The 114,624-nt window shown below is 40.7% G+C and overlaps 2 protein-coding genes, 1 long non-coding RNA gene and 1 other non-coding gene across 16 annotated transcripts; 3 read left to right on the top strand and 1 right to left on the bottom strand.

Moving 5' to 3' along the window:
• Nucleotides 1-4,646: 4,646 nt before the first annotated feature.
• GPR180 (G protein-coupled receptor 180) lies at nt 4,647-34,961 on the bottom strand. Of its 2 annotated transcripts, XM_027590533.2 has the most exons (9): nt 34,715-34,961; nt 31,825-31,983; nt 23,615-23,815; nt 16,150-16,330; nt 15,959-16,008; nt 13,123-13,280; nt 9,713-9,904; nt 7,783-7,860; nt 4,647-6,799 (listed from the first exon to the last, which is right to left on the bottom strand). In XM_027590533.2, exons 1-9 carry the CDS (start codon nt 34,857-34,859, stop codon nt 6,641-6,643), a joined length of 1,323 nt encoding a protein of 440 aa, XP_027446334.1. In that variant the 5' UTR covers nt 34,860-34,961; the 3' UTR covers nt 4,647-6,640. The 2 variants fall into 2 exon arrangements, with proteins under 2 accessions (XP_027446334.1, XP_027446335.1); XM_027590534.1 differs by lacking the exons at nt 15,959-16,008; nt 16,150-16,330.
• A 2,242-nt stretch (nt 34,962-37,203) lies between these two features.
• Nucleotides 37,204-60,729, top strand: TGDS (TDP-glucose 4,6-dehydratase). Of its 11 annotated transcripts, none has more exons than XR_004819973.1 (14): nt 37,204-37,415; nt 39,629-39,695; nt 40,711-40,779; nt 41,926-42,016; nt 44,146-44,288; nt 45,422-45,520; nt 46,367-46,426; nt 47,648-47,691; nt 48,307-48,472; nt 50,041-50,099; nt 50,736-50,833; nt 57,847-58,047; nt 58,305-58,711; nt 59,729-59,885. XR_004819973.1 is itself a non-coding variant. In XM_035726670.1 (13 exons), the coding sequence occupies exons 1-13, from the start codon at nt 37,330-37,332 to the stop codon at nt 59,740-59,742; spliced, it is 1,197 nt and encodes a 398-aa protein (XP_035582563.1). In that variant the 5' UTR covers nt 37,204-37,329; the 3' UTR covers nt 59,743-59,885. The 11 variants fall into 11 exon arrangements, 7 of the variants coding, with proteins under 7 accessions (XP_035582563.1, XP_035582564.1, XP_027445383.2 ...); XR_004819974.1 differs by having other exon boundaries at nt 59,746-59,877; XR_003519131.2 differs by lacking the exons at nt 58,305-58,711; nt 59,729-59,885 and adding an exon at nt 52,853-52,983 and having other exon boundaries at nt 57,847-57,970.
• A 15,940-nt stretch (nt 60,730-76,669) lies between these two features.
• TRNAF-GAA lies at nt 76,670-76,742 on the top strand. The gene has a single exon. It is a non-coding gene; the product is annotated as a tRNA-Phe (tRNA).
• Nucleotides 76,743-90,106: 13,364 nt separating this feature from the next.
• On the top strand, nt 90,107-102,640 carry LOC113919239. Of its 2 annotated transcripts, none has more exons than XR_003518905.2 (5): nt 90,107-90,234; nt 91,717-91,891; nt 93,964-94,050; nt 94,572-94,706; nt 99,075-102,640. It is a non-coding gene; the product is annotated as an uncharacterized LOC113919239 (long non-coding RNA). The 2 variants fall into 2 exon arrangements; XR_003518904.2 differs by having other exon boundaries at nt 93,964-94,038.
• Nucleotides 102,641-114,624: the final 11,984 nt, after the last annotated feature.

Below are 114,624 nucleotides of genomic sequence, written 5' to 3' on the forward strand. Positions count from 1 at the left end.
ACACTAGCAATAAGAGGGTAAAAATGAGAGGTAAAAAAGAGAAAGGAGAGAATAAATATGATCACTATATGCAGCTGACACAATTGTTTGCCTAGAAAATACAAGCAAACCGGCTAGAAAATTATTACAGCTGTTAGGAGAATTCAGTTAGATTGGAATCAAAATTAAAATACAGAAATCAACAGGCTTCATGTGTAAAATAACAACCATTTGCAAGATACAATAAAAGAAAACACTAAAATATCCAGAGGGTATCATGAAATGTATAAGGTCTATATAAAGAAGTCCTTAAAAAGTGACTGACAAACACATGTTCACATTAAAGAAATAGAAAGGTATTTCATACCAGTTTTTTAGATCACTCTGAGAGCAACCACAGGTTCACAGTTAATGAAATGCTTTGCTAAGGAGCCGAAAAGATGAGCAACGATCTGTGGGATTAACATCCAACATGTTAAGGAAGTCAAATCTCCCTAAATTGATATAGAAATTTAATTCACTGAACTAAAAATAGTAAGCAAGATTTTTCATTGGAAAATCAGAAAAGTTGATTCTAAAGTTCATATAAAAAACCAGTAGGTATAATCATAAAAATTATAAAAGAAGAAGAGCAAGAGCACTAACAGGTAACTCTCCCTACCACATAGTATGGCATATTTTAAAGCTACAATAATTGAAACAGTGTGGTTCTAGATCATGAATCAAACAGTTCACCAGAACAGCCTTAAGTCCAGAAATAGACTAGCAACAAATCGATAAGGAAAAGGTAGAATACACAATCTATGATGTTGTAAAGGTGGGAAATCATCTGAAAAAAAAATTAAGTTGGATCCCTAGTTTATTTTTATAGCAAAATAAATTCCAGGTGGATCAAAACTTTAAACATATAATGGACCAACTGAATCACTGGCCACAAGGCTGAACTTAATCTCCAGTCCCTCTTCCCTCCCGAGGGCTCAGGCTGCTATCACTGTGACTCAAAGGCCCAACTTTCTAATCACACGGTTGGTCTTTCCGGTGTGGCCAGTCTTCATCCTGAGTCATCTGATTAGCATAAACTATCAGGTCCACCATGAATAACAGAGACACTTCTCGCACTCACGAAACTCCAAGGATTTACATCCTGGGAAGGTGAGGATGGGCTGTGGTGCTGGGAAGAGGGGAAGAGGGCCAGGCAAATTTTTTATTCATATTATTCCTGTTTAGAAGCTACCTGTAATAGCAAAAGAGTGGAAACCAACACTGTCCCGTGATAGAGAACTGATTTTAAAAAAGTAAAATACACCCATATAATGGGGTTCTATGTGGCCAATGAAAAAAATGGAGCAATTCTGTAGATAGGGATACAGAATAAACTGCTGAATGTACAAAACATTGTGTATGGTATACTATAATCTGTGTTTCATATATATGTGTGTGTTTATATATACAGGAGGCCATCCGGAAGAATAAACAAGAAACTGATAGCAGAGGTTGGATCCAAGGAAAGGAAATGGATGGCTGAAAGAACTTAATTTTTTACCCTTTTCAATCTTCTGATTTTTGCACAACATGCATACATTACCTGTTTGAGAATAAAACATTACAATGTATTTGCACATTTCTCTGAGGATACTGAACATAATGTTTAGTAATTTATAATTTAATCTACTAAGAGCCATTGTTGTAAGTTATATTGAACAATAAAGCTCTAAGAGTCTATTCAGGCACACAGGGATGTTTTCATCCACACTAAATGACCCCAGCCTCCTGTGATATGAGTTATTGTCATTTTTAATTTTTCTGACTTCTCCCAGCTACTTCTCACTACCATCAACCTTCTTCCTCTAGTTGACTCAAACTTCTTTTACATTGGTGCTTTTAGTTGTGGTCTAAGAAACAAGGCACGTGGTCCTAATACTATATAGAGGGAAACTGCCTCTTTGACAACTTGAGGAAGCCTCTCACAATTGGTGAGTTTGAGAGATTAAACTTCATAACAACTACATGACTACACAAGATTTTTACACATTCTTGGTTCCATGTAATTGAATAAAGAACAAAGGTATTATTTTAAGTCATTACGGGAGGTCCTATGATTTAATTAACACTATATTGCTAAGTACGTGTCTGAAACTTTTTCAAAATTGCTTTCATTCATTAATTCAAGAAATACTTTTGAGCATCTAATGTGCATCAGGGCATGTTTGAGGTGCTAGGGATACAGCCAATGAACAATACAGACAACGGCCAAACTCCCTCAGAATTTACATTCTAACTGAGGACAGAGGCAGCAGGCAGAGATAAAAGTGGTAAGTACTGGAATAAGAAAAGGGGAAACGGGATGGAGCAGTTAGGACAGGGTAGCACCATACACAGGATACCTATCAGTCAGCAGCTGATCAAAGAGCCACTAGGATATCACACTCACACACACACACACACACACACACACCATTTTAATATATAAAATAATATATAAAATAAGGGACGATAGGAGGCTGTTCTTTTGTGTCAGGCAGGTGGGAGGGAAGATGGGTGTAAAGTGGGGGAAACAAAAACATACTGGGACCTGCCAGGATAAGTAGAACCCGTGGGGATTCATGCCAGTCTCTCACTGCCTCCAAGCCTCCAATCTCAATGACGGGGCTGTGCTGCAGAACCTGGCACCCTTTGTCACAGAGTGAAACACGCACCTGGCCGGGGAGAAAATAAAGGAAGTGATCAAGTAGGAGCTGCCGTTCCTGTGTGCCTGGTTGTTGGCCCACAGACCAAAAAGATAAGCCAGCAGATAAGCAATAATGTGGGTGAGCTGCAAAAATGCATGGCCTACTTGGACCTTTCAATTATAAAAAGAAGCTGGATCTGGCCACTTAACTCCTGCCTTCTAAATCTCACACCACCCATCTCTTGTGACCCACACTATCCTAAAATTATGCAGGGAGAATTAAGAGGAACCTATCTCCAGCTGGGCCACATAGGCACTATATAAAGCCACTACAGATGGTCAAGTCTCTGAAAGATATTGGAGCCGAGAACCTGGTGGGTGAGGATTCAGCCACACAATCACGCCAAGACTTGGAAGAGAGTATTCCAGGCAGAAAAAGTAGCTACTGCAAAGCCCTGAGGCAGTGATATAAATGAGGTATTTTTTAATGAGGCTGGAGTATGGTGAGAGGGAGAGTGATATGAAATGAGATCAGAGATAAGAGGCAGGGACCAGATCACATGGGGCCTTGTAGACCACGGTAATGAGCATGGATCACTTTTTTTCTAAGTGCAATGGGAAGCAAATGGAGAGTTTTTAACAAGCTGGTAGTAGTTTGATTGGATTTATATTTTTTAACTTTATTTTAAAATAATTTCAAACTTAAAAAGAGGCATAAGATTAGCACAAAGAATTCCATTATCCAACTGATTTCCCTTCCCTTTGCAGAGAATGGGCTTTGGTGGGCAGGGCCACTCCTTTCTAGGACTCCTCCATCTCCTGGTGTCCTATGTGAATAACACTCCTGGAGGACAATGTGTATGATGTCCTGGGGGTTGTGCAGAAAAGGCTGCCCAAGTGTGGAGGCAGGAATATTCTTTCGAGGACTACTGCAAGGAGTTCAGGCTAGTGTGTTTCCACAGTAGTTTGCAGATTTCACAGGAAAACCAATCTTGTTATTTGTCTCAATTCTCGACTTCATGTTGGAACAAAAACCAGTATTACCTCTTAGATCTGGTCCTAAATTGGTTACTGCATTACTTCTCAAAAACAAACAGAAAACCTCACAGATTTGACACCACAGAAGCTATTTAAAGAGAATGTTATACAAGTAATTCCAGATTTCCTAAGAATTTCCAGAGAATAGGCACAGCCTCCTAAGGGAAACAGGCTGAAGGGCCACCATTCATGTTGAGGTATATGTTCCAGTCTCTACATTATAGTTGGCCTCAGACTTACAGATCTTGTCTTTTCAATAGACTTGGCTTACAAGTTGCAACCACAGAAAACCTTCCTTAAAACAAGCTCTTCTGCTTAGATTCTCTCTCCCTCTAGCTGAAAGCCAAGGTTCAAATATTGAAATGTGCTGAGGTGCATACTTACAGAGAGATACGCAAGCTCATTTCTGGCTTCAGTACAATTCCAGTTTAACATTAAAATCAACAACTAAAATTATGGATAGCCATGCATTTTCACTAAAAGCATACACACCTAATAGGTGCTCATTAAATCATGAGGGTAAAAAGTAGAAAAGTGAAAGAGAAGTCTGGTGCGTTTAGAGAAATAATTTCTTATACTCAGTTAAAGGGGAGCTCTGCTAGCACAGTAGGGCTCAGTGATGAGAGTAAGTGCCTGACGCACAACAGACATTCAGTGAAGTAGGAGCTAATATTATTACATGTGTCAATAAAAGTAAATATCTTCTACCCCTTCCTAAGAAAAGAAACAAAATGCTTCTGAAGAAAAAGAGCTCTGCACACAACCATTCATCTTAAGAAAAAATGTAAAAATAGATTTAAAAAAAGCATGATCTGACAGAAAGAAAAGTAGGAAAGTTTTGATCTTTAATGAGAGTTTGCAGTATATGCTTACCCTTCCAGGCTCTGTGCTGACAGAGCTAGACGCAAACATTCAGCAAGAGAAGAATGGATGCTGTGCTATGACTTACGGACTATAAATTTTCAGCTCTGATTACTAAATTTATTAGTGATGTCTTATACATTATTAACAACTATTCTCCTTCATTTAACAATGGCTCTTGAATAACAAAATAAATTATCAACAAATTCAACCATAAATTAAAAAATAATAAAGTAAAAAAAAAGACCTGTTAGAGTTTCATATACGCAAGCGCAGTAACACATTTCATGTATTTGGACTACAGTTTTTACATTCTTTGTGTAAGGTAACAGAAAAATTGTTCCCTATTTCTACTGGTGCCAAGTTCATAAAATTTATGAAAAGGGTTCCCCTTTTTTATTCTGCTTAATTCACTGTACCTCAGTTGAACACAACAGACAGTACCTGGGGTTATGAGTGAGATGTGGTTAAAAGGAAGGGTCACGATCACACAACAGATCATGTAAACCTAAAATATACCTCAGACTTCCTAGAGGTAACCTGTAGCCCTCATTTATTAAATAACTTACAAAGAACCGTTAAAGGATGATTTAATGAGCAGGCTGACCTCTGTCACCTCTGTCACTCTGTCACTCATGAACATATATACTTTGCCTTTAAAATGAAACAGAATACTGTTTCAATGAGACTAGGTGTAAGGTAAGAACAAAGATGAAGCCACAGGTACTTTAAAGTTATGCTGTGTTATTTTAACTATTTAATTAAAACCTTTAATTACCAGATCAGCACACCATTTCTTGCTTAAAAATGTAATACCTTTGGAAGTAGATAAAAGATATTAAAAAAAAAATAAGCCAGATGTAAAAATGAAAAGGCCTGAACAGCATGACACACAGAGTAATTTCCAATCAGTGACTACTAATGGGAATACTCATTTTATACAGCAGGTATTGACAACCACTTAGCAATTCCTTAAACAGGCACTTGATAGAGTATTTTGTCGCTAGCATACTCAATACTGGGGCAACGCACACACAAAAAAATACGGCTTTATTACAAAGGATTCAAGATGGCAACTACTTAGAATCCAGTGCCAACACGGATTATAACAAATCCAGTGAGTATTTTGTTTTTCAATTATTCATAGAAAATTTAATCCTGATTAAGTATCCTTGGGCAGGAATTCATGGATAGTTGAGGACTGAAACCAACATTTACGTGAAATGCTTCTGTTAATTTAATCTGTGTATACAGCTTAATTATGATTGGGGATTCAATGTAAGAGAAATGAATTATATCAGGATTAAAATTTTAGTACCATATCATATAGTACGTTTTTCTTCTTTCTTTTTAAACACGTAACCCTGCTTGTCCCTTCACCTAAGTGCTCAGATTTTAAATCTCTTCATAAGGAACAACCAGTGTAATGTATCTAAGCTTTATTTTTCATAAACTATCTGTCAAAAACCCTTTGCTAATCAAGCCAGAACCTGAACTAGAGCCAAAAGTGATCGAAAAAAAATGGAGAAGAACCCCACACATAAATAAACAAAAACTTATTTAGCTATAAATATATTTTATATTCACATTCTGAAGTAGTTTCATTTTCAATTCCTTTAAACTCCAGTATGAAATGCATTTTCCTTAAAGCATAAAAAGAAGCAGTTTTTAATCAGTGTATTACACTGATATCGTAATTGGACTTAGTTTAGATATGTAAGCAAGTAATCATTTAACTGATTACTTTTTATAGGACTATCAAACCTGAGTTAACTATTGATATAAGATGAGGCATTACAAGTGGTGAATCTCTTACCAAAATATCATATAATTCTTTTTCATCTTAATTTCCAGAGAAATTGCATAAGTCACCTTATAACACACTTTTTGAAAGTTTATTAAGCATATTTCAAAACATTTCATTTATTACCTTTTTTCAGTTTGATACTGCTTAAATGCAGTTATATAAATAACATGCTCTGCCTTCTTTGTTCAATTTTTCATACGAAAAGTATGAAAAAAAAAAGTCACTGTATTTGGATCCTTATTGCACTCTTAAATCAATTCACTTTTCCTTTAAAGAAAATCAAAGTATCAGAAGTGAGGCCGACTTTTGTGTCCAGATGATATGGTCAGTGGTAGTGTTACTGAAGAAAGTGAAGAAACTTCCCAGTATAGACTGTGGGACAGAAAGAGTCTGTACAGAATAACCATGGAAACAGACTGGCAAAGGATAACACCTATTGTAATAACCTGAAAAGAAGAGAAAGGGAATGCTTTTACTGCATGCAAACACAGACAAATTATATTCAATTTATCAGGAGCCTATATACTTCCCATTTACACACAAAACATACGTAGGTACCCTGCTCTCTCCTCTATCTTTACCGTGGGTACATTTTATCAAAGAAATTTTCAATAGGAAAATATGACTAATGTTCAGAACTGTAATTGTTCAAAGGCAAAATTTATTGAAGAGTTAAGTTTACAGACTCCAAAATAAGACACATTCAGTTTGCTAAACCATTCTCTCCTCAGGTGCACACGCTACAGAAAGCGGTAAGAAAAATCCGGTTCCTGGCTAATCTGGTAAGAGGAGGAAGGCAGGCCCCACCTGAATCCTGAAGAGTATTCTAAAAGCCCTTTCAAAAATTCTCAAGTTGCTTTAGTTTTGTAGACTACCTTCCTCTCTGTTTACCCTTTGCAGACACCTCAGGTCCAAGAGCCCCCTGCGCGTTCAAGCCCACACGGCGTGGCTTGTAAGAGGTGGCTGGCAGAGCGTGCCAAAATGACAGCGCCAGTGACCTGAGAAGGCGGGGCTCAACACCATCCCACGTGGCCCCTCAAGTGTGGCGCTCCAGTCAGCACTCTGGTAAAGCGGCTAGACTGATTTTTCATAAATCTGTCTTGACTTGTAACCACTGTGTCGTACAAAAATTGAATCAATTGTTCTTAACAAAGATGGATTATGAATTGTCTAATTTATAAAACAGTATTATGAAATAGGCTGAAATAATGAAAGTGATTTTCATCCTTTTTTAATTAACTAAAATTAAACATTTTTCTTTTATAATTTAAAGTTCTTACTTATATACTCACCAGTTCAATTATTCTGCTTCAAAGTTTTGTTTTAAAGAATTCAGAAAACCTGATCAGTGGATAAATAAGGCTTTTCTACTTTAATAATTTCTCAATAAAGACAACAAAAAACTACTGTGATCATGTATATTACTTACCTTATCTCTTTGGTAGTCACTAAAAATGACAGAAATACATGCAAGACCTGGATGGCATAAAAACCACAAGATACAGCCCTGAAACAAATGACAAGTAAGTCAAGTGAGTACAGCTGTATGTTTATTTCCAGAATGTGCCAGATAAAAAACATTACTAACCTATTTAGGAGGTCCTGACTGACCTCAATTGGTCTTTAGAAGTTCTATCTAACAAAATGTAAAAATAAATTTGCTATTGCTATGATAATATTTTGTTTCTAATCAAATGCGGATTTTAAATTTTGCATTTGTAAATCTCACATTTTAATATACTACAGTGTATATATTACATCTTTAAACATGAAAATACATTAATATAAGTAATATCAAAAATTGAGAAAAGGTACAAGTGTGTAATATTCCTATAAAAAGAAAAAAAATAAGAATGTATAATCGTATTTGCATGTAGAGATACACAAAGAAATTCTGTAAGAATACCCAAAACACTGACTAATAGTGGTGGCCTGTCTGCAGGTTAGTATATGAGTGGAACTAGGCAAGTAAGAATGGGAAACGTTTTAGCATTATACTCGTCAAGCATCTCTTTTCTATTTCTCCAAGAATGGTCATGTATTTTCTTTTCCAAAATTAAATTTGAGGTAAAAGAACAAGTTAATAAATAGTTGTTGAGATGCTCAGTACATTGAAGATAAGGGAAAAAACAAGATGTAAAAAAAAAAATGTGTTTAGCACTGCTACTGTTTGTGTAAATATGGAAGGAAATACACAGGAATATTTAAAATTCTCTAGAAAGATAAGTTAGGAATTAATGGCAGTGATTATATGAGGAGATAATAACTGAGTAGATGGGAGAGAAGTAAAAAATACTTTTGCTTCTTTTTAAATACTTTCAGATGTTTGAACCCATTTAAAAAGTTAAATTAAAACATAAAAATAATTTTCTTAAGTTCAAGAAAAAAGTTTGGACCAGTTTTAAACACAGAACAAAAGAGGAAATGTAGTTTGAAAACATCTTAAATACATATTATCTTTCCAAACAAAAAGCACTCCCATCCCTGTGAAAAATTCAAAAGCAAAGTGGCATTTTCTTGCCTGTTTGGTACTCAGAAAGCTGAAGTGGGTTCCCGGGGCTGCAGGAGCAGCTTTAAAATGCTGAACAATGGGAATAAGGAATCTGGCCCTCCTTCCACAGCTGCCTTGGAATGTGGAGCACTGCGCACTCGGGTGGGGGGGATGCTGATGAACAGCTTATCTGAATGCTGTTCTGAGGTGCCAGGATGAAGGTGTATGGATTCTCTCAATATGACAGAAAAATAGAACCTTCTAGGGAAGTAGGCTCCTGCAGTGTTACTACCCCGACTTCTCTCCTCATCTTTTCTTTTGTTAAATGGGTTAAGAAAAAAAAAGTCAAATTTGCTTTGAGATCCCACTTGTGTAAGAAGGACATAGAAAGGAGGAATAAAGTCAATGTGACCTCACACGGAGGTAGTGAAATGGCTGAAACATAGTATGTCCTCAGCCTCCTGCTTCATCTGCTTATGCTAAAGAGAGCTCTTCATGGTTAGAAAACACTGCATAACTCTGACGGTAACAGTTCATAATTAGTAAGTGTTTTCTGAGAAATGTAAACTGTTTTCTAATTTAATTTTTTAAAAACTCTGATACTATAGGAAAAAAAATGTGAAATTCCTATTGATAAAGAAATTATGATCCAGGCTAAACTGACTTAAGATTACATGGAAACTACTATTCCACAGGTTCTGTAAAATGGGATATCATCTACATCTCATAGGTTGTCAAGATTAAATGAGTTAAAGCACATAAAGGGCATATCTTAGTGCTCCAGTACATCATAAAAGCTTAACCAACATTAGCACAGCAGAACAAACTTGATAATCAGAAGAAGCCATTTTCTACCACAAACCCATACTTTGGCAAACGTGATGTAAAACTCCCTTTTTAGCGTGCTTCTCTCCACTGTGATGATCTGGTAGAGTCCACAGCCTAATGACAATGCTAGGCAAATCCTTAAAATGATTAGCAAGATCCCTGCTAAGTTGTGATGTGAATGGTAGTTGTGAGGACTGGTATCTTCAAACTGTTCCCAAAGTAGTAAAATACTCTGCAAAATAAAATATTACATTTAGAGAAAAAAAATCCTGTCTACTCATACACACTTTGTCAACTCTTTTCAAACATCCCCTTAAAGAGTATCTAAACATTCCTAAGAGGTTCTAAGATTTACCAGACTATAAAGGTTGTTGACTAATAAAGCACAGGCATCAGGCATAGACTTTTCCTCCCTGATACCCTAAGCTAGAAAAAAGGGATTTTTATCAAATAAGACCGCATACAAAAGATAAAAAGTGCAATTGAGACCACAATTCAAGTAAGACTTATCTCTAAGGATGAAAATAAGTTGAAAATACTAAGAGAAGAAACCTGAACTTTCTTCTAAATCTCTCTTCCTTCAGCACCATATTAGGAATCAACGTATTCAAGCCCATTATCTCAGTATAACTCTGAAATATCTCAGTATCTTCTGTAATCCAGAAGTGAACAAGTCAGAATTGTTGATTTCAGATGTCACTCCCCAGGGTAAAGGGAACTGTGTGTGTGTGTGTGTGTGTGTGTGTGTGTGTGTGTATTTCTTTTTGAGTGTGAGAGAGAGAGAGAGAAAATGAGTACTTGCACATGCACAAGCAGTGGGGAGGAGCAGAGGGAGAGGGAGAGAAACCCCAAGCAGGTTCCACACCCAGTGTGGAGCCAGACAGGGAGCTCAAACCCAGGACCCTGAGAGCATGACCTGAGCCAAAATCAAGAGTCAGACCCTTAATTGACTGAACCATCCAGGTGCCCTAAAGAAGAGTATATTTTTAATATTCACTATAAGCAACCAGGTTATTTATGAATAACCAGCAGTTACTCATCCTTTTGTTTGTTGACTTCCTTTCCCCATATTGTTACCATTAAAGTAAAAAGCTCAGCAATTCCTCATTAGCTGTTCTGTTTATTGCTATTCAATGGAAACACTTTCTTTCCATCTTTACCAAACGTCAATCACAAATTACCATAATGTTTTTGCCATCACACGTCAGTAGCCATGTGTTTCCTTCATCTGCCAACTCAGCCTTCAGAATGGTCTTTAGTGGCTTCCAAAGAATTCAGATCAAACCTCAGTCATTAAATCCAATTCTTAGGCTTTATGGGGTTTGTCAGCAACCCCTTCCTCTTCTCACTCTCAAATCTTCCATCCTGGTCTTACTCCTACTACCATGCTCGACAGCTGAACTCCTCTGTCATCCTGGACACGTGTGTTTCCTTCTTAGGCTAAATATTTGCTCTCCATTACTGAAGGGCTACTTCTTCACCCCGCCCCCCCCAAATTATTATACCCTTACGATTCCTTAACCTCTATCTTTAAACTTAACTTTTGCAGTAAGGACGTGCTATTGTACAACTACTATCTCCTGGTATCTATGTGAGGTGATGGATATGTTAACTAGCCTGATTTTGGTGAACAATCACTTCACAATGTATACATACACCAAAACATCAAGCTGTATATCTTAATATGTACAATTTCTACTTAATTATACCCCAATAAAGCCAATAAAAACCCTATCACTTCCCATGATTCACATTTTTTACAGACTCAAACTCCACATTTTCAGATGTGTATATAAAATGTGACCTGTGGAAAATACGCAGGTATTTATGTAGTTGCGTGCACCTTGTCTGGGTGGTTGCTGAGGACCAGGGCCTTGTCAAACATATTCTTCCCAGATGCTTACATAAACTCTAGATTAGTGTCCTCATCTCAGTTCTGAGTTCTTATTTGTCTATGATAATGGGTCAAAATTACAATGAAATCATGAAAATTCAATTTTAAAAAAAGCTATTTATTGAGAAATGAGAATTTAACCCAATATTAACACTACTCTCCATAAGCCCTGGATCAAAAACATCAAGTCGGTAGAATCTTGCCCTTATTTTAATCACTTCTAATTCAGTTGTCATTAGCCCTTTGTTCTAATGCCTTAGAAAGGCATTATTTCCTAACTCAGTATCACCACCTGTGATATGGTCTCTTTCTAACTCAATCGTGAAATTCAATACACCTATTTCACTCAGCACCTACTACACTAAATACATACAATGAGTATAAAGATGAATAAAGCACAGGACTTATACTTCATTAATGAATTTTTCACCTTATAATGTCCTTTGTAGAGCCCAGATATATATTTCATTTTTTTTTTAAAGATTTTATTTATTTATTTGAGAGAGAGAATGAGAGAGAGAGAGAGCACATGAGAGGAGGGAGGGTTAGAGGGAGAAGCAGACTCCCTGCTGAGCAGGGAGCCCGATGCGGGACTTGATCGCGGGACTCCAGGATCATGACCTGAGCCGAAGGCAGTCGCTTAACCAACTGAGCCACCCAGGCGCCCTATATTTCATTTTCATCTACAGCTAATGATGGTCACAAACTCAGTATAAATTTTTGTTTATACTTTCCTTAATAATTTTTATAAAATCCATTGCACATAGGCATATGGAGATCCTAGAATAGAAGAAAACAAATAAAAAAAAGCTAAGAGAACTAAATTTTCTAAAAGATTAAATTTGATTTTGGATTTTTCAAAAACTAGATCCCATTCTTTCTCATTCTGTATTTTGCTTTTTCATTAATCTCAGATATTCATTTGAATTCTTTCACGTATAAAGTAACAGAACTGGACCTAAAAAAAAAAAAATCCTTGCCCCTGGATGAATCTCAAATTCACTGATTCACTCATTTAAAGTGTTGAGTTCTTACTATGTGTTAGAAAATATAAAAGAAAGCTATTAAGTAGGAAATAAGAATCTATCCTAATATTAAGCATTCTGCATATTTTTAAATAAGCTGATTGTGAAAGCTCAAGTTCAAGTAAATTATAACTAAATTCTGCAATCTACATATACTAGCACTTGGAAGATTACAGGTTATTTGATCTATCACTTTTTATTTTAAGATTTTATTTATTTATTTGACAGAGAGATAGAGAGCACAAGTAGGCTGAGAGTGAGGCAGAGGGGGAGGAAGAAGCAGACTCTCCGCCGAGCAGGGAGCCTGACAGGGGGCTCGATCCCACAACCCTGGGATCATGACCTGAGCCGAAGGCAGGCAGCCACTTAACCAACTGAGGCACTCAGGCACCCCAGATCTATCACTCTTTAAATTCATACTTCAAAATGACAAATTCCTCATGAGTCCCAAGTTTCACTTCTGAAATGAGGTTTGTTCAAGTTTGCATTTCTGCGTATTGTAAAGTACAAACACTGAGTATCAATACTCACCTGTGTTATCACAATGAATACAGCAATGCCAGTGGATGCAGGAGTAGAATCCCACTGGAGAGGTCTGCTTTGAGACTTCTTCATTCTGACTATCGTCCAACCCATGCATAGACTCAGAAGCAGGTATAACATTTGAATTTGGGAAGCAATGTCAAAAACTAATGGGAAATGAAAACCAAAGTCAACCAAGTTTTCATATTACAAAGGATTTGGTCCTTTTTGCATTGAGAATATAATTATACTTTTAAACACAAAAAGATAAGCATTTTCAAAGAGAAGTCGATAAAATTCAGTAATTCAATAATAAGAGATATTCAAGTAGAGCTCTAAAAATTAAAATTTTGCCATTAAGTTTGTAAACATTTCTGAAAAATAGAACACTGGCAATACTCTCTCTATATCCATATATCTTTATTAAGACCAACTTTAAATCTCTGTTTCCCATTTTTCTTAGCTTTTCTAACTACATAATGCTGTTCTCTATAACAGACTGCTTATTAAAAATAAACACATTTTAAATGTAATTTCTGCAATGTGGAGAATACTAGTGCCTTCATTTCCAGGCTGTTAATTATTTTTTGATGGTTGAACTATATAATGTGAACTTATTTTCTAAAACTATTAAGAAATAGCATGACAATAAAACACATGGCTACCGTAACATTCAATGATGTTGGCTTTAGTGCTAGAGTCCCGAAGACGAACGAAATGGTCCGTGCATTAGTGTGACACGCCACCAGGTGGCCATCACTGACACTGCAGGGGAAGCCTGCTGCTTTCAAAAACGGAGGCAACAAGACCACCCATCCAAGTTCCAGACTTGGAGAAAACAACAATCCATAAATACTCCAAGTGCCATGCATTTTTATTTTGGAAACTCGTATTTATTGACTTAAAAAAGATGATCACTTTCTCATAGGGTATTTTGATGAGGATTTTGGAATAAACGTGATCAGAATTTAACAAAGTGAAACTTTCTTCAAATTGCCAGCCATACCTTTGACGTCTACAACTTTTACTTCTTTTATATAAAGATATTCTTGCAAAAAGAGGTGCAACTAGCTGTACTATAATATATTAAAAAGTTACAAGCTGAAAACCTATTAATGATACACTTTTCCAGATATATTTTGACCATTTTCCCTCTACTCTGCCATGCAAATTAAAACTGGATACTCGACATTTATGCTCACATATTTGTAAGAGTAAATTCTGATAATAAACTGTTACTACATTTGAATGGTACAAAATGTCATGGCCTTTCAGATCAAGCAGTTTTCTTTCATCACAGATTGTAAATGACTGTGATGCCAATTACTTTTATTAAACATCTACAAATACATATTCAGTTATTTAAAGAAGTCAGCCAAAGGAATAGTCCTGCATAAGTTGCTAATTAGCAAACCAAATAGCTGGGGGCATGGAACCCCTCTGTTCTGGCTCAATTCTTTGTATACTAAGTAAGACACATATTGACAGAATACTGTAACTGTAAGCATAGGTAGATAGGACACTGATTATCTGCTGTCACTGAAAAATACCTAACTGTAGACAAAATATACAGGACACACAAAAATCGCACTGTGTGATTTTATTAAAAATCTTGACGTTTTAATCATTTAACTTATCAAACCTGTTGTCAGAACACCAAAATTTAGCATTTACTGTAGTTTAATTAAAAAAAAACAAACACTTTTGCTTTTTAACCTACAGTGAAGATGCCAGACAACCTAAAACACTATTTTGTATGCAGCAGACACTCACAAAAATTCAAAAGTCCTTGATTTTAGTAGTAGCTTCCACTGATGGGCTTCTGTGCGCTTTGCCTCTCAAAAGGCATAAGCTAAATTATTTCTCAGGTTCTGTTCGGCTTTAAAATACTATGGTTCTATTAAACAACCTGAGTCACCTAAGAGACAAGAGCAGGAGAAACCAGTGCTCTCAATACTGTTCAAAAAGGAGAAGCAACTCGCGTTTGTGTCCAAGAGGTGACCAGTACACATCCTCTTCAGGAGGAAAAGAAAGGTTCTAGAAGGTTTAAAATCTTAAAATAGGCAGCAAGATGAGGACAGATGGGTCCTGAGATCATTACAGAGATTACCATGAGCTACCCTATTAAATAAAGAGAGATGAGACTAAAAGAGAATTATGGAAATATTTTAAAAAGTAAATCCCGGAATGGTCTCATATTCAGAATTTGCTTTCTTAGAGCAAATCTTGACTACTTTTCTGGGACTGAAAATGGCATTACAGATTATGGGAACTTTTAAACATTTTTCCCATCACGCTTAGTTGAAAAATTACTTCATCAAAGTTCTTCATTTAAATAAAGGAAAGAAGCTGTGAGGTCAATTCAATTATAGGTATATTCTCTGGCTCTGCGGCAGAAAAAGAAAAAGTCAAAAAAGGGATGAAAACAGGAAAACCACCTTCAGCTTTGGGATCAGAAAACTTGGGTCTGAGTTTGGTCTCTACCGCGCAACAGCTGCTGACATTTGGAAATGAGCTTCCTGTCAAAGAGCCCCGATGCTTTATGTGCAAACTAGGGATAAACATCTCCACATCACTGAGTTTTTCCTGAGATAAACTGAGGGAATGCATATAAGTAAGCTCCAAAAACAATGAAGAACTACACATTTTACCTATTATCAAGAAGAAACTAAACGGGACAGATGGGAACTAAATCTGTAACCCTCTTTACAGTTGGGCTGAATTCTAACCAACCCTGGATAGAAAAATTGTATCATGACGAAAATAATTTACAAAAAAAGGAAAACAAGCCAGAAGCAGAGAGCAAGTTTAGGTTTCAAAAAACACATCTCAGAAGGATACTCACATTCTGCCAAACTTCCCATAAAAGGTATCCCTATTCCATCTTTGGAGTAACTGAGGAATTGAAGAGAAGAGTATTAGTGTAAATTACAAATGCACGAAGATGGTTCATAATCAAAGCCAGCATAATTTTGGCGAACTAATTAGGATTAATTAGACGCAATGGTGAACACAGTTTTAGTGGTTTCGAGTTACCTGGAGAAATGAATATAATTAGCTAACGCTGAGCCGGCCTGTAGCAGCAGTGCAGCTGTCAGAACCTTTAGGATCACGTGCATGGGCCCTCCCTTCTTGATAGCCTGCCACAATGACTGAGCATAAATGCAAGCAAGCACAAAGTACACCAGGACTAGGAGGAAAAAGAACTCATGTAACCCTGTGAAGAGAAGAAAGGAGTTTGCTTCAGTACAACAAAGCCAGTGATAGCGTGGGGTTGCTTTCAAATCTTCCTTCAATATACTTCTAGAACTTGCTTTTTTAATTGGAGTCATAGCATTCCCTTTTGTATGGAAAAAAGGGAAATTGTTAAAATGTGAACAATTTTTTACTTTGGGATAAAGATTTAAATATAAGAAGGCAGATTAAACTAATGTAGATAAAGTCAATCTATAAAAAAGCATCATGGTCAGGGGATAAGCCAGAAGACTAACCGTAGGAGCAGTTTTGTTAAAAAACAATAAATTAAAACAAGGATTTTAGCATTCAGTTAGACATACTTTTTGCATCCAAAGTGGATGACTTTAGTATGAAATTTAGGAACAGATTTCATCAACAATAGTTAAATACACCCTGACGATGGTTCTCAAAGTGCGATCCCTGGGCCAGCAGCATCTGAAGGGAACTTGTTAGAAACAGAAATGCACGTTCTTGGGCCTTATCCCAGCTCTACTGTATTAGAAATTCGGGGAGAGGGGAGCAGCAAGCTGTATTTTAATAAGCCCATCAGGTGATTCTGATGCAAAAGCACAGCTCTGGAATGTACCATTACCCTACATTTCCAGCTAGACAGTTTCAAAATACCTGTTGTGACCAGAGTCCCCTTCTGAAGTCAACTGTCTTCAGCTCTTGTCAAAGAGGAAATCCTATGGAGACCATGAGACTCCATTCCACAGTTGACTAAAGCTAAGACCTGACCTGACCAAACGGCCACCAATCTGAAGACTAGCCACTGGCCACCAGAGTAATTTGGGTCTCAAAGATAAGTCAGGCTAACCATATTCTCTCAGGAAATGAAACCACAAAACATGGAAAGAATTAGGCAATAGAAACTGAAGTTGAAAGGAGCTGATGTTGGGACAGACCAAAGACATCAGATCAGGCCACAGTGAAATAAATATTTTGAGTGAGCAGAAATTTCGAATAAGCAAAGGGAGTTGGTTGGTAAAGACAAGGACAAAGTAAACAAGCAGACTTTGTATTAAAAATGGTGCCACTCATTAAGCAGCTTCTAGTTCCTACTAACAGCTTTCTAGTGCAGTGTCCATGCATCCACAACACGAACACCCCCTTTTGCTGCAGTACCTGGAATCTTTTGACTGTGTCTTCATTTTTCAGAAATTTCAGAAAATTTTTATCATAAACTAGAGGTCTAGCTTTGAGTTGAATAGCTTACTTACACCAACTTGGTTACATCTAAAGCTAGTCCCTAATATTAGGATTTTATATTGTATCTACATAACACCGGAGGTATAGTGCCGGTGGCCATGAAGGGGGCTGCCTCTGCTCAATCTGTGGATGAACAGTCTGAACTGCGATCACTCCCATCCAATCGTGAGTGCTGAATCTGCTCCAGTTTCCCGTGTGAGGTAAGCTCCAATCAACAGGCAGAGATAGGCGTATTAATCTTGAAAAAGCAATCCAGAAGATGCAAACAGTAGGAAAAACAGTCATTAAACACTTCAATCTCAATCATGTTTTTGGAATGGTTAGGAGGAAAAAAAAAAAGAGAGTAGTATTTCAGCCACTGGGTGTCTCTCCTGCTCTACATACATAAATGTCACTAGTTACTTCTCTCATCCAGGTGAAAAAGCATGTTTAGACTTCAGGAAGAGAAGATCAAATAACTGAAAAGGCATAATCTCTTTTTAAACTCCTTACATAGAAAGTATTCCAGCTTTAGAAATAATGGGACGATAAGCCTGGGATTGTTATAGTAATAGAACAAGACAGAAAATACGCTAAACGTATCATCATTGTGAGTCAGTAAAATTCTTTATGTGGTCCGGTCTTTTGAATCTTAGTTTTTATTTTTCCTTCTTAGTATAAAGAATTAAATATGGCATTCTTTTGTTTTATTTACTTAAAATACTTTACAGAGTATCCATTACAAGATAAAGTTTCAGACTCCATCAGGTTACAAATCCATGACGAAAAGAAAATCCTCAGACTATTTACTGAGTAATCAGAATAATATAGGAGGAAGGTACTTGTGAAAAGAAGACCTGTGTCAGTAGCACAAAACAGGATTATTCAGTATTAAATGTACCTTCCATTAAAGTTAACATTATAAGCAACAAATTTTTTTTCATTCAAATGATATATTAAATAACTTGAACTAGCTCAGGGCATTTGTGTCCTATACTTAATATTCATTCATTATTCTTATCTTGACCCTGTCCACAAGATAGTCTAAAGATAAAATGCTGATTCTGCATGCAGTTCTCTTAAATAAATCCCCTCTAGAAAAAAGCAGTCTGTTTTTTTCTCCTCAGTGATCAACTTTATTCTGTCACCATCCTTCACAAGAAAACAATCTATATTTGTTCACTGTGAAATTAAATTCTAATTATAAGACAGGTGGGTACTAAATATTAATGCTCACCTATATACAAAAGAAAAAAATACTGTCAAATGAGCATGCAACAGGCAGCAAACGTATATGTTATAAGGAAATGTGTAGATTTTAAGGCAAGCTTAATGTGAAGAAGCACTGGCAATATTCAGCAGGAAGAAAACTTACAGGACAGCTTCAAAAAACAGTTCCAGCTACATGATGGGAGATGGGAGAAAAGAGGGTAAGAAAAGGGGAGAGTCACTGGGTGGAACACTCCTGCCTACCCCAACGTGCACGTGACCCGCAGTGTTTCAAGATATATCCTGATTAGCCTCAACTGACCACAGCAATTCCAACACCCCTGCCAATAAGAGGTAAGCCTAACCCTGTACTCTGACATATTAATCTACCCTCATCTCTTCCCGACACCTTCACTTACATTTGTCTTATGATGTTGCAGAGCAAGGGCACGTGACCTAGCTCTGGCCAGTGAAACCTGACGAGGGGCTTCTGAGAAAGGTTTCCTTGCTCTCAAAAAAGAGATACTGAATATTGTCATTATCTGGATGTGAAGCTCACAAAGTGAACTGCAGTTGCCCTTGAACGTGAAGGAGCTAGCCTAACGACAAAGCTGACAGTCAGAAGATAGGAGGGTACAGAGATGCTGAATAAACCACTGTGAAGAAGCCTCAGAAATTCTTGTTAAGTAAGAATCTAATTTCCTTAGTTTATACCGCTTGCATGAAAGTTTTATAGTACTTTAAATCAAAAGCATTCCAACATGTTACCAGAGCTAATATCTGGAATCTTAAAAACAGTGAGATAGCAGATGTGACAAAGAATAATATTACAATATTATTCCGATGAAAACCAGCCTACTTTAGATGATAATGCTTTAACTTTCGGGATTCTGAGTACTTGTTTTGGTCTCTAACAAGAGCACAAATATAGTCAATGAAGATTCTAATTTTTTTAAGAAGCAGTTTTACTTTATTCTACCTTAAAACATAATATTCCCATGTAGTATTTTGTCAAGTGGCATCATCCTTGCCTTAGTGTTTTTTTTAAACCTAGACCAATCTGTAAAATATGAGATTAACCAAAGTCTGACAGATACAAAATACATAATTTGTTTCAAAGAAAACAAATTATAAAATCTAACCAGAATAACATGTAACATTAATTGCAGCTATCTGCACCAGGTTATTCTAATTCAAACTCCTTAAACATACAGCTTAATAGCCAATTATCAGTAAAAACCATAGCAAATCAATTTTCCCTACTCAGGGCAGAAAATTAGACAAATAAGCAAAAGTTTCTAAAATAAACTAACTGGGGATTATTCCCTGGAAAGAAATTCCATACCTGAGGCTACAGAATAGGAAGAATCCCTCTCAAGGCTCTACTGTAAAACCAATATAACAAAGCAATGTGGGATATGGACTTTTTTTTAAGATTTTATTCATTTATTTGAGAGAGAGAGTGGGAGAGATCACGAGAGGGGGGGAAGAGCAGAGGGAGAAGGAGAAGTAGACTCCCCGCTGAGCAGGGAGCCCAATGTGGGACTTGATCCCAGAACCTGGGATTATGACCTGAGCTGAAGGCAGATGCTCAACCAACTGAGCCACCCAGGCACCTGGGATATGGACTTTCAGATCACTGGTTCCGCACATTAGAATCAACTTGGAGCTTCGACAAACCACAGTTGCCTGGCTTTCACTCCAAAACCAAATCCATCTGAGTCTCAGGGGGTGGACATTTGTATTTTTTTTAAAGCTCTCCAGATGCACAGTGATGGGTTGTGGGCCACTGATTTAGCCTTTGATGTAGAACTAATCATATGTCATGGCAATGTAGAATTAATCATATTTTAAGGGTTTCACATACCTTAAACAATAAAATGATGTGATCCCTAGGAATTAAGCCAGCCTTTAACAACTGAATACTTCTGAGTATGTCTGGCACTTGTAAATAATCAATCCCCACAGATTAGCCTTGCACAGAATCATGCTTAATGAAAATACATACTGTAGGAGGCTCTGTCCCTCATTTAAATATTATTGGTGACATGACCATGTAACTTTCTCCATTCTAGTATAAGACAGATTTTAAACATAAACATAAGCATCAAATCAAAATCAGTCTTGGAGAAGGTAGGTCAGAAGGAGTCCGGATTAAGAGCTGAATTAGAATGGTTCCTGTGAACCCTAAAGAAAAAGCTAACCATAATTCAGGATGCTGGAAAAAACACTGGAAGACGTGGGCAAGGTTCAGGGTGAGCCTGGGCAAGTATGGCTGACATTCAGTGGCCCAAGGGTGGTACAGGCCACAGATGTGATCACTCTATGGCCTACAGTCTATGTTCAGATGTCTAATCGGGAACGAGGAAAGTGACCAAAAATGGGAGCCTGGATAAGGAAGCAAAAAAAAGTGTATCAGGATCTAGTAGAGTCTCATGGGTCCACAAAATAAATAAAACAACCTCTTGAGCTATAGGCAAATTGCCAGGAAGGCAAGAAGGGAAAGGGCTTTTGGACCAACTGCACTATAGGCTGTAGTGTTTGCACATACAGTGAATGCAGCAGAGTATTACTTCCTGTTGAGCCTTTACCAGTCCTAAAAATAACTGTCATATGAAATAATAAAGACTTACGGATAAAAGGGAACTTACAAGCAATTTAATCCACCTGTCCATCCAAAGCTATCAGTTAGACCTGGGTTTCACTGATGCCTTTCCAAACTACAGAAAATAAATGTCAACATCTTTTATAAAGATTAAAAAAATGGGGCCCCTGGGTGGCTCAGTCGGTTAAGCATCTGACTCTTGATTTAGCTCAGGTTATGATCTCAGGGTCGTGGGATTGAGCCCCATGCTGGGCTCTGTGCTGGGGGCTTGGAGCCTGCTTGGGATTCTCCCTCTGCCTCTCCCTCCCCCCTCTAAAATAATAGTAATAATAATAATAAATAAAGATAAAAGAAATGGTAGGACTGAATTGACTTAATTTTTTTTTTTAAAGATTTTATTTATTTATTTGACACAGCGGGGTGGGGAGCAAGCACAAGCAGGGGGGGAGCGGCAGGCTGAGGGAGAAGCAGGCTCCCCGCTGAGCAAGGAGCCCAATGTGGGGCTCGATCCCAGGACCCTGGGATCACGACCCGAGCAAAAGGTAGCCACTTAACCAACTGAGCCACCCAGGTGCCCCTGAATTGACTTCCAATAATGATCCATACTGATCCAAAGTACTGTTAGGTAAAATTTAACCTTTAAATTCGCTTGCATTCAAAAGTAACTCAAGTAGCTTACCCTTCTGTCATTTCCTTCACAGAAAGAACTTTTAAATTTAACTATTTAAAAATGTTTGGCTCTCCATTCTGTTGCTATGTAAATATTTTTTTCAGACTAGAAGATATTAAAAAATATTTATCTCTTCATACATTAAGTTACTGGTGACCTACTGTCCATAACACATGCCCCTTGAGTTACATTTCTAGCTGTGGCAATTTACACTTTGAATTAAACAATCGGTTGCATCTAATGTAGCCTCAATTTCTTTCTACCTGCACCCACTCACCTTGATAGCCAATGAGATTTAATGGGATTAAATTTCTAAGCAGACTGATTCTTCCAGATGGGTAATGAACTCATTAAGAAGCAAACTCCTAGTCCTCTTCTTTGATAGACATCCTACAATCTTAGTCTCCATTCTGACATGTCAATTTACAAATCTGCTATAATACTGGTATAGCATGTTTACCATTAATCACAAGAAGTCGTTCATTTCTGTTTGGGCTATGAATCTTACTTCTGTAGGGCAATACGCAGCCAACCCTAAAATTTTGATGAAATATTTTATGGGAGTAAAACAGATTTTGGAAAACATTATAAACTTTGATCATTCCTAAAATGGTTGCAAGCTCCCATGAAGACAATCCCTAATCTCTTTAAACAACTTGGTGAAAGGACAGCCATACAAAATAGTGAAGTTTCCATCTCACTTAAAAATTGATTTTCCTGGGGAGGGTATGTGCTATGGTGAGCGCTGTGAATTGTACAAGACTGTTGAATCACAGATCTGTACTTCTGAAACAAATAATGCAATATATGTTAAGAAAAAAAAAAGAAGAAGAAGATAGCAGGAGGGGAAGAATGAAGGGGAGTAAGTTGGAGGGTGAGACAAACCATTAGAGACGATGGACTCTGAAAAACAAACTGAGGGTTCTGCGGGGGTGGGGGATGGGTTAGCCTGGTGATGGGTATTAAAGAGGGCACATTCTGCGTGGAGCACTGGGTGTTATGCACAAACAATGAATCATGGAATACTACATCAAAAACTAATGATGTAATGTATGGTGATTAACGTAACAATAAAAAAATTTTTAAAAAAATTGATTTTCCTTTCTCCCACTCCCACTCCCCCTGCTTGTGTTCCTGCTCTCGTTATCTCTCTGTCAAATAAATCTTTAAAAAAAAACCTGATTTTCCAATTTAGATTGCTCAATTTATTAGCATTTTTCTGTTTATAAAAATAATGCTAGGTTATCATAAAACCCACAAAAATGTTTAGAATGCATAGAGAAAACTAAAAATCTATAATTCTACTCCCCAAAATATAGAAACAATCTACTAATATTTTTGTACTTCTTTCTGCTTAATTCTCTGCATTTTTTAACATACTTGAAATCGTAAAATATAAAAATTTAGTGTTCTGCTTTTCTAACTTAATAGTACGGCTATTATTAAAATGCTGTAAGAGGATTCACTTACCATCTGCATACTGTTGGACACAAGTTGTTTTTCATTTTTAATATTCAAAAAACATAACATGAAGATATTTGTGCACAAGTTTTTTCTATATTTAGGACATCTATTTAAGTATATATTCTTACCAGATTCTCCAGCACTAAAATGATCAAATGGATTCCCTTCAGCATCTGGGTTTAGTAACATCATTTCAAATGGGATCTCTTCCGCCTGAGAATTCTCATTGTCATTTTTGCATGTATACTTGTCAGCATAAAACACGTGCCACGTTTGTGGATATGGAACCTGGGACACGGTCAGATTATGTTCAGTCTGATTCATGGTCACTTTAAAGAGAAAGAAAATAGCACTTTCAAAGCAAAACTCTCAAATATATTCATTGTTTCAGTCATATAATCAACTCAGAGTTAGAATTCTTTTGTTTTGTTCTGTCTTAAAAATCAAAGCCCTGGTGTAGTACTGAATAAGGCCTGTAAATCATAAGGCAGATAAAAAATAATGTATCCTCAACAAAGGGGTCACTATAAAAGTGCTGTGAAACACCCAAAATGAGTAGAATGGTTTCAATGAAGTTTTGAATCTGAATTTTAAATATTTCAAAGTTTTCAAGTGGATTAGTAACATTAAGAATTTTTTATTGTGGTAAAATATACATAAACACAAAAGTTACCATTTTAGCCATTTTGAAGCATACAGTTAGCTCTGTGGCATTAAGTACATTCACAATGTAACAACTTCATGACAACAGGTAACAACTACAGTGACATTTTGAAAATTATATTTGAGTTAAATTTAAAATGGAGCATTCAACTCAGGGATTCATTAGATTTAAAAACTATGACCCACAAATACTTTCAAAAGATTTTCCAAAATCTTTTTCTCATTGATTATTCTTTACAAAGGTACTGAAAGGAGAAACGTAGAAATTACCGGAATTTAAGAGTTGTTCTACTGGGTCAGGTCTACACAGGGGGGGGATGGGGAGGCTCATGTTGTAGCTGGCACTACACAGATCTGTGTTGAATCCTGGCTCCAATACTTACTTACCTTCTGTGTAAACTTGGGCAAGTTATATAAGTAATGACACTTTCTTCATCTGTAAAATGAAGATAATACTTAGAGCAAAGAGTTGATGGAAGGACTAAGTTACATGAGTCATTTACCACGATACCTATCATACAGTAAGTGCCGAATAAAGGTTCTCTTTTTCCTTTCTTTGAAACAAGGTAGTTATACTAATAAATGGTTCTTTTTTTTATTATGTTCAGTTACCCACTGTATAGCACATCATTTGTTTTTGATATAGTGTTCAATGATTCATTAGTTGTAACACCCAGTGCTCATCACAACACATGCCCTCCTTAATACCCATCACCCTGTTACCCCATCTCCCCACCCTCTCCCCTCTGAAACCCTCAGTTTGTTTCCTGGAGTCCAGAGTCTTTCATGGTTTGTCTCCCTCTCTGATTTCTCCCCCTTCAGTTTTCCCTCCCTTCCCCTATGGTCCTCCTTATGTTCCACATATGAGTGAAACCATATAATTGTCTTTCTCCAATTGATTTATTTCACTTAGCATAAACCCCTCCAGTTCCATCCATATCGATGCAAATGGTGGGTATTCATCCTTTCTGATGGCTGAATAATAATTCCATTGTATATATATGTACCACATCTTCTTTATCCATTCATCTGTTGAAGGATATCTTAGCTCCTTTCACAGTTTGGCTATTGGGGACATTGCTGCTATCAACACTGGGGTGCATGTGCCCCTTCTTTTCACTGCATCTTTATCTTTGGGGTAAATACCTAGTAGTGCAATTGCTGGATCATAGGGTAGCTCTATTTTTAACATCTTGAGGAACCTCCATACTGTTTTCCAGAGTGGCTGCACCAGCTTGCATTCCCCCAACAGTGTAAGAGGGTTCCTCTTTCTTCACATCCTTGCCAACATTTGTTGTTTCCTGTTTTGTTAATTTTTGCCGTTCTAACTGGTGTAAGGTGGAATCTCATCGTGGTTTTGATTTGTATTTCCCTGATGGCTAGTTACGTTGAGCATAATAAATGGTTCTCAATCCAGGGTAATTGTGCTCCCCTCCAGTGCATTTGAGAAAGTGTAGGGACAGTTCTGTTGTCACAATAGTTAAGAAGGTCCTTGGAGGGAGGCTGTGCTAAACTTCATGCAATCCAAGGTAAAGTTTCATACAATAAAGACCTGTTCCACCCAAAATGCCAACAGCACCCCCTTTGAGAAACACTAATGATGTCTAAGATGCCTTCCAAATCTGAAACTATGATTCTGAGGCACTCACTAACACTACCACGAAGCTGTAGGACAGTAGTGTCTCAAATGCTATGTATAATAAAAAGAGTAAAAAGAGTTAGACGAGGAAGTCTTGGTGCTGTTACTTAATAACTTGCAGCTCAGCAAATAAATTGCTTAACCTCTCGAAATGTGTTTCTTCAGTAGTAAAATTAAGATACTGACTGTTTAACACAGAGTTCTCATGAGGAGCAAATGAGACAGTATCTGAAAATCCTATGTAAAGAGATTGATTCTATACAAAGTAGAGTATTCTTAAAATATAAGATTATTCCCAATTCTAGATTGCCCCCATAGCATGCCAGTTAGTCTTGATCTTTTTCTCAATTGAAGAAAAATACTTTTTAATAAAAAGACACTTTCTGAGATAAACGTGGGGATCTGCACTGGGGCATTATGAACTTATTCATTTTCATGGTGTCATAATGGTATTGTTATTATGGAGAACTGCTCATGACACCCACAGCTTATTTTCTTACGCCTTGATTAAAAACAAAAATCACACACACAAATGTAAAGCAAATGTAACAAAACATTAACAATTACTGAATCTAAGCAAAGGATATATGGATGTTAGTTGTACTACACTTTCAACGTATCTTTATGATTGAAAACTTCCCAAATAAAATGTTAAAACGCTATTTATAAGTTGTCTTTATAAATGAGATACGGATTTATCTAGTCAGGATTCAAATTTTGAGGACTTAGACTTTACAACTGGGAATTTCATTAAAAGTAGTTAAAGGGGACAAGATGATTTTTATTAACAATGCTACAGCATTTTTTGGGGGGGCTATATTAATTTAGCTGACATTTATACTACTGTTTTTGGTTTATTTTTTTACTGTATAGCTTCTTGAAAAATGTAGCAAAGACTCTACTTTCTGTTAAATATCTGAAGACCTTTAATAAGAATTCAATATATGATCAATAGTGGCTCAGAAATCAGGCTTTTGAAATATGCAGCTCACGATTACATAATCTGGACTTTATAATATAAAGGTTCTGATATGTTGCCGTTTTATCACTTGCACTTTTTTCTTAGATAAAACAACATAAAAATTAACCATTACATTTTACCAATATACTTTTTAATGTTTCATTTTCAATTATGCAGATTTACATAAAATAAAAACAAAAGTGTGCTTCAAAAAGCGATATTGGCCTTCAGTTATTTGTCTTGTGGCCTTTTTTAGCAAGCCTGGGAAACAAGAATCTTAACAAAACTGTATGTTCATTGTTTCTGAGACAAAAGACTACCACACAGCATACGTAGTCCATGCTGATGTAATTAATATCTCACATATTAACAAAACTTGAATTGCAGAGAATGGTGTCACCTGGCTAGCTGCCCAATCATGTTATAAAAGAAAATGCACAGAATAATAAAATGCTAACAGCTTTAAATGATTTATAAAATACACTAAATGTACAAAAGGAATTACTGTGTGTGATATAAAAAGACAATACTGAAAATGTTTTATAAGCAAAATAGTTAGCTCTTGTAACCCGAACCTCCTTGTTAATTTTTTTTTACATAAAGTCATAATTTTCAGTGCTTTTAAATGTCTCATTTGCTTTCTTTAAAAACCTACAAAATAGTTTTTATCATTTTTAAAAAATCTGATGTTTTATGACTTTACTGAAAGAGGAAAAAGGAAGACTGAAAAATAATTTCTCAAACACTAATTTGGGGAAATGTGTACACACAAGCAACATTCGACACTACAGAATTTTTCAAATCTGCTAGTCTTTTCATAGTTCACAGCAGCAGTAAGGTTTTACATAGGAGTTTGGCATAGTTAATGAACTCATTACCAAGTACGTGAAAGGCTATTAATTCTTAAAAGTCTCATTAATGGCCAGGAAATGAGAATTATTTCTACAAGAAATTATTTAAAAATATGTGGTACAACTACATTGTCATGAATTTAAGGATATGCTTTTTGTTTCAATGCACCAAAGCTCCTGAATAATGACATACTATAAATATGACAGCTAATATGTAAAAGTTAGAGAATATTTCTTAAGACTTGGCTTTTGTTGCTGGGAAAAGAGTTGATGAAATTTGCAGAAAGCAATATATATATATCACCAGTATTTAATTTATTCCAGGTCCCAAAATTTAACAAAACAATCTTCATTCCTCACAAATTCCTGTTTCCTGAGATCTTCCATTCCAATAATTTCAAAGAATACTCAACAGAAGAAGAATAGAGAAGAAGGAAAAATAGCTTAAGGAACAACTGCAAGAGGTTTTTGGAGGCTGCAGCCTTAAATATGTATATATGCAACTCCATCCTAAAGAGTTATATTAGAATCACAGCAGTTTAGGACTTTCAGGAACCATAATGAAAACTTACCAAACTTTCTTGTTGTACAGATAGCTAAAGTGAAGCTCAAAGAAAACTGGCAGTGATTCTCAGTTTAGCAGTCTTTCCACTGCACTGTGCTCTCTCCCTGCACATGTAAGGTCTGCGACTGAAGGTATATGACTGATACAAAATTTATGTTTTTGCAAGTGTACACAGTATATAGTATAACATTAACGACATAATATAAAAAACTAAATTCCTACAGCTCAAAGCTTTACATTGCCTGCTAAGTTTTTACTGGAAGAAAAAGACCAAATACAAAGCAATCAACCTACCAACCAGATATGAAAGGTGCCAAATACAAAGCAATCAACCTTGCAACCCAAAAAAACCCCTCAATCTCTTCCACAAATGGTGTTGGGAAAACTGGACAGCTACAACCAAAAGAATGAAACTGGACCACTCTCTTACACCATACACAAAATAAAATGGATTAAAGACCTAAGTGTGAGACCTGAAACCATAAAAGTCCTTGAAGAGAACATGGGCAGTAATTTCTCTGATCTCAGCTGTAGCAACATTTTTCTAGATATGTCTCCTGAGGCAAGGGAAATAAAAGCAAAAATAAATTACTGGGACTACCTCAAAATAAAAAGCTTCTGCACAGTGAAGGAAACAATCAACAAAACAAAAAGACAACATGGGAGAATATACTTGCAAATGACATATCTGATAAAGGGTTAGTATCCACAATATATAAAGAACTTATAGAACTCAACACACCAAAAAACCAGAAATAATCCATTAAAAAATGGGCAGAAGACATGAACAGACATTTCTCCAAAGAAGACATACAGATGGCCAACAGACACATCAAAAGATGCTCAACATTATTAATCATCAGGGAAATGCAAATCAAAAACACAATGAGCTATCACCTTGCAACTGTGAGAATGGTTAAAATCAAAAACACAAGAAATAACAACTGTTGGGTGCCTGGGTGGCTCAGTCGTTAAGCGTGTGCCTTCGGCTCGGGTCATGATCCTAGAGTCCTGGGATCGAGCCCCACAGATGGGTGGAGGGATGGGTGAAAAAGATGAAGGGGATTAAGAGAACATTTATCATGATGAGCCCTGAGCAATGTACAGAGTTGTTTAATAACTGTATTATACACCTGAAACTAATATAACACTGTTTAACTATACTGGAATTAAAATAAAAAAACAAAAATGAAAGCCCTTCAAGCCCTAAGCTCTATGACAATTCATCCTACAAACAGTAAACTAAGCACTAGGGTATGGTAAATTTTCATTCTCATACTACCATGTAACTAACATTCATAGTACTTATCACAATTGCAATTTCACATTTATTCACACTGATCAGATTCATTTCTGTTACTACCACTAATCTTAAGGATGAAAAGAGTATATTTTGGTCCCTGATTTATCACAAGTGCCTTGCCTAGTATGTGAAACAATGGAAGTGCTCAGTGAATGAGTGAATGAGTAGACCAAAAGGGCCCTGCTGCTCTGACTGATTTCATAACAAACACATAAGATGTAAAGTGGTAACTATAATATGTGCTGTGGGAGAGAACAAGCTATAAAAACTCAAGTGTCAACTTAGTATTGGAAGGGCCAAAGAGGAAGGGAAGAACAAACAAAGTCTGTGCAAAGGCCCAGGATAGCACTGAAATAAAACAAGCCTACAGATAAAATGAGGGAGGAGGGGACAGTGCTGTGAGATGGAATGGAGGGGGTAAACAATGGCTAGACCCTGATGGCTTTGCTGATCAGGTTAAGGAGATCTGTCTTTGTCCTAACAGCAAAAGAAAATGACTGGAGTATTTCAAGGTGTGGTGAAGAAATGAACGTGACATGATCAAATCCGCTGCAGAAAGATCACTCTGGTTACAGGGGGCACGAGCATGGCTGCAGTGGCCGGAGAGGAGACTACTGCAACAGGCAAAAGATTATGGCAGCCCAGATAACAGGGTGGGGGCAGAGACACAGAAAAACAGATGAATTCCAGAGATATTCAGAAGTCACTTACTGACAAGCTGGAAGAGGATGGAGAGGTCAAAGAGGGAGTGTTGGAAGACTCCCTGGATTCTAGCTTGTTTATTGGACAGATGGTGGTGCCAGGTCCTGAAACAAGGAACACTGGAAGAGGAAGAGAACCAGGTTTGGATGGGCAAGATGATGAACTGGTTTGGGACATTATAAGGAGTGGGAATGTAAGGCTAGAACTTTTTATCCATATGTGGAACATTGAGATGACCAAATTGGTAGAGAAAGGAAAAGATAACTGATAATGAACATTTGCACAAATTTCCCAGGTGAAAAAACAAACAAACAAAATGAATTTCCCAGGTAAGTTCTGAAAATCAGGGGAAAGGTAAAATGAGTTTATGTAACTGTCTCTTTGATGTCTGAATCTAGTCATTCAAGACTTCTTCAGCATACTGTCAATGTCATCTCGTTAATCTAGATAAGAGATCCCCACAAGAGGTGGCAAGGATTGGGGGGCTTCTACTCTTTTTTTTTTTAAACAATTTATTTATTTATTTGAGAGAGAGAACATGAGGCAGGGGATGGGGGTGGGAGAGGGAGAGAGAGAATCTCAAGCAGACTCCACCCTAAGTGTAGAGCCCAAAGTGGGGCTCTCTTGCAATCCTGAGATCATGACCTGAGCCGAAATCAAGAGTCGGATGCTCAACCAACTGCGCACCCAGGCACCCCGCACCCCGCACCCCAGGGGCTTCTACTCTTGTCCCTATTCAGCCAGCTGCCTTATGAGGGACCCAGAGAGCTGATGAGACTAGGAAGACTAAAAGTTCAGAAAATGGCAACGTTTTACTTGACTAGATTAAAAGAAGATTAAGACTCACTGATATGTAAAACATGGTAGGGGAAATGGGGGGGAAATAGGGGGAAAAGAGAGGAGAGAGATAATTCCTACTTTTTCTCATGGATGCTTCACATTTCTAATATCGCCTACAACCAACTAACTTCCAAGGGGTAAAATGGGTAGCATGGTATATGCCCTTCATTTCTACAGAAATTAAAAAGAGTTTCACTGATTCTGGATACTGCACCCTAATACTTGGGAGAGTGCTGATGAGAATGGAAGGGTTCAAGGACACAGGCAACTAGGATAAAAGCAGAGCTTCTCCAGAAACAAATCTAGAAGTTTACAAATGTAAACTTGTGGTGCTGGTACATCCTAAAATGACATACTTTGTCACCATATGACTAGGTCCCATGTTCCAATAACATGTTGCAAAACAGCACCACTTGGGCTAAATCATACAATTAATGAGATAATGCATATTTAGTGCTTAGCTCAGTGCTAGCAGATAATAAGCATTCAACCAATGCTATTATTCACCCCATGCTCCCGCTGGGCCAGAATATACCATACTGGTATGAAGTATGCGACTTACCGGTAAGAAGTCCGAATGAAGTAAAGTATGCCTTTATACACTGTCCGGATATTTTTCAAAAATTTTCAATGAGGAGGGGAGAGGCATTCTCTCCTTTGATCAAGGAAAGCTTTAGCTTAAAATGCACTAGACAAAATGTCATCACAGTGTGATGTGTCATGAAACATCTTGGTATGAAAACAAAGATTTCAACATTCAGGAGGAAAAAAAAAAAAACGTATCTAATGATCAAAGAAAAAAGGATATACTCACTTGTCAACTGAGCTTTGGATAATTTTTCACCACAACTATAACCATGACTGCGGTCCTGTAGCTTTAGCCATTCCTGGGCTTGGAACAGGTAGAGTTTAGCTTCTTTTCCAACAGCTACTGCTATATTGTTGATTCTGACACACAGAAGAGCATGGTCACCTTGACATTAAAACAAAAATTATTAACTAGTTTGGTCTTGTATGGAACTAACACGGTAAGACAATTCAACCCCTCTATCAAAATAGGAATTTAAAGAGCACAGAGTTTTTCTTTTTTACTTTAAATTCAGTTAATTAACATACAGTGTATTATTAATTTCAGAGGTAGAGCTCAGTGATTTATCAGTATTACAGAATACCCAAGCACAGTTTTTCTTTTTTTTTTTTTTTAAAGATTTTATTTATTTATTTGAGAGAGAGAGAACGAGAGATAGAGAGCATGAGAGGGAAGAGGGTCAGAGGGAGAAGCAGACTCCCTGCCGAGCAGGGAGCCCGACGTGGGACTCGATCCCGGGACTCCGGGATCATGACCTGAGCCGAAGGCAGTCGCTTAACCAACTGAGCCACCCAGGCGCCCCAAGCACAGTTTTTCTTAAATCTCACTTAACTAGGTAGATCACACTGGAATGAGCATCCCATTCAGGTGCAAATCAAAAGACTATTCATATTAATTATCCAAATTAATGTGTGGTATCTCCTTACACTTCCAATGAAGAGTGATGCCATTTCACTGAATAAACAGCAACATCTGCTGTATCTGGACATTCACTATAACAGAATTTTTGCCTCATTTTACAACCACTCCACGTCTTTAATATTTGTTCATAAACTATATACAGAAATTTCCCACCAAAGTTTTTATTTTCTAATATAACATGTGTGTTAATATTGTACTTTTAATGTAAAAAATTGGCATAGCTAATAGCAAGAAAGTTTAAACAAATTAGTCTGGGGGTAGACATTTTCCACCTGATAAAAAATTTGACATCTGTGACTTTTACAAAGGAACTTGCAGAACAATAGATGGTGTGAGACATTATAGAATTAGCCTGGCTGCACACACTAAGCACATTTAAGGCCCCGAACAGAAATGGCAAAAAGTAGTTGCCTCTAGGGAAAGGGACTCTGGGTGAGGAGAAGTAAAGCAGGAGACTGTTTTCATTTTAAGATCTCTTCTGGGCTGTTGTCATGTTTGTTATTATAATTATCATTTTGATTAAACATTTTAAATAAATTTAAATGTACAGTATGTATCAAGGGATGTCCAAGTCTCCTACATAAATTGATTACATTATAAATTATCCAAAATTTTAAGAAGTGATGCGAAGGCTTAACATCTTAAATCGCGTTCTTAGTCTATTATTTCGGTATAATATAGTTTTATTATTTTACTGAATTCAAATTCACTGAAGACTGGTAATAATAAAAAACATATATACACACACACATAGAAAGAGCGTGTATGTGTGTTAATACACTTGGAACACTCAATTCCTCAATCTTCACTGAGATATCTGGATTTCCTACCTATGTTTCTCCTCCATGTTTACCATGGGTTGTCTGAGTCCCTCTGCTAGTGATAACCCACGTCATAGCTTCCATATATCCCAGATTTTCCAGCACTGTCCAGCTTGTGCCATTTATTGTAGTGTCTTTGCTATCACTGTCAATATTCCAAGTACAGTTACAGACAGCTGACTTAAGAAAACTAAAAATGTGAACTAAAATATAATCAAGTGTTTTTAGAGTTTCTTCTTCACCCAAGGTCTGTGCCACACTGGATTTTGGAAAACTGGGGTGCATTCCTTTTCTCAACTATTTTAAAGACTCTGATTTAAAAAAAAACCTTCAGGTTCCCCTCCCTTTACACCACCAATTCTGTAATTTTGCAATACTTTAAATTCCTTTCCTACCCCAAAATAGCTTCTTGTTTCTATTACCTTCTCTTAAGAATCCTCCCTGGGACAACAATCTGACAGTGCATCTTTTAATGCTAAAAACTGTATTAAGGATACCAACCTCATCAAGGCAAATAATTATTTGCAAAACAATACCAGTCAAATTCAGTACCAAAAGTATGTACCAAGAAAATCACTTAAATTTCGAGAGTGCAAATAAAGCAAAAATTAGAATGAATTGCAAATTCATTCATTTAAGACTAACTGATTTTTGAGGGAAACCAGGAAGGAAGCAGTTCTTTCAGAAGGGCCAGATACAAATGATGAAGATTCCAGGACACACCTACATGCATTTCTGTCAAGTGACTTCTAGGCCTCCTGGTCCATGGTAAATCTACTCCTTTAGTAGTGGAGGAACCAAACTGTCCCAGCAATTGTGACCACCAGATTAGCAGGTATTTTATTTGGTTTCCCAAACCTCTCTGCTTCAGGTAGGTTTTAGCAAATTATCTTAAAAACAAAGACTGAACCCAGGGAAATCTAAGTTCTGGAGCTTAAATGCACACGTTAAGTACAGTGCCTTAGTGTATATAATCAGGCTGAGACAGGAGTGAGCAAACGATGCTCCCTTGAGGGAAGGATCTCGAAAGATGCAGCAGAGGAAGTCCTCCGTACTTTCGTTCGCGTGCGGAAGGTGGGGGAAATGGTGTTTCAAGTGCAGAATACAATCACTAATCGGGGGAGGGTGCTGACCAGGGAGTGGCGCACAGCAACAGCAGGGTTGGCATTAACGCATCCCTCGATTCCCGCAGCTGCGGTCGGGGGTGGGCCGCCGGCGACGCGGGAAGCGCAGGTGGGGCCGGGGGCAGTCCCCCGCGGCGCCGCCGCCGGCTCCAGGCCTGCCCCCGCGAGGCGGGGAGGCGCGGAGGCGCGGAGGCGCGGCCCGCGGATGGGCCCACGCGCCTGCATCCCGCTCCCCGCCCCCGCACCTACCGTGGAACTCGAAGTGGCCGATGCTCTGGCCCTCAGCGTCTCGGGCCGCGGCGCTGCTGAAGCTACCCCGCAGGGTCTTACCCTGGCTGCCCGGCGGCCACCAGCAGCAGGTGAGGGCCACCGCCAGCAGCCGCAGGGCTCCCATCCCCCCCACTTCCCTCTCGGCACCCACACCCCGGCCCTAACCGCCTGCTGCCGCCTTCCCCACGTCGGCAGCCGGGGCTGAGGGAGGAGGGAGTAGGACCGGCGTCCCGGACCCGCCCCCGGAAGGCTGACAACCTATGTGGCAGGCCCCTCCGCCACGAGCCAAGTACACCCACCAATCAGAGGCCGAAATGGGCGGGACGTGCGGGGGCGCGCGTCCCATCACTCCCCAGCCTGCTGGCTAGTTCCCGCCTTTTCTATGGAGACTCAGAAGGATGCTGCTTCAGGTTACGGAAAAAGCCTTGCCCTCCGTCGTCCCCGGGCGTGGTGCTACTGCGCATGCGTGGGCTCGCCCGCAAGGCTCCCGAGGGCTTTCCGGGTGGGTTTGTAGGATTCAGGAAGAAATGAGGAGAACCGCGGGACGGCCACGGGTCTGATGAAGAAAGTTCCCGCAAAGCCCGAGGTGCCTGGCAACCTACTGAACGTAACGTTTCCGCTTTACTGTCTCAAAGACACCTCACTGTACATGTTCAAGTTTAACGCATGAATTCTCTTGGCACGTCTAACCGATTTTAACCTCTTAGGTTCCCTGTGTTCTTGAATTACATCGTCAGACAGCTGGGAAGTATAGCTTACATCCGTACATACAGTCATCTCAATGATTCTGGGCTGCGATGGTAGGAAGGAGCTGCCAATCTCCATATCCAGACCATTATGGTATCATCTTCCTTGGCCTGCGGCAAGTAACCTGCCACCAGTCTTAATTTTCTCCAGTTGGCCACACACAGCCCACCTCTACCCTAGAGCCACAGAAAGCTAGAAAGCTATAGGAAACGAAATTTGACTGCATCACTTCCTTCAAAAGTTTTTGATCACCTGTAGTACACAAGTAAAACTCTTTAGAATATAGCTTTCGAGTCTCTCAAATTTCCCTCTCGACTTTTTGGCTCCATCCTTACCGAGCCACTGTCAGTTCGCTGAACACTCCCAAGTTCTCCTCTCTGAGCCTGTAGCACTTGCAGATCCATTGTATTTAAGAAGTGAGACTATTATTAGACTGTATGCAGTTTTTCATTATTACATATAAGCAGTGTATCGGTGAACATATTTGTGTTTTTCTGCAATTATCTATATTATACATCATGGAATTTGGGCACATAGGTTATGTGCATTTGACCTTTTCCTATGTGTTACCATTTTGCCCCCGAAAAAGGTTGTAACAAATGACGTTTCCACATATACTGGGTATTCTCATTCTTCTTATACTTTGCCAAACATTATATGAAAAAAGAAAAATACCCCCAAGATATTTATTTATCCATTCAACATTAACTGATCATTTATTCTGTGCCAGGCCTGGTCCCACGGCCTTGGGATTATAGCAGGAAACAAAACAAAGCCCCTACCCCTTCTAGCCAGTACCAATGAGTAATTCAACATAAATGTTGATGACTGCTATGGAGAAAAAAGAAGGATAACGTTGTTAGGCCGGGCTGGGGTAGAGCTTGCTATTTTAATTGGGGTGGTCAAGGAAGGACTCTCTACAAGGGTGACTGACCCTCAATCTGAGAACTGAAGAAGTAAGGGTAGGGGCACCTGGGTGGCTCAGTCGTTAAGCATCTGCCTTTGGCTCAGGTCATGATCCCAGGTTCCTGGGATCGAACCCCACATCAGGCTCCCTGCTCCACGGGAAGCCGGCTTCTCCCTCTCTCTCCCACGCCCCCCTGCTTGTGTTCCCTCTCTCACCGTCAAATAAATAAATAAAATCTTGGGGGAAAAAAGAAGTAAGGGTAAAAACTAGGCAGACATCTGGGGAAAGGGCATCCAGGCCTGAGGAAAGTAGTAGGCCTGGCAAATTCAAGGAGAAACAGAGTGGCAGGCAGGCTGGGGCAGAGTGAGTACGAGCGAGAATAGTTAAGGGTAGGATCTAGGGACATCTTCACCATGATTGCCAGCAGCATGCATTGTCGGTAATAATATTAACAACAAAGCAGAAGGCATTTTGCCATTGCAACCTCCCATTTCCACACTTTGCAAGCAGAGAACTTCTGGTGTTAGCTCAACTGGTGAGCAATCTGTGGAAATGCTTTAGCAGTACAAGGACGAAAAGAAGGTCATCATTCATAACTCTGATCATCTGCGTATTAAGTAAAGCCCGATTTTATACTGGTGTCACCTGACACAAAAACGTTCCAGACCCCACTTCCCAGCCACCCCTCTTAACGCCTAACGGGCCAGGTTTGGGCAGAGAAGAGATGCGCCTGCGCAGTAGCGCTGCGCCACCCGCGCACCCAGGGACCCCGCCCAGCCCGCAAGTGGGCGGGGATAAATCGGCCAGGCTCCGGAAGCTGCTGCCGCCTGCCCTACTGACGTGTCCGGGCAGCGGGACGCGTCGCCGAAAGTCGCGGTGGAAGTTACCTGCGGTGTACAGATCTGGCGCTTTACGCTGCCAGGCACTGCTGAGCTGGGAGATGTCAGCTGCAGGCCGGACGGAGCCCTTGGGTCCTCCCAGCAGCTTTGCGAAGCGGCTCCTGGTGACCGGGGGTGCTGGTTTCATGTAGGTAACGGCGCCGCTGGCCGAGTAGTGGCTCCCCAGAAACCCCGATCTCTTCCTGAGCTTCTGCTTGCTCTTGGCAACTTGGAACCAGCTTGGGGGCGGGGGGGGGGTGTCTTAACGCGCGAACAGGATCCCCCTACCTTCTTCCCCCTCTCCCGGTCCGCGAAGACTTGGTTCCTTTGAAACTGCGACTTCTTTAAGATGCCTCCCAACCAAAGCCAAAGTGCTGTGGTTCTGTCTGACTTCTCACCTGGCCCGGGATGCACCTGACACTCTTCTGAGTGCCCCCACATTGCAGTAAGCCTCTCACCAACTGCCCCAGCCTCCATCCCGCCCCCTCCGTACACAGAAAGGCCTTGTACGTATAAGCGCCAAGAAACAAGTTTTGGATTATAGTAGGACATTCATTTATTGAGCGGGCTTAAAAACAAACAAACAAACAAACAAACAAAAAACCCTCTTTTGGTGCTTTGACCTGGTTGAGATGTGTGATGCCTCTTTCTCACACCCACATGCAATCAGTGAGTCCTCTTTCACTGCTTCTGAAGCGAACACTTCTCTCCCCTCCCCCCTCCTCTTCTAGTCCACATTACTGTCTTCTGCCTGGATTACTACTGTAGCTTCCTGATTGGTCATACTGCTTCCCCTCTTGTTCCCTTAAAGTCTGTTCTGCACAGAGAAGTCAGTGTTTATTAAGTAAGTTAAGTGCATAGAGTTTTACCCCAGTGGTTCCTGTCAAACTTAGAATACAATCCGTACTCTTTAGCATATCTAGAAGACTCAAGTGTCCAGGCCCTACTTTTCCAACCTGATCTGCCGTTCTGCCTCTTTGCTTTTCTGTACCTGCCACACTTAATCTTTTTGGAGTTCCTGGAACACATGAGGCCCATTCCTCTCCTCCTGTCTTGAGGCCTTTGCACTTGCTTCCCCTTTGGTTAGAGTGCTTGCATCTCTCAGTTCGGATGGTTACTTACATATCACCTCGTGGGACAGGCATTACCTGGCCATCCCATCTAAAATAGGCCCTTTCCCAACTAACACACTAATCACTACCTGAAGTCTGAAGTTATTTTGTGTATTAGTGTTTACTTGCTTATTGTCTGCATCCCCGCTCGAGAATGTCAACTGGATCACTCAGCATCTATAAAAATGCCTGGCTTATTTTACAAAGGTCTTCAGTAGTTATTGAATGGACAAATGCATAGGTACCAACAGAAAACTCCCAATGTCTAGTGGAAGAGGAACATGGGAATCACCTCCCCCATTAGTACCTTAAATCGCCCCTTCAAATCTGACAATAACTTGGAGGAGGGTATCAGACAGGCAGGGTTTATCTAATGAGAGGAGGGGCATGGGCATAAAAGGTTGGTCCTTGTGTGAGAGTGCCGGTCCCCGGAGGGCAAGTTCTAGTTGTGTGAGAGTGCTGGTCCCCGAAGGGCAAGTTCTAGAAAATGATGTGAAAGGGCTGTCAAGTACAAACTCTTGAGTTCATAATTTGTTCAAGGGCTGTCCTTGTTCTTGGGAGCCCAATGTTTTTGTGTCTATGAGAAAATCTGGTGGATCATCTCACTGACAGATGTCTCTGGTTCCACTTCAGGTCCTCGGAAACCCAGGAGCCACTATGGCTTTCTAAGGATGGCCTCAGCCATTATTAGCCTTGGAAACCGAGGTTTAATCTAGAACCTCCCAGAGGATTCTAGTTTATACCAGCAAATTCTTGTACCAAGAGATAGCAATTGCAGTAGGGTTCCTGTGAACATAGACAACTCCCATGCTCATACTAACTTAAGTTTTGCATAGTTATACCTACAGTGTCTTAAAAGGTATGTTATAGTTTCAATCTATCTGTACTGACCTCCACCCATTGTATTTATCCTGCTTCACTCCCACACTCAAAGCACATGGACAAAATCATTTGGCTAAACTATTTTTTTCCTTATACCTAGGACCAGTAAATTCTCTTTTCTCCACGGTGCAAAGGGATATCGATATATCAATACCGATTATTGATACTGTTGAGAAAGTTAGTGAAAAGTGGGGGGTGGGGAAGGAGTGTATTCAGTGTCGTTATGTTATTTCTGTTATTTTGCAGAAACTTAAAGGTATCTTTGAATGTTTGCTAATACTCAACAGGTTACGGTAACATTTAAGAAATGTGAGGAATTTAAGGAAAAGGTTGTTTTCTACTAACACAATATACTTTTTTCTTAAAGCGCATCACATGTGATTGTCTCTTTAGTAGAAGATTATCCAAACTATATGATCATAAATCTAGACAAGGTGAGTTTTATAAAAATGAGCTTCATGCACTGACACTTATGTACATTTTTTAAAAGTATTAGAATCTTATCACGCTGATATTTTAATTTTTTATTTAGTCATTTTAACAACTTAGGGGCCTACATAGTCATGTGATCATGCTGTATTTAATCTTAGTCTTTTAAAAGTTTTTCATTACGATAGCCCATAAAGTGAAGGTTTTAAGTGCAGTATTTTTACCAAAAGAAAATCTTCAACCTAAATATTTAATGTAATCTTGTGATTATTAACCTTTTTCCAGAGTTGGGATACTCTCATTATTTGATTTTATTATTTTATTATAACTTATAATTTATTATTTTATTATAACTGCCACCTCCTGGAAAATTACACATTTACTTCTTAAATTAAAACTAATTTAGCTTTGAGGATTTTTCTGTAATAATTGAAGTCTCCCTGTAGAGTCTGAAAGCCATGATTGATAATCACTGGATTTTTGACTTTAAACACAAGATGCAATTAGTTACCTTAGTTTCATAAAATGTAATAGTAAAAATCTATAGACAGAATAATCTGTAGGTCTTAACAATTTTTGCCTGCCTTACTATCAGGGGCAGTAATTTTTTTCCCCCTTTGTATGGGGATTTACCAACAATTAACTCAGGAAACAGTGTAATGAGTTACAATATGCATAACACGGGTGTAATTGTTTTCAAGTACTAATTCCTTTGCAGTAAGAAATGGTAAGTTTTTCTGGTGGCTGGGGGCAAATCTGGGCAGAAAAATTTTTTAAAGGAGGGGTTTCTAAAAAGTAATTTTTTTTGTATTTTGAAAAGGTAACAAAATGGCATGGTTTTTGTTTTTTACTTTTTAAGATATCGGAGACTTCTTCTAAAAACACAAAGAACAAACACTTTAAGAAGACATGTTTTTATATTATGATCAGAACATCTACAGTCTTTAAAATATTTTATAGGAAAAACTATTACCACTTTTTGTGTTGTTTTCTCCCTCTCCCTCACTTACTTGTTTTAAGCTGGATTACTGTGCAAGCTTGAAGAATCTTGAAACCATTTCTAATAAACAAAACTACAAATTTATACAGGTATGAAACTTTTCTTATAATTACATAATTATTATGGTGTGTCTCTTTAGCCATTCAGACATTCTATCTTTCTACTTCGCAAGCTTGTGTAATGTGGGCTTGGAAAGCATGCTTATTAAAGACCTTTTGATTTCCAGAAGTACCATGTGCTATAGAGAATACTGATTTTAGATGAATACCACTATAAAGCTGCATGTGATATTTGGTGCCTTGGCAGATCTATGGGGAGGTGATTGAACTTACATGGTTTATGATTTTTAGGTCCTCACTAGCCTTAATGAGACCTTGCTGGGATTTAAAGAGATTCGTATAAAGGGGACTGTTACTCAGGCCAGGCAACAGCCAAAAAGCCCAACATACAGCCCATGGGATGATCTTCTTCTAGATCTGGAAGGCTGAGTCTTACTAGGCACTCTTAGAAGAGTCCAAAGTATAAACCAGAGAGCCAGGTCATTAAGTTGCAAAGGGAAATTTTAATGTCAGATGAAACTATTTAACTCATGATTTATGTTTTTCTTTAAAAAGGATAATCTATAAACTCTCTTTTTCACCACAAATTATAAAGAATATACTGAGCAAACATTTTATAATTCTACTCTTCTATATGAAAGTGTTTCTTTCAGTCACCAAAGAATTGTTGAGAATACATATTTTTAGAAGAATTAAATGTACATATAAAATCAAAAGTACTCATAAGTTCACTTAGTTGTGGTGAAACACATTTTTTAAAATGTCATTGTAATTGTTACACTTAACTTTAAATATATTGCAATAATGGTTACCTCAAACTTTAAAAATATGTTTTAAAAGTTTCCTGTTAACATGAGGTTGGCAAGAATGTTATGGGAAAAAGCTAGCATGGTTCTTAGTCGTAGTTGGTGTTTGATAAAATACTGTTTTAGACACATTTGCAAAAAAGTATCTTGAATTGAATATCTTATATCCTAGGATGCTGGAGAAATACATCATTACTATACTTACTTGACCCCTTGCTTGGATTTTCAAGATATTCTCTGTTAAAGCAGGGTGGTGGTGGTGGGGGATTAATTTTTTTCTTATCAATGTTTGGGTTCATGTGGTGAAATAGTTATTACCAATGGGAGGGCTGAATGAAATTTTGCTTTTTCCTGTTTGCTTTTCATATAGGGTGACATATGTAATTCTCACTTTGTGAAACTGCTTTTTGAAACAGAAAAAATAGATATAGTACTACATTTTGCTGCACAAACACATGTAGGTAAGCATTGTTTTATGTTACAGTTATGAAGGGCATTTTTTTTCCCAGTGACTAATTAGCCTAAATCAAAGTCCAGTATTGAAGTCAAACAAGTAGGGGCTTAATATGTCTTTGAAAGAGCACATGCCATGCCCTACCAGGAAAACTGGGTGCTTTTCTGGGCACTTTTATTCGTGTAGGTTGAAATATAACCTTGAATGCTATCTTAAAACTTTGAGTTTAACTAAATTCAATATAGTGATTACTTCTGGGGAGATGGGCCTTCAACTGTACTTTTAATTTTTTTTTTTTTAAAGCTGGGTCTTGTGTATACACGGTTGAACATTATATTATTATCCATACTGTTTTGTGCATCTGAGATATCTTCTAATTGTCTACCATTTTATATTGTGCAATATACCATACATTCAGAAGAATTTAGAAGTAAAGCTAAATGAGTAGTGATGATACGAATACCCATATAGCCATCACCTAAACAAAAGATAGAATGTTGCTGAATCCTCATTGGTAGTATATTACTGCCTTAGTACCTGATTTTAAAATTATAATCTCCCTTGGTCTTCTCCACAGTATATTTAGGAGATTATAACAGAATATAGAGATATTCCTCATTCCTTTTTATTTTCATATACTCCATTGCATAGATGTACCACATTTGTGTTTGTTTCCTACATTTTGCTGTTTAAATAGTAAGTACTGCAGTGGATGGCTTCGTGCCTGTGTCCTTTGTATATTTGTCAATTGATGTTGGGTAGGGGTTCCTAGAAGGAGGAATTTAGGGTAGATTAGTTTGCTAGGGCCGCCATAACAAAATACCACAGATTGGGGGCTTAAACAACAGAAACTTAGTTCTTACCTTTCTGGAGGCTGGAAGTCCAAGCGCCAGCAGGGCCGGCTTCTCCTCAGTCTTCTCTCCTTGGCTTGCAAATGGCCACTTTCTCACTGTATCCTCACACAGTCTCCCCCTGCGCATCCCTAGTGTTTCTTTTTGTGTCAAGATTTCTTCTTTGAAGCATACCAGTCATGTTGGAGGAGGGACCTGAATGGCCTTATTTTTATTCAATCACCTCTTTAAAGGCCCCGTCTCCAAATATAGGCACATCCTGAGGTACTTGGGGTTAGGGCTCTATCATGAATTTGGGGGAACACAGTTCAGCCCGGTAACCAGGGTTAAGGGATAAAAGCATATGTAATTTGCCTAGATATTGAGAAATTTCCTTCCCTAGAGGTTGAAACACATTGTATTCTTACTCCTAAGGTATAAAGTATCTTCCCCCATAGCCTCACCAACAGAAGGTATTGTCAAATTTTTAAATTTTTTGCCAGTCTGATAGGTAAGAAGTGGTATGTATGAGTTTTCATTTTGGATTTGCCTTATTGTAATTGAGGTTGAGCATCTTAAGCTTAAGGACCTTTGTATTTCTTGTCTAAACTATTTGTTTATGTCTCCTATCCAGAAGGGTTGTTCCTTTTTATTTTTTATAACTTCTTTATAGATTGAATATATTAGCCCTTTGTTTCTGATAAGTTCAAATATTTGTCCCAGTTTGTCATTTGTCTTTTTACTTTGTTTATAGATTTTCTGGTTGTTTGTTTTTTCTATGCAAGAGCTTTTACATAGTCAAACTGATCAGGTTTTTTTTTTCCTTTTGTTTCTGGATTGTGAGCCATTTTTAGTAAAGTTCTCCTCATTCCCAGATTATAGAGAACCTATTCTTCAAAGTAAATTTATTTTAAAAATAATTTATCCAGCGTTTATTGTGTTTTCAGCAATAACAGATTGATCTGAAAAGCCTTGCCATCTATTAGTAGAAACTAGAAGTTTCAAGTTTTAAATTTAAGAACATTTTAAATTTAGATGTATCATTTTTTTTCTTTTTAGAACAAGAAAAAAGTGTTTCCTGCAAATTTAGCAGTGATAGTTTTCTAGGTTCTAAGAATTTTCATGTACTTCATAATTTAGGCTTAAAGCAATCATAGGTAGCAATGTGTTTTTGTTATTTTTTTAAACTATTGCAGTTGTGGTGAATGAAGAGAAGTGAATAGAGCTTTCCTTAAACCTAAGTCTACTGTTGGGTATTTGTTTTGTCCTTTGGATGAAATTGTTCTAGCTTTTTCTCTTTTTTTAGATCTTTCATTTGTACGCGCCTTTGAGTTTACGTATGTTAATGTCTATGGCACTCATGTTTTGGTAAGTGCTGCTCATGAAGCCAGAGTGGAGAAGTTTATTTACGTGAGCACAGATGAAGTATACGGAGGCAGTCTTGATAAGGTAAGCTCAGAAATGGTATGTTTCACCCTACTTGCCATGGACACAATGCAGTCTGTCTTATTAAAACCTTTTGTGGGCTTTTCTCATCCCCTCATTATACACACTGTGGGACTCTCCAAAATGCTATTCCTTTGTGTCTTCTGTTCAAATCAGAGAATGCTACCTGAAATGGCAACAACCACCTCATCTCAATACAAACTGATATGTAATTTGACTGTCAATATTTTACAAGAGAGCAGCACATCCCACCTTTCTGTCTCAGTCCATACGTGATGAATGTCATTCCCACGGGCCAGGCATAGGTAAATAGGTTGCAGCTTAGTGTCTGCTCACCTTTCTCCTCCACTTGGGAAACAATGGAATGTCAAGGAGTGAATGTGAAATTACTGTAGAAACTAGAATCTGTTCTCCCTTTTTAATCATTTGTACATATTATACTTTTTATGCAGAAGATGTCTCTTTTCTCATCTATATTTTTTATCATCATTGTTTTCAACGAGTGACCTCATTCTCTTTTATATTTTTACCAAAACACATACATGGTGAAAAAAAAAATCAAGCAGTTTGAAAAAACTTATAATGAAAAAAGCAGACCCAGCCCACTTCTCCTCAATATCCAGTCCCACCTGTGAGAAGCAGTTATTCTCAATTCTCATTGCAATATTTATGAGGTAGACTTTTTTCTTCCTGTACCTTTGTCATCCTACATCAGATCTGACAACAATAGCCAGAATGATTTTTAAAATATAAGTCAGATCATGACATTACTCTGCTCAAAACCTGTTCGTATTGTGACACTGGCCTTCAAGGTTCTACATGTTCTGGCCTCCCTCTAGCTCTCCAGCTTCATCTCCTGTTTCTCTTCTCTAACATCAACTTCCTTGAAGTTCCTTTGGACACAGTTCTGTCCCAGGACCTTTGTACTTGCTGTTCTCTGCCTGCCTTATAGGGTTGTTGTGAATGCTGCTCTATAAAAAATGCTTAGAAAAATGCCAGGGACATAGTTGGGGGTTCAGTAAATGTCTTTTAACATGTAGTAATTAACATTTCAGGTTTATAATATGTTTTCTGATTTTTCTACTTAGAAACTATGCATAATAGGTGTATTTTTTAATGCATCTTTTTAAAATTAGGAATTTGATGAATCTTCACCCAAACAACCTACAAATCCTTATGCATCATCTAAAGCAGCTGCTGAGTGTTTTGTACAGTCATACTGGGAACGATACAAAGTAAGAACTGATTTCAGAAACTCTTGAATCATTTTTCTTTTGACTTAGGTGATAACAACCCCAAGTTAGCATTAGCCACATTCCATTTTTAGAGTTGAAGACATAGATTGAGGAGTTTATATATTAAGGAGTTTAAAATACTTATTTCCTATATTGCGTGGACAAAGTAGGACCTACTTCTTGTTCGGTTCACCACTTGAAGGAATAATTGATGTATATGTTTTCTACTTCAGTGGTATGTGGAGTATTACAGGTATAGGGAAAAGCCCTCTTGGAATATCCTGATTCCCAGACTCCTCCAGGTGGAGGACAGAGGGGGGCAGATTCTGTGACCTGCCACATGCTCGTCTCTGCATGGTTCACCTCTCTGGCTCCTCGTGAATGGGAGTTGACATTTTCTTGCCTTTTGTGTTCCATAGCACTGGCCCTTTTCCCTTTTGTAGTAGCTCTTTTTATTTGTAAGGGTTGGTGCATCAGGGAAAGACAATGTGAAGTTTCACATCTAACCAAACCTAAGGTCCAAGACGCAGTCTCTGAAATCATTGGGTAGACATTCCCTTGATTTCCCGCTATCAAACCTAACTAACCTGCCCCCATCTATATTCATCCGGCTCTTGTCCCAGGAAAGAAAATATTCCTTTTCCTTTTAGGAGGCTCTGCCTTTCTCTGAATCCTATCCTCTCCCATATTTTCAGGAACCTTACATCAGAAAAAAATCCCTTCGCTTCTGTCCTTAAGGTGCGTGGAGTTACTTAGCTGCAGGTGCCCATCTTTTAGGACTGCTTATCTTCAGAAAATCATTACAGTTGAACCTCTTATTGCATTAACATTGACTACTTTTTAAAGTTTCCAGCCGTCATCACACGAAGCAGTAATGTTTACGGACCACATCAGTATCCAGAAAAGGTACATTTTGTGAATCCATGGTGTGTTTTTAGTGATTGTAGCTTCTCATTATTTACTATAATCTCTCTTCAGTTATTTGTCTGGAATAATTTCTGCTGTAATTGTACGTAATTTTAAGCACTGTATAGGCCACACATGCAAATCTCATCAGTTTTAGAATCTGAAGACCTGAGTTCACGTCTCAACCTGACACCAGCTGGCGTGACCTTAGGCCCTTGGAGCATCATCTTTGAATTGGGGGATAATGAAAATACTGAGAAGGGATTTTTGAAGGATCCAGTGAGATGATAATGTGGAAATGCCTGGTGCTCTTCACGATTCTGAAGCACTATAGAGCATTCTGTCATGTTGCTGAAGACTCCTTCCTGGTTTGCAATCTAGAAATTTGAGAGCTAGTTAGAGAGTCCTGCGGGAAGCTTGTACAGAAATTTGTCTTCCCGTCAGCTGACTCACTGTTTCCCAGCTCCTCTTCACTCCTCTCCTCTTCACTGTTGCTGGCCTGAACGTCTTCCAGAAAGTAGTAAAACTAGTGAATGAAAAAATGTAGTTAAAAGGTTGAACCAACTGTGCAGTTGGTTCTGTATCATTAAGCCTAATTGAAGTAACCATTGCTTTCTGTAGCTAAAAATTTGGAGATAGGGTTTTTCACTTTCCAGCTCGTTGCATTTATCTCTTTGGCCAAAGAAAGGGGCCATGTCATGATCTCTTGGTCTTAATATCTACTTTGCTTAATTTGGGGAGTATCTTTCAGAGGTGCATTGTAAGTTTAATAATATATCTCACCCTGTTTAACATGACTTTTCTTTGAGGTCAATGGCACTGGAATTTACTTCTTATTAATTTCACAAGCACTGATTGAATAGGTGCTGTATGCAAAGCAATAAATAAGATATGATTCCTGCCCTTATGAAATCAAAGGTGAGCTTTTGTGATGAGACCAAACTGTTCATGAAGACTTTTTCTGAATTTTTACACTATTTGTATCATTTTGTCTTTATATTTGTCCAGCAGATATCTTGTTTTTGTGAAATAGGAAGCTATTTTAGAGTTTGAATTTCACTTATCAAAATTACAATAGCTTTTTTCTTGAACTGATAAGAATTAGAATTTACCTCTATGTATATTTCTTAATAATCATAATCTATTAATCTTAAGATGAGTTAGATTCATATTAATGAGTGAGTTTCCAATGTCTGAAATGATATTTAAATATTCTTTTAGGTTATTCCAAAATTTATATCTTTACTACAACACAACAGGAAATGGTATGTTATTATTTACCTTTGTACCCATATGTTTTTCTGGTATGTGGATAGTATTCAGTGACAGCCTTTCTTGAAAATCATAGTCTTGCGCTGAAGGCCATAGAATGGAATGTTTCAACAAATTTATGAATTCCTTCTACAATCAATGTGATGATGGTTCTTTAAATAATTACAATCTGTTACTCATTTTTATAATTTACTTAGATAATTTTAATTTTTTTTATAATTCCAATTCTTAAATAATGTATCCTAGAACTTTGAATTATTGCATTAAGATCTGACATCAGTCTTTATATAATTTTACTTTTCCAAAGGATTTATCTAATTCACAGAGCTATACATATTTCTTCAAGATGAATTTAAGGTAGAAAATTGATGAATAACTTCTTTCTCAGGGGTCATTTATATGTTTGCTACTTCTCCTCTGAGTGCTGTAGGAGGTTTGGTTGTCATTTAAAAATTACGGATAAAATTTAGAAAAGTCATGAGAATTTGTGTTTTCAGTAAAAGATTTCTAGGCTCCCCATGGGAATTGGCTTCTTTGGAGTTGTGTTACCCTGGTTTGGGAGAGCTTACTTTTTATACTTTATGATCCGTTTCATTTAATATTTTTAGCTGCATTCATGGATCAGGGCTTCAAACAAGAAATTTCCTTTATGCGACCGATGTAGTAGAAGCATTTCTCACTGTCCTCAAGAAGGGGAAACCCGGTGAAATTTACAACATCGGAACCAATTTTGAAATGTCAGTTCTCCAGCTTGCCAAAGAACTAATACAACTGGTATGTATATATTGTAAAAGGGTAGTGTTTTCAGAATTGTCACTAAATTAGTGGCAGTAATCACTCATTTAGTCCAAATCAGCAATTTACAATTTACTCAAATGGAAAGTGAGTGAGTAAAAAAATGAAAAGTACATGGAGATATGTCATTACTGGAAGTTCTGTCATTCATTTATAACAGCTTTTCAGGAAAATAAAAATCTAACACATTCAATGTAGATATTCATTATAACAAATACCTCAACGTCAGAAATACAAAACTGTGTGTGCTAATCTTAAGGATCGATGATGTGTAAGTAATTATAGTTAGGAGTGTATGTATGTATTAGTGAACATTAATTCTCAGTCTCAGGATTCAGTAGAAAGGGAGACTTGGTGTACTGAAATACTTTTCCTTTACACTGCTCTCAGAATACTTTGTACTCCAAACGTGGGTTTTTCATACCAAGAAATTCTCAGAGACAAGCTGGGTGACCTATTATTTAACTCAATTCTGACATTATCTGCCTGGAGATGGCTTCAGATCCCATAGGCTAAGGGCTTAGTCCTTCAGGATGATCCCCTGCTTCATGCACCAACCACAAAACCTGGTTGTCACCTGTGCTTCTGACCACTGGTGATACAGCAGAGGTGTTTAGCCGGAGTGACTCACTGGCTCATTGCAAAGGATAGAACTCAGGAACAGCCAGATGGAGGAGATGCCTGGGGCGAGGTATGAGAGAGGAGCGTGGATTGATCATGCACTCTCTGGGCTTGCCACCCTCCCAGTACCTGCATATTTTCAGCAGCTCAGATGTTCTTCAAACCCCCTTGTTTTGTTTTTTTATGGAGACTTCATTAAGTAGTCATGATTGGTTAAATCATTGACCACTCGATATGAATTCAGCCTCCAGCCCTCTGAGGACAGGGTTGGTTCCCTTGGCAACCAGCCCCCATCCTTAGGGGCTTTCCAAAATTCACTCATTAACATAAACTCTGGTGTGCTTAAAAGGGGCTTGTTATGAATAGCAAAAGACACTTTTATCTCTCATCACTTAGGAAATTCCAAGGGTTTAGGAACTTGGATAAAGACCAAATATATACTTCTTATTATAAATTACAATATCATACTGAATAATAACCAAGAGTCAAAAAAATTAATTTTCTCCCCTAGTTTATGCAGTGTATTCCGTGTGAGCTTCAGATGGAATGTGGGTTATAAAACATGGAAAGTGTTACTAAAATGCTCTTCATTTTAGCTGTCTCCTCCACTTTGAAGGGGTTATTTTTCTTTTCTTTTGTAAAGATTTATTTATTTATTTGAGAGAGAGAGTGTGTGTGTGTGCATGGGCAGGGGGAGGGTAGAGGAGAGGGAGAGAGAATCTTCAAGCTGACTCCGTGGGGCTCGATCTCACCACCCTGAGATCATGACTTGAGCCGAAATCAAGAGTTAGATGCTTAACTGAGTGCATCACTGAGGCACCCCGAAGGGGTTGTTTTTCTTGTCTTTTTAATCAGCTATTGAATCCTTTGTTATTCTCTGATCTTATTTTGTAACTTTGACTCAAAAGCCTTCTCCATTTTGACAGATCAAAGAGACCAGTTCAGAGTCCGAAATGGAAAACTGGGTGGATTATGTTAATGATAGGTGAGTTACAAGTTAAAACATTGGGGAAAGGTTGTGAAATCTTAGATACTTATACAATTCTAAAATATATGGACTTAACCAGAAACTAGTATTATTGCTCTTGAGTTTTTTGCTAAATACTTTTTCCTAATTATGTGTCAAAAGAATAAAGTGTAACATTATTGCCTACTAGCTGTGTGACTAAAGAAAGTTACTGACCTTTTCCAAGGCTGACATCTCCTCAGGTGTGAAATAGGGATAATGATGTCTTGTTAACAGAAATATTTTAAGGTTTTATTATAATGTATATAAAGTACCCAGGGTATAGAACATAAAAGCCCTAATACATTTATGTGGATTTATTTATTCATTCATCAAACATTTAGGTATGAGGCACTGCATTCATACCCAGATCATGGCTGAAAGCAGAAAAGGATGAGCCACGGAGAGGGTTAGGTCTCTGGGATTACAGATGATTTTTTTTTTTTTTTAATATGTACTTTATTTTACAAATTTTCTCTAAGTGTCATCAGGGAGAATTTTTTAAGAAAAAAATCGAATTATGGTAAAGATTCATGGACACACATTAGTTCTCTTAGTATTAAATTTGTAAATATATATCCACAATGTCATTTTAAATCTGTTTTGTTTTCCGAGACCTACCAATGACATGAGATATCCAATGAAGTCAGAAAAAATACATGGCTTAGGATGGAGACCCAAAGTGCCTTGGAAAGAAGGAATAAAGAAAACAAGTATGTTATGCATTGATCCTTTTGGTGGGGGGGAGAGGAGATTCAGAAAAATTTAAAGGGAACGTAATTTACTTTCAGAACACTATAAATTCAGTAGAATGTCGTGATGCATCATTTTCAAGTTATTACATCTCATATATTTCCAGCAACAGGAACATATCTCCTAAGCATCTTGAATTTCACACCCTGACTTCTGCTTAGGCTTCCTGTGTCTTATCAGCATTTGTCAGAAACCTAGTTCATTGATTCTCAGGTGCAAACTTTTCACTTTTTTCACATCCTTAAAGGTGTGAGTTTTAATGTCACAAGTGTCTTATTATTCCATCTTCCTTTCTTTCTTGGTAATATGTAAAATAACGGTCCATTTTGAGGTCAGTGGTGTCTTAAATTTTATGAGATATTGACAGTTGCAGTCTTTGAGTGTCTTAAGTCTTTTTATATTAAAACAAAATTTAGTATGTGCAGAAATAGCCATTAAAATGAGCATATATAAAATCTGTATATATATGTTAAAGTTTTGTTTAAAAATGTATTTATGAGAAAAGATACACACATGTAGAAAAGAAGTGTTCATTTAGAGCTTGACACAGAGTAGATGTGTTGAGTTTTTAAAAGCAAATTCAAAGATAATTTATCATTTTTTAACTAAAAAAACACTTTACTGGTAGTATAGTCACATAAACTAATTTTACATATTACCAGAAGGAAGATCACATCATCTCATTATGCCTGTAATGCAGTGTTGCTGCATGTACATGAACAAAACATTGCATTTTTTTCTGTAACTTTAAAACCAGTGCAAATGACTTACCTCTGTCCTGAATTTCTTAAAATCAGAATGTTTTAAGCACTTACACCAGCAAATTCAGTACTGAAGGACTTTTGAAGTTAAAAAGAAAACAATAATTGATTTTTAAATGTAAGTTTTCAGCTATTAAAACATCTTGTGATCAATGACATTGGTTAGTTCAGAATCAAATTGTTTTCTTCATGAGGCATCCCTTTGGCAAGACTGATTCTTACTTAAATTAAGAATCTAAGTAAAATTAGCTGAGTAGCTGATGGGCAGGATTTTTCTTACTTAGCAAGAACCCAGTAAATATTGGTTAACTGGTGTTTAGTGTTTTATTTTTTATTTTTGTCTTTTGTTTTTTTCCTACCAGTTGACTGGTACAGAGAGAATTTTCACAATTGGAAGAATGCAGAAAAGGCATTAGAACCCTTTCCAGTACAACCACCGTTTGTATAGAAAGGACAGTTTTCAGAGAAATTATCGTACCTTGACAAGTGATATGAAACCAAGTGACCAGATGAAGTGTCCTCTTCAGATGGAATTAGATTTGTGACTTTTGCATAAAATTCAAATGCAAAATGCCTCAATCTTTAGAATTGTTTTAGTATTGCCATATGATTTAAATATCAAGATTCTTTCAGAAACCTTTTTTCCTGAAAGTTTGGAACCAGTAGGCCTAGAAAGACCTCTCTGTAGAAGGGGGGGGGGGCCAGGAAGGAGGAATCTCGTGGTTCTGAGAACCAGGATGGGGAACAGCTCTGCGTGGATGACAGCCTTGGCTGGCACTGAACTCAGCTTCCCAGCCTTTCCCACTGCCCAGAAAGTCTCAAGTTTTCATTTTTAGGCAATATAGGATGAGCCATATGCCCTCATTCATCTTTTTTTAAAGACCTGATGTGCTATAATTGTTTTAAAATGGGAACAATGGACGAGTATTTAGCACTTTTTAACTTTTGATAATTTTGTAAAATTAAGTTAAATGTTTTTTAAAAGAAGGATGTAGTTTTTATATTTTTGAAATCAGTTGTTGAACTATATATAACTGTATGAGAGAAATTTTATCATGTATTTACCATTTAAAATGATTTTATTTATAAAAGTATCAATATTTTAATGTATTTAATGTAGAATGTGGCTTTATTTTTAGTAAGGTAGGTTTTTATTTTGCTGTAGAAAAAATTTTATATTACTTGATTAAATATTTTTAATTCCTCTGTCTCCTAAAGACTTTAAGATGACTTGAAAAAGCAACTGACTGGATATTGCATTGAGAAAGGGAAAGGAGTCCAAGACTGCCCAGCTTTCTGGCTTCAATGCATGAATGATGGCTTGTTTCCTCTGTGGAGTGGGTAGCAAGGTCATTACCTCGGAAGTGGTTAAAGGAGGGGGTAAGAGTGGAGTAAGGGCCTTGAGGAGGTAGAGATCAAGAAAAGAATAAGCGGATCCAAAGTTAGTAAGAGGATTTGCCAAACAGGAGTGAAACACAAACTGAAGTTGAACATTGTAGTTCCAGAATTCTGAGATGTGTAAAAGTAGATTGATCCAGAGGTGGGCATAGTCGGAGTCAGGAGGGGCAGAGGGAGCAGAGGGCTGAGAGTAAGAATGACCGAAGTGATGCCCACTGGTCCTAGTTGTGTAGGAAAGAAAGTGCTTCTTGGGGGTGGCTGGTAGCTAGAAGAAATGGAGCGGGGAACAGGCACAAGGGCGTGGAGGTGAGAACTTAGAGAGGCAAGGAAGTTACAGGTAGAAAACGGGACCAACTGAAAGCAAATGGTCTTTGGTGAACTTTGGTCGTTGAGGGTAGATGACAAAATAACACTTTCTCTGTGTCACTTTTTTTTGCACATATTTTTGTGTACACTTTTATTTCAGATTTCAATATACTCAGTATAGCTTAACCTTTATCATTTATCTAGTCTCAGGAGATGACCTTGGCAAGCATTAGGAACATAATGATAAACCAGTTAAAAAAAACCTTTATGCAAAAAGTGTAAAAAAAATGAATGTTCTATATCATCAGAGAAGTACAGATTAAAACAAAAATTAGATACCTATTAGAATGGCCAAAATCTGGAACAGTGACAACACCAAATGCTGATAAGGATGTGGAGCAACAGGAACTCTCGTAAATTGCTGGTGGGAATGCAAAATGGTACAACCACTTTGGAAGACGGTTTGGAAGTTTTCTTACAAAACTAAACATACCCTTACCATGTGATCCAGCAATTGCACCCCTTGGCATTTACCCAAAGGAGTTGAAACTTATGTCCGCACAAAAACCTGCAGATGTTTACATTAACTTTATTTGTCGTTGTCCAAACTTGGGAGCAACCCAGATGTCCTTCAGGAGGTAAATGGATAAATAAACTGGTGCATCCAAATTATATGAACTGTCAAGCCATGAAAGGACCCAGAGGAAGCTTACCTGCCTATTATTAAGTGAAAGAAGCCAATTTGAAGGGAATGTGCAGAAACATGCTCAAATTTAACACCTATAATGTTACCTATAATGATAAAAGAAGAAGCAAGATTGGGCAGGATGATGGTGCTGCCTAAGGCTTTGCAGGCAGGAAGGGCAAATCCATACAGAAAAAGTATCGTGAGAATAGACCACTGGCCCTTTCAGGCTAGAAAGTGCTTGATAGAGTTAACTTGCCACCAAGTAACTGTTTGGTTTCTTCAAGGAATAGTGTCCTATTGGGAGCTCAGCCTTTGTCTGTTGCCAGCAGGTTGGGTTTGTGGCAGTGGCAGCGGCTAGATTGGCCTTGGTAAGTGAGAGTCCGTCCTGGGGGCCCAAGAGTAGGTTCCATCTCTACATCTATGGTGAGTCCATTCCAATACCCACTGTGGCAGTTCTGGGGTAGTTGATGGTGAAGGCTAGGCAAAGTCAATTAACCTACTCATTTTGTCTACCTGATAGTTAAGTGCCTCTTGCACGGTGGTTGCTTTCTAGTGGGCATCAAAGTGTGACACCTGGATCTTCACACTCCCCAGCCAGCCCCATGTGGCCATTCACACACCTCCAAGCCTGCTTCTTATCTCTGCATCTCTAGTCTTTTTCCTTCCAAGTTTCCAAAGTGGCTAACCAGGCCATTCACCGCTGCCTATGCATTCATATATTTCTCACCTCAGGTCACTTCTATACAAAGTGCAGGAGCAAGTACACTGCTCAAACCTCTGCCATTTGACAGATTTCTCCTTTCTTCTCACATTCTTTTAAAGTCACCCCTGTGTGGTTTTAATGCAGCCCCCATCTATTTGTGGCTTGTACATTACAAGCCAACTGATCTAGAACATTGGATTTTTTTCTCTTTTTCAGTGGGTTGTACGGGCCCTTCCACGTGGCTGCAGGTATAAGCTGAGAGAGGTAGAACCAAGCTGGTGACATGAGAGTCTAGCCCACCTGCTCCTGCAGCTGACTGGTGCCCTCTGATTCCACACAGACGCAATCCCGATGGGCCATGTTCATCTTACCATGGACTGCTACTGGCCCCACCTGACTTTATGGCTAGTTGGGTGCCTGAGTTCCTCAGGGCTGCCGTAACAAAATACCACAGAGCAGGTGGCTTAAACAACAAATTTATTTTCTCGTACTTCTGGAGGCTGGATGTCTGAGATCAAGTTGTTGGCAGGGATGGTTTCTTCTGGAGCCTCTGCTTGGCTTGCGGATAGCCACCTTCACCCTGTCTTCATGTGGTCATCTCTCTATGCATGCTCATGTCTGTGTCTAAATTCACTCTTCTTATAAGGACACTGCTCACCCCAGTGATTAGGATTGGATTGGATTAGCCCCACCCCCCAGACCTCATTTTAATTTAATTTTCTCTTTAACAACGTTATTTCCAAATGCAGTCACATTCTGAGGTATTAGAAGTTAGGACTCCGACATATGAATTGGGGAGGAGGGAGAACTCAATTCAGTCCATAACTGAGTCCAAAAGAACCCAGCATGTAATGGACAGTTCTGGAAACATGGTCACTTGATGTCAAACATTCTGTCCAGTAACCTGCCAGGAGCTCTTTTCTAAAATCATAAAATTCTCCACTGTTCCCCCCAGAACCCTAGGTACTTGTGATTCTCCCACTGGGGCTCCCCATAAAATCTGTGCTGCATCTGTGTCTGACTGACACCCCCACTACCACAGGGCCTGCCAGAGCATGTGGCCCAAGTGGCAGGGGTACTTGCCCCCCAGCTTGACCCTGCTGCAGGGCCCTCTCCCCGCCCCAGACAGCCTCTGTGTCACTCAGTTTATGGGCTGGAACATTATTCCTACGTGTGGAATGTGTTGCCTCCAGAATCCATAGAGGCCTCCCAGCCACTACACTTCCTTCTCTGTGGAAGGGGGTATAAGAGACAGCAATTTGATTTTCATCACTGGACTCCTAAGAATTTACTGAAATGGCAAGTCCTGAATCTTCATGGGGTTTATCTTCCACCTTCTAGGCTGCATGTGCATTACCAAAGCCAGCTGTGTTCTAACCCCTCCTGCTAATTCTGCCTGATCAGCATGATGCCATCAGTTTAATAGATCAACGTGACATTCTTTTTTTTTTTAAGATTTTATTTATTTATTTGACAGAGGCACAGCGAGAGAGGGAACACAAGCAGGGGGAGTGGGAGAGGGAGAAGCAGGCTTCCCTCGGAGCAGGGAGCCCGATGCGGGGCTCGATCCCAGGACCCCGGGATTATGACCTGAGCCAAAGGCAGATGCCTAACGACTGAGCCCCCCAGGCGCCCCTCAATGTGACATTCTGCATGATGGTCAGAAGACCCAAGTCTCTTCATAGAGCAGAACCAGTAACATAGCCCTGGGGCAAAACCGTGAATGCACCTGGTTTCTGATGTTTTTTTTTTTTTTAAAGATTTTATTTATTTATTTGAGAGAGTGAGAATGAGAGAGAGAGAGAGAGAGCGCATGAGAGGGGGGAGGGTCAGAGGGAGAAGCATACTCCCTGCTGAGCAGGGAGTCCGATGCGGGACTCCATCCCAGGACTCCAGGATCATGACCTGAGCCCAAGGCAGCCTCTTAACCAACTGAGCCACCCAGGCGCCCTCTGATGTTCTTTTCCGATTGAGATCGAAAAGAATACATTCACCAGATCCATGGCTGGATACCATGTTCCAGGGACCTTGTAATCTGCTCTAGCAAAAGAGATGCCGCAGGGGCACGACTGCTGCCGTGGGTGCCACTACTTGATGGAGCCGGCAACTGCCTGTGGCTGTTCTCCAGCGTCCAGCCAGATTGGTGAATTAAATGGTGACTTGATGGGGACCCGGCCCTGCGTCCTTGCGACCCTTTAGGGGTCATCTTCATGGGCTCCTCCAAGTTGTGGTTTTTTTTTTTTAAAGATTTTATTTGAGAGAGAGAGAGAGAGAGTGCAAGTGGGAGGAGGGAGAGGGACAAGCAGATTGCGAGCTGAGCGCAGAGCCTGATGTGGGGCTCCATCCCATGACCCGAAATCAAGAGTTGGAAGCTCAACCGACTGAGCTACCCAGGTGCCCCATGATTTTGTTTTGATTTACTATCTCTGCTAAAGGAGGAGTTCAGGCTGTTTGGAAAAACCTGGGCCCCTGGCACTCGGGATAGGAATATCTGGGCGGATACCCATAAAGATTTTGACTCTTCAGTTTTTTAACTGTAAAGTTCTGAGTTTGGTCTTAGGTTTTTTTCTGTTCTCCTATTTTAAGAAACAAGGCCCCCACACTTAACTGTCACTTGTTCGTTAACTGCCCTCAGCTTTTCTTCACCCGCTGTGGGGCATCCATGTGACTCAGGAACCACCAGCAAATTCCATGGTCCTCATATGACTTGCTCCCTGAAATTTTCGAATGCCTGAATTGTTGCAAGTTTTGGCAATGGGGTTGCCACCTTGCTTGTGTGCTCCACGCCCCACTCAGGATGGCATTCTCGTGACCAGCCAGGGAGACAAACCTAACTTACCACCTGCTTTGTTGCACCAACTCTTGGGACCATCTGTGTCAGTTGGATCCTCTGGGGAGTGGTGACTGAGACAGAGGTAGGGGTGCAAGCAGTTGATAGTAGGAGGGGGAATGCTTGTGAAAGATGTGCAAGGGAGGATGCTTATCTGGGCAGGAGGGATCCCCAGGCTGCAGTGCAGGTCAGACAGCTGCAGAAAGGAAGGGGAGGGGAAGGGTGGGCCGGGAGAGCCTCAGCCCGCGTTGTAGATCTGCCCAAACAAACCCCAGCCAACTCCACAGGAAGCTCCAGAGCAAAGACGGCTTGGCAGAGAAGTCTCGAACTGGGCAGAAATGCCAGATGCCCCATTGTGCTCAGTCGTGGGCTGGCGGCTGCGCTGAAAGGACTGAGGTGGATCCTGAGGCTCTACAGACAGAGGCTGTCTGCTAACTGCGCTCGCCGCAGCTGGATGGCAAGCTCCATCCTGAAGGGAAATGCAAGTGGTGAGACCTCCATAGCCCCTGCTGGGCTCTTTGCTGTGGGGAAGGGGTCTTGGGGCTTATCAGCTCCCTGCACAGACTTCCAACCAAACCGCTTGCTTTTCGGCCAGTGCCTTGCCCTCCCCCCCCCCCGCCTCCCTGTGCCCACCTTCCATGGCTCCTGGTGCTCTGGGGGCCTTTTGTGAGGTTCCCCCAGCCCAACCTAGAGGTTCTGAGAAAACTTTCTGCAGATGACATTTGAGTTGTGTTGTGTTTTAAAGGATGAACCACAGTCAGTAGAGGAAACTAAGGAGGATCCCAGGCAGAAGGGCCAGCCCTGTGGAAACACCAAGCCGTGAACGATATTGTGTGTTCCTGGAACAGAGGTCCTCAGTAGTACTCTAGCTCGGATGTTCTCACAACGTGTCTCTAGTCCATTAGTGACATCAAAAACTGTAATGCGATACCACTTAATACCTTTTAGGATGGGTATTATTTGAAAAAGCAGAAAATAATAAATAATAAACATTCTAAGTAAGTAAACATTGGTAAGGATGCGGAGAAACTGGAATCCTGGTGCGTTGCTGGTGGGAATGTAAAATGGTGCAGCGACCATGGAAGACAGGATAGCAAGTCCTCAAAAAGTTAGACATCGAATTACCAGATGACCCAGCAGTTCCCCTTCTAGGTATGTGCCTGAAAGAGTGAAAAGCAGGGGCTCAAACGGATTCTTGCACACCAACACTCATAGCATTATTCACAGTAGTCAGAAGGTGGAAACAATCCAAATGTACATCTTTAGATGAGTGAACAAGTAAGGTGTGGTATACACAAATGATGGAATGGTAAAATTTCACTTATACGAGGTACCTACCAATAGACAAATTCATAGACACAGAAAGTAAAATAGAGGTTTACAAGGAGCAAGGGGAAGGGGAGATGGGGGTGAAATAATTTAATGCCTCAAAGTTTCTGTTTGGAGGGTGAAAAAGTTCTGAAAGTGCATGATAGTCATGGCTACCCAACATTGTGAATGCACTTCATGTCGTTGAATTGTACGCTTAAAAGTAGTTAATGATGGTAAATTGTATCTTGTGTATATTTTGCCACAATAATAGTTTTTTAAAAATGTGTCCCCCAGACCAACAGCATCTCTAGCACTTGTTACAAATGCCAGTTCCTGGACCCCACCCCAGACGTAAAGAATTTGAAACTCTGGCTGGGGCACCCCCATGTTTGAGCCCCACTGCTCTCCAACGTGAGAGGGGAAGTGAAGCTAGAGGGGAATGTAGGGGCCAGGGCCAGGTCCTCAAAAGCCTTGTGTGCCCCGAAAAAGTGCTTGGCCCTCATCCTGCCGACAGAGAGCTCACTTGAGATTTTAAGGAAGAAGTTGACATTGTTAGATTTGTGGGACTAAGCTTTTTCCCGATTTCAAAAGTAATGTGTGCTCATTGCAGAAAGCTTGGAAAACTAAATCAATAAAAAAAGAAAATCACCCTTGAGCTACCATTGGGAGATAACCCCTGTTAATATTTAGATGTATATTCTTCCTTTCTTGGAGCATATATACACATTTAAAAAAAAAAACAATATGAGATCATAATGGAGACATACTGTTTTGGAGTCTGCTTTTTTTTGCACTAAGCAATATATCATGAATGTTTTTACATGTTATGAGATCTTTTGCCATTTTTATTGACTGCAGGATTACGTTTTTGATAGCTTATTCTGGCAACAGTATGGAAGATGAATTTGAAATTCTGGCAAGATTGAGCTCCCGCAGGGATCCGAGTTACGAAGCTGTTGCAATAAATCAGACTGGTGATGATAAGGCCGAAAGCACCGTGCTGCGAACAGGTGGCATCGAGACAGACGGCAGAACTCTTTGGATCAAAAAAAAAAAAAAAAAATGATCGATTATGCGGTTGTGGGGGAGCACTTTCTTGACTTGCGTGGTATTTTAAGGTTTTAGATGTTGAATTGTTAAGAGAATGGTAAATTACATTTGGGGGAGATGTTGAGCTGTAGAGATCGGTGGGGTGCCCGAGCAGAGATACCTAACAAACTGGCCAACGATCGTATAGATCTAGAGCTCAAATTGGTGGGCAGCGTTCAAGATCTACAGATACATATTTAGGAGTTAAATGGCTATTAAAGCCCTGAGAGTGGATTATATCTTCCCAAGGAGGGCACACAGAATGGCCAGGTGGGCAACACTGATTCACAGACAAGCCATGAGAAACACCAAGGTCTAAGTCGTAGGCAGAGGAGCCAAGGAGAACATTTAGAAGGGATTATTTAAAAGAAAAGAAAAAAGTCAGAGGAGGGGAAGAGAACAGGGGAAGTAATACCACAGGAAGCAAAGGGTTCAACATTGAATGATAAGCAGCGGTCCGGCTGGAGTTCAGCAAGGCAAAGACTTTTAACAGTGTCTGTTTTGGCAACGTGTCGGCAAATTTTCTTGTCATTTTAGTGGAGTGCTGGGAGGAAGGAGAGCCTCTGGATAATAAAAATTGAGTAGTGATTAGGGATCAAAGATAGGAGACATGAAATTTAGACCAGTTTTTCAAAGAGCTGAGAAAAGTCAAGAAATGGCCAGCCCTACAGAGGATGCAGGGTCATGGAAGGTGTCTTTAAAAAATATATTTGGTCTAGGGGGGAGGGGGGTGGGGAGGATGGGTTAGCCTGGTGATGGGTATTAAAGGGGGCAGGTATTGAATGGAGCACTGGGTGTTATATGCAAACAATGAATCATGGAACACTACATCAAAAACTAATGATGTAATGTATGGTGATTAACATAACATAATAAAATAAAATTAAAAAAATATATATATATCTGGTCTTTGTCCCAGGCTCTTGGCACAGTTCTAAAACCTTAGGAATTTCCTGAGTGATAGGAGTGTCTTTGTTATTCATAATGAGCAGCTTCAGATCACAAGGGAGTTCATACTAATGAGGTGACTTAGGGTTGGGGCCCCAAGATAACCTCAGGACAGGGCTGGTCACCAGAAAGATCAAGTAATTAGGGAATGGGCTCTTTCAGCCCCGCCCGCCAACCTGGGCAAGGGGCCAAGGGCCTGGAGATCAAGCTCTATAAAAAAACTCTTGAACCAGGAGATTTGCTGAGCTGCCAGGTTGGCGAGCTCTCGGAGGTGCTGGGAGGGGGTGCACCCGGGGAGGGTGTGGGGAGCTCTGCACTCCTTATCCCACATCTTGCCCTGTCCATCTCTTCCACCTGGCTGTTCCTAGGTTGTATGCTTTATGATAAACTGGTCAATTGTCAGTCAAGTGTTGCCCTGAGTTCTGTGAGCTATGCTAACAAATTATGAGGCCCCACAAAGGTGTCATGGGAACCTGCAATTTAGAGCCAACTGGTCAGAAGCAGAGGGAACATACTGGACTTGCCAGGGGTGTCTGAAGTCGGGCAGTCTGGTGAGACTGAGCCCTAGTCGGGAGTGAATCCTGCAGGATCCGATGGCCACTCCAGTTGGATAGTGTCAATGGAACTGCATTGTTGGACGCCCAGCTGGTGTCCACAGAGATCCGAAAAACTGCTTGGTGTGGGAAAAACTCACACATTTGGGGGCCAGAAGTCTGAGTGTGGTAATAATAGAGAGTAGAGGAGGCAATCTAGTTTTTCTTCCAGAAGGGTTTTCAGAAGCCGCTCTATTTTGTTTTTAGCACCAAAGGGACTTCTAAACTATTCTAAACTGCAGGCTGGGCAGCAGAGGAGGAGAGATTGATGATCGGGGTGCGTAATTACTGGGGGCAATGTCTGAGGACATGGGCACCATGGGGAAGGACTAGCTTGGTGGGGGGGGGCAATGGGATCGATGGTGTCCAGCTCATCCTCCTAGACCAGTAAAAGCAGGAGTTGAGAAGAGTTTGGATATAGAGATATGAGGGAAGGAACCTGAGGGACATCACCACGGCCTCAATTTCTACTTGAGAGTAATGGGGGAAACAGCTGAAAAGAGAAGTGGGGGTTTTGAAAAGGCTCAGGGGCACATGAGGGCAGACACTCTGCCACTGCCAACACGAAGGCACAGCCAAGTCAAGACCATGAATCTACAGTGGCCCCTGATACAGCTATGGAAGAAGCGTCTGCGATGAACATCCCCGTACACACCTACCCACACAGGTGCGCATGTTTCTGAAGGGCTGATGCTGAGAACAGCTGTTTGGGGTCCAGAGGCACAGGTGCCTCGAGTTGGAAAGGCACAGCTGAAGCTGCCCTTGTGGATATTCATAAACCCTTTAATCTGTGCCAGTTGGAAGATGCAAACATTCTGTTTTATTGCACTTCTGTCATCTTTAGCTAGCTCAAGCCTCTCTGTGTATGTTTACAGGTCACTTGTGTTCCTTTTTCTCTGAACTGCCTGTTTATACTGTTGCTGGTTTTTCAACTGGCGTGTTTGAAGCAGGTCTTTTTAAATGACATGATTAAACATTAATTGGAGCATCTCCTTTGATGGCATGAGCTTCAGGGACCATCCAATTCTGTTCCCACCTCAGACCCCAGTCAGATCAGCCTCAGTGGTCTGTCTCCTCATGTTCCACATGGCTTCATGGCTGCTTCTACTCAGTCTGGACCCACCATCGTCCCCGTTGGTGTAAACTCATTCCCAGCACTCTTCATTCTGCTGCCTGCCCTCCTGATGGTTCATTCATCTGTCCATCCATTCATTTATTTATTCATTCAGTCTGTACTATTGAACACCTACTGTGTTTCAAGCACTATCTTTCCTTAGCCCAACCTTGAATGAACCTAACCTTTCTCCTTGCCTAATTCTACACCTATACTAGAGGATATCGCTGAAAAAAACTTCAGAGTTTTACATATGGGTACCACCAACCTAAATAGGTGGATCCTCAAAACTAAAGCAATGCTTTCATCTGTTCCTGCTGAGCTCCCTTTTATACACCCCCGGGAAGGAGCTCTTGATTTTTATCAGTGTTACATTCCTGACCCAAATGGGATCTCACTCATTCTCAGCCCGTTCTTCTGTTACTATTGTAGAAAAAGGCAAAATGGTGTAATGGTCACGAGTGCTGGAGTTGTGTCTTCTGGGCCAGAGCAAATGTGAAAACTGGTGCTCACCCTTGAACTTTTTTTTTTTAAAGGTTTTATTTATTGGGGTGCCTGGGTGGCTCAGTTGGTTAAGCGGCTGCTTTCAGCTCAGGTCATGATCCTAGGGTCCTGGAATCGAGCCCCGCATCGGGCTCCCTGCTCAGCGGGAAGTTGGATTCTCCCTCTCCTACTCCCCCTGATTGTGTTCCCTCTCTTGCTCTCTCTCTCTGTCAAATAAATAAATAAAATCTTTTAAAAAAGAAGATTTTATTTATTTATTTGAGAGAGAGAGCATGAGAGGGGGGAGGGTCAGAGGGAGAAGCAGGCTCCCTGCTGAGCTCGATGCGGGACTTGATCCCGGGACCCCAAGATCATGACCTGAGCCGAAAGCAGTTGCTTACCCAACTGAGCCACCCAGGCGCCCACCTTTGAACATTCTTGAGTAACCCTGGAGCAGATGTGCTCAAGCTCACAAAATCCTAGATACCTAGATCCATTGATCCTATGAATTTCCTTGCACCATTCCATGTTTGGGGAGATTCGGGAAGAGTGCCAGGACAACCGTGTCCAGACAGACTTCCTTCTGGGCTGTCACTTGCTTGGAGGGACCGAGCAAGGAATCATTCACATGGCATCATACAGCTGGTGAGTTCTTGAGGAAGCATACACCCAGCTGTCTAAACCTGCGATGGAGAACTACAGTGTCCTAGGATTATCTTGTTAGCCTGCTGCTGGGCACGAACAAAGTGAGCACCGGGGTTAGTTATAAGGCTGTCCTGACCTATCTCTCAAATTTGAACACTGCCTTTGAGCCATCCAAACGGGCAGCTTAAAGTCAGCAGCTGCAGCATCTGCACAGGACAACCTTGAACCACCATCAAGCTCAGGAGAGCCCCCAGCACTTCCAGGTTCAAAGCCCAGTTCATCACTTCCTGTTTCTGTGATCTTTAGCACATTTCTTCAACTGGGGCTCACTATCCCTCTTTGTAAAATGGAAACAGTAGTTAATATGAATTTTAAATAAAGTAATGCATGCAAAACACTCAAGACAGTGACTGATACATAAATAAAAAGTATTTACTTTTATTTCACAGGACAAAAATAGCAAAAAGAGGAGTCTCTGTTCCTTAAACAAAAAATTGTTCCCTGCCTCCTGTCTTGGTCCCCCTCCTCTATTTACCAACAAACTCAAGAGTGTCCTCCCGACTCAGTGTCTCATCTGTTCACCTCCTGATCCCTTGACTTTTGCCCCATCACTTTCTGAGCTTGTTTTCACCATCCCCAATCAGCCTCTTAAAGGGAAGCCAAAGGCCAATTTTCTTTCTCGTTCCCTGACAGCATGTGGCCCTCCTCATGCCCCATTTGTTGAAACTTGTTCTTTCTTGGTCTTTGGAGACACCCCTCTCCCATCTCGTTCTCCATTCCCCTGCTCTCTCCTCGCTGGCTTCTTCTTCTTCTTCCTTCTTCCTTCTTCTTCTTCTCCTCCTCCACCTCCTCCTCCTCCTCTGCCTTCTTCTTTTCCTCCTTCGCCTTCTTCTTCTTCCCATTCCCGAAATTGACATTTTGGGGCTGGATCAGTCTTGGTTGTGAAGGGCTGTCATGTGCACTGTAGGTTTAATAGCCTCCTTGGCCTCTACTCTTCCCCCAGTTCTGACAACCAAAAATGCCTTCAGACATTGCCAACCGTCCCCCTGGTGAGCAAAATCATCTCTAGTTGAGAACCACTGCCCCAAGTGATGATGTTTCCAGAATTCCTTCCTCGGCCCCCTCACTCACGTGCTGTCCCGGTGGGGTCTCATTCATTCCTGTTGCCTCAACTGCCATCTTCATGGTAACCATGATACCCACATTTCATTTTCCCAGCGCCTGCTTTTTTTCTGGGTTCTAGGATCAGAGGGCCTACTGCAGCCTGGTCCACCCATTTGGATTCCAGAAGATGGAATCAACTTCTCAACTTTCACAGATACACGAGAACTCCCCTCCTCCACAGCCCTGGATTAGTCGGCCTCCTGTGTTTGCAGTCTTGAAAAAAAGTATCACCATCCACCCTATCCAAGGCCACCAACTGTGACGCCATCATTGACTTTCTCTCACTGTCTAGGTCTATAGTCACTAAATCCTGCCGATTCCTCCTTGCCCATCTCTGAAGTCTGACTTTTCTAAAGCTCCCCCTACCACTGCCTTACACTTAGCACTATTTCCTCCCCACTGGTTTCCCCTCCAGACCCTGCCCACTCAGACTTTTCCTTCACACTTTCCCGGATGTGGATTTTTAGAAATCAAACCACTTCCTGGTATAGAAAATACACTCTGGGTCCCCGATGCTCAGTGCTTCAGATCCCAAAGGGTGCTGCACACACAGGCTCTCCCTCTTTCCTGGCAGCTCCATCCCAGCCACCCTCACACAAGGCCACCGAAATGTCATCTATTCCCCCAAGTTGGCCTTGCCTGAAGATGCTGAGGTTCTAGCCTCTATATTACCATTGCTCTTTATTCAAATGATTCATGAATTTATGGGTATGTGTGCTCTACCAGACTTGATGCTCCTGGCAGTGTAATCATCTCTGTATCCCACAACCTGGGTACTCAGCATCTCTATTCATCTGTGGGGTTATAAAGGAGCAGGGTCTTTGTCATGTCTCTTTGTCTCTCTTGGTTTCTCTCTGCCTCTCTTTCCAGCCATCCAATCTCCTTCATCTTCTCTCGATTCTCATTCCAGGCAGAGCCCCTTGCTTTTTCACTATTCCCACCAAACCCGTATTTGTTAGCAAAATAACTGGCAGTTTTATTTTTAAGGTTAACACTTTGAATAATGGCTCTTTGATCTTTTCTTGGCTTTAATAGTATTTCTAATACTCTTGTGTTTATAGTTAAACTCATTAGGTTCTAACTGACACACTCTTAAAAAGATGAGTTTTACCCAATGGTGGAAAACCTGTTTTACCAATGTAATCTTTCTATCCTAATGCAGGAAGTGGGAAGCCCTCTTTCCATCATCCTGACTTAATTAGGTCAATTTTGAGGAGCAAAAGAAGTAATTCTAATTCATGGTCTCCCTCCCTTGGCTCTAAAGTGGTGGAAAACCCTTCAATCGAATGTCTAATAACAGTTCTACACTTTGCTTAGTCCCCCATCTATTGACTTGGAGTGAAAATTTTGCTCCCTTAATGAAGATAGCTGTGAGGATTAACTACAGGGGTAGGAGAAAGAGAAAGTACATTTTCAGGTTAAAATGCTGAATAAAATTTACAGAGTTGAGAAATAGTAAATAAAATAGGCCAAATAAGCCCTTGAGGTCTATTTCCAACAAATATGAAAACTTTGATTAATGGTTCTGGAGTTCTGATCCTCCTTTTTTTTTTTTTTAGTAGAATAAACTTAGGTGAAAATTTAAAGCAATTTTCTTTGCCCAGAAAAAAGCCTCGAAAGTAGAATGTTCAGGGCGCCTGGGTGGCTCAGATGGTTAAGCATCTGCCTTCGGCTCAGGTCATGATCCCGGGATCCTGGGATCGAGTCCCGCATCGGGCTCCCTGCTCCTTGGGAGCCTGCTTCTCCCTCTGCTTCTCTCTCTCTCTCTCTCTCCGTCTCTCATGAATAAATAAATAAAATCTTTAAAAAAAAAAAAAAAAAAAGAAAGTAGAATGTTCATTTCAGCTATTTGGATGTTACATATCAAGTGTGTTAATGTTTAGAAAATACACATTTCCCTCACATTAATTTGCTACTCTGCAGGTTTTCCTTTTGCTTTGATAACATTCTAAATAAGTATGCTACCTCTGACTTACTCAAATATTTCGGTTACCATAAAAAAAAGAAGAGTGAATCACATAGCTAAAATTAAATCGGTTTAAAATTCTTAGGAGTTGAAATTATGGTTGCTTAAGTTAATGGATTAATCAAACCATAGTTTTAGATGATGTTTCTGCAATATTCTAATTACTACAATCTGATTTTCCTTAGTAATTGTGAAGGTCAAAACTGAAAGCCTGATTCAAAAAGGAAATTAAAAGTTAAGAATAAAAGACAAGGAAGACATTTTTATTCCCAACATATGTAATGATAGATTATTAAGTTGACCTTGTAAAGGGAAAGAAAGATTTTGCTGTAAATCACATTGGAGTTGACTATAAAATATGGAAACTGCATTCCAAATCTTCTTGAAACAGTATAATTTTATTTAATTGTGTTATTTTTCTTCTAGAAAGGTGATTCATTATATATTAAATAAAAAAACATCTATACATGTTTTCGTTTTTATGCTTTGTAAAGCTTTCATGTGAGTAAAAGCAGAAGTAAGGGGGAGAAATCCTTTGTCAGACCACATTTCCTGATTTGGTGATTCCAGAAATATGGTCCTTGTGCATATAGGACAAATCTTAGCAATAGATGGACAAAGGGACTATTTAGACTGATTATGGATTTTAGGAAGGGCTTCTCTTGTTTCACAAAATGTATCCCTAAGTCACATTCTGATACCGAAAATCCCATTAATAAGGAACAAAGTTCTTCAATCTTTTTTGAAAAGTAGCATTATATTCAGAAATTCCTAGGATCTGTAAGATAAGACTAATATCTACCTTTTTTCCAAATGTTTATTATGAAAAATTTATTTTTTTAAAGATTTTATTTATTTATTTGAGAGAGAGAGAATGAGAGATAGAGAGCACGAGAGGGAAGAGGGTCAGAGGGAGAAGCAGACTCCCTCCTGAGCAGGGAGCCCGATATGGGACTCGATCCCGGGACTCCAGGATCATGACCTGAGCCGAAGGCAGTCACTTAACCAACTGAGCCACCCAGGAGCCCTCTTATGAAAAATTTAAAACATGCAGAAGAAGTGAAAGAAATATTTCTCCACCTGGCTTCAACGATTGTTAGCATTTTGCTGTATTGGTTTGATTTTTATGTGTCTGTTTGACACATTTGAAAATAAGGTGAGACATCATGACAATTTAACTGAAAATACTTCAGCATAAATCTCCCAAAAAAACCACAAAGCATTTTCCTACATAATGGCAATATACCATTTCATACTTATGAAAATTGATAGTTATTTCCTAATATACATACTTACATTTCTCCATATTTCCCTGAGAATTAGCAGGATATGCCCCCCTGCAACATACCACTTTGGCATAAATAAAGATTATTTTGAGCTGAAGGCAACTGAGAAGAAGCGGAGACCAAAAAAGCTCTCTTCCTTCCCATTATTTGCTTAAAAGCCGGGCATAAATTTGTAAAGATGCCCCCTCCCTTCTACCAGGAAGGACGGAAGTTAATCACCAGTGACAACAGGACACCCTCACCAGCCCACCATTGGCACCAGAGGAATCTATATAACCAACTTGACTGACAGACCTTATCTGCCATTGGTCTCCCGTACATTTATCTTCCAAGAATTTGCTGCCCTAGAAACTTGTTTTTTTCCCTCTCTCTTGTCACCTCTTTACAGATTTATTGTTCTTCTGTTAAGATGTTTGAATTACTCATCACTGGGTACTCCCACCTGTGTGTGCAGTGTCCAGGTTAGTAAATTCCTGTTTGCAGTTCTTTCATTAATCTGTCTTTCGTTGGTCTAATTTCTAGGGCTTTTACTGAGAAGCTAGGAGGGTAGTGGGGAAAAGATTTTTTCTTTCCCTATATCCCCAAAAGTCTCTTATTTAGAGTTCTTTTTTTTTCCTATAACAAGATCCAATAAAGGTCCACACATTTCTTTTAGTTATATTATCTTAGCCATCTAACTATAGAGATGTTTTTGTTTTCATGATGTTGACATTTTGAAGAAGGCAGGCCAGATGTTTTAGAGAGTGTCTCATACTCTGGATTAATCTGGTTACTTCTTCATGGTGTCATCTAACTTATTTCTCCACTTTCTGAATTTCATAGAAACTGGAAGTTAGTTCTACCTCGAGGCTTTGCATAGATTCGGATCAAACATTTTTTTGGCAAGAAGACTTCATAGGTGATGCTACACATATTATACTGCAGCACACCAGGAGGCCCATAAAAATGGGGAGAAGGATTTCTATTTACAGTGAAATACAAACGCTTTCTAGCAGGTCTTTTTCTGAACCCAGATTTTTATTATAAGGAAGGGAATTGAAAGCAGTTAGTCCTCAAGATCCTCAGAGCAACAATGACATAAAGTTTCTTCATGCGCTGGAGGAAGGAGCCAGGTTAGCTTAAGCAGCAAAAGTCAGCGCCGGGTAAGGTCAAGAAGACCATTTGCCTCAAAACCCTAACGTCCCCAAAGTGCATGTGGGTCGTAGATTGAAAGGAACGGCCATATGTTGGTAAAGCTGGCCTCATATGGGACAAGCATGGTGCAGGGTGGCAGCTCTGGCCTGGGAGCTGAGGCTGAGCTGTTGTCACCAAATAACTGTGTGATACTGGGAATCATTAACCACTTTCACCGACTCACACATGGGGGAGAGACCACTGTCCCAGCTGAGCTGAGGTCAGTTTGTAGATATTACGTAAGCACCGCTGTGATTGAATGTCAGAGGTTACTTCTTGTGGAAACAAGCAACAACCCTTTGATTTTATTTCTTGCATTTCTTATGGGGCAAGCAGGGAAGCGCCAGTCATACTCCCTTATCCAGGCATTCAGACAATCATTGCTCAGAGGACAATATGCACTGTCTGGAGAGAGTGCTTCTGTCTGCTGTGATGGGTTCCTTCTTGCCCATCGAGGAGGATTTGTACACTGTACTACTAATGGGAGAACACACAGAATGATGATGCAGAGGAGCTGCATGCAGCCTTATGTGTTGGGGAAGACCGGGTGTAGTCAACTTTTCCAATTGCCAATGACGGGAAAGGGCTGGATACCTGAGTGGTGGAATCTAGCGTCAGGACCCTGATTTCTGCCCTCTAATTGAAGAGAGCCCTGGAAATGTGCTCAACTGCAGGACGGAGGAGAGCAAATGCGATGAGGCTTCTGCCTCACACAGGGCAGTCCTTCCCAAGTCTGGACCACAGCAAATCCACTGTCCCTTGCTCTCAGCCCATTCCACCCATCCACAAACATGCTCTAGAAAAACTCTGGCTTGTGTGTGCAAGGATGACAGGGAGGAAGGGTAGAGACTTCCCCTTATTTGTTGCTAAGGCTCCTGAGTAAAGGCCAGGTGAGTCAGGAGTTGGCCAATCATGGGACATGGAATTGGGGTGTGTAAGGCTACAAAACAATAGGACTAGAGAAGTGGATGAAAGCAGTACAGAGTCAAGAAGGGGAGCTACCTGGAAGGTTGGAGGCACATCGGGGCCAAATAGCACAAGGGCGTCTGTGTCCTGGCCTCCCTTCCTGGGTCTCTGGTCATCTTACACCACCTTCTTGTGCATCTTCCCTGGAACAAAGGAACACACTGATTTATTTCTTGTTTCTATTTTGTTATTATTATTATTATTAATCACTATCATCATCATTGTCATCATCGTCGAGGGATTTAGGAAACTCCTGTGCTAAGTTTATTTTGTCTTATTTCTTTGGGTGAATAATCAGGCTTTATCCCTTAATCGCTGGATAGAGGTGGAGTGGGAGATGGGGCAGAGAAGCAGTTGGGAGGCTGGCCCACTTCATCAAAAAAGAGGCAAGCAATTAAGCTGACAGTATTTAAAAAGCACCCAAGCCTCTGAAACTCAAGCTTTGGAATCCAAGTTTTCTGGCCTTTAGGGCATTGTGCAAAATCCACATGGTTAGTTAGGCGTTTGTCTGATGGATGTGGGAGGATGGTTTAGAATGTACAAAAGCTCGGTAGGTTGTTCTTGAGTATAATTTACTTGATTGTTTTTGGCTTGGTAAGTACACCCAGAGGCTTTATACTGATGTATGTGATTCAACAAAAACAAAAAACAATAAGGTCTTTATAGACTTGTGGTTTAATAGTTTTAAATAAATTAACTTTTTTTGGATCAATTCAGTGCACTGATGATATTTACAATCTATTAACTTTTTTATACTTCTCCCCTACATTACCACTTTAATTTATAACTTTGGAGAAATCGCTTTATATCCCTCAAGCAAAAGTACTATTTTCTACACACAGGGAACTTCAAAATGCATAGATGTGCCTATAAAAAACCATCTACCAGGAAAAGCTGGGCGCTAACCCCAGATTCCAGTTTCAGATGTAGACTCTCATGCCAATTTTTTTTTAACATAAATTTTATTTTTTTCTTTAAAAAATTTTAAAAATTATTTAAAATTTAAATTCAATTAATTAACATATGGTGTATTATTAGAGTTCAGGGATTCATCAGTCTTATATAACACCCAGTATCACCCACTTACTGCATTTCCCCCCTTCCCTCCAGCAACCCTCAGTTTCCAGTGATTAAGAATCTCTTATGATTTGCCTCCCCCTAGTTTTTAACTTATTTTATTTTACCCTCCCTTCCCCTATGTTCATGTTTTGTTTCTTAAATTCCCTATATGAGTGAGATCATATGATAATTGTCTTTCTCTGACTTATTTCGCTTAGCATAATAACCTCTAGTTCCATCCATGTCGTCATTGAAAATGGCAAGATTTCATTTTTCTGATGACTGAATAGTATTCCATTGTATATATATACCACACCTTCTTTATCCATTCCTCTGTCGATGGACATCTGGGCTCTTTCCATAGTTTGTCTCATGCCGATTTTTAATTGAAATAGGAACTTTCTTCAGAACAAAAAAATATTACAAGCATTCGGTGCAAGCTAAAGACTATGCCCGGGGGCGCCTGGGTGGCTCAGTCAGTTAAGCATCTGCCTTCGGCTCAGGTCATGATCCCGGAGTCCGGGGATCCAGCCCTGCATCGGGCTCCCTCTGCCCTTCACCCACTCATGCTCTCTCTCTCACTCTTGCTCTCTCTCAAATAAATAAATAAATAAACAAAATCTTAAAAAAAAAAAGACTATGCTCTATAGGTCAGCAGTCAGTACTGCGCCCAATTAATTGTGTCTGGACTGAATAGTGTCTCTTCCGCCCCAATTCATATGTTGAATACCTTTTCCTCACTGTGACTGTATTTAGAAATAGGGCTTTTAGGAGGTAATTAAAGTAAAAAAGCTCATAGGGTGGGGTCCTAATCCAATAGGATTGGTGGCTTTCTAAGAAGAGGAAGAGAGATGTCTCTCTCTGCACAGGCAGTAAAGAAAAGCCATGTGAGCATGCAGAGAGGGAAGGCTGCCTTCTGCAAGCCAGAAAGAGCTCTCCCCAGGACCTAATTGGCTGGCACCTTGATCTTGGACTTCGCAGCCTCCAAACTGTTAGAGAATAACTTTCTGTACCGCATGTGTGACACGTTCTTGCAGCAGTCCAAGCTGAGCAAGATGGTAACCTTAACCAAGTTATTTATAATGCCTCTGGGCCTCAGTTTTCTGATGTGTAAAAATGTGTGGATCAGGCTAAATCAACCCTTAATTCTCTTCCATCTCTAGCATTCTAATCTGTGATTCTAACTGAAATCGTCTGGCTCCACAAGAGCACCACACTTTTATTTTTTTTAAATTCTGAGTTTCCAATGTTCAGAATAGTTACAAAGTAGTACAGAGAAGTCCCATGTATCTTTTACCCAGATTCACCAACTTTTAGTATTTTTCTCTGTATACTTTTTCATATTCTCTCTGTATTGGTACACATTTATTTATTTTGCTGAACCACTTGAAGGTAGACTGCAGATATATCTCTTTATTCCTTAATATTTCAGTATGTATTCCTTAAAACCATGGCTATTTTCTTACTTAACTACAGTTGCCCACTCGGGGAAATTTCATATTGATATAATACTTCTATATAATCTACAGCCCATGTTCCAGTTTCTTCAATTTTTTTTTGTTAATATCTTTTAAAGCATTTTCCCCTCCCAGGTGGAAATCATCTAGGATCACATACTGCTCTTTATCACGCTGTGGTCATGTCTCCTCCTCCCTCCTCTGTCTGGAACAGTTCCTTGGCTTGTCTTTCTTTTCATGAGCGTGAGTTTTGAAGAATACAGGCCAGCCATTTACTAGAATGACCTTTACTTTGGATTTATTTAATGTTACCTCATGATTAAAGTCAGGATGTACATTCTTGGCTGGACCACTATATAAGTGATGTTGTATCCTTTCCAAGGGAATCACATTAGAAGGCACATGATATCTGAATGTCTTTCATGGGTGATGTTAATCTTAATGACTAGATCAAGGCATTGTCCCATTTCTCCATTGTATATATAGTTTCTATTTTTCCTCTTGCAACTATTATGCAAGCTATGGAGAGACACTTCTTGAGACCATGCAGTGGTCCTGCTCATCATATGACTTAGCATCCCCCAGACTTAGCATCCCTTGACGATTCTTGACTGAACCAGTCTTTAGTATGGTGCTTGGAAAATGGAGATGTTCACTGCTACCGCTCCTTCCACATTTATCAGTCCGTGCAAGTCATTCACCTGTAAACCAGAATCCCCAGTCATCTCCCCTCTATTATCGTACTCGGGGATCTTTATTTATCGAAAGGATAAATAATCTATTAATTTCCTTATTTATTTTGGTGCCCTGATTGGCCCAGCTATGGCCAGTGGCCCCTTCAAACTAGTTCTTATGTCCTTTTGATACATTCCCAGCTTTTTAACACTTTTGAGAAATGTTGATTAAAATCAGAGGCTACTTAAAATAAGTGCTATTTGTATGTGTGTGTGTGTGCGCACACACAACTAAGGACAAATTATCAACTGACAGCAGCTTAAAAATTTATTAGATGCTGTAACTATATACAACATATTTTCTTTAGTTGTATTATTCTTAGGTCTTCCAGTTAGTAGTTGTAATTAGTTTTCATAGTTATCATAGGTAATTAGACTGGATTGCCAAAATCCTAGGGCTAATTTGGAAGACAGGATTGCAGCAGCCTACGCAAAGCTTCTTCTCAACATGGAGTCTTCAATGTCTTATCTTCATTTGAGTGCCAACGTCTTTATCATCTGTCCCTTATTGTGATGTGTGTGCACAGATTTCCACTTCGCTTTAGCCCTTGGCACTTGGTCTCTGTGGAATTTCTGATGGTTCTTCTTGCCTCTGCAATCTTGAACAAAGCCACATCTCTCCCAAATTCAGTAATAATTTTCATTTCTGCTATCAACATTAAGGCACTACGCGAGAGGTCTTCAAACTTTCACGATACTCTTAGAGTCTCCGTAATTTTTTCCAATGCCCCCAAGACCAAAAGAAATCCTGAACAGTTCCTTTTATTAAATATTCAGGCCCAAAACTTATTAAAGTATTTATGTCCAAAAGCTTTGTAACTGTTTGGCAGAATTCTACACATAAACTGAAAGAAAGTTACATTTTTACTTCATCCTTAAATAACTACATCATTACTTAACAATGGGGTGTGTGCACCTGTTGGGTAGTGCACAATTTCTCAAGCCTTGAAGCAGATTGGACATCACCATGTCTATTTCCTAGAACACATTTATTTTCATGGGCGATTACTTTTTTTTTAGACTTTATTTACTTATTTGAAAAGAGAGACACAGCGAGAGAGGGAACACAAACGGGGAGGGAGGGCGGCGGGAGAGGGAGAAGCAGGCTTCCCGCTGAGCAGGGAGCCCGATGTGGGGCTCGATTCCAGGACCCTGGGATCATGACTCGAGCCAAAGGCAGACGCTTAAGGACTGAGCCACCCAGGTGCCCCGGGCAATTACTTTTTATCAGAAATTCTAAAAAGCCAGTTTTGCAGAGTGATGACGTCACTGAAAGAAATGTAGCGTGATCTATTGCTGAAACTATGAACTACCTAGTAGTTCGAGCAGTGTCCCACAGAGGGCCAGTTATCACTGTGTTTCCCTCAAAAATGGAAAATACTCTGCTGCACAGTTTGGGAACGGTGACACTAAATCCTGGGAACCTTCAATCTCCTTTGTAAAAGAGCAACAACAAATACTGAGCTGATGTTACAAGTTTTTTCGCTAATGGTGAAACTGGTAGCGTTCATAATGCAGCATCAAGCTGTGGGTCTTTTTCACTGTTTATAAATGGGGTGATTACATCGTTTATTTTTCCAGTCCCAGGAGACTTGTAAGAGTGAAGGAGGTACTTCTGGGGCAGGGTTCTGGGACGACAGGTGTAAACGAGTGTCCTGGGCAAATGGAGCTACGTGGCCACCCCGTTCATCCTGACATACATCGAAACACTTACATCCTGAAATCCACCTTTACTCAACAAATGATCTCTACTACAATGTAGTTCCTATGATTTCGTAATTTGCCAAAGGATCTGATCACATCACATTTGAAATGTAAAGCTGATTGGTGGTGCTCTTCCTTCTCTTCTCTGTCCTATCCGTTTCCCTCCATCTCCCCTCAGATGCTGGGCCTTTTCTTCTCCCCGACTCCCACCTCAACTCCCATCAAAACTTACCTGCCACTTTCCCAGTCAGCCAGGTTCAGGTCTTTCCTGCAGTGTTTTGAGGACAAGGGAAAAGGTAGCTACATTCATGACGCACAAGAAAGCCTGTGAAAGTCCTCTCTTCTCGTCTCTCTAGGTATGATCTGCACAAGGCACCTGCTCCAAATTGCCCCTTCTCCCCACACTAATCCCCACAAAGCCCTCACAGAGCAACGTCGGTCCCCAAGTCTTCTTGGGTTTCTCTCCCCTCCTTAGCCATGACTTCTTTGAAATCCCAAGCTCTTCTCTTATCTGGATTTAACACAACAAAGAAACTCAGAAAGCGACTCTACACCTTAGAGATTGCAAACACTTCCAATATTCAATCCCTTATCCCCCTTTATTCTTTCACATTCGAAGGCACTCACCCATGCATCCCTCAAAATTGCCTGTGAAGGTTCCACTTAAATGCAAAGCTCTAAGGGGCGGGCTAAAAGGGCGTTACGGTAATCATTACTGTTTTTAGAGAATCACAAATTAATAGGAGAAAAAAAAATTCCAATAGGATGTTTGGGCTTTGCGGAATGTCTGTGCCTGGCACGTAGCGGATGCTTCGGAAACATCTGTCTACTGGTGTAGGAAGTAGCACTGGCACCGGGAAATCGTCCCTAATGAGCCCGCCAAGCATTATATGGAGCGCCCGCGGTATGCCAGGCCGACTCCGTGCACAGTGGTGGTAGGCTCAAGGGGCATTCCGAGGACCCGGCATCACAGGGAGGCTGCGATCCTGCTTCCATGCCCTTGTCCGCTCCTTCACCTTCGTGATGACAAACGTGCACGATCACAGGCGGGCGCGCATCGGCGGGAAGGGCCCACCTCCCGGGGCAGGGGGCTCGCCCAGGTGACCACGCCGCTCGAGACCGGCGGGGACCAGCCCGGGAGGACGAGCCCGCCCGCAGAGCCGCAGAGGAGCCCAGCAGCTGGCGCCCGGGCGCGTTGAGGATCCCTGTTGATAATTAGGTCAGAAATTCGGATTATGTTGAAGAAAGTAAGTAGCGTCTACGTTGCATCTAATCATGGCTTGTAAAGAGCAAGGCGGAACTCTAATGTAACCGTTTTAACGCGACCAGGAAGGAACACTCTCAAGTGATGAGGAAAGGCGGAAGGGGCGGACACGAATAGTTCAGTAATGGTCTACTCTAAAGAGAAGCGAAAGGGCGCCGAAATAGCTCAGTTGGGAGAGCGTTAGACTGAAGATCTAAAGGTCCCTGGTTCGATCCCGGGTTTCGGCAGCACTCCTTTTTAGTCCGACTGGAGGCAAATTGCGGGTGAACGCCTTATCCCGAGTAACCCGGCTCATTGACGCCAGCCCACTTCAAAACAAGGACTTCAAGGATAAGCGAGCGAGGAATGGAAACAGCCACTCTCAGCGCCCCCCAGACAGCGGCCGCCCCACACCCCCACTTCCGGGGCGCCTTCCTGGCGCGCGTCAGAGGCGCTGCTGCGCGTGCGCGTTGCGGAGCCTGGCGGGGGCGGGAGGGCCTGCGTCCCCTGGAGTCCCGCTGCGCCCCCCGGCGACAGGAGGGTGCTGCGCGCAGAGCGAAAAAGACAATTTCGCCCCAAATTTCATTCCCCAGAGCCTCCCAGTTTGAAAAGCAAGACTCTGCTGTTGAATCGAGCGGCTCTGAGCGGGCCTTGCCCGTGAGGGAACCGCCGTATTTCCGGTTAGAGGCGCACGCCGGGCCGCTCCCCGGGCGTAATCGGGGTTACTGGCCGAAGGGGTAGAGGCGTGGCGGCATCACAGCTCTGTTAAATTAACGTCTTGCACCTAAACAACTTTATTTGGAGGGTAGACCAGTGGTTCTCGAAGTGTGGTCCCCGGACCAGCAGCCTCGTCTTCTACTGGTAACTAGTTCGAAATGCAAATTCTGGGCCCCACCTAAGATTTACCGTATCAGAAGCTGGTTTCCAGCTTTAGGTGTTTTAACAAGCCCTGCGAGTGAGATTCAGAAGCAGCTCAAGTTTGAGGATCCACTTATTCTAGACGTTCCTTTGTATTTCTAAAAGAGCCCTTTCCTAAGACTGTTTCTGTGAACAAGCTTTTTCCTTTTGCTGTCTTTTATCCTGCAAGTCTGAAGTAAAACTTTGACACGTGCTCGAAATACATCTTTTTCTGGGCCTCTTTTGCTTTCACAGTGAGTGTGTGTGTTGGGGGTGGGATCAACTCTCCTAGCTAATCCTAAATCCTCCTATTCTATATTGTGTGGCTCCTGGGAGCTGAGCCAGGACCCAGGGGGAGCAGTTGCAAGGATGTAGATTTGAACTAAAGCAGGAAGAAATTTAAATTTCTTAACTCAACTAGAAAAGGAATATGTAGTGTAGCGGGGGTGGTGCGTTGCTGGTCAGCACATGAAAGACAATCCCTCTTGGGATTTATGCAGTAGGTCTTGCATATCTCTGGTTCTTTTGTTTTGAGAGGGTACTTCGCATTTGTGAAGTACTGTGTGATCTCACGTTATTAATTCATTTATCAATTTAGTATTAATTATTGACCTCCCACTATGTGCCAGAAATTATTAGATCTTCATAATTACCTAATAAAGTATGCATCATTACCTTCATTTTACACATAATAGTCCTCGTAGGATTGCAAAGATTAAACCTAATGTACGTCAGGCATCTAACATCTGCTACCTCTTAAATGTTACTGTACCTGAATCGTTGTTGGGGTGTTTGGTTAAGATGTGTGCATAAAAATGAGGGGAGCTATAGGAAGAAACTAAAAGCCTTTTCTGGTTAATCCGAAAAGGCATTATGGGGACGTAGGTCTTGGTTGGGCCCTCAGAGAAAGATTTCTTGGACAACGGGAAGACCAAACTGGGGTGCAACGAGCTCTCTGCATGTTTAAATGCAAGGGAATGATGTGGACACTGAAAGTGTGAAGGGTTGTTCATTTCAGACGCCCTGCGGGGCAGACGATAAGATCAGGTACTGGCTAATGGACATTTGGTATTGGGGGAGGCTATAGGCGCATATCAGGTTAGAAGTCCGAAGGGGGGAAGGTAAAAGGGGATCATTTGGGCAGGCCCCCACAGGGGCGTGGTCGGAAAGGGTTTTGCTGGCCTTGTGGGAGCGAGGAATGAACACAAAGAAGATAGGGAGCACTTAAAATATTTTATGTATGTATATATTTTAAAATAATTATATATATATATTTTACCTTAAGAAGTAAAGTCTAAAGATGTAATCTGATCACTTTTATTGCTTTTCATTGATGTGTGAAGTGCTCTGATAGATCTCAAACACTGTTACTTCCCAGAGTGAAGTCTGAGCAGGACTGAACATGATTTGTCTCCTAGGGAGCCCCTGACACCTGCACTGGAATAGCTCTTTAGGACTGAGGAGGGGGTGAAGGGTGAGGGGTGAAGGTGTGGAGTCAGCCCTTACTTTAGCAAAGAAATGCTTTCAATGGAAAGAATGTGATTACATTGCACATTTATCAGTTAGTGCTTAGCCCAGTGCTCTACGGGCAACAAAAAGTTGTGAATGTCTACTCTTGCTTCAGGCCGTTTATCCAGTGTGGAAAGGGAAAGGCATCTTTCCACATTTCCTTGAAAAGTTTTTAGGAAGAAACCTGGGATATCTGGCTCATGTGACAAATTTCTAAGGGAGGCACAAGCACATTGCTAAATGACTGTTTATTCCTTAATTATCCTGGGGACTATATTCATTTTAGGGTGGAAGTAAGATAGAGTGAAGCTGTTAAAATTGTTATATATATAATAAAACTAGATGGGCATTTACTAATTCATTGGGGGCCTTTTGTGTAATCAATATGTACATATTTTAATACCCATTTTATTAGTCTTGGGTTATGGGTCTACTCTTTTAACTGTATAGTGGTTTATAGCTGTTTAGTTTTCTGTTGTATTTGTTGTCCTATCTCAGATTTATATGTTGAACCTTGGTCAGAAATACAACTCCTGTTTGGATTTGCCTCAGATTCCAGGAACGTACGGCTCCTACATGATAGTCCTTAATACATGGTGTCAGAATGGATTGCCTTATGTAAGTGTAGCTCACTGATCTAACTGAAATCTTGGAGTATTATTTTCAGTCCTAGGTGTGGGTCCAGGGAATGAAGCAGGACAATTTGAGCAAAGGCAAGGGTCTTCTTCACAACAGACACCCAAGTCACGTATTACTTCCATAAACTCCAATTTCCATATATGAGTTGTCTTATAGCAGGGTGCACGACTATTTGACTATTCATTGCTGAAATATATTCTACGGTGCATTTTGAGCAACCCCTCTCCCTACATACTCATTGACTCTCTATCAAGAATATCCAGAGTCACCATTTCTGGAGTGCTCTCTACGTGCTGGGAATTCTGATGAGCATGTTTCATGCATAATCCTACTAAACTTGTCAATAACTATCAGGTAGGAGGCAAAGTTGAATATAAATGAAAAAAAAAGATACATAGGTGTGCCATTGTGAAAAGCCAGCATAATTCTGAGATGTATCAAAATGAAATATGAGCCATAAAAATAAAGGAGTAATTCTTTTATACCCTGTGTTAGTGCGATTCATGTTAGAGCATTTTGTTCCGTTTTGATTAACTCAGTTTAAGAGGAAAGGGTTAGCCAAGAACAAAAACATGATTAAGGAAGAGGAGATTTATCTTAAAAACAACAAAAATGGGGTAGCTGGATGGTGCAGTTGGTGAAGCGCCCCACTCTTGGTTTCAGCTCAGGTCCCGATCTCAGGGTTGTGAGATCAAGCCTTACCTCTGGCTTGGTGCTACGGGGCATGGAGCCTGCTTGGGATTCTCTCTCCCTCTCCCTCTGCTCTTCCTGCTCATGTGCACATGCTCCTTCTCTAAATTAAGTGAAACTTTAAAAAAACAAAAAACAACAACAGAAGCACATGAAATAGACTTGCCAAGATAAAAGAAAACTAAGAGTAACTTGATTACAGTCTTCAAATTCCTGTTTTGCAGGCGTGTATGATTTCTAGGGAGATGCTATAAGAAGAACAGGTTTAGATGAAGCCAGGAGAAGTAAAAGAGGAGTTGTGATAAGATATTTGGCCTATCTTGTGATAGAAAATTGTCTGACCGAGATTGGGTAAATTGGAGAATTGCAGTTGAATAGATTTATCCGTGCTTATGAGGACCTTTGGGATGTAAGGGAGGAAAAAATCTTTTTCCCACTACCCTTTTAGCTTCTCAGCAGGGGCCCTAGAATTTAGACTGACAAAAGACAGATTAACAAGAAAAGAACCTACACAAACAGAAGTTTATGAACCTGTGCACTGCACACACTTGTGGGAGCACTCAGTGACGAGTAGCTCAAAGTGCTGGTTAGAGGGGCGCCTGGGTGGCTCAGTCATTAAGCATCTGCCTTCAGCGCAGGTCATGATCCCAGGTTCCTGCGATCGAGTGCCGCATCGGGCTCCCTGCTCCGCGGGAAGCCTGCTTCTCCCTCTCCCACTCCTTCTGCTTGTGTTCCCTCTCTCACTGTCTCTGTCTGTCAAATAAATAAATAAAATCTTAAAAAAAAAAAGGCTGGTTAGAACTTAGACTTCTATAGCATCTTAACCACAGAACAATACATTTGTAGAGAAGTGACAAGACAAAGGAAAAGAACTACCTTTCTAGGGTGGCAAATTGTGGGAAGGTAAACGTATGGGAAACTAATGGCAAATGAGGCTAGTTAGTGAAGTTGGTTACATAGATTCTTCTGGTGGCATTTGTAGGCTGATTGGGGTGTCCTGTTGTCCTTTGGTGATTAACTTCTGTCCTTCCTGGTGGGAGATGGGGGAGTTGGCGGGAACATCTTTACAAATTTATGTCCTGCTTTTGGGCAAATGGGGAAGAGCAGATAGTTTCTTATCAAGTGCCTTCAGATCAAAATAATCTTTATGTCAAGATTGGGTGGCATATTCACATCCCTCAGACACTTTCAAAAAATTGGACTTGTGGTTGCTTTGTAAGTGTTGCTGCTGATAGTTCAGGAAGGAAGCAGGTGGAGCAGCATGGTGTCAATTGAAAGAAAACCAACCTCAAAGTAGGTTAGTAAATGTTTTATCCATTGTCCTACTGAGGACGATAGCCTGGGAGAGCCTTCCAGATGGCTCTGAGGCTCTGTTCTGAGGCTTGTTTGCTACAGGGGGTTATATATACCAAAAAAAAAAAAAAAAGTGGTGGGGAAGGGATACGTGTACTTGCAAGCAGTTCTCCAAATAGCGGTGCATCATAAGGTATAATCTGTTTGGTTGTAAAACTTAAAGTTTCTGATTACCACATGGACATGAGAAAGACCCTTAGTTCATCTTATGTTTCTATCATATCTAATTGTTCAAAAATATTGCCTGCATGCTTCTGCTTAATTGGTTTTCCAGTTCTTTCTGTTTTTGATTTCTCCTTGAGGTCACGTGAGATGGTCACGGGGGGCTGACATCAGTGCACAATAGGGCGTGAAATTGTTGGCAGAGACCATAAAAAGGATGGTGGCCTCATTGGGATGGATCCTATTATCTCTTAACAATAAGTATGTCTATAAACAATATAGCATTTGACCCTGCCTCTGGGATGAGTTAGTGTGCATGAGAAATCATGTACTCTAGTCAGACAAAAATTTTAAAAGGCTCTTTACATCCTGAGATAAAGCAAGACAGTCTTCCAGAGGATCCCCCTGTCTGGTTAGAGTCCCCATAATAAATGAAACCGTACTTGTTCCCGGAAATTACTGACTCTGCATCAGAGATAATTTCATCCATGACAATTTCAATGTTGATGTCTGAAGATATGTGGTGACATTTGTAGATAAAATACTGTGACAAAATCTCTGTTTTCCCACCATGAACAGACTAAATGTAAACTTGGTCACATTGCTTATCTTGCCTGTAGATGTGGGTGTGTTTCAAATTTTGTCGTTGTTTATTTCGGTTTTTTGCTTGCTTTTGTTTTGTTTTTAAGCTACTCTTTTTAAAACTTGGACTCTCCTTTACTAAACTTCTTTGCAAGTAAACTAGTTTCTTTTTTTTTCCTACGTGCTTTTCTCAGAGCAAATGTCTGTTAGCTTCTAGTGTATCCTTAAGTAAATAATTTTCATACAAGCATGGATGTCTATATATTTCATTTTATACAGTGTCATTAAGCACGCTATTGTTAAGCTTTTAAAAAGTACACATTACCTGTCCTTTTTTCTTTCTTTTTCTCTTAACCAGTTGTAAACCTGAGCTGAGATTTTAAGCCATATTTAGTGTCTCATAAAGTATTCAGAGATAATCTCACCCAATAGCAATGATGTTTTCATGCCCCGATTGAAGGAAGTTCTAAAGATACAATTGTAAAGGACTTTACTGTTACATGCATAAACTGTATCTAAATTCGATTGGTCTGATCTCTTATTTTAGGAACAGTAATTAACAGAAAATTTGGTTTTATGCTTTTTTACAAAATGAAGCCCTGATTTGTTGAGTAGATTAAGCTATCGATCAGGCAGGAATGAAATACAGGTATACAGCCGCATGGAAACATTTTGCTTTTAAGCATCTTCTTATGTCAAGTTGGTAAATCGCTCAGAAAAAATATAATCGGATGTTTGTTTATTGTACATCTTGTTCCTCTTGCGTCTCTTCAAATTCATAGCCATCTTTCAAATGGTCTCTCAAGTTTTTCTTCTGCATGAAACCTTTCCCACAGTTGAAGTGAATCTGGATCTCTCCCATTTTGACCTCCCAGAGGGTGCACTAGCTGCCACTCATGGGGCACATGACTCTGGTCCAGCTTTCACTTTCTGTTTTAAATGTGTGCTCATTTCCTTATGGCAAAATGCCACCCACTCCAAACGGTGGCTTTGACTTCAGGAAGAGATACTTCAGAGTTTCCATGTTCCGGCAAGAAAATGCTAGTATTATTGAGTAGTGGTGGGGGCTGGAAGAGGGCATGTGATCTGGAATGGCTGGAGGGGCATGCACTGGTCACCCTCCATGGTGGGATGGTGCTGGGCTCACAGAACGAGAGGAAGAGAACAAAAACACCAGAGAGAAGAAAGCAGGCTGGCTGGAGCAGGGCGGTCAAATCCTCTCTTCGGTGGTGGTGGGGGTGAAGGTAGGAATAAGAAGGGCTTTTATCTCAGGCACAGAGAGAAACTTCAAGACAGCCTAAATACAACTTTATTCCTTTTAAAACTAAGTTTTCAGCTGCATGCGTGGTGGGCAATGGAGGGCCTGTACCCCCCAGCCAACCTGGCTGCAGGATCTGAGTTGAGGCTCATTGTAGCAGTCTGTGGTTCACAGTCTTAAACCCTCACACTGTGCAAACTGACCGAAGGGACACCAACTTCGCGTATTTTCTGACTGCAGCGGATGAAGAGGAGGAAATGCGTCCCAGCAGGAGAGAGAGGAGAAGGCGGAAGGGACCAAGTTGTCCCTGCCTGTGGTGTGTATACATATGGCCTGAGGCATGGTCCAGAGCCCAGCCCCTGGGGCCAGGTGCCCAAGCCTCCGCTCCGACTCCGCCTGTTGGCAGAGTAGAGTTCCTAAATTCTATAACCTTGCTCAGTTTCATTCTCCCCAGGTGCAAAATAGAGAAAAAGTAAATGACTTCTTTTCTTTTTTTCATTTTTAAAAAATGACTTATTTTCTAGCTCTATGGTGAGAAGTCAGCCGGTCATATATGACAATCGCTCAGCGCCAGGCACACGGCGTGTTCTGTAAGCGCACCTGGGCCCTGGGGAAGCGCTGTCCGCATCAGCTCCTCCTGGCTCCCCAGGGAGGTTTAAGTGTTCCATCTCCTCTTGTCCATGTAACCATGTAGGTAATATTTTGTTGAATCTCACAGGTCTTTTTTCCTTACTGGTTACTATTATTTCTTGACGACCTCGGTCCATGTTCATAGCAGAGAGCACATAGCAGGTACTCAATGCCTATTTATTCAACAAATAATAACAGCTCCCCTCCCCTTACATGTCTCCTCCCCTCACCCCCCCCCCCCCAAAGTGGCTCACCACCACCACGGCTCAGCCCCTGGCTATTTTTGTTTTTATTATATTCCCTACCAAGAGAGTGAACTCTTCTGAGGCTCTAGACTGAGGTTTCTGTTCCTTTTCTATGCCTTTATGTCATCTAGCCCCCATGCCAGAAACATTTTAGGTTCTCAAGAAACGCTTCTTGACCTCTGTTGATCTGACAATAAGCAACTCTTCCAGAGAGACTGAAAAGGTGGTGTGGCTAAGCAAAATTGTGGATGATTTTCAGTGTTTTCTTTTTTGTTTATCTGCATTTTATAAAATTTCTTGCTTGCATAATTTAAAAAACAGGGTGCAAAAATGCTCTAACCCTTCAACATAGCAGAGCAGAAGAGCAGGAAGCTGGGTCTCCTCGTAAGTGCTCCATAATGAGCATGCTTTGTCTTGGTCTGACAGAGACAAGTTGAGGCATTTTGGAAACCAGGATCTGCCAGAGCACTAACCCAGGTTAATTTAGGTCACAAACCCAGGAGCTAGGATCTTGGTCACACATTACATGGTGTCATTCCGTGTAATGACATTCAATAAATGTCTTAACAACAACAGCAGTAATGTTCTCTCCATCTTTCAAGTTACTTAAGATGTTCTGACTGCTATTTTTAAAAGTAAGATTCAAATCACTTTCTAGATAAACATGTGTTAAAAAACCTTCCAGGTGTAACTGAGAGATTAAGAGCTAAATAAAGGTTTTGTGTTCCGGGAGCTTGAAAGACAGCAAACAGTCCAACACAAATAGAAACATGTCTTAATACTGGAAACATTTTCCTTAATCCACCAATTATCACTTCGTTCATTCGTGTGGGGTTACGAGCCTGTGCAGGTGTTGGTCCTCAGTAGGTGAGCTTGGGAGGTCCCCTTTGAAGCGCAGTTGCTGGACATCACAGGCCCTGGCAGCTCCCAGAACATTATTCTGTCCATTGTCGTTGTTATATCATCAGGTCCAGGCCTTTTGATGAAAAGATTCTTGAGGGTGGGACCTGTCAACTCTGGATCCTGGACCGTGTCTACCACTGGCCCTTAGAGGAGCTGCTACATTTCCAGGCCCTTTCTTTGGTTCATTGGGGGCCTTAAATAAAGGGCTTACTTTCTCTATATGTAGAGGATTTTGTGTCACTTCCAGCTTCTGAGCTGGAAGCACAGCGCAACTTTCCCTTGGTGTTGAGGGCTGTGCTAGTTCCAGCAAACACATCTTTGGGATGCCTGATCAGTGGGCTGGAAGTGTATCATCATCCCGTATTCAGGACACTGGGCTGGGCAGAGATCACAGACACCTGGAAGGATGGGCCATATTCAAAACCCCACATTCATGCCATTAATGCTTTTTTTTTTTTTATGGTCTTATTTATTTATTTGCAGAGAGAGAGAGAGCCAGAGCAGGAACACAAGCAGGGGGAGTGGGAGAGGGAGAAGCAGGCTTCCCGCGGAGCAGGGAGCCCGATGCGGGGCTCGATCCCAGGACCCAGGGATCATGACCTGAGCCGAAGGCAGACACCCGACGCCTGAGCCACCCAGGCGCCCCATGCCATTAATTCTGCTTGCAAGGCGCACGGATTCTGGTGCAGAGCCCAGATTCTGGTGCCAGACTGCAGCCTGGCTTTGACTCTGGCTTTGCCGCGGACCCTATAGAGGACATCATTCAATCTCCCCTTACCTTAGTTCCTTCGCCTGTAAAGTAGGGATGATGATGATGATGATGATAGTATCTCCCTCATAGGAGAGCTGTAATCCCTAAATTGCTAATATATGGAACCAAAACAGAGGCTGGTACATACTAAGCTCTAAAAAGGTATTTGTTATATTACTGTGCCAATTATTTGTCATATGAAACTATCTCATCTCTCAGAAAGTTTAGGACAAAGAGATAAAGGGAATGAATTTATTAAGAGGAAACATTGTCTGAGTATCCTCCGCTGTGCAGAGGCCTCTAGAGTTGGGTTTAACATAACACACTCCAACTTCTCACAAAGTCCTGCAAAGGCAGAAGCAGAACCCCACCCCCCCAAATGAGACTGGAATGAAAGAGGCAGGGATCCCCGTGACATGAGGAAAAGATATAAGAGGAGATGGGAAGCAATTCCAAAAACCAAGGAAAGGGGCCTGTTTTCATTTGCTGGGGCCGCCATGACAGTGTACCACAGACTTGGGGGCTGTGGCCCTCACGGTTGTGGAAGCTAAGAATTCCAAGATCCAGATGTTGGCAGGGTTGGCTCCTTTTGAGGCTCAGAGGGAGAATTGTTCCATGCCTCTCACCTGGCTCCTGGTGGTTTGCTGGCAATCCCTTGGGGTACGGAAGCAGTACCCTACTCTCTGCCTTTACCTTCACGTGGTGTTCTCCCTCTGTGTGTATCTCTGTGCAAATTTCTCCTTTTTATAAGGACACCAATTGTATGGGGTTATTACCTCTGCAACAACTCTAGTTACAAACATGGGCACATTCTGAGATATTGGGGGTTAGGACTTCAAAATCTGAATTTTTTGGGGGGGCACAAAAGTCAACCCATAATGAAACTCTGCTGGGGATATCCAGAAACAACCAATGGGGACAAACCAAGAGAAGATTCCATTATTTCTTGGGGGAAGGAAGCAACTGAGCAACAGGTGCTTAAAATGGAACCAAGTCTCTTCTCATCGAAGGCAAGCGTCGCCATGGAATCCACACGGGGCTGCTGGCTCCGCTTGCACTCTGCCACGTCAGTGCACCAAGGCTCTGAGTCCGCGTATCTCAAGGGCCCCAAGGCTGTTTGCAAATGACACCGGGTGAGGGTCTGGGCTGAACAAGGATCAAGGACTGCGGAGAGTTGCCAGGCTGGTCTGGCCCAGGATCCTCTGTAGCCACACATCCTTCTCACCCTGGGTGGACCGGAGGCTACGCACACAGCAGCCCCCTGGCGCGCCTGCCAAGCTCATGCATGGCATTTACTCATCCAGCCATTCTGAAGGCACTGCAGCCCGCTGAACTTCTCTGGGCCTGTGAGGAGCTTTGCGGGGTTGACCATGGCTTTCAGGAGAAGCGGGCAACCCACAGTTCTTGATTACAAGACTTCTAGCCCCAGGCACAGCCAGGTTTGAGTTTTGTGGCTAAGAGTCTTTCCTGGGGAGAACAGCCTGGAAGGAGCCTGTGCTGGTATAAAGTGGGGGAAAAGGGTCAGTCATAAGCTCATTTTACAGAATTTAAATCCACAGATGGATTTCCAACCCTATTTTCTTTCTCTCTCTCCCCCTCTCCCAAAGTGGTTCCAGATCTTGTATACACACCCATACACACTAGAGTTGTGTACATCAATGATTGTTGTTAACAAATCATTTCGATTTAGGCTTGGGGGAAATAAAAGATGATTAAAAGAGAAATTTCTCAGGGCACCTGGGTGGCTCAGTTGGTTAAGCGTCTGCCTTCGGCTCAGGTCAGGATCCCAGGGTCCTGGGATCGAGCCCTACGTCAGGCTCCCTGCTCAGCGGAGAGTCTGCTTCTTCCTTTCCCTCTGCCTCCCCCCTCGGCTTGTGCTTTCTCTCTCTCAAATAAATAAATAAAATCTTTTTTAAAAAAGTTCTCAAAACATCTTTTGAAAAATAAAATAATTTGGGGTTATTTCTCCCCAGCCAAAGGAGCAGGACAATTTAAACAACAGGAGAGAGCTGGCTATTATACACGTTTGCAGCAAAGTGTAAGGGTTCGACTGGGGGTTTAAATACAGAAGGAAATTCTCCTTCTCCCCTCAGACCAGGCCAAGTGTGTCTCTGATCACAGTGGTACTGCTTAGAAATGGCATCGTTGTTGAACCTCAACTAGGCACTTAGCCAGGGGGAATGGGAAGATGGAACGCTTAACAAGGGACCTGTTGTTTTGCTTCTCAAGGAATGGGTCAACTCCAGCAGAAGCTGCTGATAAATGATAAATTCACTTTGAAGTTGCAGAGCCAAGATCCTGCCCCCCCCCCCGCCCCCCGCTAGTGATTCCATTTTGTGCGCAAGTGGAGGTCACGGTAAAGAGCTTTTATTTATTATCTTCTCTCAGTTCCTTCCAAGACACAAAAAGTGTACCCAAAGCTGTGGACCTTCACATACCCTGGTTGTTTGACTGGCTGGTGCCCATCGATCGTATCAGGGCTCAGTTTGTATGTAAGTGTGGACTCTACTCAGAAGGTCAGTTTGAGTCCCAGCTCTGCCCGTAACTGGGGGGCTATGTAATCTTTGCTACGATCTCTAACTTTGGGCTCATCTATGAAATGCACAACGTCTGCCACCAGGGATTGCTGTGAGCAGCAAATAAAATCGTTCAGGTTCAAATGAAATCACATACGTCAACACACTCTGTAGGCTGGAAAGCAGTTCTGTATGGATGAAGGTTGATATTATACGTTATTATGCTTTTGTTATTTCGCACTGAATTTGCAATTACTCTCTCAAGGAAAAATAACAATGGATAAGCACGATGTAAGTGTACTCATATAATTAAAATACTGTTCTATCATAAAAAGGAATGAAGTCCTGGTATATGCTATAGCTTGGATGAACCTTGAAAACATAATGGTAAGTGAAAGAAATCACTCACAGAAAGACTACGTATCCTATGATTCAATTTCTACGAACTATCCAAAATAGGCAAATCTATGGAGACAGAAAGTGGATTAGTGGTTGCTTAGGGCTGGGACAAAGTGGGGGTTGGGGGTGGTAACTAATGAGCATGGAGTTTCTTTTCGCAGCAATGAAATGTTCTAAAATTGATTGTGGTGATGGCCGTACAGCTCTGTGAATATACTAAAAACCATTGAAGTGGGCACTTTAAACAGGTTAACTGTACCGCATATGAGTTATAATTCAGTAAAGCTGTTGCCTAAAAAACAAACAGCAGCAATTGGAATTACCAATTCCAAGGGCGTTCTTAACATGAAACAGTATCTTTCTTCGTACTCATTAACAATATTTGGGTTCCTCTATTGACAATAATCTTAGCTAATCTTAATGAGCACTAGTGAAGTGTGAGTTTCTGTGTTGTAAGCTTTCTCTGCTTCATGCTCACAACACAGGTTTTTGTCCTCCTTTTACAGATACATAACAGAAGCTCAGAGAGGTTAAGCAATTTACCCTAGATCACAGCTAGTGAGGTTTCACGGTGGGGTTTGAAAGCAAGCAGATGGACTCTACAGCCTCCATTTTCCTCATGTGTCCTCATGTCTTCATTGAGAACATGGATATGGCTAGTCTTATTTAAATATTTACCATCAGAAAAAAAAAAAGCAAAATCTACTTTTGGGGGGTTGGATAATTATTCCAGAAAGACACAAACTCAGTACCAGCAACTCCATCTGACTTTACTGCCAGGTGTCTATTTTGATCTCGAGATCATTCCAGGAAAGTGTGCATTTCTTAACCTTTTCTTCCACCTCGATAGAAGGCTGGAGCTTCAGACATTATTTAATGCCTATGTGTATACCCATTTTCAGAGGAAAAAGGAAGGTGGGTTAGATCGGTTAACTGGAGAATCATTTCACATTTTTGTAAGATTTGGGATGCCTGGCATGGTGTCGTGCTAGAACTTGTCACGAATCCACAAGGCGATCCGCCACGAATCCGCTGTTTCTCCACACTCGGAACTGCTTTCCCTTTGACTCGGGGTCGGAGGCTGTCTTCCGGCACCATGGAAGCCCTTGCCACCAGAATAGATTAATTTTGTCATTGCCCTTTCTCCATTTCTGTCTTTAACCAGAAAAAAGAGGTTAATTGTGTGCCATTTCTCAGGAGAATGAGGTATCAGCATTTTAATTCCTGATATTTTATGAATTGTGGGCAGCTAATTAAAACTTAAAGATTAGAGGAGCTATTTTGGCTAAGAGACAATTTGTAGGCTTGTGAAATGTGGAGAACAAAGGGCTGTCTTTTCTTTTTATTCCTACAGCTTAAATGAAGCTTCGTGCTGAAATAGAGCCTTGAATTATTTTACATACTGAGGACTCATTGTATTGATTCTAATTTTAATTTTGCAGCAAGTGGAGCGGGATCTGAAAGCAACGGAGGGGTTGACGAGATTATTGGGAATGCTAAATAGCAAGATTTGTGTTTGGGAGCTCCGTTCGACCCTTCTTGACTTCTAAGAGACCTCTTAAAGTCAGAAAGGAACCGCTTACAGATTCTGTTAGATATCCTTAATTGCCGTGTCAGAGCTCAGTATGTATTTAGATCTTCTCTTCTGTTCTCCCTCACACTTAACCGTTTGAGTTGCTTCATGGCAGACTAATGGAGCTGCCACAAGCATTGGGCTTTGTCTTGGCTCCTTTCTTATCTGGTTGACTTTCAAGTTATTCCATTTCTTTGGACACCACGGAAATCACTAAAGGGCCCCCATCTTTGGGACGTGAATCAGGAAATCACTGGTCCCAACCCTACTTTATGCAAATGAGAAAAAAGGCACATCTTCAGCTGGGGCAGTCCCCACAGATGAGTTGCTTAGAAAGTTAAGGTGGATTTTAGCTCCTATCAACTTCCTGACTATTCCCTTGAGGAGGTCAGAACCCACACAACAGACCACAGTGGCCACGATTCAAACAATTCTTTCTGTCTAAATTTCTTATCCATGTGTCTCAATTTACTTCTGGTTGTAAAATAAATTTCTTTCTGAGATGGGATTAAGTTGGATGAGATTGAGCAGGTATCCAGTGCAAACTCGTTACATGCAAAACCAGGCTGGGCTTATGCTTTCTGTCCCCAGCCTCCTAATTTTTTCTTTCAATCTAAATTAAATCAGTAGCAACTAGGGCTAAGAAAGAACCAGTTGGGGGAGGGAGTGACGGTCAAGTAATGGAGGAAGAGTGTGGGCAATGACTCTGAAACTGGAAAGAATTGAAATAAGACCAGCAAGATTGAAGCTTGGGGATTAAGGAGAGGCACGGGGCAAGAAGAAACTGCAGGAACGGAGGAGACCAAGTCTTGGGGGGCCTTGAGTCCATGCTAAGGATTTGGGACCTTCCCCTATGAGGAACTGGAATCTATTCAGATACTCAGTTTTAAGCAACAGGCGTAAGATGATCAAACCATAACCCCAGAGGGGAACGAGAATAAATGTGGGAGATCTGTACAGAGGTTATAGCCTCTGCTCAGGCTATGGACAACTTTGAGTAGTACATAGCATTGGTGAAAAGCAGAGAGAAATGAACAGTTTTGACAAAACTTTAGGGATTAAAATCAACAATATTTGGTGATGGATTAGCCACGAATACTCCTCTTTTCCTTTAGGAGGAAAGGAGGAATTTACTGGAGATGAGAGCCCGGATATTGGATGGGTGTTCACATGGACCTGGAATTGGACAAAGGCAGAAGTGGCCGTGGTCAATTGTCAAAGTCTTCAGAGAATGAATAAAAGTGATTAGAAGTTTGAAGAAGATGGAAAAGGAAGAGCTGTTGGTAGCAGGTGGGATAAAACTCGAAGAGTGGAAGAGAAATTGTCTGGAAGCTACTTCCAACCTGTGTTATTCTTCTTGGTCCCCTCCTTCACCACGGTGATTTAGCAAATGATTACATCTGGGGGAAATTATAGAAATTACATATTTAGTATGCCTTGAGATATCTTAGTTCCAATGGGAATCTTTGGTTTTTTAGAACACACTTTTGATATTGGTTTATTTTGCCTTTCCTTGAATCATCTTATATACATTACTTGGTTGATAAACATGAATTGCTTTTAAAAATGTATTCTTTTCAGAAGTTTTTTTTCTCCAATGACAGATGAGACAGACCATGAAATCTTTAGCACAAAGAAGCATTGCTTAGTTCATTTGCTTTGAATCATGTGGTTTTCCTCAGACACATTTCCCTTCTGGGCTGCAGTTATAGAGGGTTTAAATTTAATGTAGAAAATAGCTTACCCAGCTGGTACCTCAAGCCCTAATTCTGCCCATTTTCTTCCCCATCCACCCACCCGCACTTGACCATCGTCTCTGTCTACTTTGAACGAATTGGGGCTCAAACTACTTGCCAGCACATTGAATCAGCCGATCCTACTCCATAATCAGGCCTGGGCAGTACTGCACTAGATAATGTGAGGTGTGGCAGTCTCAGGGACCGGCTGAATCTGGGGGCTGTGTCTGCTCTGTAGGGTGAAGGCGTTCCTAAGGTTAGGGAGTGGCTGGCCAGCACCGGGAAGCTTGCTCTGTGGCTTTATATTTGGGCCGGTGGCAGATACTGTCTTTATTTCTCAATTTTCTCTCTACAGTCTGTCTGGGGGACCTCATTTCTGAGCCCCACAACTTTCCAATCTGTCTTTGCAGCCACGACCTCATTCATACTGTCTGGAGGCATCTGTTGAACATCCCCCTTGGTGGCGAGGCGGTGGGGCGTCATACAGCGTTCCCCAACTCAACTTTCCATTCTCCAGCTGAACTCCCAGATGAGCACCTGGCTGGTAATGGCGGGCTAGACACCTGCCAGCTCCTTCTCGGTGATTGCCTGTGTCAGCCTGAGGTCCAGGCTTTCTATAAATTCTTGAGATCTGAAATAGTTTCTCCTCTGGACAGCAACCATAGGGCTTCTGAGGACCACTGCTAGTCCTTCTTGAGATTTTGTAAGTCCCCCATTACTTGCATTAAAACCCTTCATGCTTGGAATACAGTTTCCTGACCAATGCTGTGCGATCCAGTAATTGCTAGTGGTCCCACCAGCCACTCCGTTAGCTCTGGCTGAAGCTTGGGGATGGTCCTTCACATCCCCATCCCTCACCTCCCACATCCAGCCCATTTCCTAGTTCTGTTTCTTCTTTTGTGCCTCCTTAATACAGCGTGAGCCTGGCCTTTCCTCTCTATTCCTCACTGTTGCCAGCTTGGTTTAGAAACTGATTTATTTAATAATTGTATTATTGTAACAGGCTCCTAACTAATTTTGCTGCCTTCTGTATCCCCTTGAACCCAGTCCATTTTTTCCCCCTACACTGTTGCTAGATGAACCTTTCTAATATACAGCTCTGATTATGTTACCTAAAGTCTCTCAAGCTCCTTACCACCTTCAGTATACCAACCACACTCCTCTGCTTCCAACCACATTGAAGGTCTTGAGAACACTGGCCTTACTCATTTCTTAGTCCTTCTCTGTGATCTTCCCTTTGCCGATTTACTCCTTGCTTTGCCAGGTTAACTCCTATTTACTGCAAGTAGGCACAGTCTTTCCTGACACTGCCCTAAAATCTGGGTCACACACCTCCTCCTATGCTGTTATAGTCCTGGGACTGCACAGAACCTTCCAGCGACTCCACCCAACCAAGGGGTCCCAATGGGGGACCTCCTGGGAGCTAGCTGCTGACTTTGCTCACCTTAGATTTTGGAGTGGTGAGCCCAATATCTGCAGGCAGGGAGGCAAACAAGAGGGGGAGGTTCAGAAAATCAGCTTGAATTCCTACGTGGTGAGCCCTGTCTACCCCTCCTGTTTTCAGGGTCTGTTCGAGCACCAAAAATTTGTCATGAAGTTCATATTTTACTCTCTCCTTTTCCTCAGGCTGCCCGGGAGGTTGCTGTGGCATCATATCTGCTCTCTTCCTTTATGTCATCAGGAAGGTCATGGAGGAAACAAGTGCGTGTCACGGTAGGCAGAGGGGGGTGTGTCCTGGAGGCTTATAGCCATCCTTGACCTTTTAACCTGGATGGAGAGGAGAGATCGTCCAGGCCATCTTGCTTTATCCTCCAGCCTAGTCCCAGTTGGCGGGTCTAGGGTCAGGCTTTGGCTGCCCCTGATGGTTTTATCCCCCTGGAACACCCCACACCCCAACAGTCTCGGGCATAGCAAGCTCTACCCACAGTTTCACCTGTTTGTTCTGAGAAATAGATGGTCAGAGGGTATACAAATTGCTTGGTGTGCTCAATTTACTCTAACCTCAGGATTGTTTCATAGATGTCAATAAAACTGTAACTGACCATTGTTACCTCCCCACATGATGCATTTTGGCGGTCTGTGAGGCACTTTGAGTGGAGAGGGTAATTTATAGGCCTGGGGGGAACTAGCGGGCAAACCCGCCAGCCAGCAGAACCGCGTGTGGACTGTGGGGCCCCCTGCTCCGCTCTCCCAGCACTTAAGAAATGAGACAACATTACTTTCATCTCTGGCAGCGCTGTGTCCTTGGGAATGCCCGGTCCTCATCAGAAAGGCCCAGTCCTTCACCCTGCACCACAACTGACGCCAAAGCACAGACAGGATTCAGAGGAAATGAGGGCAACGGTCCTTGGCACCTTTTAAAGACACAAGTAAGATTTAACTTAACGGAGGAGCCAAACCAGGGTTCTCAGAACCTGCTCATGGCTGCTCCCAAGGTTTTGCTCACTCTGTTGTCCCCACCTTGGAAAGGCCCTCCTCCTCCTTTTTGTGCATTCGACCATCTTCAACTTCCTCCTCAGACCTTACTACCTGTAGGAAGGGTCCCTGGTTACAGTAGTCCACCATCATCTCTCTCTATTCCAAAGTTGTAACGGGTTTGCATACTTTGTTTGGCCTTTGTTGCCTTAAAGGGTTCATGTGTTTCTTCTCTCTCTCCTAATTATTTTCATATGTATCAACATGGACATACACACAGAGGCATATGTTTAGAGAAATATAAGACTCATCGCCACACTGTTCTATAAATATCACACAGACTGTTGAATGGAAAACTTACAGGGATTATTTAAGATTGGGCAGAAGCATCCCATGCTTAGTTAATGTTGGTGAGCAAAACCCTATACCCTGTAAGGGTTTGATTTGACTAAGTACTTTGCATCTTTTTCTTATTTCTGGTTTCTCAACGGTTCGTAATCATTAGAATTTATACTGATGTATTTTAATTTTTGTTTATTTCTTCATTTTTAAAGATTTTATTTATTTATTTATTTATTTATTTATTTATTTATTTATTTATTTAACAGAGAGAGATACAGCGAGAGAGAGAGAGCACAAGCAGGGGCAGTAGGAGAGGGAGAAGCAGACCCTCCTCTGAGCAGCGAGCCTGATGCAGGGCTTGATCTCATGACCTGTGCTGAAATCAAGTCAGACGCCCAACCGACTGAGCCACCCGGGCGCCCCAAGACTTTCTTGATAATAAGCTGAAATATGTCTCTCTAAACTTCCTTTTCAGACCACGCATGATCATTGAATCCCCGTTTCCTGAAACAGCCCTTCCCATTTTTAAAGATGGTTTTCATATTCCCCCTGAGTCCTTCTCTTCCAGTTGGAAACTTCTCTAATTTAAAACACATCAAACTGAAAGTTCCCTTTTCCTGTGACAACATTGAGATTCTTCATACAATTTGCGATGTTTCTTTCCTACTTTCCTTCCTTTCATACCTCCTTCTCTCAACTCCTTCTTCCCTCTCCCCCCATCTCCAGTGCTAATAGAGTAATCTGATTTAAAGGAGATAAAAGGGGGCGCCTGGGTGGCTCAGTGGGTTAATCATTTGACTGTTGATTTCGGTTCAGATCATGATCTCAGGGTTGTGAGATCGAGCCCCACGTTGGGCTCTGTGCTTGACGTGGAGCCTGCTTAAGATTCTCTTTCCCCCTCCCTCTGCCCCTCCCCCCTTACCCCCCCCTTAAAAAAAGGAGATTAAATAAAAGAGGATTGATCAGATAAATGGATGCTGCCTGTGGCAACTTGGTCATTTCCCCTGAACGGAACTTCCACGGGGCCCAGCAGACACCCACCCTGTTCTTTCTCTGAAGCCAGACATTACTAGCAAATGTATGTTTGCTGTCTCATCTGTGCCTACCTGAAGGCTATTGAAGGATTAAAGGAAATTATCCATAAAGTGATCAGCTCAGTGCCCAATAGGCAGGAAGAGTAAAACATTAGTTATTACAAGAAATAATTAAGGCAATGTTAGACAGCTTCTACCGCCGACATAACACGCATAATGATTGGTAGAATCACCTTTTCCTCAGATCATTATGAACTGTGGCATGCTATGTATGTTCTGGACACATTTATAAGTAACTGAGGTTTGACTCAGTAGGTCATGTGAAAAACATGTAAAAACATGACTAAAGAGCAGTATATAAGGACCTCGACGTGCACATTTTTCTTTTGTGAATGATTTGTATGAACAATTCTATCATTAATGATTTGAAGGACAGAGATGAAAACTTGTGGATTCTTGACTCTATAAAGTTAGAAGACATTAGTTAAAACTGAGCTCATATTTTATAGGAGGTTTAAATAAAAATAATCACTATATCAGAAAAGCGAACTCCACCCCCTATTCGGAAGCAGGGTGTCCTTTGCTATGGGTCCATAGAGATCTACCAAGGAGAAGCTCCTTTGCAGCTTAGATCAAAGATCTTGTACCTATTAGGTCGTGATGTGAGGCCAAAGACCATCAGAATCCCAATCTTAGGATAGCAGATGGAGTTTTTTATTTTTAAACCCTGTATTTTGGAATAACTCTAGATCTGCAGAAAGGTTGCAAAAGAGTAGGGAGACTTCCCTTGTACCCTTCACCATAGCTTACCCTTATGTTACCATCCTGTGTAACCACATAGTGATTAAAACCAAGAAATATTGATATATACTTAATAATCGATTTGATATTTAATAATTAATTGATACAAATATACTATTGATACAATGTGTCAGCTAATCTAGAGATTTTTTTTTAAAGATTTTATTTATTTATTTGACACAGAGAGAGACACAGCGAGAGAGGGAACACAAGCAGGGGGAGTGGGAGAGGGAGAAGCAGGCTTCCCGCGGAGTGGGGAACCCGATGCAGGGCTCGATCCCAGGACCCTGGGATCATGACCTGAGCCAAAGGCAGACGCTAAACGACTGAGCCACCCAGGCGCCCCTAATCTAGAGATTTTATTTGAATTTTACCAGTGTTCCCTGAAGTCCCTTTTCTGATCCCGTATGGCATTTCTTTGTCATGTCTCTAGTCTCCTCTCATCTGTGAAAATCCTATCTTTCTTGTCTTCCATGACTTTGACACTTTAGAAGAATACTGACCAGTCCAACCCCCTTATTTTCTAGAAAAAGAAACTAAGACCCAGAGAGCACCAGGCAGTTGGATAATAGTAAAACTCTCCATGTGCATCTGTCTTATTTTTTTTTCATAAATAAATTGAAGTTAGGCATTTTTGGCAAGAATGCCACCAAAGTGATATTGAACTTTTCTTCTACTGCATGATATCAGGAGGAGGTACGTGATGTTTATATGTAATGTCCTCTTGTTGGTGATGTTAATTAGATCATTTGGTTAAGGTGATATCTCAAGGTTTTTCCAGTCCTCCCCCCTTAGTAACTAATAGATATTTTATTTTTAGACTATGTCAACACACCATCTCTCATCATACAATGATTACTGTGGAATTTGTCTTTTGTTATTTTCTATTTGCATCGTTCTTTCTATGTTTGTTAATTAAAGTCTACTGTCCCCATTTCCATGCTTATTTATGTTGTGCGGAGTCATGAGTATTCATTTTATTCTGTGTGTTATAAAACATTACTATCCTCTGTTTTCTTGCTCACCTTGTTCTAGGTTGACCACTGAAGTCTCCTTCAAGTTGGTTCTTCTATTCTTTCGACACACCCCATCATTTTTGAGCACTTCCTTGCTTTCTGGCACCACAAAATGTTTCAGGCTCTGCGTTTGCTTTTTCTGCCCTGATGCAGGAGTCAACTATTTCCCTAAGATTCCACTTAATTTTAATGGAAAAACCAAGATCTGGGTGGTAGGTGACCAAACAGAGTTTTAGTCAACAATGATTGTAAGCACCAGAGGGAAAAATAAAAAATGGTCATTGGCATTTAGTGCCAGGTGACAAACTATATGTGAGATCTTGATACCAAGTATATTAGTCATCTATTGCTGTGTAACAAATCACTCCCAAATGTAGCAGCTTAAAACAACACACATTTATTATCTATCTGACACTTTCTGTGGGTCAGGGCATCTCGGCATGGCTTAACTGGGTCCTCTGTTTCAGGGTTTCTAATAGGCTATCATTAAGGTGTAGACCAGTGCTAAGGTGTAGAACCATCCTAAGGTTCAACTGGAGAAGGATGGACTTCCAAGCTCATGTTTTTGTTAGCAAGATTTGCTTCTTTGTGGGTGTTGGCCTGAGGGCCTTAGTTCCTTGCTGGCTATTGGCTGGAGGCTGCCCTCAACTTTTTGTCACGTGGGGCCTCGTGAACAAGGCAGCTTGCTTCAGAAATGGTTGAGGCTGAGAAGGCAAAAGAGGGTTCACTAGCAAGAGGGAAGTCTGTCTTTTACAACTGAATCACAAAGATCCTATGATTTTTGTCATATTCTCTTCTCTCTTCTTTTGTGCCATACTCATTCTCTTTCAACTCTGTCTACCTAAAACATCTCTTGGTATCCTCCCTTTCTTGCTCCAGGGCTGGCAAGAAAAATAATCTGCCATGGAAACCAAGATGACACAAAACCACATAGATTACATTCTAGAACTAGTTACATTTGTGTTTTTGAAAGGTAGTTTCTACAAATGGATGTTTGGCCAAATCTAGACTCTGACCCTGAATATGATAATGGCTGCTGTTAGATTAGTCGAGAATTTTAAATTGTTTGCACCTGACAATAATGCTATAGTGTCTAACCTTGATGTGCTGTTATCTTTCTTCAATAAAGAAGCAGAATTTGTGAAGCCGAAAAAGACCCTGGAATAAGGCAGACCAAACTCCAACTCCCTTTATTCTCCAGCTGAAGAAACCAAGACCAAGTATGATAATGGTAGAACTGGCAAGTCAAGGACTCTAGGCAAGTATACCAAATCCTTCATTCTTTCCTCAAACAGTACTTCTGTAACGAAAGGGATCATTTGTTCTTATAAACCTTTTCCTAAACTTTTTGGCTTACCAACATTTCATTCCTTCACTCATCCAACTGAATTGAGCACTCATTCTGTTCCTAACATGTGCTGGGGATACCAAGATGAATGAAGTGTGTCTCAATTCTGATGTAACACAGAGAGTAGGGGAAGAGAGAGGGACGTGTGAACACACCATCTGATGGGAAAAGGGTCTAAGGGAGTTATGCATAAGGAACCCTGTATACAAAGAGAGGAAGACAATACAAGTTACTTTTTAGTATTTTCCACACATCTAAAGACAAACAGACTCTCTTTGGCGTGGCACAAATGTTGCATTGGAAATCTATGTCATTGGTGGTTATGGACATTTTGAGTGCGACAGTCTTGGCTCCTCTCCGTTGAATTCCAGTAACACATACCTCCTGGATCAAAAACAAATGCACCAGGACCGCCAAGGGTGTGCGCTGCGTCGGTCGAGAACCTCTGCCTAAGCTAACAGACAGCAAGCATCTACCTGCAGTAAAGCCGCTGACCTCACTCTGAGAAACAAACAGAAGCGGAATGGTGTTTTCCAAATGGTTTGAAGCACTAAAAATAAGAGTGTAAGTTTGGAGCAGATGATTTTGGCTGATGATCAATTCCATTAGCCAAATGCGAACACAAGCATTGCAGTCTATAAAAATAGCAAAGATCTCACCATTTTACAGTTGCATCTTATTAATTCCACATCTCACAAATTTGGCTTTGGATTAGGACAGACTCACGTTTATTTTTGCTTTGACTTGGATAAATGAGTTCACTAAGCAAAAACATAAACAAACAATGGAGAAAGAAAATACTTGCCTCACTTACGCACAATTAACATCACTCATTTTACAGGTAAAAAACAAACATGTAACTCGTGAATGATTCCAGTAGTTAGGGAAGCTCAGCTTGATAATTATAGGAGCAATTTTAAAAAGGAGAATTATAAGTATGTGTTTGTTTGCTAGGGTTTCCATAACAAATGGCCACAAACTGGGTGGTTTATGACAACAGAAACTCATCCTCTCATGGTTGTGGGGGCCAGGAATCTGAGCTCCAGGTGGAGGCCATCTGCTCTCTCTCTGGAGGCTCGAGGGGGAGAATCCCTCCTTATCTCTTCCAGCTTCTGCTGGCTCCAGCCTGGTCCTTCACAAACTCTTTCCTTTTCCAACCGTATTTCAATGACCCATCTCAGGGCCTTTGTAATACTCTTCCCCATGCTTGGGACACTCCCTTCCTCCTCATCCCCGACTTCTGATGTCCTTGCCACTCTTCTGCTGCCCTGTCACTTTCTCCACCTCAGTGTGTCTGTTTGTCATGGATGCAGGGCTCATGGCTCTTCTTCATTAGCATCAGCCTGGTACCTAGTGCAGTGCCTGGCATAGAGTAGGTGCCCAGTGAACATATTTTCAAGGAACAAATCAATAAGGAAGGGAGGAAGGGAAGAAGGAAGGAAGAGCAGACGGAGGTGTGGGAAGGTCAAGTTACTTTCTAAGTACTGGGTGCGCTAACTTATTTAATTTCCCCAACCACCCGATCACATAGCTGTTATGCGTACCATCTACATTTCATTTCATTTCATTTCATTTTTCATTTTATAAGTGGTAAAAAACAGAGGCTCAGGGAGAAGAATGTGCCCAAACTGCTTTAAAACCTTTGGGAAATAATTATTCAGAAAGAAAGGAACTAAAAATGACTCGTGTGAGGTTGGCTGTGGTAGAAAAGTCTGGAAGGATAGCCACCAAATGTTAATAGGGTTATCTTTGCGTGATGGATTGTATTATTAAGTTTTTGCTTTTCTTGCTTATCTGAATGATTTTTTTTTAAATGAACCAATATTTAACAGGTGAAAGGCAGCTGCATTTGGGCTGGAGTACAGGGGGTATAATCATCTCTGATGGAAAGGGTGCATTTCTGGAATGCAGGACAGGTCAGAGTTGCAAGGAGAGAGTAGTTTAATATACTTCATGTCTTGGAGCTTGAGGTTAGACCCAGGAGTCAAATTACTTGTCATTTCATTTTTTTTGTGTGTGTCTAGCGTAAAACTAGAATGTTGTTTAACCACGGATGCTACATTTTGTTTATTTTTCAATAAGAATCAGAAATGTTCTGTGTGTTTCTAAATCATGCAGCCAGTTTTGCTTTTGAGCATCCTGAAGAGAATGCTGTTTTTTCTGCTGTTGTCACCAATAGCCACTGTTTCATGCTTCAGAGAGGAAAAGTCCTTCCTCAGTACTCTAACTGCTTCTGGAATGGGTGTAAGTATCTCACACTTTTAGCCTTCTTTGAGCTAAATTTTATTCCGGAGGTTAAATGTATAGCTCTCAAGCTTTTCTCTTTAGCTCTGATTTATTTATTTATGTTTCTTTGACAATTTTAACTGTGGGAATAAATAGATAATCAGCAGAGTCCCTCTCATTATGCTGGGCCCACCTGCTTTCTCTTGCTAATGGATTAAGCAGGACAGTTATTGTCCGGTGAGGCTCCCCATACACTCATCTACGTGGTCTGACTCATCCAACATTGTGATTGTTTTGCTGTTGTCCTCCATCCTGTTTGTTTCCTGAGGATAGCAGCTCTGTTTGGCCCCCAAAAGATAGCCTTGTTCTTACAACTGTGGAATCTTCCCATCTGAAAAGTATAGAGCGGTTGTATTAGTCAGGGTTCTCCAGAGAAACAGAACTGATAGAATGTGTACGCGTGTGTTTATACATGTAGAGGGATGTGTATCTCTCTCTCTCTCTATATATATGCATATATACATATATGCACATCTATTTTCTATCTATCTATCTATCTATCTATCTATCTATCTATCTATCTATCATCTATCATCTATCTATCAAGAGATTTTAAGGGATTGGTTCATGTGGTTATCAAGGCTGGCGAGTCTAAAATCTGCAGGGTGAGCCAGCAGGCTGAAGACCCCGGAACAACTGATGTAGCAGTTCAAGTCCAAAAGCCACCTGCTGCCAGAATTCCTTCTTGCTCAGCAAGCTCAGTCTTTGTTCCGTTAAGGCCTTCAACTGATTGGATAAGGCCCACCCACACTGTAGAGAATAATCTACTCAAAGTCCACCAATTTAATGGAGATACTTATTCCTTATTTTTTCCTGGCTTATCCGTTGAGGTTGTTTTGCTATCTTGTGACATGCTGCAGTGAAATTTAGTTTTGCTTACGTTAGGGTCTGCTGTTTCTCTTTAGAATTACCAAGGGAGCGGGTGGATATAACAGGGAGAAAATTACACAGGAAGCATTTTATTTTATTTTATTTTTAAGATTTTTATTTATTTGAGAGAGAGATTGAGAGAACAAGCAGGAGGAGGGAGAGAGGGAGAAGCAGACTCCCTGCTGAGCAGAGAGCCCAGTGTGGAACTCGATCCCAGAACCCTGGGATCGTGACCTAAGCCGCCCAGGTGCCCAGACAGGAAGAATTTTATTTAAAGAGTATTCAGAATGAAACAGTGAAACAAAAGGAAAACGTAGGCAATGTGTAAGTCCAGTTGACTCCATTCTTGAGACCATTCTGGTTCTGGATAATTTTCTCAAGCTCTGGCCCAGCCCATGTCTTTTCTTTTCTTTTCCATCAGATTTTCTAACACTTCTGCAACTTTGAATCATTCCTAGGAGGCTTGGGAGTTTTCATTTGTAAAACTTGGGGATTTACCTCTGTTTGGAATCTACAGGGTCTACCTATGTTTTGGCAAATAGCAAGCTAACATTTGGCATGGGCATTTTGGAGCCTCCCTGGTTGCCCCAAGGTGCTGGGGATCATGGCGATATGGGGTCATTGGGAAACCAGCCTAGGATGATTTGGCTGACCTACAATTGGTCATTCCATTGAATTGGTGACCTTTGGAAATCTCTGAGTAGTAGTAGGTGGCAATAGGACTTTGGTTTTATATTGATAACTGACGGCCAACCGGATTTCACACAATGCTGCCACCCTAATGCTTTGGCAGTTAAAAAGGATGCTCAACATATCGAGTCCAAAATACACCACATGCAAATACCTTCTTTTCTTCACGGTTCCTGTTTCTATGCCTTAGCACATGCAAATTATGCACCTTACCACCAGCCCATACTTGGAGAAGATCCATGAGATCCGTACATGCCATTGTAACATTTCTGAGATGGGTGAAAAGGTTGGTAACACGCCAGAATCCGTTCCAAAAACAACTAGCATAGAATACACCTCTTAAGTTCTGAGTCGATTAATCTGGATTGCACTTTACAGGGTTCAGAACAAGGTCAGAAGATAGGGTTGGGTAAGAGCACCATGTCATTGAAGGTAAGTGGATGTTGATGACAGACTGAATGGAGAATGAGAAAGGCAGACGGAAGAGTCGGTTGGCAATGCCCAGAGGCATGCAGGTATGTTCCACGCATCTGGGAAGAACCTGCTACCTAGGTTTCTTTCATACAACAGACTTGCCAGGCAAGGTCCCTGGGCCTTGTCTTTGTGTGAATTCTGAGGAGGTGCCGTATTACATTATCTATAACCAGGTTTAAAAGAAATTCCTCATAATTGAAATATAAAATGATCATGTAAACCTCTTATGACTTTAAAAAGTGTTACAGTTAAACCATGTTCCCTCTTGCTTTGAGACACTGTCATATCTTCTATTCTCTACAATTCTAGAGCCATTAACATAGAGTGAGTGAATAGCAATTAACATTTAACAGAAATATTGTGTCGTGACATGGTCCACAAAGGTCTCATGTTATATTCTTCTCTCCAAATTTTTGCATCTTACATTTTGACAAGCACTCCCCAACCCGCTAAAGTTTAAACTCCGATGTATCCTTTAAGTCTTGGCTTTAATGATGAAATCATTTCTTGGGCACTCGCGTACTCTGCTTTTGGGAGTGGAGATGGTGCAATCTTTCTGGAAGGCAATTTGGAAACATGTAACAAACACATTACAAATAAACAAGTACTTCAACACAACAGTCTGACTTCTAGGAATTTAACCTGTGAAAATGATAAGAGATGAATATAAAAATCAATTGGCAAAGATGTTTGTTGCAGAATTATTAATACAGGTGAAAAACTGCAAACAATACTGAATGTCCAAAAATAGAGGAATTGATTAAAGCTATTATGATAACATCACAATTACTTATTGTGCGGTGAGTTATTACATAGCCCTTAAAATCAGATGAGAAAATGTGCATAATATATTGTTCAATGGAAACAAATTATACTACAGAATGTAATATGATCACAATTTTGTTTAAAATTATGTTTATGTACTGAAAAAAGATTGAAGGTATAAACATCAAAATGTAAACCATAGTTTTCTTTGAATAAAGGAATAATGGGTTAATGCCTTCCTCTTTGGCTTCCTTGATACATTATAAACTTTCTACATTGAAATGAATCGTTCCTTCACCAAAGTGTAAATGTGAAGTCGGTATTAGAGAAGACCCACAAGAAACCAGACAGCAAAGGTCTAAACAAGATTTCATACATGGATGCCCTAATTTTGCTGCACAGGAGAGAGTGGGTGCACATGAGGAAGGAAGGAAGGAAGGAAGAGATGATCAATGAATAATCCCAATTAGGCAGCCTTGAGTAGGACCCTGCCTAGGAAATCTCCAAAAATAAAGAGAAGAAATTAGTCTCAGGGAATCCCCAGTTGGAAGGAGTGAGTCAGACTGCACCTAAAATAAACTGAAAGACTCCAAACAAAAAGATGGAGTCTGGGAATGGAGTGACAAAGGAATGAGATCAAATCTCTAGGGAAATGTCTTCTGGGGGTGGGTGGGGGGGCGTCTTCCAGGAGCAGGACCCTGGGAGGCCAACCCTAGAAGGCAGGTGTCACTAACTGTAAGATTTACAGGGCCCTGGGTGTGTAGGGTATGTGGGGGCAAGAACTGGGCATGGGAGCTTGGGGGGTTGCGGTTGGGTTGAAGGCAGAGTTTCTGGAGTTTCCAGTCTTTTGGGATGAGCTTGAGATTTGAACTTTGAGGTGCAACCTCCACATTTTGTAACTGTTGGCATCTTAAATTTTTTTAAAATTATTAATAGACTCCTTTTTTAGAGTAGTTTGCTTCAGAAGAATTGAGCAAAAAGTAGAGGGATTTTGCATATGTCCCCTTCCCCCTGCCCCTAGTTTCTCCTATTACTAAACACCTTACATTTATTACAGTTGATGAGCCAACGTTGATACGTTATTATGAACTGAAGTCCGTAGTTTGCATCTAGGTCCACCCATTGTGTTACACATCCTATGGGTGCTGACAAGTGTCTCTACCATTACAGCGTCATTCAGAATAATTTCACTGCCCTAAAGATCCCCTGTGCTCCACCTATTCATCCCTCTCTTTCTTCCCCTGAACCCCTTGGCCACCACTGACCTCTCTACTGTCTCCACAGTTTCCACAATGACATAGAGTTGGAATCATACAGTTTATAGCTTTTTCAATCGGCTTTGTTCACTAAGCAACGTACTTTTAGGTCTCTGCATGTCTTTTCGTGGCTTGGTAAGGCTTGTTAAAAAAAAATATGTGACTAGAATTCCATTTTATGGGTGTACCATTCAGTTTGTTTATGCATACAACTATTGAAGGACATCTCAGTTGCTTCTAGCACCTTTATTTGTTTTTAACAGCTTTATTGAGATATAATTGATATATAATAAACCACGCACATTGCAAGTCTACCATTTGATGAGTTTTCACATACTTACACACTAGCAAGACATTGCCAAAATCAAGATAATGAATGTACCTACTGCCCCAAAGTTTCCTCATGCCCTTTTTAATTCCCTCTTCACAACCTTAACTGCCAGGCAAACACCCTGATTTCCGTCACTTGAGATTAGTTTGCATTTTCTAAGGTTGATATAAATGGAATCGTATAGTATGAACCCATTTTGTCTGACTTCTTTCATGAAGCACAAGGGAGGGGGAAGCATTTCCCCTGGATTCTGTAGAATTCTAAGTTTCAAGAAGTTGGCAAGTCTCCTGAAGATGTCAACTAATAATATGCAGCCAGAGATCTGTCCTAATGTCGACTCTCCCCTCATTAAATAGCTCCTTATATTTGACTTCAGTTATGACAATAGCCAAAACTGTTCTATCCTTCAGAGTCGTGTTACAAATGAGTCTACTCTCTTTGGTACAGGCATGAAGCATTTTCACAATCTGATACAATGAACTTTCCAAGCCCATTGAACCCCCCTGACTGCTTCCACTCTCTCTGACTGCCACATTTTGATATGACTGACACAGTTTTGACTGAGTGAAGCTTTCAGCCTTCTTCAGCTCTGTGCTTTGACAACTGCAAATTATGGAAAAGCATTTTCATTGTATAATTAATGGAGAATAAAAGTAGATTATAAAAATGTGTGTATTATAATTCCAATTTGATTAAAAAGACTACTGAAGGAACGAAGAATTATATTCCTCTGCAATGATAAAGAGCAAAAGATTAAATAGAATTTTTTCCTCAACAGTGCAATTATGAGTGATTTAAGTTTCCTTCCTCATCCTTTTCTGTGTTTTGCAAATTTTCTAAAATAACTTGTGTATTGTCATCAGAAATAGTGTGAAAAAACTTTATGTTAAACCCCAAATTTGGGCTTTTGATTTGCAAGATATCAGCAAGTAATTTGGAATCGTTCCCATCTCCAACTACCTTGAGCCCTAAGGCAACGAGAGTCATTATTTATCATCCATCATTCATTCATTCCATTACATCTCCAACAAACATTTTTTATGCAGTTACTAGGTGCTAGGCTCTGTGTTAGATGTTGGATATAAAGATGAACAAAATAGCCATCCCTTTCCCTTGGAAAGACCCCTCTATAATTAGTTATCTGGGTCCATTCACCGAGTTGAATGGGTCAGTCAAGGGGGGTCCTTAAGATTTCAACCAGGAAGTAGGCCTTGAAAGAGAAGGAGAATTGTGCTGCTCTTGGTTTTCAAAGGTGAACCCATTCCAATGACAAATGTCATTCTGCGTGATCATACGGTGCTTCCATCAGTTACTGCAAAAACAATGAAGAGCCTTTAGAGTGCTTTAGGGCCCTGGAAACTGCTGTTCTATCAGTGTGCTTGCCAACTCTGTTCTTCTAGAGAGTTTGTAAAGTTAATGTTTACTTTATGATAATTGTAGATTCCTACGCAGTTGTAAGAAATAAAGAGGTTCCATGTGCCCCTGATCCAATTTCTCCTAATGGTACCATCTTGCAGAACTATAGTACAGATCACACATTTTGGAGAGTTTATTTTTTATTTTTTTTAAAGATTTTATTTATTTATTTGACAGAGAGAGACACAGCGAGAGAGGGAACACAAGCAGGGGGAGCGGGAGAGGGAGAAGCAGGCTCCTTACTGAGCAGGGAGCCCGATGCGGGGCTCCATCCCGGGACCCCGGGACCATGACCTGAGCCGAAGGCAGACGCTTAACGACTGAGCCACCCAGGCGCCCCTTGGAGAGTTTAATACTAGAAAAAGGGAAAAGAGACAGTGTGGAGTCCTCATCAAACTTTGAACATAGCAGTCAACTCTCCCTTTCTTAGCAGGATTCTGCAACATTGGCCCTTTCTCTCACACTGTTTGATAAAGGCCTCCTTCAAGATAGCTTTCTCTTTACATCTTAAAATATTTAAATATTTCTTTAAAGGCTGGTGCAGCAATCACCCTAAATCTGGATTATTTTCTTGGATGAAGTTAACATATAAATGTGAAAGAACATCAGGTTGTGGGGACTCTGGACAGAATAACTTCACCTGTGAACCTTAAGTCTGTTTGTAGGAAGAAGACTTGACGGAAGGAACATTCCTGAAGGGGCTCATTCAGCTGTGCACAGTCTCAAAGGAACCTTGACAGTGGCAACCAGAAGTGAATGCAGTCTCCAGTCACAACCAGCGATGGGCCACACCCAAGGAGGCTTCTCTTTCTTCTGCAAGAAGATGAGCAGCCACATTCAGAAACTCCATGAAGAGTTCAGTTCAAGGGAAAAAGAGGGAAAGTGTTTCCAGGAGGAGCCCAAGCCACCTCCCAATTCAGAAGGAAGTAAAGGAGCTCCCTGGGTCTTTCAAATCGATGGAGAGGCAAGTAAGTCAGGAGGCCACGTGGATGTTTACCTGAAGTTTATCCTTAAAGGCACAGTGCTTCCTTGTTCTCATACATGAATTCCTTTAATAAATACTATTGAGCCCTTGCTAGCTGTCCATCCCTCACTGTTGAGCTGGCAGAGAGATGAGAACTTTTTTTTAAAGATTTTATTTATTTATTTGGGAGAGCGGGAGAGAGAAAGGGAGAGAGGGAGAGAGAGAATACGCATAAGCCAGAGGAGGGGCAGAGAAGCAGGCCCCCGCGGAGCAGGGAGCCTGAAGCAGGACTCAATCCCAGGACCCTGGGATCATGACCTGAACCTAAGGCAGATGCTGAACAGACTGAGCCACCCAGGCGCCCCAGAGAGATGGGAATTCAGAGTGACTTTTAAATATGAGATGCTTGAGGCAAAGATGAGAGGGGAAAAAAGTGTCCCTGTGAGGAAATAGATTTCTCATATTTTACTCTCCTGATCGCCTAGTGTCAGGAAAGAGCACTGCACTATGAATCAGGAGACTTGAGGCTTTGTGGCTGACTAGATGGGTGGGCCTTGGTTTTCTCAATCGAGAGCCCTGGTCTAAATGATTTTTAAACTTCTCCAGATCTATAGTCTGTGAAGTGACACAGTTCAGAGACCATGGGTAACCCTAACTGTGGACTGAAAGGAATGCCTGGCACTGCCTGACACAGGCTAACCTTCACAGAAGTGGGCTCCCCTCCACCCCATTTGGAATTTTCTATGAGATTAAGCAGAGTTCAATGTGTCACTAAAAATAAGCTAGGTCTTAGATGACTTCTCTTCAGTGTGTCCTCCCCATCCATGTGACTCATACCATCTCTCCTTCTAAACCCAACAGCCTGAGAACGTGGTGAGTGGGACCTCGTTGCGAAAAGTGAATGAGCTTATGAGCTTTGATGCCCAAGTTTACCACTTACCATCTGTAATGGGCTGAACTGTGTCCCCCATCACCAAGTTTATATGTTGAAGCCCTAACCCCAGTACCTCAGTGTACAGCCCTATTTGGGAATAAGCCCATTGCAGATCTAATTAGAGGTGAGACAAAGTTGTGTTGGACCCGTGTGGGCCCAGAAACCAACGCACTGCTATCCTTATAAGTAGGGGGGATTTGAATACATATGGGCACACGAGGGGAAGGCCATGTGAAGATGGGGGTTTGTGTTACCACAAGCCAAGGAACCCACCAGAAGCTGGGAGAGAGTCCTGGAATAGACCCTTCCCTACTATTTTTAGAGGGAGCCTGGCCCTGTCAGCACCCCGACCTCCCAACTTCCAGCCTCCAGAACTGGGAGAGAATCAATGCCTATTGATTCAAGCCAGTCAGTTTGTGGTACTTCGTGTGAAAGCAGTCAAATGAGAAGGAGGCCATCGGTCTGAGGTGGCTCTAATGCGCTGGTAGCCTACGTAAGCAAACCAAAACCTAAGCCAGAGTGAACGCGTGGAAAAGGTTAGGGACGACCAATCACAGACAGCCAAGGGGGCTTTCCCGAAGCTATAGCCAATCACATAGTTTCCTTGCTTTGCTTCCCCACTTTCTGAGGAAAAGCCTTGTCCCCAGCTCCTGTTGGGGGAGGGCTCCTGATCACTTCTGGTTTGGGGTTTCCCAATTTGAATTGATGTTTACTGAAATAAACTCTTCAAAATTTAAAATGCTTCAGTTTATCTTTCAGTTCCTCATGACAGCCATAGCAAACTAATATACCATCTGTGCAATCTTGGGTAACTCACACAAATTCTATGAGCTCAAGTTTTCTCAGTGGAAATTGAAGACAGATAAGGAGGTGTGGGTTTGTTTGTTTTTTTTTTAACTCTTCACCCTCCATGGTTCCCGGTCCCCTTATGCACCATGACTTCGCTTGTTCAAGTAGTTTTATATTTCCTCGGGTCTTCAGTGAGGACAAACATGTTTCCACCGAGAGTCCGCATCCTCCATCATTTCTGCACCTTCTGCTGAGTTCTGACCCGGCCTTTGAACTGCCCTGCTCAAGAGGGAATCCATTTCCACGGCATAAATTCAATAGATTTTGTGACTGTACAAATATTATGTTATTATAAGCTTCTTTTATAACAAAAGCTAAACCAAAGCCCCTATGAAATTATCTTGTTTTGTCTGCTTTTCTTCGTAGACTAGAACATTTTTTTAGAAATGAAAAATTCATAACAGGGAAATTTACATTTGGCGGGCTGCTGTCTGCCATGATTTGTAAGAACATAGTTCTTTTCTATAGCTTATGAAATGAATTGGAAATTTAGAGTTATTCTTTTGGGCTGTGTGTGTGTGTGCACGTGGCTTATTAAAAGGAACTGAATTAGAGCAGCTGAGATTAAATGAGAAGGAGTCATTTTCAAAGAGAATATCAGACAGACACCATGGTTAGATGCTTTTTGACAGCAGTTAAAAATAACGAGCTTCGTATAAAGCACCAGATTCAGATCAAGTCATTTTTGAAGATTTATTTTATTTTTTTTATTTTTAATGATAGCATTCATTTTTGTCAGCTCTTAAAATTAATAAGAATGCTTTCAAGTCTGGTTTATCCATAGTCTCTGTGGCTTATTTAAGCTTTGTTCACCCATATCTTTGTTATAATTGATGGAGGTTCCTAAGTTCCAAGGCTAAGATAATAGTATACCTATAAACATATCACTTAATTAATCTTGCAGAATCTCAGAAAGAACAGTTCCAGAGCACCCGGCTGATCCAGTTGGAGGAGCGTGTGACTCTTGACTTTGGGGTCATGAGTTTGAGCCCCAGGTTGGGTGTAGAGATTACTTAAATAAATACAACTTAAAAAAAAAAAGGGAGAAGAGTTCCTTTCATTTCTAGGTAGTAACATTGCATTATGGATGAGAATATTTTCCATATGTCAAAGTTAGAAGCACTGATTTAGTTCCCAGAGGGAAACATATTATAGAAAGTACTTAAAATTAGGTTCTTGGATTAGGTGTGTGTATGCATATAGGTATGAATGCGTTAGTGTGCATGCGTGCATGCATATGTTTATTAATTGATAAATCTTGGAATAAAGATTCAGTGGGGAGGATTTTTTAGTATCCTAGTGGGATTTCCCCCCCTTCTCGGTTGTCCGTTGAAATAGAGGCATTATGGGCTATTGATGAAGAAGGTAATGGCTCTCCAAACAAATAAAACATGACATAATGGGTCAGACTAATGATTTGCCAGTACAGAAATTTAAAAAGTTGACCATGGTGTCAGTGGATTCTTTTATGGAAATAACAATAATTACAGTCACTATTTGCTGAGTAGCTACTGCGTGCCAGGTTCTGCTAGGCAATTTATGTGTGGCACCATATTTAGCCCTTAGAATTATTGTTTTCTATTTTTTTTTAAAGATTTTATTTATTTATTCATGAAAGACAGAGAGAGAGAGAGAGAGAGAGAGGCAGAGGGAGAAGCAGGCTCCCGCTGAGCAGGGAGCCCGATGCGGGACTCGACCCCAGGACCCTGGGATCATGACCTGAGCCGAAGGCAGACGCTTAACCATCTGAGCCACCCAGGCGCCCTAACCCTTAGAATTAAATTTCATAGATATTATCATCTTGGATTGGCAGATGGAGAAGCTGGAGCTAACAGAAGGTAACCACATTGTCCAAGGTCATTGAACTAGGAAGTAGCAGGGTCAAGATCAACAAAACCAATCTGGGGTGTGCCAAAGCCATAGTGCTTTTACTAAACTCACAGAAAAGGTTTCTCTGCCTAATGTCATCCTCACAAATGTCCCTCATTCTAAATTTTTTAACTTCAATTTTTTAATGTACAATTTAAAAGGATAAGTCCTGTATATGCCTGGTTCAAAATCCAAAATGTACAAACGTATAGAACAAAAATGAGTCTCATTTACTCTCTGATCTCCCAACCCTTTAGGGTCCCTTCCCAAAGACAGCCAAGTTGTTTCCTGTGTCTCTCCCATTCACTTACACCCAGCTAGCTCGGCATGGCCTCTCCCTCCCTCCCTCCCCCAACCCATTCACATATGAACGTCAGCACAATGAATTCACAGTTATGTACCTTATGTTTTTCACTTGACAATACATTTTGGTGATCCTTCTAGACCCCAAATAGTTCTAGCCACAACTTTATAAACTCTGGTGGATCTGTTAGTATTAGAGCTGTCCTGAAGAGTTTACATTTTCAACTGGTACGATTTTTTGCAAACTTCTAAATGGTACTTGCTGGGTTTGATCAGAAGTGGGCAGAAAGGGGAGTGATTCCTTTCCTTCCAAAGATCCATATTTTGAAGGAGGAGTAGCTAGGGTACCTACCCAAGTGAGTCATTAAGTTGTAGGGGTACACATGAAAAAAATCTAAATTAATACCTGTTCCCAGGGTGGGGGATAAAAAAAACAAAGGATAAAATAAGAATCGGAGGGCAGCAGTGTGCATCACAAAGAGCTGAGGTGAATATAAGGATGAGCGATGCAAAAATCTGAAATTACAAAATGTGTTTGATGTATAAACACAGCTTTAACAACAGACTATCCCCAAATTGGACGGAAAGACTGCCTCTGACTGAAATACCAGAAACCACACAGCACATTCCCAACCCTTAATTCCCCTGAAGAACAATTTACACCACCAAGAAAAGAAAAGCTCTTAGATGTAGAAAGCAAAACCCCTATCAGGACAGATGCCCAGCATTTAGGAAACAATTTGGACACAGGAGGAAAAAAATAATCTCTTCTCCCCATGATGTGGCAGCAGAGAATGGATCAAAAAGCATCAGGCAGAGGAGTCCAGCAGGGACTAAAAACGGGGAGGATTTTCACATTCAGAGGCGTGGAGAAAAGGGCAGGCAACTCACTGACAGGCAGAAGAAAGATGTAAATGATTTTTTCTGTACTAACCTTAGCAACAGCTCTAAAACAGTTACTGCCCCATTGGATTGCTTACCAGGCTTTGAGCCATGTCTTCCTCCTTTGAATGTTGGGAAGCACAGGCTGGTATCCTATCTGCAAGGTTTTGCATGCCCACCCTGTACCATTCACTCACAGACTCCCTCAAGGATCTGATTCAATTCACTCCCAGGAACACGCACTGAATCCCTCTTCCGTGCAAGAAGGTGCTAGGTGCTGAAATGCACAATGGAAGTCGGCAGAACATTCTTTTTATTAAGATGCTTCCCTCTACTGTAAAACAAATTGCTTTTTAATAAGGCATTCTCTACTTTCAAATTATTTAGCTCTGTGATACCCAGCCTCCTCTCAACTGGGTTTCAGAACGTTCCTTAGAATAGTCTGTGATTTTATGGCTTCCACTGGCAGCAAATGGGTCTCAATCTGCCCATGAGATATCTCCTCCTGGATCCTGCTCTTCAGTCTCTAGCAAAGACTTTTGCTTTTGTAAATAAGGCAGTATTAATTATAGCTATGCTCATGACCAGACATCTTCTTAGCTTCTCTTGGCTTGGTTCTTAGATGTCTGATTACTTGCACCAACTTCTCAAGAATTCCTGAATTCTTCTCTAACCCTTGGCTTGCTTACAAACAATGACTTGGTTGGGTGTTTCTTACCTTTGGACTTACACAGACGTATATTTGTGTGTGTGTGTATATATGTATATCTATCTATATCTGATATTTAGAGATTTGAGATAGGCTGGAAAAATGCATAAATTTGCAAAAGGATAAAATAAGAATCCCAGAATCCAGGAACACGTGGAAAAGAAAATATCAAACTAGATAAGTACTGTGTGAATCAGTTGCTTGACATGGGGGCTGCAAATTGGCTCTAAGCTTCATAACTGGCCAAGGCAGAGAAAGAAACACCATTGTAAGATCCACGGGGTCTAAAAGTCCGGAACAAGCTAGTTGCTATGTGAAAGTACAGCTTTCCTGGATATTGAGCCCTGTGAGAAATCTCTCCCCTGGATCCTCATAAAATGGCACCATGAGGTGTATTACATGACCTCAAAAATGCCTTGGAAGTCCCACCTGGTGGTTTCCCAAGACATGTTTTCATGTTGGCAGACGGCTTGATATCAAAAGGTAATTCTAACTTAATAGAGATAAAAGTAAAATCGTGTTTTGACCCTGTTATGAGCTGAATTGTGTTCCTTCAAAATCAACATGTTGAAACCCTAATCCCCAGTACCACAGAATGTGACTCTCATATGGAGATGAGGCCTTTTAAGAGGTGAAGTTAAAGCAAAGCTGTTAGGGTGGGCCCTAACCCAATCTGACTGGTGTCCTTACAGGAAGAGGAAATTTGGACACACAAGGAGGCATTAGGGCCCAT

Source organism: Zalophus californianus, chromosome 3 (assembly GCF_009762305.2).
Source record: "Zalophus californianus isolate mZalCal1 chromosome 3, mZalCal1.pri.v2, whole genome shotgun sequence".
NCBI classification, from domain to species: Eukaryota; Metazoa; Chordata; class Mammalia; order Carnivora; family Otariidae; genus Zalophus; species Zalophus californianus.

What these genes read in the sequence shown, in the direction of transcription:
- GPR180 (XM_027590533.2), bottom strand. Translation starts at nt 34,859, where the DNA reads ATGGGAGCCCTGCGGCTGCTGGCGGTGGCCCTCACCTGCTGCTGGTGG. An exon ending in ATCCAAAGCTCAGTTGACAA is followed by an intron (nt 23,816 to 31,824) that starts GTGAGTATATCC and finishes TTCTCTTTAAAG; the next exon opens with TGACCATGAATCAGACTGAA. An exon ending in TATTCATTGTGATAACACAG is followed by an intron (nt 9,905 to 13,122) that starts GTGAGTATTGAT and finishes TTTATTTTGCAG; the next exon opens with AGTATTTTACTACTTTGGGA.
- TGDS (XM_035726670.1), top strand. Translation starts at nt 37,330, where the DNA reads ATGTCAGCTGCAGGCCGGACGGAGCCCTTGGGTCCTCCCAGCAGCTTT. An exon ending in TGATCATAAATCTAGACAAG is followed by an intron (nt 39,696 to 40,710) that starts GTGAGTTTTATA and finishes ACTTGTTTTAAG; the next exon opens with CTGGATTACTGTGCAAGCTT. An exon ending in CATACTGGGAACGATACAAA is followed by an intron (nt 45,521 to 46,366) that starts GTAAGAACTGAT and finishes TACTTTTTAAAG; the next exon opens with TTTCCAGCCGTCATCACACG.